At 45.3% G+C, this 122,249-nt stretch overlaps 2 protein-coding genes and 1 long non-coding RNA gene across 3 annotated transcripts; 1 reads left to right on the top strand and 2 right to left on the bottom strand.

Annotated features, from left to right (window-relative positions):
* Nucleotides 1-11,967: 11,967 nt before the first annotated feature.
* LOC135374260 (uncharacterized) lies at nt 11,968-46,350 on the top strand. The gene is made up of 10 exons (XM_064607255.1): nt 11,968-12,069; nt 17,410-17,537; nt 24,469-24,537; nt 27,580-27,716; nt 27,785-27,837; nt 31,915-32,026; nt 35,320-35,427; nt 36,629-36,806; nt 45,525-45,704; nt 46,146-46,350. The coding sequence occupies exons 1-10, from the start codon at nt 12,006-12,008 to the stop codon at nt 46,197-46,199; spliced, it is 1,083 nt and encodes a 360-aa protein (XP_064463325.1). The 5' UTR covers nt 11,968-12,005; the 3' UTR covers nt 46,200-46,350.
* Nucleotides 46,351-63,005: 16,655 nt separating this feature from the next.
* LOC135378881 (uncharacterized) lies at nt 63,006-120,829 on the bottom strand. The gene is made up of 9 exons (XM_064612032.1): nt 120,733-120,829; nt 106,266-106,367; nt 96,948-97,049; nt 86,508-86,609; nt 71,027-71,151; nt 68,157-68,207; nt 67,849-67,899; nt 64,699-64,764; nt 63,006-63,430 (listed from the first exon to the last, which is right to left on the bottom strand). Exons 5-9 carry the CDS (start codon nt 71,115-71,117, stop codon nt 63,192-63,194), a joined length of 498 nt encoding a protein of 165 aa, XP_064468102.1. The 5' UTR covers nt 71,118-71,151; nt 86,508-86,609; nt 96,948-97,049; nt 106,266-106,367; nt 120,733-120,829; the 3' UTR covers nt 63,006-63,191.
* On the bottom strand, nt 112,821-119,078 carry LOC135374251 (uncharacterized). The gene is made up of 3 exons (XR_010416812.1): nt 118,927-119,078; nt 118,708-118,872; nt 112,821-113,346 (listed from the first exon to the last, which is right to left on the bottom strand). It is a non-coding gene; the product is annotated as an uncharacterized LOC135374251 (long non-coding RNA).
* Nucleotides 120,830-122,249: the final 1,420 nt, after the last annotated feature.

Genomic DNA, 122,249 nt, shown 5'->3' with positions numbered 1-122,249 from the left:
CAACCATCCCAAATTTTGCAACCGTTTCACTGGCATGGTGCTGAGCACCCCATCCTGGAAGCCTCTCAACCCAACGACGCCCTGCGTTCACGCAACGACCGGTCCATTCAACTTCGACTCGACTCCTTCGAACCGTCTCATCCACACGCCGCGAACTGGTCACATTTCCAAAGGCTTCTTCTGCTCGGCAAGACCACAGCTGTACTGCAGACGCCGTATTGCGAAGCACATCCCTCCGGCACACACACGGGCTTCACAGCTTCAGCAACCATCATTTCTGGCCGATGTTCACAGCACCCCGGCGCTCCTTCACTGCCGGCCGCGACACCCCAGATTCGTGCTCACCTGCCGGTCGCGGGAGCCGACGCCACGGCACGCTTCTGCCGGCGTCTCGGCGTCTCTCAACGGCTCCCACAGCCTCGCCCTCCCCTCCACTGGGACTCTCAGAGCTTCGGCTCCCGTGCCGGTAGCGGCACCCCAGGACCTCCATTCCCCAGCGCCTCACTCTTTTCCTCGCTCTTCTCGGGCTACCGGATGTGATTACTCATCAGCTGTGATGCTTCACCACCGTCTGCCGTGCCGTCATCCTGTTCAACCGTGCATGCTAACCACGGTCGCCCTCGCTGCCCTCCTCCAGTGAAGTCACGGACATCATCTGCTTTATCGCCGCCCCGCGTCTGAGGGGGGGGGGGAGTGATGTAGCGGACGGTGAACAACGACGAAGATGGCCACGCGGCTGGAGCACCTGCCTCAGTTCCACCGGCGTGGCCATGGAGATAGGTCACCGTCATCGCCTCTCCGCGGCATACCATCATCGCCGGTCCGGACTCATGTAGGGGAATACCATCGTCCTCTACATATGAATTGTGGTATGTGTGTGTTCACACACAGTACGCTGATAATTTATTTAGGAAAGATACACGATATTAGACTTTCGATCAAGTGTGTAAACCGTAGCCTCTGGGACACAAACGTGTACCTACGGAGGTCATACATGGGCATCATCCAGGTATAGAAAAACAAGTACGATACGAGTACGAGTATAGATAAATACTGCAAGGTATACGGTAGTCTTTTTTACACTTTTTTTAGCGCAAATGGCTTGTCCCATGGAGCACACCTTTTTGTTGTTGTCTTTACACCCGAATCAATTGTGTCGTTTAAAGCACAGTTTAATCAGGTGTATTCCTCATAAAACACTCTTATAATGGGTGTTTAACAACAAAACACCTTTAAAAAGGGAGTACTCTATTGAAAACATCTTTCGGGATGGAGTAGTTTTGTGGAAAATACTACCTCATAAATGGCTAGTGTAACACAAGCTCCCACGGCAGCATACCAAGACATCCAGTTCGACGTACTTGCGTATGGCAAGCACCACCCTGGGCACGGCAGGCTTCCGCCGTGGTTCCATCGTACAACCTAACCCTGAGGGTTATGCGTCACAGGAACGCCTCGTTCGATACGAAGATTGAGGAGACTGGTGCACCGCTAGGGCCTCTATCGGCGTGTCGGACGGATCATATACTCAAATACAGATTCTTGGGGCATGTTCGTTAAGCGTAGCAGCGCGGAAAACGTCTGTAACAGTGACGGCAATTCGTCTTTGCTATTAAAACGTACGCCTGCTACGAGTCAAGGATACCTTTTAAATTCCTGACATCCTTCTCTGTCAAATACTGTGTGAAATATTCAAATACTTTTAAAACAAGCTAACGTTCTTAATGTCGTTAGCTCCTGAGTGGAACTGTGAAACCAGTATAATTTTCCTTTGACGAATTAAAACACAGTTTTCAACACCATATTCCCAGTTCAAATGGGGTGTAAAAAAGTGTATAGTACGTAAACAACTCTTTCAACGCCTCACTTTACACCCTTCATGATCGCCATGGGATAAAACGTGATGTATGTCCTCTTTTTACACGATTTGCTACAGTTTGCGGGATAGGGATAGAAAAGGGTGTTGTTATGAGAATACTCCTGTTTTGAGCGAATAAAGGTAAAAAATGATGTAATGTGTATGAAAGGACGCCTCAGCAAAGGTAGCAAATCGTAAGCATGTGAAGGTACATGTCTATGCCGCCATAAAGGTGCGCATGTGCATCTGTAAAGAAGTAAAAAAAAAAAAATGCCTTCATGAAGTTGCATATGGGTGTCCTTGAAGTGCACGATGCGTACGTGCAGCTGTTTACGTGAAATATCTTCGAGGAAAGTTGTTTCATATTTAAGCATGCATAGGTACCTCTGTGCTCTCAAGGGGGAGCTGTACGACCATACGGGATGTTTCAGTAGCCGCTTTAAAAAATTTAAAAGTCCGTTACAGAAAAGTATGTAGTCAACGAGATTTATCTCTGTGGCGTTTTGAGCCACGATCCACAACCGAAATCGTCAAACTTAATTCAAATAAATTTACTCTTCTGAGCTGAACTTCGAAGCCCGCCTTGTCAACGTCTTGTTTTTCAGCCGCAAACAGAAAGGGCGTGTTGGACGTTCCCCAATCTACCACGGGATTACTCTGCTTTACACTTCGCAAAATAAACTTCGACAATAAACTCCTCAAAATAAATCACGAAAAAACCCGTGGTGTAAAGATAAAGCCGTACAAATCAACTTTGCGATCCAAACGCTTGAGATTCAAACTTTCAAAATAAATCTTCTCTGATTGGTCGACAGGCACGAGGGCCTAAGAGCAGCGAAGGCTTTTGGCTCCCGCGTCTCAAAATAGTTCCCAGCAGGGTGTGGCTCTTTGCTGTGGGCTGGGAAAGAGAGTACCGAGTGTGGACGAATGGTTTACTGTATTTTTTGCCGCCTATCAGGATTCTGTTGACACTGCAGTTAATGCTTTGTTCTGCGGCTCGCCTGTCAAATTGCGTGAGTATATCGAACTTGTCGAGTATATATAGTGTCGAATTATATGAGTATGAGTATTCGTGTCGTACGTCACCAAATGAATTCCCGGTGTTGGTTGCAGCTATGGTGGACACCTGTTATATTATGAACATTGTCGCAGACATCGCCATTCTCCTGCAGGACTGCCTTGGTTATGAAATCGGAGAGTTGAAAAGTGACGATCGACGAAAAAGCTCGATACCGATACCGTGTGGATGTGTCGTGTTTGTCCGTCTGTGTTTGTTTGTTCGAGCCTCAGAACCGTAGAATCGTGACATAGGAACCTGCCTGTGTACTTTCGTGCCTGTGGTTTTCCTTGTGAGCCTACGTTCTGATAAATGCAGGGAATAGGTACTGGACCGACTCTCGAAGTGCCTTTCTGCAAATAAGCTGCATATGAATGTGGAGAAACTGTTCGTTTGTTTGCAAGTAAAAACTATTTTCTATCGGATGAATAACTTAAGTGTGCAGAGGTGCCTTAATTTTTTGTAACCAGCATACGGTAATCTCAAAGTGTAACGAAATAAGATTTTAATTTCAGGAACATCCACATTGATTTGCGCACCTTCCTAGACAACGACTTGCCATGCAAAAGCTGCAAGAGATGTATCTAGACATAATACTTCAATCACTTTGTTTTCACTGGTCTTTGAATGCCCTGGAGCCTAAGAATGCCATTTTCAAGGTCTTAAAAACCATGAACTCTTCTCACAGAAATGTTTGCATCTTTCTTATTCGCGTGGATATACAGTGCAAATTCTAGTTTTCAGATGTCGGAGCTGAAGAAAACCAAGAGCAATAAGTAACTGAAATCAGAAGTGTGAGAAATGAATGGCACCCTCTGTTGTATTTGTGTGTCTTCCTTTCTCTCCTATGATCTTCACATTGAGAAATCCCCAAGTACGTTTATTAACAGAGCACTCTTTATGCTGAGCACCCACGCCAAGAAGAGGTCTAAAATTTACGGTACCAGCTACTTCATTCTATGCAATGGTACCCTTGCACCTATTTCTACAACTTATAAATTTTGTGCTGAAATATGAAATCGCTATAAAACTTGCATCCTGCACGACATTATATTAAATGAGCTGCTTGCAGTTCTGCAGCATTGTTTCTCCCTCACGTTCAAGTGAAAAGGCAAAAAGAACGCTCCGAGACTTACTCTCACACAAACATTATTTCGGGGCCATGTCCTCACACTAAATGGTCACCAGCGTGCTTTTGAAAACTATAGTGGCACATAGGGAAACCGACGTTGCATTTGCACCGACCTTCTGTTTCCAATAATTAAACGAGACCTAATTACTACATCCATTTCAGATGTAGAACATGTTGTCATCCCTTATAACTGCAAAAATATGATTTCTCCAAGAATAAAAAAATCAGTCAATGGACACGCTATATGCACCGCACCTGCCGAAAATATGCTGGTATTTGTTTTTTATGTGATGTATAGCCCACATTTTCTTTTTGACCAGCTATGCCAGTTTGAGAACTCCTGCCCCCGACTAGCTAATTCCTCCTCTTTGTCCTCCATGCGGTCACATACATGTTACATTACAAGGAAGCTAGCTCGTACTAACAAGTCCAAACAGGTGACTTAATATGAACGCAATCACATAGCAGAGTGAATAACAACTACCTTTATTGACTTAGTTTGCTTGGTCGATGGCGACTGAGTGTGGCATATTTCTTTCCTCACATTTTTTTTTGTTGGTTTGTTCCAGCTAAAAGCAGAAGCCCATACACTGAGCAGCAGGGCATAATAAAACCCTCTACAAGCATCACTTTGCCTCTTTGGCTTTGGCAAGCATGGCTTTGCCGCCACAAGCATGACTTTGACATATATGCTTTGTGCCGTGATAAAGGGTACTATGACTGTGTTCGCAGTACCATTTAAAAAGTTGGCACCTATAGGGCTAGATTGCTGCCCCCTATTGCGTGCAGATGTTCTGATGCCTGCAGAGCTACGCTGTTCTTCCTGGTGAAAGAAAGCTTGAAGACTGCATACGTTTTGGCTCACTGCCAAAGACATACGGTTGTAGAAAGAATTACTGGACATAAACACAGTGAGGCATGCTCCACCCAGGCCACAAGGAGGTACTATTAAGGCTCGTTCCGACATACAGCGCTTTGCTCCAGAGCACTGGAAAACAGCGCTGTTTTTCCCTCCTCTCCCGGCTGTGACTTGACGGAAAACAGCCCTTGGCGAAGTTCAGCTTCGGTGAACTTTCCCATCGCTGTCTCCCAGCGATAGGCTCCCTGAACCAATGAGAACGCTGCGCCGCGTTCACGTGACAGGGCAGCTTTTTTTTTTTTTTCCCCGATCACGTGAGATCACCAAGTACAGCGCTGGGACAAGCGCTGCAAGTGCGAACCCCACAGTGGAAATACAGGGCTGATTTGCAGTGCTGTGGTGCAGCGCTGTGGAGCAAAGCGCTGTGTGTCGGAACGGGCCTTTACTTTGAGCCACCTTCTGTTAATGCAGCAAAAACACCTATTTCCAGTGAAATAAAGACTGTGGGCTTTTTTTCTGTTGTGGTTGAAGGGCACACAAGATCAAAATAAATTGTTTCCAAAAGCTGTTACGTCGTATTCTGACATGATCTGAGCCAATATGGTCAGCCGATGCAATAAGATTTACAGAAAACACATGCCAGCACATTCTGAACACGCTATAGGAGTGTGTCCTTGAAATCATGAGATTTGTTCACTTTCCAGTTGACTTCAGGTACGTGAAAAAAAAAATCCTAAAAATGTTGACAAGGGTGTTATGAAGCAGCGACTGCAACTAATCTGTATAACTGGGCAGAACAGTATAATGCAAAATTTGTTCAAAGTGTGCTATAGCGTCATACAGATGGGATATGGATGAGCTGACAAAACATTTTTTCTTGCGTTAGAACAAATACAGAATAATACAAAAGCAGAGTGTCGATTTTCGTAGGAGACAGCCACAAAGGTATCTTTATCTTATCTTTTTATTCTTCCTAGATGACCCCAACTGACGAACAAGCTGCAGCACATTATGGTGACAATTTTTTTTGTTTTTTAAAGAGAAATAAACCTGTAGGAGTTTCAATGTGTTATAGGAGAGGACTGGTTATACAAATAAGGGAAGATTTCTTTTGGACGACCTATATGTGAATATACTATCTGAGAAAAAAAGTAATTTTTTGCAAGTGCTTGATATTCTCAAACGCTTGGTTAAACACTGAATATAGATGAGCTTGATATTTTTTTGTGAAGCCAATCCCCATGCAGCAGTTTACAAGCATAAATAATCTGGGGCTCCTTCAAGAATGCTAATTTGTCAGAAATGTATCGTAAACTTGACCCAAAATGTGTTCCGTTCTTGAGTTCCCACCACGTCACCACATTTATTATCGTTCTACATGCCCTTTGGGATAGCAGGCCCGTGCTTCCCCTCTATGATGTATATGTATATGTCAGAAGGGAGCTCGTAAGGGACAACTTCATATTTCGGCACAGTTTAATGCGCCCCCATTGTTCAAGAAAAAGAAATGATGATTTACGTTCTATATATGCATCGTCCAAAAAATCCACACAATTTTTTTCAGTGATATTTAAGAGAGTCAAGCGACACCTCTGGCAGGTTTTGGCTCGAATAGCCCAAATGAACAGTTACACAAGCAGATGTATGTCAACATTGAAAATATGAAGCAAAAAAAAGGTATTTTAAAATGCCTCACTATGCCTCACTCAATTTACTACTTTTCATAGCTTACACCTTGACTGGTGTTCTTTATCCTAAAATGGTTTTACTGCCAAAGTCCACGAGAATGACCGTCATCACATTAATAAGTTTCCACTGTATACCAAGTGGGTCATTCCACGCCAAATGATCCAAAGGTCCTGCCCGACCCGCTGCACTTCTGGACAATATATATATATATATATATATATATATATATATATATATATATTGCATACTTTATGGTATTTATAGACATTTCCCAAAGTTTCATTGAGAAATATTGAGCCCCTGTCATTTTACGCGTGTCAAAGTTTTCGGTGAGCACGAAAACCATAGTATGTTTGAAATAATTCGGCGGATGCATCACTCACGTTACACGCATAATTATGGTGTTCAAACAGACGACTAAGGTCGGAAAATGTGCTGAAGAAGCAATTTTTGGGAATTTTCAACTTGTAGTGCCCTAAAACGCTCCGGCTATCGGCGCTTTTTCTTGCGACTTTGCGATTTTTAAAATACATTTTAAGTAATAGCTGGAATTCTTAAAAACTTTGTGGTCGTTTACGGGCCCCCATTTCATAAGCCAGCTGGTTTTCGAAGCCGTCAATGCAGTAGGTTTTGCCATAGTGCACCAAAAACCTGGCGATTTTCGCAAAGTGTGACGTTTTTACGGCCAATTTTGGAAAGGAAGCGGTCGTCATAGAACAGCCATTTGATATGCATTGGGTAAAGGAAACCCTCAGCCAAAACATATAAAAAACCAATGAGGCACTTTTGGTAAGCACGAGAAAATATTTTTTCGCTGAACGTACAACGCGGAGACGCACGCACTCTCCGGTGGAGGGACAGCGTTGGTCAGCATCACTGGCCAGACGCGCTGCAACGCAGCAGCTCAGGGGTCGGATTCACAAAGAGCTCGTGCGACGGAATCTGTCGTATCTCTGTCGTACGGGAAAGTTACAACGAAGTGTAGATTCACGAAGGGCGCGCGTCGCAAAATCTTCGCAGCTTACGGCGGAATCCTGCGAGAGCTCCCGAGCAGTCTTACGAAGAAAGATGGCGGCGTTATTTGGAAGCGGTGGATTTGGAGACGGCAAACAAACACTCCGTAATACGCGCCAACGGATTGCACTTTGTCACAGAACGTTCGAGATCATCCCCGAAGTGATATTGAGGCACTTTTTTGCTTGGTAACCTTCAACAAATGCTTCAACTTTGTGCTCCGTAAAATTGGGTTGCAGGGATTTTTCAAGCATACCCTACACACCGCTAAGACACCCCCAACACTCCTCTAAATTGTCTGCAAGAAAGGCAAAAGAAGCCACAAAAGCAGCAAAACTGGGTGCCACACACCGCTTACAAAACACCCTCACCCACACCCTCTCCGAGACGAACATACTGGGAATATATTTACTGTGTCATCGAACGCGTTTCGCCTGTGATTGCATGGTATCCATTATGGCTACCGAAAGACCGAGAGCACGTGCAGTAACAAAAGATTTGAGGCGAAAAACTTCGTCTTCTTCTCATGGGACGACTCTTATTTGTGCGATTACAAATTTTCGTCATCGGTACCATAGCGAAAACATAGTATCGCACACTGATCTCTATAGTATAGGCTGGATCGCGCATAGGGTGCTCTACAGCGTGGTAACCGGCCGCCATATTGGTGGGCCCAACGCATTCTGTCGTCTGCATTTAGTTCAAGCGGGACTGCCCGTATTTCTTAAAATTTACTTTAAACTAAAGGGCATCTCATGCCAGTTTGTTGCAGCTTTGAGTACACTTCACACGGACAGAGAAAGAGGGATAATTTTTCACAGGTAAGCTATTTATTTTGAGGAAAAATCTGTTTATTCGTATCGCATGCATCTAACAACTCGAACTTGTTTGCATTGCTGCTTCGCTGGTGCCATTACGTACTAAGAAAGTATTTGTAGCTGCTCTTAGAAATATCAAGACCATGTATTTTTTATTAAAAAATGCGCTTGTGCTTGCAGGTTCCCGTCACAGTCGCTCAGCTGTGCCGAAGAAGCGGATACAGAACCTGCGCCAATATGTCAATTTGTTCCACTGTTCTTTTAATTTGTGAGGTACGGTGGAAGTAAATAAACTGCTGTGTTAACCTCGTATGTGCAATCGCTCCTACAGCGTGTGTGATAAGTCATGCATGTGCATGCATGCTCTTCGTGCACAGCGCTTCGAATTTCTTAATGAAATACGCTGACAGCTGAACAACTGCAACGCACTCGTGACAATAACGTTATTTTAAGATGAGAAATGGGGAGTTTCATCGCCAGGGTCTATACTCCACCCCATTGCTGGTGGTGAGCCCCTTCAGAATAAAGATCGAGGTCTTATTGTAGAACACACACAGAGACACTCGAAGAACATAATAGGATAACGGAAAAAGTCAAACGGGAACCATACAATACCAAACCACATAATAACGAACGAGAACCACGGATCACCACACGAAAACCGAACTACAAACGAAAACAAACAAAAAATATAAAAATGGAAGTACCTTACAATAACAAACAGTGTGAAACATTTTTGAGCAAAAAGAATTAATTTTATAAGTTGACATTCACCAAATTCACCTTCATGCGTGTGCGCCCTGTGCACGACAGTTACGGCCCCCTATTTGGAATACAGGCAGCGGAGAAGAAAAAGAAGGCAATTACCATTAAAAACCACAGGAACACGGCTGAAGCAAGTTTGGAATACATCAGCACACTGATTCCTAAGAAAAATGCGTGCTAATCAGCAATGAGGAGTGTTTAAAGCGCAATAAATACTCGAAATCAAATCGCTTCCCATTGTTTCCTATGGGAGCAGCCGGCGCCAGTGGGCCCTCCAAGATGGCGGCCGGTTGCCGCACCTCTCTCCTACGCGCCCCTCTCCTATGCGCGATCCAGCCTTTATACATAGAGATCAATGGTCTCGCACCCTTTGGCTCTTTCTCTCCGAGGTGCACGTGACAGGAAGCGGGCAACTTCCTCTTCCTCGTCAAATGGGGTACCCTCTCCACTACGATAGCTTTGTGAATCGCGCTTACGACGCCGTCGTACGCGCGTCGCAGGCTACGACGTCTTAGCGCATCTTAGCGTAACTTACGATCGCGTTTGTGAATCCGACCCCAGATGCGCTGCTGCTTTGCGCACGATGCCAAAAACGATAATTTGGACATGCAGGCACCGGTTCAGAGCCTACAAACTTACTAACACTGTCGCAACAGGAAAGGAAATTGCCTCCACCAGTATACCAACGCGTGATGGATACTTTGCGTTACAAACGGGACCGAAACGTAAAGCCGCGTGAAAACATTTTTAATGACACGTTTCTAAGCATTTTCAAATGGGCTCTACAAAAACAAAACGTGAACACAAATGAATGGTCGTGCTCAGCACACTAGCACGGTGAACGCCTTCAAGATTATGTCCAGTAGTTGATGCAGTAGAAGTCGGCTCCGCATTTCTTGCTGTTCTTTGAACACCAGGAATACCCGATGTTGTTGGGATTGGATGTTGTCTTCACGGCGATTTCAGATCAGCTAACGGTTCAAAGCAGTGATACCTCCTTGTTTCAGGCACGGCCCTTGAGCTGTCGTAGCAGTTTTTCAGCGCCCCCTGCTGCCGCATCGACCACAATCAACTGACGCTGGCCGCACTTCTTGGCCCTGTGCCTCAGCACCAACAATGGGCAGTCACAAGTGCTTTATTGCACTTTCTGAAGTGCACTGGCCTGGCTTCTAAGCTCTGAGCTGCGTGCTCCAGGTGTCTCCCCTTTTCTTTTCTTTTTCCTTCTTTTAATTTTCTTTTTCTTTCTTTTTCTTCCTCTGTTTCCTTTCTTTTTTAATTTTTGTTTTGTAATGGAGTTTCACCTTTTCCCTGTTCCCCGTTTTTTCTTTTTATTTATTTTTCGTTTTTTTAATGCAATAGCGTGCCGACCTTGGTCTGGCAGACCTTTCCTTGGAATAAATGTATATTCCACCCCCCACTGGTGTCACATCAAGAATTCTGATGTTTCATCAAACTGTATTGCTGTGATTTTTTGAAAGGCAGGTGTCTCCCAGAACTTCCATATCACCGCAATGACGGCATCATGGAGAATCAACTTCTCGCAGGCGATATCGCAACTGAGCTGTAAACGATGAAAGATGGCAAATGTATGGCAAAATGTATGGCAAATTGAGGCTTCGTTTGTATCTGTCCCTTCTATGTTGTTCCAGCCTCAGAACATCAGTTTCTCTCTTTAGCTGTAAACACCACATTCAATCGCACACGACAAATCAATACACGGTCTTGACGCGATGTGCTTCGTGGCATCCCGAAAGTGAGCGTCGGATCAACTTTTCCAAGCATAGCTGGGGGAATAATGGGGATAATGGCAATTATCCATTAGCAGGAAGCCGGGGGTGCCACAGTCGAACAGGTAGACTATTAAGCGGCAATTAGAAAATAGCAGCCTTGTACGCAACGCATTACAAGTAATTTCATTACTTGTAATCAATTACGTTTTGAGCAATTTTTCGAGTAATCAGTTACATTTTTGAACAAGTAATTTCTCAAGAAGTTCGATTACAATTTTGAGTAATCAATTACTTTCGACGTAGAGTCTGACTCAAATTAACAATGCTCTGTGACAAATTTCCTGTGTCTTTGTTGGGCCATTCAACTGTAGTAAGCGGAAAAATATTATTGCTACTTCTCACGCGCGATTGTTTCGCGCTATTTTAGCTTTCACAATCACTTGGGAGTTCGGTTTTTCTTTTCTTTTCTTTTTTTTTGGGGGGGGAAGCACACAGGGGCGGAATTTTTTGCATGGATTCAAAGTAACGGCTCGAGTAACCCGTTACTTTTATACTCGTTACTCAATTACATTTTGAGTCGAATAATTTGTAACGGTAAATCAATTACTTTAACTAGAAGAGCAACGGTAACAGTAATCAATTATTTTTTTGGAGTAACGGGCACAAGTCTTCAAAATAGCATATACTGACATGTAATACCCTAAAGTTGACCCTTACCACCCAAGTCGTGTCTTAACGGTTACACAGTGAGCCTCAGAACGAACATTGTTGAAACAGTTGTTAGACTGCAACAAAGCTACACACGCAAACTCATTAGTCTAATAATTCGAAATCCGATAGCATAAGCGCTAAATGTGTTAAAAAGTTTTTGTTGAAGCATCAAAACAGACAGAGTCCTGTCAATCGCAAGCATTGTCCATTGTCTGAAACAGATTCAAACATGTTCGTGCGTGGCATATCCGATATCTGCTGAAAGCTAATGTGCTGTATGATTACTGAAAGGCTATATGACGTCTGGCTAATGCCATATCTGGGTAATTAATGTGAAGCTTTTGAGCGCAGACGAAGACGTCCATCCAGAATATGAAGTGGTCCGTTTTTATAGCTTCCGTGCTCTTGGGTGCTGCTGCTGGACAATGGAGCTCGGGTATGTCTGAAGTTTTCGTTTTGGAAACTCCAGCAAGTGGAAGCGCTGAAGTTCATTTCGTTTAGTTGCATAGAATCAGATAATCACTTTCCGTGGTGGTGGCTGTTTTTGCCATTCCATTGCCAAGCGGTATGCCTCTGCATTGGGCAGCATGTACCTTCTGGGGATAGTGCGGTTTGGGCGGAGTTGATTGTCAGCTGTGCCCTTGTTTTCGTTATAGAGTACGAGAAAAGGGTAAGCTCACACAGCAGATCTGAGCAAGGATTAGCTTCCAGTCTGAGTATGAAGGAGGCAACCGGAGCACAAGGCCACGGGAGCTGAAGGTAGATAGATGTCTAGTGTTATAAAATCGCATACTGCAAAAGAAATACAGTTGAAGTAGCCCTAAGGCGTGGCAAAAGTTCTCCGAAGATGAATAACGTTGATCCCATGTTCTTGGAGGTAAAGTACATCTTTTAGAGGAATTTATAACATATTACGTGCAACACGCTCCGTAATAAGTGATAGCTAAATTATTGCGAACGCAAAATAAACAAAAAGAAAGCCACAGCATGATGGAATTGGTTTTCCCCGTGCACTTTTCCAAAATGCGAAAGAAAAAGTTGAAACTTCGTTGTTCTAACTCCGAAAGCTGCGCGAGTCTCGAGGAACCACACCCTCAGAAAAAAACGGTGTGAAAATGTGGTAACTTCTATAGTGACCATCTAGGTCGACATAGCGACCGATAAAGGGTGTAAAAGTGTGGTAACAGCAATTATGATATATCCAAATTGCTACAAAAAGGCGTACGCCCCCTCGCTCATCGAATCAGGTTCCTCAAGGTTCTTTCAATCAGCACTGTTTTTTAACTTAGAGTTTTGACTTATGACAGCGCTGTCTGTGAGGGAAGTTTTAACGAATCCTTCCGCATTTCAGACACCAGAGAGCTACAGGTAGACAACACGAATGTGATCATGATTAATTCTTATGCTAGGTTTCTGTGGCAATAACTTTAAATCTTTCATTTAATTCCATTTATTTACTTGTTCTTACTTCTACGGTAAGCCCGGGGTAGTGGGAAAAAAGCCTCGCAACGTGGCTTGACGAGTTCCAGCCCTGTTTCTTCTTCAGCAGTACAAGCGTGTAACGCACACGTGACACAAGCAAGTAACACAGCAATACAAGTACACAAGTGATACAAAACACACACACAAACAAAAAAAAAAGAAAAGGAAAACAACACATGCAGGCTACGTTAATTTGAACACTTCGCAAGAACCGTACACAACTGAAGAGATGTCATTCGTCAGCGGCAAAGATAAAGTGCCTAATCGCAGGTTTGCTTATGTTTAGGAAGTCAACCTGCGTATGGACATTGAGTAATGTTGGCAACTGATATGATATGATATGATATTAGTTGTATTCCGTAATCTGTCCGTGGCCTATGAACAAACCAGGTCGGGAGGGAACGTAAGCAGTGTAAGTGTTCATTTTTTTACTAGTTCAACAAGGTTATGAAAGCTATAGTTATTTTGGTGGTGCATGCGTTTATAAGTTAAAATTAAGTTATATTCGTACAATCCTCTCACCCTTATGATGGATAAATTTGTAAATAAATGTTTTGTGCTCGTATTGTAACCTACATGTGCTAATGCTCCTACTGCTTTTTTCTGTCAGACTGAAAGGGATTCGATATTTTTTTTGGTCGAGGTTCCCCACACAAGGTGACAGTACTGTACGTGATTAAGGAATAAGGCCTTGTATACTACCAGTTTAGCTTTAGTAGGAAAATAGAAGTGTCTGTAAAATGTCCCTACTACTGAATATATTTTCGATTGCGCGTGCTGATAGTGCTCATCCCAAGATATTGTAAGAGAAAAATATACTCACAATAATTTAAATCTATCCACTATGTCAACAGAATTGGAAGCCATTTTAAGTTCGACATCTGTATTAACTTTCTTATTTTTATGTCAATATGTCATAGCCTTAGTTTGCTTCGTATTTATGATAACTTCATTTTTCTGCGTCCAAAAGTATGGTATGAAGTACTGTACCAGTTCGTTCACCAGTCATTCGCACAAGACCCTCACAAAAATACACTGACCATCATCGGCGTATATTACATACGAGACTGTGCGTGCTATGTCTGTGATGTCATTATTACATAAATTAAATAAAGGTGGACCAAGAACGCTTCCTTCAGGTACCCCAACCGTTATATTTAAATGCCGTCGAAAACGGCGGTGGTTTGTTCACAAGTTTGTTATGTTATCTATACATGATGCACGAGTTCGCTGATGTTTTCTCGTGTCTGTTTGACTTCCTTGCTGTACAAAAATGTCCATCGACACGCAAAACAGATAACATAACTTTACTTCTAATTGACAGATGCAGCCTAAATATGAAATATACACAATATAGACACGAACACTGGACGAGCACTGTGTAGCCAAGCGTGGGCGCTGTTCCATGCGGTGGAACAGCACCCCCCCCCCCCCCCCAAGTGAGTGATTGCGCTGATTCTGTTCATACGCGCTCAAAACTAATAGTACATTTATTTAGTGCTGCGCAAAAAGTAATTTTGAAAAAGAAGCGAACAGATATATAGCCAAAGGAAATACGAAGCGAATAGTTTCATAACCGATCGGAATACGAAGTGAATCGTTTTGTTCGGCGATCCGAATGCACGTACAGCCCTCATGCGTACATATCAGGTGTTTAATCTTAACGTGATAAAAAATATATTTTAAAATCCACTTGGCGATGTGACAGGTGTTTACCCTCGACAAACTTTTGCAGTCACTTGCGAGCACGCTGATAGATTTTCAGTCACGAGACATAGCGTTTTCTGAATTGTACTGCAGAATAACAATAATAAATAATAATGTGCCAAAACAACGCAATGACTTTTTTTTCGCTTTTTTGCCCGAAGCATGAATCGCATTTCATCTTTAGTGGAGGTCACATTGATGTCGCGATGTCACTGCACTGTTCCAGTATTAGCTCCAGCGTGTGTGTCACAAGTTTTGGAGAAACATCGCGCGTATGAAAGATTGAAATGTGGCAGACGTAGAAATCTCATAGATATGTGGAATCCGCGCACCTTCCGGTTCTCTGTCGAGCGCTCGCCAACCACTAAGTCACGCTGGGAATGTCCTGCCGACGACTTACCAAGGGACGTCATTCAGCGGACGAAACACGCACTCACACTCCGGTCACCCTCTGCTATATATATATATATATAGGTACTAACAAAATATGAGGCAGACAACGAAGATGTAGGAAGTAGAAAAAGGGGGCAGTTATTTATTTACTAGTGGAAAGTTAAGGGGGAAGTCAACGTTGCGGCGGAGGCTCCGCCTTCGTCAGGACTGAATGACACTTGGAGTTTTATACAGTGCTACAATGACGTCACAATCGGGGGGTCCCGCCACCTGGCGGCCGTCAGCAGGTCAAGTACAAGGAAGTGGTTGAGTCATGTCCGATGAAGAGGTCATCGTCCGGGAGGTGGGATGGAATCCAAGGGCTGTGGACTGTTGTTCTGCAAAGAAAAGGGGAACAAGCAGCAGTACACTATCTAAGCAGATAAGTTTCTTATTGTTGACAGTACACCAGGGTCCTCGTTTATGATAGATTGGAATTTGTAGATAAGGTAAGATTCGCCCTGTTCTCGGCACCGGTCGGAACTGAAGTTTGTTTGAAGAAGGAAAATTGAAACATCGTTAATTGGGAATGCCCTGGCTGGCTAAAATGACGTGAAACTGGAAGATTCGGTTTTTTCGTCACGTCCGATCGGTGATTGTTAAATCTGATTCTGAATGCGGTTTTTGTCTGGCCCACGTACTGTGCTTGGCATGCGTTACATTGAAGGAGATAGATAACGTTGGACGAATTAGTCTAGGTTTGCTCTAATTGTCACTCTGAAGTGAGAACTAGTACTTTCGGCTATGGTGGTGTTTTGCATTGATTTGCATATTTGACATCTGCGGCCTTCACATGGGTGACAACCCATTGGTGAATCATTTGGTTCGTTGATTTTAGAATGAACTAAGCTATCTAGCAGATTGCGTGCGCGCCTGTAGGTGACACGAGGTGCCTGCGGAAAAATTTCCTTTGTGCGCTCGGATTGCTGAAGTATGCTATAGTGTCGATTCAGTATACCCTTAATGTTTGGGATATTTCCAGCAAATGTTACGATCAGGTTGATAGCGTCCTCTTTTGTGCTATTTTTTCGCGTACCGAATAGTGACTGGCGCTCTATTTTTCGGGCCCTGTTGAGAGCGTCTTTCACAAGGTTCGGTGGAAAATGGCGGTCAACAAATGTTTGTTGCAACTGATTTAGATTCCTGTCAAGATCGTCATCGTTCGAGCAGATTTTCCTGTACCGAAGGGCTTGGCTGTAAGGGATGGCAAGCTTTGTATGCCGTGGGTGACAGCTATGAAAGGACAACTACTGTTGGGAGTCAGTGGGCTTCCGGAATAGGTCGGTGCTTAGAACTCCGTCTTGTAGTCTTACCTGAACATCTAGGAAGGTAACAGTTGCAGTTGAATACGTGTCAGTGAACTTAATAGTGGGATGAAATTGGTTGAGATCATTTATGAATTCTATGAGGTCCCTTTCTGAATGTGGCCAGATCATAAATATATCATCCAGGTAGCGTTTGTAAAGTGCCGGCTTTCGCTCACGTCCTTCCAGAAATTTTTCTTCCAGAGTTCCCATGAATATATTTGCATAAGTAGGCGCCATTTTAGTGCCCATAGCCGTGCCGCTGATTTGGAGGTAGTGCTGACTGTCAAATTCGAAGTTATTGTTTTTAAGGATTAGGTTTACTAGCTTGGACAGGGTAAGTGGGTCGATAGGACTGTGTCCGGCGTATCTAGAAAAAGCTGTAGAAACAGCTTTTTCTAGATACGCCGGACACAGTCCTATCGACCCACTTCACTTCAGCCAGCGCTACCTCCAAATCAGCGTTGTCTGCCTCATATTTTGTTAGTACCTATTTAATTTCGCGGTCGCCCGAACCCCTTTCGTCAAGCATATATATATATATATATATATATATATATTTAGACAAGGATGTAGGAGAGGACGTGAACGAAGCGCCTTCGTAAGTCGTCGGCAATCCGTTGGGGAGGGATGTGCATCGTTCAATTGCACCCGCCGTCTGGCTTTTCGACAACTGCCACATTTCAGTGTTCATGTTTTTGAGGAACCTTGCAGGCTGTGTTTTGTTCGTTTGTTTAGGTTTCCAGCTTCAGAACAGTTACTTTCCAACATCGTTCGCAATACGGAAAAGTCTCAATGTAGATCGGTCATGCGTTATCTGAGTTGTTTCCTTTGTCTTCGCTCTTTTGTAGTTGGAACCAGTCAAGGACTCCCAGAAGAGATTAGATTTCAAGTTTACGTCGCCTATGACAACGTCTTCCACTACAACTTCAGTGACGAACATTTAGCGAAGAAGTATGCCGTCGTATTCTTCAATGCGGTAAGCTAGTGGATCACTTCCACAGATTCGCATGTTCGCGTTGACTTCTCTGCACGACGAGTATCCAGTAAGTGCCAATTGATCACTAAGGGATTTTTAAATAGAAAATTTCTCCCGTATTTCATGTCCCTTCAAATTTTGTCGCGGTACTTTTCACCATCGTAATTACACTTGTCATAGCGGGGAGCCACTGTTTGTAGAAATATGATGGCATGCTTGCAATATGCTTGCCTTCCGAACTGGGCGGATAAGTTCTGCGAGGAATATAGTTTTTAATACGAGAAATGGTTCCGACAGATGGATTGGACGCTTTCAATAAGTACGTGGAAATGCGCTTGACCAGGAACGAAGCGTGCAACCACCTCCGGTCAACGGTACGCCTCATAAATTTGGCTGCAATCACTGCAAGAAGTCAACCATCTCAGTGCAAGTTTGGGGAAGCAGACGATTCATATTTAATTCACCTCTTTTTTGGCAGCGTCAGTTTTAATATTAAAATATTCGCCGCGTTATTGCTAACAAATTACACGAATGTTACAAATCATGGAATCGCTTCACCGAGCACAGATGTCAACTCGCACATTCGTAACATCACTACCGAAACAGACAGAACTCAGACACTGAACGGTGGATATTGAATCGCCTACTCGTAGTGAATCCCCTACGTCGAACTAATCACTTATGAACGGCCACACACTAAATTGTGCATAGTTGCTTTCCGTTTTCGTTTTGTAGCAACATGTATGGCGCACACTTCATCTCCTTTTGACTGTCGTTAGGCGCGCAATGAAGCAGGACGTCGCCCTCACTGCTCGGGAATCTCTCTTCTACGTTCCCTTTCCTGCGCCTTGACATGTTTTATCCTACACTCGACTTTCTCTTCCTCAGGAAGAACCCGTTTTCAAGACCATCTTTTCTAGTAAAACGTAGCAGTTAACCGGTTGTTGTAGAATACCAGCCGCACATGAACCCATAGCCAAGTGGATTGCTACTGCGCCGCAAACCGTGCTCTGAGTAATTCCGCCAGTCTGTTCGCAGGCTGCGCCACGCGCCGCCCTCTGGTGTGCCGTACATAGGCTGATCCAGTGCCCATTTATCGCTGCTGAGCGCTACTAGTGAGATTTCGCGTAGATGGTACAGAAAAAAACTATGATGTACTACAATTGTGTTATCGCATTGAAGGGACTATCACATCCGGAAACGTGTGCATGAGACCGATGCGGTAATGATATGGTACGACCAATGTTCAGCGCCGCTTCATAGTATACTTGGCCAAATGGTTCTTTTGAAAACTGCCTACATATTAAATAAAGGAGTTTTAAAGACTCGTACTCCCTCTGCAGCTGAGATAGCCCAGCGACAGCATCATGAAGACGTAAGGCATGCACACCAATGGGAGCACAGCATAGGAGATTGTCTTCGAGCTCGCCTGCTTTGCTTTCGCACTCCAATATACAACGTCAAAAGTCCTCAGAATATACGCAGACCTTCACTTACCAGTGCGAGTTCTGAAACGACCATGTCGCGTGTTGCGCAGTGTTACGCTCCTGGCTGTACGAACACATCAGGCACAGCCAGAAACAACATTCCAGAAGCCGGTCAATACTATCCCGGACCTGCAGGCGCCCTTCCGCTCGCCGACCACCAAAGGTGCATGATGGCGAATAGCAGCAAGAAGACAAGGACAGGGTAGAAGCTGACAGGACAACTACAGACTCTCAACTGAATTTTAATCAAAGAACACAACATCTTAAACGCTAACATCTAGGTCACTTACTATTACCTAGTGACCTAGTCAGTGACCTAGATGTTAGCGTTTAAGATGCTGTGAGAGCCGGGAAATCTGTCTGTGGTGCTGGAAGTAGCAAAACGCGTAGTCAAGATAATCACTGCAAAAGCATTACCTTCCTGATCTACCCTGGCAAGTAGCCGTGGTCGTTCTGTTGGGTCACAACTGTAAACATATTCTGCACTACTTCTAGGTGCGTATTCGTTTTTCTCAGAACACACGTCGCTTACCGCATTGTGCGAATCATTATGCGAATCATGTAATACTGGAAAGCATGGCGACTAGCATAGCCCGCCGTTCACCAGCAAACAGTCATTCATCAATGTTATCGGTGCCTAGTAGAATAACCTCAAGCCCACTAACGTGGAAAGTTAGCAGGGTAGTCGTTATTCTGACATGGGTGGTATAACAGCACAAAGACAGAAGAAGGACACGAAGAATAGCAGGAGGATCGCTGCTGATCCTCGAACGAACTATTTATTAACGACACAGAATGCCTAATTGCAAACAGACCAGAAAAAGAGGGCAGTAACCCGTTAACACTGCACCTACTGAAGATACCTTATCTCTGCCTAAAGAAAACAGAGGTACGGGGTGCTAACACAAAGGCCCGAACTCTGCTTTGTGGTAATAGTAGCTTCCGCAAACGCACGTAAATCCTGGTCTTTATGGGACGCCCAGGCGGGAGTATGTTTTTTTCTTTTTGTTATAAGTAGCGGGGTACACCCACGATTTCTAAAGTGCATGGGTAAGTGACCAGACGGAGTACTGTGCACTTCCGTCTGTGCGTTTCTATGGATGTTGCAGAAGCTAGTACAGTGGACCCCCGTTTATCCGGACGGTGCCGTTCCCGGCGAAATCGTCCGGATACCGGAGCATCCGGATAAATGAAACGACCGAACCCCAAGAACACAATGACCTCCTAGGTACGTCCGGGGAAAGTCATCAGCGGACAGGACGAACATCCCCAGGACTTCCCTACCAGGTCCTCAATTTGTTAGAAATGTGACAAAGTGAGACTCCCCGTCATATCCTCAGGACCTCCTATGGGAGATACCAAATGACGCAGCTAGTACAGTTCTGGGAGCAAGCAGATACCCTAGTAAATTATTTATTTTGGGAAGTGAGGGCACATTTGCAGCACCCAGTCAGCGTGTGTGTGTTTTTTATATATTTTCAACCTCGGTCACCAGCTACCATTCGTGCTTTCTCATCTGTATTTCGTTCAGCGTATTTCTCATCACAAACAATGACTGTCACAGTTTAAAAGGCAAAAAAAAGAGAGAGATATATAAGAGGCCCCTAGGTCACTAAAACCTGCGAAACCACTTAGAAAGGCATATGATGCAGCAGCATTTGCTTTCCAAGACAGAACAAATACAAGTTATTGCTTGTCTTCCGAACTTCAGCAGATTCGGGAGTCGTCTTCGCATCTCAGTCAAAACAAAGGGTGAGGTATCTAAGTTTAACTTGATTTCGCACATACCCAACAATGAAGTGAGAAATTCCTTGGAGTATTAAATCGCTAGCAAGGTAGTGTCCGTGTTTCTTACTGCTTTGGTTTGATGCATGCCTAGTAAGTGAAGCTTGAGCAGTGAAACGCTATTATTTTTTGTCTCTTCGGAAATAAAAGGCTCCGCGCAACCTCCTGCCAGGGACCCTTTGCGGACACTCATGGAACAAGACCGCAGTGAAGGGTCTAGCAAACTGTATTTTAGTGCACGTCAAACGCTGCACATGGACGAATTCGTTTAAAATCCGACGATCAGTATTTGCGCCCCTATATCTCTTTTTATTTTATATTTTTGTTCGTTTTTTTTAAATTTATGCATGAGCACTCCTTCTTTGATTGTATTGGATAATGAGAAATAAATCGGGTAGTTGATTACTGGCTAGCAGATATTAAAATGCACAACGCAGTATTAAAATAATTTACTTCTCCTGTGCTTGTCCTCCGGTTGACGACCGCAGGATGTACGCAAATGACAATCACTGGAAGCTCCTATGATGACAGCCTGTGGACCTCCTCCGTTCATCCCATCACGGACGAGGACGTGATGACACTTTGAGGACATCCTGAGGATCGCGTGTGTTCTTGGGGAATAGAAACGTCCTACAGAGCAAGGTTTAATTAAAACACAGAAATCTTGTCAATGACAGCTGTTACATAGTAGTGTAGGCACTCGATTCCTGCAAACATTTGCTAATTGCATAGAGTTGAGCCACGCTGTTGCGCTGCTCGAAGAATGTCAGTGCGGACGCAAAGTGTCAATGTCGGAGCCTTGTTTCTCACTGGCGTCATCATTATCCCAAAACTTGGTACGTGCTTTCTGTGAGCACGTCGTCCCTCCGTTGTGCCGTGTATCTTCAGTAGGAGGACTAAACATGTTGGGTTATCAATCTTGTTAGTGCCGCGAAGCAACCGTGGCCATGAGCGGCGTACAGATATGGACAGATAGAGAGAGGACAGCAAGAAGGAGTGATGGACAGAAGGGTTTGTACGCTTCCTGTGCCCAGTTCAGGGGGACTGAGCCCCATTCGTCCGGAATGTCTGCCGGAAAAACCCCGAGGAATACCTCAGACAGGACAGTCGATGAGGAGTATTCGAACCCGCTCCACCTCGCAGTCTCGACGTTAGAAGAAACCATCCAAGCCACTATGCTACGGGAGCTGGTCTAGTATTTATCGTTGTATATAGGCTTCTGTAATCATATAGGCTTCTGTGTCGTGAATAAATGTTTTAGGGGAGAGTCAGCAGTCATCCTGTGTGATACTCTTCGTGTCCTTAGGAAGGGAGTTGCCTCAGGACAGAAGCCGCCGATATTTCGAACAGAGACTGTTCTTCTTCTGGGCACCGTCCTCATAATTGACATGGTATTTAAAGGGTTAGGTGTGACGTGTTTAAAGGTTCATGCGAATTGTGGGTCAACAGCCCGGAGGGAAGAATGGGTCCGTACGGGCTTCGACGGCCGGAGTGAATGGCTGCTTTGTTAGAGTGTGGAGGGGATTATGTGAACGTAGTGATCTAGGCTACAGACCGGTTACAGAAAAATGGAAGGTTCACGAACACGTGGACGAAACGGGACAACAGGCAAGAATTGGCAAGCATAGCGAAAGATAAGGAGGTTAGTGATTACGTGGGGAAATTCCAGAACGAGCAAAGGTTTTTTTTTTTTTTTTGTAATACAGGTGACCCATACCGACGCGCAAAAAACCTAGCAGACTCCTTGGTCAATGCCAAAATCAGCAAAACGAGCACCCCGAACACGACCCTGCAACCTCCCGCGCTGCAAAACATGCAAGCACGTTCAACACGCTAACTCCATCAAAAGCACTGCGAGCAATTACACCCACCCCGTTAACCACGCATTCACGTGCACAAGCTCCAATGTCATAAACTGCATTGAATGCGGCGACTGCTCTATGCAATACATTGGTGAAACCGGCCAACAAATCAAGAACCGCCTTACCGGACACAGAACCGACACGTCCAACAAACTCCCCAAAGCAGTCGCCGAACACTTTAACGTTCCTGGTCACAATTTTGACAACATTAAACTATATATTCTAGAAACCGGGTTTAGATCCACACGTGACAGACGTGATAGGGAGTCTTATCTCATACAAGTTCAACGCTCTCCACCCGCCTGGTATCAACAAATCACAAGGCACCCTAGAAACACTTCACAAATAAAATATGCTTTTTCCTTCTACATCCATTATCATCTGTTATGTTCTCCATGGCCACTGCTTTCTGCTTTCTTTATTGCATGCCACAACTTTGTATTACAACAACAACAAAAACCCTTTGCTCGTTCTGGAATTTTCCCCACGTAACCACTAACCTCCTTATCTTTCGCTATGCCTACCAATTCTTGCCTGTTGTCCCGTTTCGTCCACGTGTTCGTGAACCTTCCATTTTTCTGTAACCGGTCTGTAGCCTAGATCACTACGTTCACATAATCCCCTCCACACTCTAACAAAGCAGCCATTCACTCCGGCCGTAGATGCCCGTACGGACCCTTTCTTCCCTCCGGGCTGTTGACCCACAATTCGCATGAACCTTTAAACACGTCACACCTAACCCTTTAAATACCATGCCAATGATGAGGACGGTGCCCAGAAGAAGAACAGTCTCTGTTCGAAATATCGGCGGCTTCTGTCCTGAGGCAACTCCCTTCCTACATGTCTACCGGTTCGCTGGATTTCTACCCATCTATCTCCGTGTCCTTGTTTGCCGTGCTCTTCTTATACCGTTCATGTCTTAAGCCTACATCTGTGCGAGAAGATTGTGCAAGAAGCGGATGAATTTAACGAGACATCCTGTAACACCATTAAGACTAAATCTGTGTCGCTGAAATTACGGAATGTGCATCATGTTTTGAGGTTTTCAGCTGTACCACTCCGGGACCTGACACGAACACGCTCTTGCAGCCGCTAACTGCGTGCAGTGATCATACAGGGTCTGTTGCAAAAGAAGTGCAGGATCGCGAGCGTGGAAACTGGCTACAAGCACAACCGAGAAGATACCAGGACCTAGAGAATTGATTTGTTCGTGTGCAGGTTTAGAATAGAAGAACACAAACGCCTGTAGCATGGTGTAATTCTATCGAGACATATTCAGTGAGCTGATTTGGACGACCTGGATATTCCCTTTCGCTTAACCTTCAAGATTGTCCAGGTGCGACTTTCAAATACTCAGATATGGAGTTCACACCGGCGTAAACAACAATAAAAACACGTGTAAAATTGACGTTTCGGGGTCCATACGAGTCCCATCATCCGAGTAAAGGTGGCAACAATCACCCTCAAATAGTACTTTCACATAGTATTCTTGACCAGTATCTTTAGTATTAAAGAAAACCGAATGAAAGGTACGATAAATTGTGGTCAAATACGTTTAGTCATGTATTTTCTATACTTTTGCAAAAAGAGATGTAATAGATGAACACCTACGATAGCTGCATTTGAATGATTGTCTCATCGTTTGTTTGTATATGCTGGTGGGGTCGCTACTGTGACCCAACGCCGTAAAAAAAGGCAATTAAGTACCTATAAGGAACTGCTTTATGGAGATTTATAATTGTAACATTATATCTGACTGGTTCTAATATACGTTCTTGGCGTGACTTGAACTTTCAGATAAATCTTATTTTTCAAAACATGACGAATCCGAGAATCAAGTTTGAGGTCGTGATGTTCCATACTCAGGTAAGAATGGATGAAGGAAGATTGGTAGACATAAAGGTGCGTCCTCACTATGTCAATCGGCAAAGCCGATCGGCTCTCCCTGCTGTGATTTGTCTATGGCTCACTCTCCCAATCGGCATAGTGAGGACGTACTTCTGTTACGGAAAGTACGTGTTTTCTTTGTATTCTTCGTTCTTTGCGAAACTTGAGTTAAGCAGCGGCCGCAGCGTCTCATGAACGAAAATGCAATTACTGTGGTTACGGCGTGTGCTCATAATAAGGGTTGGGATCAAGACCTTTTTTTTTCGTTCTGGCCGGGAGGTGTGGGGACTATTAACCACGGTCTCTTGTTTGGGACATTGTTCAACAATAACAAGATGTCTGCACCGCTTCAGATCACTTCAAGTATTCGGTGGCGACAGAAATTGAAAGGGTGTAGAGGGCAACCCCGACTGTCCCTACATATATATGCTCCCGGTGATACTGCAACGAACGCAGTGCCATCTAGTGCAGCTTTTATGGAACAACACATATAAACTTCCTTTCTGTTTTCATAAAGTTAATTCTTTTCTCGTTACATCGAGGGCCCTTTCGGGTATTTTCGAGGGGTATGACGGGGTTGAGACCCAAACCCTCAGTAGTCGGCGGTAATGTATGAGACGGTCGCTGGTAACTAGTTGTCGAGCAGCTCCGCGTAAAAGCTTTCATCCGAAAACCAGGCGCCGCGCGTTGGTGCAGAGAATTGCTTGCGGCCTCCGCTTGCGTATGGCATTACTTTGCGCGGTTTTTTAGTACCTGCTAAAGCTATAGATGACGCGTTCCTGTGTGCATTTTCTTCCTGAAGGGTAACTACCTCCTGCATAGCTTTGTCTTTCGCTATAACGTTTCATAAGTTACACTTAGGAAGAAGTATATGGGTATATCTTCCAGAAAAAAAAATCTTTTGTTTTTCTTAGACGAAGATATCGAATTCTGCTTCAAGACATTTTCATTAGAAGAGTTTTTTCATTGGCTTTTTAACCTCCTTTTGAAGAAAGGATTCGAAAGATTCGTAAGATCCGTGGATTCGCAGAACCTTCCTTGGATTCGGAATCGGATTCGATAAATTCTGGATTCGTCCCATCTCTAGACTCTACTATTCCTCAGTTGTCTTTAGAAAAAAATATACATGTACTCTAAACAATCTTTATAACGTATTTTGTTGGTAAGACGGTTAGGCCTATCATGGTGGTGCAAGAGTGGTTCATCAGGTCAGTTTTATTTGGTTATTTTTTTCTTACCACGCGTACTTCAGTTGGTCAGAGATGCATCCAGATGTTTTGTATGAAACGGCACAGTAGGCCACGAACTCAAAAAAAAAAAAAGAAAAACAGCTGAATAGAAGCATGAATAGAAATAATGGTTGTGTAGCACAGGTATTGTTGTAGAAGCTCCCATCCAGTTTGAGACAAAATGGATGGCCATGTACGAAGCATAGCAATGAACGGTATACCCTGCTCCTGAAGGTTGTTGGGAAGTAATCTTATTTGAATACTTGTTGTCATTTAAGTGCAATTTAAAGCAGATAATTTGAAGACTACAACGCATATTCATGTTCAACGCGTATACACAACAACTTCAATGAATGTAATACAAGTATACGTAATGTCGAAAAGATCAAATATTTGTTCTACCTGGATGTCTACCAAACGTCATGTTCAACGTGTCTGTACACTGGTACATGATACTGACACAAGAGAACTTCGATGGAGGTACAACAGGTAGAGGAAGAAATATACGTAAAACAAATTATGTACTACATGATTAGCTGCTCAACTTCATGTTAAACGTGTGCACACATGGCTAGACTATCTATAGTGACATACGACTACACCCATGAAAGTGTAACACAAAGTCAGACGTCGAACGTATATATACGTACCGCTATCACGTAATCTTAGAAAAGAAAAGCTATGGGCCTGTGTCACTGAGAACGCTATAAACATAAATCTGTTTTTTTTTACAGTCTTCTTCTCGTTGTACTGACTTCGCCTTTTGATATGAAGGGTGAGGTGTCTTTGTTTAATTCGATTACGCAGACAAGCAAAAGCGAAGTGAGGAATTGCTTGGGACATGACAGGTGTATTGAACCCGTCCTGTGGGTCAGCCGATAAAGGAGACCGTAGGGAATACCATAAACCCTGTGGTCCACATTCCGGTGTCGGCATGATGTATAACAAAGGAGGTCAGTTCTAGTGTTCCACTAAGATCGCATTGTGCCCTTGTTGCGTTTTTTTTTTTTTTCTGATTGACGACGTACTGGTGTTCCAGGAGACATTAATCACTGTCACGCCTTTTGTTAAAGCTGCTTGGGGGAATGTATTCGCAAGGTCAGTCCACTCGAATGTGGACCCTCCCCTGTTCAGTATTGTTCGTGCACTGGCAGAGCGGTCCTGTTCCGAAAAACATGAGGCACTGTCGGCCCTTTCGTTTAATCCGGGGTATGGCGAAAATACCAGGGAAAAATAGCTATCAGATAAGACGCACCCGTGGATAAGCCGCAGAGCGTCCGCGAAAAAAAAATCGCGCATAAGCCGCGGCTAATACGCGTGAAAATACGGTAATTCATCATCAAGAAAACGATGTACGTCTTTCTTACAGCTATTGGTTTGAGCCACTGAGTAAGTCCATCGACAATCAAACTTGCGCAGTGCTGCGCCACCGTCCGTTTCTGTGTGTTCCTCAACAACATGTTCCTTGTAACATTCCGTCAGGGGTCTGATGAGACAATACCCGAAGAGACAATACTCGCCACAAGACATGGATACACTTCGGATACACGCCCAAGGACGCCCATCTATGATGCTCCCAGAAATGTCCGACTGACATCCATTTCAGGATATGGGTATTGGGGTATATTTGGGACGTCCACATGATAAAGTGTTCATTGGGCGTTCAAGTTCAGAGTGCTCCACTGTGCCTGACAACTTGATGACATCATGATATTTGTCGCCAGTTTTAAGTCTCGTATAGTTTTCTATCTTTTTATACATAGTGGATAATCTGTACTATCTGTATTTATAGACCGCGCAGTTTACGTTTCCTGCTCTCACTTTGGATAACAATGAAGTGGACGCCCACGAGAGCCTCATTTCAATCGAAAAATTCATCAGCACACGACCGCAGTTCAGTGCGTCAGACATCCTGTTCGTCTTTTGCGGGTGAGCGTACCCTCCAGTACCCATTGTAGTCCCACACTATAACAAATACTATTTACCTCATATCGCAGACGGAAGGTATTCACGAAAAGCCAGGAAGGCAAGAAAGTCTACAGTCCCCAAGGTGCGACATCAGCGGCATTATTTGTCTCTTGTAGTGTCGATACACTATTCGATACACTATTCGAAAGCGTTATTATATATTGAACGCTAATATTGGCAGAAACGCAATATTACGCAACATAAAAAATAAAATCAATTCAAGTCGAATAAAACATTTACTTGAGAGGAACCGACCACCACGACCAAACGATGTGGGGATACAGCATACTCGCATTCGCGGTAGCTCCCGGACGATGACAAAGATTGGGATATGATGCCCTGAACTCGTACCAAATGAAGAGCAGCGACGCCAGGATTCCTTTTCAGGGGGGAGGGGAGAGGGCAGTATGTTTGGGGGGGCGTACGTCAACTGCGCACTAAACTACATTGTCTTGGCTCAGAAACCCTACGTTTCTCGAAGCCAGAGAAGCCATGCACATGAAGCGTTGTCTGAGTTCTCATTCAGCCCCCCCCCCCCCCCCCAAGTGTCTTTCCAAATTGATCTCAGCATAGTTTTCGCTTAAGTTCGCTCAGCGCGCATGTTAACCCCTATATCTCCCTGTCGTTGCGGTTGATGCCTCTCCCCTTATCTGTCCATATCTGCGCACAGCTCTTTCCCACATTTCGTTCACGGTTATCACAAGCCTGCTGAAATTTGCTGTGGTGCCACTCTGCGCGCATTCATTGTCATCGATGCCGGTAACGTCATGCATGAAGCATTCTAGACATGAAGGAAGGAATGTGAGGATCTGCGCTCTGTCCCCATCGCGAAAAGTGAGGAGAGAAATTGCTGTGACGCCACCACTAGCTTTTCAGGTTTAGTTTGAGAGTCGTCTGCATAGCCGCGCAGACGGTATAGTTTAGGAATTGCTGGAGAGAAGGTTCGATATCGTGTGCACTAAACTTTTTTTTACAACCTTTTGAGTGTAAGGTGGGTTACCATAAGTCACACTCCTTTGAGTGCAAAAATTTGTAGGTGTAATGAAATACACCTACCTCTCAGGCTGTATTTCCCAACACACACATATACACCTCTGAGTGGGTGTAACATCTAGTTAACGGATGCGCGGCTTGTTGGTCTACACTGGTAATTGGACGATACCCTTAACTGAAACTGACTCAATTTTTGGTGTGGCGTAACGTGTGTAGCTTTGGTTCCATGGTGAGTGTATCATGCATATCAAACCAAAGTAAATGGATAAGCTGAACATGAACTGCATTATGTCCTCCCAATATAGCAGTTACCACTGGTGCCATATTGTACCAATATATGGTCTGATATACGGATAAGCATAGACGCTCTTAAATTTAGAGATGGATTTGAAACATCACATAAATGGGATAACGAACCAAAAGCTCACTCAGAAGGGCATTTCCTTTCTAAGAGCTAAACAGATACTATATACATTGCCTGTCTTGCGAGCGTCTGCAAATTCGATAGCCTTGCTCCGATTTCAGTTAAAACCAAGTGTGAGATGTCTAAGTTTAACTGGATTATACACACAAAAAACACTAAATTAAGGAATTGCTCGGTGTATCAACACGCCATCAAGACAACTTTCGTGTTTCTTACTTGTTTTGGTATGACGGAAAATTAGTATACACGCCACTCATATTCCATGATAGTGTTAGACATTTTACCGTAAGGCAAAGCACCCTTAGACCACTGCACCCTTACTGCACCCTTAGTACCTTAACCCTTAACACACCAATGTAGATGTGCACGCAATTCACACCCATCTATGAGAGAATCAGCCTCGAAGGGGTGTAATATGAGTGTGATCATGGTGTATATTCCGAAATACACCCCTGTTACACTAACATAGGTGTAACAAAGTTTAGTGTGATGTCAACTGGATTTCTAAAGTGGCGCATGCAAAGGTCTCTCATTTCTCTTCTCTGCTAACAAGTTACAAGACAAAAAAGAGCCTTAAACATGCCCCCTATGTATCACTTGCCCTGCGCTTTTCCCTTATCTCCAGCATACTTAGTGTACCAAGTTTTCTTGTTTCCTCTATGATTCTTAATCTAGCGAAGCGATAGTGCTACCAAGACACATCTCTGTTTGAGAATGCGTCATGTGCCTAACTGCACGCAAAATGTATATTCCTCGATCAAGTCATCATCACTTCTTCATTTATTGTTGTTGTTGTTGTTGTTGTTAGCAGATGCTGCCCTTCAGAGCGAATGTGAGATGATTAGCAGCCTGCTACTAGCCTGAGAGGTCACATTTGACGAAATCGCTTCCAAAACGGCACTCAGGAAGGCAACGTGACAAATTTGATCAAATTTGGGGCTCAATATAATCACATATAAAAAGTATATCAACGATGTCTTAAGCTCATTTTGTAATATGCATATGTGAAATTAAGATCACGGAGTCTGAGTCCAGTATCTCTTTCCCCTGTTGCACCCTGAGAGGTTGCGTTTGACAAAATCGTTTCCAGAACTACACTCGTCACGGCAAAGTTGGAAATTCATCAACTTCAGCGTTAATATCATATGAAATAAAGATAAAATCAGAGCGACCGAAACGACTTTTAATATGCTGCCAAAGAGATATTATCAATGGCTTATGTCATGCCGTTCAACTAGGATTGTAACAGAGGCCACCACAAAGTTAGGAGAGGCAGCACCACCAACAACAACAACAACTTTAATTTCGACCTTGGAGAGTGGGGAGTTTCATCGCCACAGGCGATACTCTACCCCATTGCTGGATGGAATGGGGGGAATAAAATAACGAGCCTCTTTACAATAACGATCGAAGTCCGATGGTGTCCAGAAATGTCAGAAGAGCTTTGAGCGCAGAGCGTTGCTGGGCTGGATTGGGCCAGGGACCAAGCAATTTCGAACCGCAGCACCAGAACCCTTTGAAACCTGCGCAAACCCCTTTATTAATCATGGTGCCAAGGTGTACCTATTTCCCCTGTTACACACTGAGAGGCCGCGTTTGACAAAATCGTCTGTAAGACAATCATTCTGGTCAGTGGCACCCCCTCCTACAACTGCCCCCAAACGCTAGGTTACAAATTAGTTTTCCCCCTCCCCAACTACGCTCTTCGAAAAAGAAACTACGCCCCCTCCAAGCAAGGGTCTGTACCCGCTCCTGACTGGTCACATGGACAATTTGATGAAGTTGAATAGTTCAATATCAGAACGATATAAAATGTACAACTATAATTTTTAGAAAAAAAGCACTCCATGTTGCAAAGTTGTCCTTCTGTGAGCCCTTGGGAGATCCGCAAAGAATGCCCCTTCGCCTTTCGAACTCGTTCAGACTCGGACCGGCCCTAGTGTCTTAGCGCATGCGTATTACGATAATACTGTAATACTGGGGCTTAGTCCGTGGAGCGCCTCGAAGGGGAGTGGTGTCTCGGTCGCACCTTTGAAGGCCTCGGGTGCATCAGGGTTGACACTTACAAGCCGTGCTACGGTTGTCATGTGGCCTGGGGGCCGTACCCATTCAAAATAGGAGATGAAATTTCAAGGAGATGAAATACATATGAAATAGGAGAAGAAATCATAGTCTAAACATGGACCCTGTGCAAGAACCGACGAAATCCTCACAGGCCCAATGCATTAAAATCCATTTGGCAAGGGTACACTAGATTTATATCCTGTTAGCTCCTTTCATGTTTCTAGGATCGTTACACGGTGTTTTTTCATGTTAGGCGATGACTATGATTTCAAGTTAATGATCTATAAATCCATTATTAAAATTTGTATTCCCTTTCACTGTTAACTGGCATAAGCGCAATTTCCCACTGTAAAGCCGCCTTGCCGCATACCAGCTGAGCGTAGCAGCGGAGCGCGTCGACCGTGCGGTTGACCGGAATGCTGGGAGCACAACCTCGATAATGACCGTCTCATGATTGATATCTCGAGGTACGAGGAATCATAAGTCCTATTTTCGTACGGCAACAGTTTCTTACCGAATCATGCAATACCGTCGTAAAAGAACGAACTGCGACCGACGCAGGAGAGGGAGACCATGCGTATAGTCTGCTTTGCTTTCTCCACTGTTTTGGAGCTACTCAGTCATTATACTGATACCGCTTTTAGAGTACGAGAATAACACACTTCGCTCTCTTTCCAGGTCTCACGTGGGAGCGCGGAATATGCAACAGAAGCAGAAAGATCGTTATAGTTAACGACATGGCCAAGAATTTCTATGCCTTGCCGAACGCTGCGTTTCAGCTGGCACGCCTGTGAGTAAACGTACCGCCTCTGCGAAGGTCTGTGAATCTCTTATGAGCCGTTATTCTGGCGCACGTAAGCCGAGGTTAAGATGTCTGATGTAGCTCAGCTTACTATTCCCTTCAAATACATCGTAGCCTCACTCCGCCATTTAAAATGTTACGGAATGCCCATGCGGCATTTACTGCCAGTGAAAACATGCTGAGCCACAGACGGGTGATACCGCTGTTTCACACCCTGGAAAGGGTTTTGAGAGCCTTCTTGTGTCGCTCACACGGGTAGTGAAACACTGCCGACACTGTCTTAGTACACAGGTCGCCGTGGCCGCTTGTTCATGGTGCTATGACGTTTTATGATGTACTACCCGAAGCAGAGTTGTCTTTAACACCGCTTCAACAGGCGGAGGGTGAGGAGAGACAGAGTAGCTGCGCTTAGCAGAAATAAAGAGACACTTGACTGACATTCTGCAAATCGGAACGTGAGTGAAATAAAAGTGAATTTTTCTATAAAAAATCGCGATGGCTACTCTACACACATAGTCAGTGTTCCCTAATGAACACGTCATGTAAACAAAAACCGGCGTGGCCGAGTTTCAAAGCCCTTGGGGGAGTACCTTTTGCAAGAGAATCCGGATCGCTAGTCTGTGAATACAACTGCCACACTTCATCTAATGTCGACACAAATTAAAATAGTTATGTGATCATGCTAATGTATCCCTGCGTTTTTAGCATTGTAGTTGTTATTGCTCTCGGACTCAGAACACATGACAGGAGAGCCCGTGACCACTGGATCAAAACCAGAAACAAATAATACGAAGAACCAACGAAACGAACGAAAACCAACAAAAGAAAAAAATACAAACATGAAACAATGCAGATAATTATTGGAACGTAGCAAGTGACACAGTAGCTACAAATGGCAATGATGAAAATTCAGTAATTATATAGAGTGATGACAAAGGACACAATGCACATGTATAGCAAGCAAGATAATAATGATATACACAATATGACATAACGACTTACAATGTTGCCAGGTGGTCCTGAACCCTTGAAACGAATACATCAAACCTTTTAGTCGACACGACATTGTCCGGTAGGCTATTCCAATCCCTGATTGTACGTGGAAAAAAAGGAAAAACTAAACGAGTCTACCCTGCACCTGTAAGGCATAATATAGAACTTATTAATATTACGTGTGGGCCGTCTGTCACACATAGATATGTAACGGCGTTCGTCTATGTTGAATTAACCAGTTAACATCTTGTAGAGCGTTTTTAATCTTGTTACTCGGTGATTTTTCTCCAATGTTTCAACACCTGCTTTTTTTTTATATCAAGATCAGAGACAGAACTAGGACCCGTATATCTACGGGTATGAGTTGCAGCGACACAGCCTTTGACGGTAGTGCCTGGTCTCTGTCGATGCGCTTTCAACTTGTGGGGCTGGCTCCTTCTGAGGCGAGGAAGTTCATCAGGAGGGTTTGAAGCCGATTTGTTAGCTAACGTAAACTATCAATTGCATAACTCTACTACCCTTTACTGAATAGTTGTGTAAGTAATCTGAGAACACTAAGCAATCCAGTCCCGGTGGTGGATTGATTGCTTACAGCAAGGCCGACATGACAGTGTACCTACTGGGATTCATATCTCGCTTGGGCAGGATTTCCTCACTTACGCTGAGTACGCCTTGGATCATTTCAAAAACGAGCGCAATTCTCCGTCATCAGCGCAAGCGTGGTCCCATTAGGCTTTTCGTTGAAGGTGATACCTCAGCAATCAACGGGAACCATAATTCTACTTATTCTTATTGTTACTTCCTTATTCCTACATGCCGTAGTTAAGTGTTACTTCATGGTTGTGGGGTTTATCCCAGAAATTTGGGTGTACACCTAATGGAGAGGTTGTGAACTGCTTCCTGACATTTTGTTTGCATGCAGGGGGAAAAGGTTCGGGATATTCGTAAGGAGGTACATAAGTGGCATTATACTTCAGATGTTTCTGTCAAGCTGCGATCTCTGGAAATAGTACACCCTATTACTGGTAAGGTACAGAGGACAATTTCACTATCGGGTGAGGTAGAAATTCCTTCGACATTGTAGTTCACCATTTCTAACCTTGGAATATGGATATCCCGAATCGCGCAGCTAAGAATCCACAGGTTAAAAAGTGCACACGTTCAAATTCTGAAATTGGTAGTCCAATGTCAGCACCACCCAGAGCATGCCCTGGAACCTGTAGTCAAAGTACTTGGCCTCACCCTGGTCCCACCTCACCGTAAACTAACGTAGCTTTCGGTATTGTGCATTTTGATATCTGGTATTTTGAACGACTGCACTCTTAAAAATGAACATCACAGCACACAACGCTCCTGGGCAACCATAATCTCGAATGATATCGTTATCTGCCCTGATTTGTTAAAAACGTGAGGCGTACGCCTTTTCTGTGTTAACTATGAACAGCATAAGTGTCACAAAAAAGGCTTACGCCCTCCATTTTCAACAAATCAAGGCTGATAACGACATCATTCGAGAAGGTGGTTGGCTAGAAGCATGCTATGCGGTCAAGTAGAGCCCTGCACCATCCGCGGATGGAAGCGGATTGGGATGAAAATTTATCACTTTCTGCGGTGTGCGGGTCGGATGCGCAGACAGCGGATAGGTAGCGGAACGGATGCGGATATACCGCCTGCTGTAATTTTTCGACTAGCAATTTATTTGTATTGCGCGCCGAAACGTATGCCAAAAAGTTTATCCGCGCAGGGCTCTACGGTGAAGCTCATTTCTAAGAGTGTGCGTATCGTGGCATACTCGTCGAAATCGTCTCGTAACCTCCCCTTGGCGTTCCCCCTATTTCCTCGCTTTCCTCCTATCATTTCTTGACTCTTGGTGCGTGTATCCGGTGGTTCCTTACGCTGATATTGCGCACTGAATACAGCTCGCAAAAGGGAGCGCGGGGCCATCCTTGGCATTTTGTTCAGTCTGTTGTGACGTAAGGGTGCACAGCGTTTCTCTCCTCGTCACTCTTGCCACGGCCGCCGTTGCGTGCACCCACGTGTATTGGCTTCGTATAGCTTCCGTATTTCATTTCACTGATCTCGTGAGGAGACCACTCGCTTGCCGAGCTTCGGCAACACCTCGTCTGCTGAACAAAGGCGGAAAGAAAGTGTTCGGCAGACCCTGTAAAGTGGTATCTGTATAACTCGAAACTGGTAGCATGTTTCGTAATACCCAGCAACATATACGCGTAACGTTTCGTAATACCCATATGTTAGGATGTAACGGTATTTTTTTTTCTGCATTTCAGGCTGGGTGCACCGACAGCGTGCACACCAGGCTATTCTGAACTGGAAGGCCACTTCAAACTCTTCCATCTCTCAAATTGCGCTGCGGGTAATATCTCAAAGTTTCTCAAGTGAGTGCCTTTGTGCTTAGAAATATAATTTTTGCAGCAATATTTACTTAATGGATTATAGATTGTAATATGCTGACTGCATTCTGAGTCCGACACCATTTAATGTGGTAATGGCGGGCCTAAAATTCATAAAGCTTCGCAAAGTGGCGTTCTCTGTGTACGCAGGTGACGTTGCCCTTTGGACAATAAGAAAATAAGGACGAGCCATCCAGCCCCGCTCGGAGCTGGCTTTAAATAATGTACATACGTACCTCACCCAACTTGGGATGGACCTTTCGTCCGAAAAGTGCGTCGAGCTCCCGTTCACACGCGAGGCTATGACAAATTTCCCTCTTTGTATTGGTGCCAAGAAGCTTCAGCCTGTACGTTTCTATCGATTCCTCGGTGTAATCATGGGCTCGGACCTACGCTGGGCTCGCCACATTATCCACCTTGAAAGCAAAGTGCAGCGATGGCTCCCTGCAATTCAAAATCTTTCTAGCTCAGAATGTGGCTGTGATGAGCACTCCTTGCTAGCAGTTCACAACGCTTTGATGAGGGCGACTGTGCTTTACAGCCTTATACTCTTGCACAGGATCACAACAACATTAAATACCTTTCGGACCCTGTTTGCTCGAAGCCTTCGTCGCTGCCTTTGAATTCCAACAATGGCTTAAGCTCATGAACTCCTGTTTGAGGTTCTACCTGAACGTGAATCAGCTCGGCACTTCCTCCATTTGCGTGTGCACATTCCCGGTCACGCCACTTACCGCTCTGAAAGCTACTTACGGCAGAGTGTCATTGGCTTCGTAGCTAAGGTCGTCACGCCACCTGAAGCCCTATGGTCTCTGCCGATACCACCCACCCTCAACCCAAGTTGCTATATTTTTCTTGCCGTTTGTTGGCATCACCGTCCAGGTTCTGACAATCTTGAAAATACATGCACGTAAAAGTACGCTGGATTGATAAATTGCTGCTCTCTGTGTGTAATCGAACAACAATGTCGGGCACAGCGGTTTGCAAAAAGAAAAGAAAACAGGGCTTATTCTTCACTTTTCGGTCCCTTTATGTTGCCACGCAATGCTTTCAACGTAAGGTTGTTTTCTGCTCTCGTTGTCAAATTTTAGTGATAACATTAAAATTGTCAGTGCACACTTACTGTTTTCATTATGTGTCAATTTTGTGTTCTAAGGATGCAAATATTTCTGTTGGCTTTCCAAAGGGAGCTCCAACAAAAGTATCCCCATCAGGCGAGAGATTGTTTCCGCCAAAAGTACAACAGCGCAAAATCACTGAGCTCCTTCTACAAGGACCTCCCAAACAAGATCGCAAATGAGGACGTCTTTTGCAAGAAACTCGGAGAATTGAGGAAGGAATATCCAAACAGGGGCATCTGCTATGTGAGTCAACCATTAGATAAATTCGCGCGCACATACAAGAACGCGCTTTCCGTCGCATCCGTTGCACCCTTTGCCGTAAAGCTTCAAGTACAGGATGACACCACTGGAAATAGTCGTCTGTTATATTTATGCAGCTGTTGTTGAGACGAAGTGGAACAACCTCCTGAAATTCCGGTTCTTCTTGCTCGGGTGCATTAATATGGAACAACACTATTGAATATGTTTACAAGCCGAGCGTGCCACAATCCTAGCTGTGGACAGCCGTTTCGAGCTTGTTGCCTCTCATCAGCACAGCATAGGGATGTTCGGAGTATTGCCTCCCCATTCGCGTGCATACGTTGTCCCACCTCTGCGGTCTGAGGTGGTGAGGAAACCTGCTGTTCAAAACTAACGTGACTTGTTCTCACACTTTCGTTTCGTTTGGGTTGTCACGTCTTTCGAATTTTTTTGTTGGTGGTATGTATGCGCAGCTCGACCTCCTGCACAAGTTGAAGTGCTTCAGTCTAATCAACATCCCACATCCCTAGTCCATCATCCAGTCTACCAGTCTACCATCATGCAGTCCACATCCCTAAGCTGTGCCGATGAGAGCCAACAAGCTCGAAAGGGCCGTCCACAGCTGAGATTGTGGCACGCTCGACTTGTAAACATACGCCTCACGGTCAGCAATGGAGCATTCGCTCATGTTAATATTTGTATCATTATTGAATGCACTGCAATGAACTTATCTGAGTCACCTGCTGACTGCGCACCAAGGAGCCATAGACGCCACATGAATCAGCTACGCCAGCCAGTCAGGAAACGTGAGAACGGTCGTCAGCAGCGACTGGAACACGACTGCCAATCTCATTCAACCGCATATTTGAGAACACGCAGTCTTCACACGAAAGTTTGCTTTATCACTCATTTCCATTTCTATTCAGGATGTATTGCGCAGCAATACATATTGTCACGGGTAATAGGCGAACGTAAAAGGACGAAGACGCTCACTTGCGCGGGGAGCGCTCTCTCTCGTGCTGTCCTGAAAATAAACAGACTGAGTCACCTCTGCTTCTCTTAACATTTGGTGGAGGTGCGGGGCATCCTTCTTCGAAAGCGCTGTTGTCGTGCCCATCGACGCCCCAGCCCCGACCCTATGACCACACGAGACGACGACGACGTTCCGGACACGAGAATGACGAAGGTTTTCTTCCCCTGGTGGAAATGTTCTGCAATCCCCAAGTGGTATATGAAATATTTTCCACTTGAAACCACTGATGTACGAAGTGAGTCAAAGTGGTTTAAAGTTGAAAAGGTTTCATAAACCACTTGGGATTGCAGACCTTTTCCGCCTAAGTCGGAACCATGTGTAGCGGTGTGGCCCATTCGCTTTTTGATGGACGAGCGATTCCGATATCGAGCATGTGCTGAAACTCTGCTCGTGCGATCTTGAAGTTCTCGGGTGCCAATCGGCGTGGGGGGAAGTGCACCGGGGGACCTGCTGTATGGATGTGATGAACCACATCGTAGCAGGGTGGTTGGGTCCAGTCCGGCGGCTTCATCAGTGAGGGGAACTAGCGGACGATGTCGGCGAAAAGTGTTCGGAGTGAGGAAATGATAGGATGATTTACAGATGGGACCTGTTCGGGCGGATGGGGCAGCGCGGAGATGCGCAGCTTACTCCTAGAGTCGACCAGCGGTGCGATGCAGGTCAACGAGGAGGCCGAAGTGATGTAGGAAGTCGGCCCTTATTATGCTGTGGGTGATAGCTGCGGTTCTGAAAATCCACCTGAAGGTTCAGCGAAGGCCAGGCCAAGCTTGAGGGAGCGCTCGCCAAAAACTGGAATTCCAGTACCATTCGCGGCGGCGAGACGGTAAAGCAGCTGACCCAGTCGTTCTGCTCGTGTTGCGGGTAGCAAACTGACCTCAGCTCCGGTATCGGTAAGGAAACGACGCTTCTGTTCTGGGTCGGGAAAGTAAAGCAGGCGACTGGTAGAAGACGGGAGAGAACCGCATGCCGCCGTTAGCGACCACCGGAGTGGTTTGCCGGCCAGGAGCAGGGAGGTTGGCAGTTGCGGGCGCTAGCGCCGAAAGGCCAGTGGTACCAACATAAGTCTGTCGGATTCTCCTGGGGGCGGGACCGTGACCGGCGTCGACTGCGTGATGTGCTGTATGAGGGATTGAGGGAAGGGTCTTGTCGCGGAATGACGGAAGCCAGGAGGGAGCACACTGACCGACCTTTGTCCTTAAATCCTCGAGACTCTTGCAGTTGGTCTGGGTGGAAGAGGGCCTTGGTCTGGTCGGCAAACTGCCGGGATTGTGATCGAAAATTGGGGAATCTTGACCGCCACATGCGCGATGCTTGGGAGGGAAGGTGCCTCATGGCTGGTGGTTGCGCCGGGGGCCGTCATGACAGATAGACTGCGTATCTTCTAGTTCGGGTCACCAGTTTACGCAGCCATATTACGCAGGACGAGCTTGAGGCACTTTTTCCTTTTGCTATAAACAAGCTCAAGAAATAGAAATTTTTAAAATCTACTAAATTCAAGCGCGATAATATGAGCTTGTGGTATCTCGGAAGAAAAGACGAGGACATGACCGCACGACTTGTGGATGAACGAAAGGAAAATTTAATACGCGTGATGGTGAGTCACAAGCAGTTGTGACAGATGGCACTCATCGTCTTCTGCGTGCACCACAAGTCTATCCCCGATATTAGACATCAATTGTGACTTTGCGAAGTCAAATGTTAAGGGTTGATTATTTTTCGCCTGAGTCCACTAATACAGAGTTGAAATCGTAGGCTTGGCTCATTCTACCTTCTGATTAAGGTTCAGCATAAAAGAAAAAAAACAATCACTGGCGGCACACCATATCTGGCATAAATACTCCTACGTAATAGTGATCTCTTGTTGTCAACCACATAGCGTCACGCTCCCCCAATTCACGTTACATTAAGTAGACGAACGATTTGTTCTCCAAAATAAACAAAGCTACTACGTATTTAGTTTCTCCAAACCAGTTATGTTCCTTTGGTCACTATCAGTGCGGTGTCATTCAAAATTCCCCACGAAGAAGGCCTTGTAGCGGTTGGCAGGAAAGGAGACGGAGAGCTGGTTGCTGTTCTGTCGGAAGCCAGAACCGGACTGGCCCTAGATTTATTTCTTGCGCCCCGCGCGCCAGAGGCGCTGGCGGTGTCGCTGGCAGTGTGGCTGCTACAGCCCCCCCCCCCCCCCCCCTCTAGCGCTCTGCTGGATGCAGAGAGCGATGGCAGTGATAGTGAGTAAGCGCAGGGGACCATGAGACGTGGCGAGGGGCCGGAGATGGGCCTGTCGGCCTAGCAAGCAGCGGAGATGAGCTGCAGGCGTCCAGCTTCTGAACATAGCGCGGGTGGAGGGCCTGAATGCTCGAGGTAGGCCGGCTTCAGTCGGTGGAGTGAGATGGTGTCTTGCCGGCCGTCTATCGAGATGGTGAAGTGATGTGGGTCCTTCCGGACGACGGGAAATGGTCCCATGTATGAGGGCTGCAACGGCTTCTTCACGGCATCGACACGGACAAAAACGTGTGTGCATGTGCTCAAATCTGGATGCCGGTAACCGGAAGAGATATGTACTGAGCACGTGGGGGCGGGACGGAGGTTGGCCATGATACGACGAAGGCGAGAAACGTAGTCGAGCGTCGAGTAAGGCACAGGGTCTTCGGACGGGGCGAGGAGTTCGCCCGGAAGTCGAAGGGTTGCTCCATAAACATACTCGGCGACAGTGCAGCCGAGTTCGGGCTTAAATGCTGCTCGGATACCGAGGAGCGCGATGGGAAGCGTCTCGGGGCATGGGGTGCTTCTGTTGGCGCGTAGGGCAACCTTGAGTTGGCGGTGGAAGCGCTCCACGAGTCCGTTGGTGGCAGGATGGTATGCCGTTGTTCGAATGCGTCTGGTGCCCAACAAGTTCGTCAGGGAGGCGAAGACGGCGGACTCGAACAGGCGCCCACGGTCGGTCGTGATCACTGATGGCGCACCGAAGCGGGTGATCCGCACACTAAGGAGGGCGGTGGCGACGGTGGGTGCTGTCGAGTCGGGCACAGGAACGGCCTCGGGTCACCGGGTGTACCGGTCGATGATCGTGAAGATGTACTTGTGGCCTTGGCAGGGTGGGAGGGGTCCGACGAGATCGATGTGGATGTCATCAAACCGATGATCCGGAGACAGATGATGAGAAGGCGTAAATAAGTGGCTTGTGGTCACTGTAAACGGTAAGGGCGGCCTTGCAGGAAATGTCTAAAATGCTTCACGGTGAGGAAGACTGCGAGAAGTTCCCGGCCGAATGTGCTGTGACGTGTCTCGAGGGTCTTCCGCTTCCGCGAAAAAAAGGCGATTGGCTTCCAGACGGAAAATACACGCTGCTGGAGGACCGCGCCGACGGCAACACTGGACGCATCCACCATGATGCAGGTAGGTGCATCGTACAGAGGATGGATGAAAAGGGTGGCGTCGGCGATGTCTTGTTTGATCTTGTCGAAAGCGGCAAGGGCGTCTGGAGTCCATTGGAAGGCTGAAGGGGTCCCCGTGCCTGAAGTGAGCAGGGCTTCGAGGGGAGTCAATGTGGCAGTACACGAGGGCAGAAACCGCCTGTAAATATTTACGAAGCCAAGGAACCGTCGGAGCTGCGTAACTGAAGTCGGGCGAGGTAAATCCCGAATCGCAGCGACCATGGACGGTAAAGGAAGGATGTCATGTTTGTTTATGCGATGGTCCAAGAAATCGAGTTCCGGTACGCCGAATTCACTTTTGGCGTAATCGATGACGATGCCGTTATACTGAAGGCGGGCGAAGAGTGTTCGCAGGTGTTCGGCATGTTCTTCGGCGGTGGTGCTGGTAACTAGAAGATCGTCTATAGACGCGTAGACGAATGGAAGACCTCGGATGATGAAATCTATGAAGCGCTGGAAAGTCTGTGCGGCATTTCTTAATCCGAAAGGCATGCGTAGGAATTCGTAGAGCCCAAAAGGTGTGACAATGGCTGTTTTCGCGATGTCCTCTTCAGCGATAGATATTGGATGATAGGCGCGAACGAGGTCGATTTTTGAAAAGATGGTGGCGTTCACAATGTTTGCGGCGAAGTTGAGGATATTCGGTACAGGGTAGCGGTCGGATACCGTGGCACGATTCAGAGCGCGCTAGTCGCCGCAAGGACGCCAGTCACCAGTTTTCTTGGGCACCATGTGCAGTGGTGAGGCGGCTACAGCCGTTTTGCTGTCTAGTCCTTTCTTAGTACTAATCCCGCGCACATCCCACATGGCCCAGCCATTAACACCCTCCTAAAATTAGTTCTTAAAGTGCCACTACGTTCTAAGTCTCGTGTCTTCAGAATGGTACCAAAGTCATGTTACTGAAATCTTCTTGTCTCACTTTACATTCCTGCAAAATATTTTGGCTCTACGTGACGCGAAAGCTAGAGAAATGTAATTTTTATTTTTGAGGACTGTGGACATCATGGTAGGCTCCGACGAAGCGCCTGGCTCTAATCTGGCAACGTTGTTGTCCTTCGAGTCTTCCGGTGGGCTCGCTTTTTGCACTCCGTTAGCGGAGCCCCACGTGACATACCATCCGACCGCTCCGACCTTGCAGAAAACACAAAGGAGGGAGAAGACATCTTTCCCATTTTCCCCTCTTTCGATCACCCTCACGTCTTTGCTAGAAGACGAGTGCCCTTTCCAGAACGTGACATCATTTCAATTTGTCGGCTTATGATTAAGTCACTCGCTCGTTGCGTCATCGAAAGTTGTGGAGGCTCAGCAGATCTTCAAAAATTTACATGCACAGCTTTCGTAAACAGGGTTGAAATTTCGCGTACAGATTCCATGAGGGGCCTTCTTTTTATGGACTAATTAAAATGAACGCTGTTTTCTGAATCCGCAGTGACACCTTACGGCGTCAACTTTTTTTTTTTTCTCGAGTATGTGTTCACTTTGGTATCCTGAGTATCCCCCAACTACACTCTACGTCCAGTAACGCTTACGTACTGCATGAACAAGAGGTACACTTAAAAAAAAAAGTACCTCATGATGGAGGAGGTACGGCGAACCTGATAAATATGATACGATGCGTCTTTCCCACTTGATGGGGAAAGCTATATGCACGAACGATAAACATCAGACAAACTTATCACATTGTCAAGTCTCATTCGCCCGTGCCCTTTACAGCTTCGAACCTCACGTGGAAAATGGGATCGTGCCGCCAGCAACGTCCAATTTGAAAGATAGTTTCACTCATTCGCGACGCGCATAAAGTACGCACACGAAATGAGGCATTGTGCAACACCATTTTATTACGAAAATACACACCTGGAAAGTGGTATCGAGTGTTAACAAAATATGATAGAAAGCATACCGCGCACGCCCTCGGTAAGTGTTTCACACATAGTCACGCGTCAATGTCACAAGGCATCGCAGAATGGACAGGCGATACGAGTCGCTGCAGTCCACGTTCTTCTGCTTAGCTGGTGATCTAGCTACAATGAATCTCGGGATATTTCAAGAACCAATTGAATTTCGACATGGGGAAAGCAAAGTCTCTGAGGCACTGGTGACAAAGGCGTCTGAATAGAGTGTTCAATCACAAGTTACTAATGTTCGAACCGTAAATGGGTTCACCAGCTTACCCTTTCACAAAGTGAAGTCTGCAAAATCGAGACTGAATTTAGCAGAAGCAACAGCGACGACAAAGTTATTCTTGCGAACGCTTCCCTGACGGGACCTAAGCGCAAGGGCGCAGGCGCTGCTCGATAGCAAATGCAGCACGACAATATACCTGAGAGCTGATACCCGATACCTGAAGCGTGATCACACACTTAGTGAAATGTGAGACCACCAACACAGATACACTATCCGCTTACTCCTTACGACGCAAAATCCCTTTGTTCTTTCATAGGCGGGCGAGCCATTTGAGCGAGCACCGTGGGAACGCCTGTTGCATCTTGCAATGCATGGCACAACCACAACTTTATATCAGTGGCGGCTGTTTCGTGGCAAGGCGAGGCACCGAGTTTTCCGTTGTATGCGCATGAAGCGGTCGGAACATGGAAGGATGGTATAGGATACTGAAGTAATAATAAAACAAACCACCTTTTCCAAGAAACGGAGAGGCGAAAAGACAATATTGGGAGCTTGATACAGGGTGTCCCACCTAACGTGATAAAAAATTCTAACTAGCGTCGTACTCGCCGTAGGATTCAGCCGTGGGACTCGCCGTGGGACTTTCAGCAATCACCTTGTGGAAACTTTTGCTGGCATTTAGGAAGGGTTTGGGAAATTTTTAATTGAGGGAAATCAATTTTTTTGCAATTGAACTTTGAAAATTGCCAAGCGAAGCTCACTCAAGAAGTCCTCCAGGGATAACCACATACCCAACAAAAACTATGCACGATGTGGCAACGGAAATAGTCGAAAAAGATTAGTAATAATTCCGCCTTAGCCTCGCCTGCTTGATTGTCGCAAAGAAAAGCGCACGGGATATGCGAGGAGAAGAGGAAGTGCTCACGCCTGTTGCTTTACCCTTTTTCCTCTGCTTTGGTCTTGACGGTGGTGACAACCGTCTTATCACAAAGAAGGCAAAACAAATGAAGGACACTTCCTCCTCTAGACGCACATTTTGCGCATCACAGAAATCACAAAGTCTGACAATCAATAGCTCGTTGTTTATTAAACGGGGGAAGTAGCAATCCGGAAGCTGAGCACAATGTTTGTACGTATGTAATTTTGTCTACTTGATGAACAACGTTTCCAGATCCTTCCGTGCCTCCGTCGTCCCTGGGTTGCCAGGATGTTCTGTCATTCCAAACAATCTGTCCGTTTTTGGGCACGTGTTTACATATCGTTCTGTTTGCTCCTCTCATGGTGTGCCATTTACGATCTTTCATTCTGGTAGAAACCTTTGGATGGCTTTCCCAGTATCTGTTTTCGGGCAATCCTGGCAAGAGACCTGACAGCCTGGCTGACCGTTTATCATTTAAAACTATTCTTTCCTTAGGGTTGCTGTGTATAGTGTTCAGTTTCGCTAGAATTGGTCCGATGGGTTCAGTAATCCTGAAAACATGGGTTACATACATTAATGTAGCATATATTTGTCCACTTGTGGTGTCTTCATCTTGCTATGAACTTTCGCCTATCTGTTTTGTATATGTACCGCATTGTGCAAGTATGCACTGTGTAGTAAACTTACTGTTTCCCAAAACGTTCAGTCTTGGACAGGCATCGCTGGACTATAAGGAAGCGGGTTTGAAGTCTATGACATCAGCACCTTCAACTTCTTAGAATTTACCTGATTTAAATAGGGCCGTTGCAGTTGTTTGTCTAAATTCAACTGTACCGTTCGTAGGCTTCAGTAGCGGGCTTTAGTGAATCGTTTCCACTCAAACGGTTCACAAACGGTTTTGGCCCTGTCCAATCAGATGATTCCGCGCTGAGCCAGTCGCCCTTCTCACTGGCCCTCAGTGAAACCGTACGCGAACCGTCTGATTGAAAACGATTCACTAAATCTCCTAGTAGTACCAGACAGACAGGCCACGAGAATGGATTTTGAGATTGGATTGGAGTGATTGGATTTGAGATTCGGTTGGATTGCGAGATTAGATATCATAGAAAAACAACAGCATAGGAGGTGTGGGTGCCCTGTTGTGTATTTCTGAATCGTTGAATTTTATAAATGGACGTGTATCTAATTCACTAATACGCGTTTCGTTATAGCGACATGGCATAATATCTGATCTACACGAAATATATACGAATCCCGCAATAAAAAGTAGCATGACATCTGAAAACACACAGTGCGTCTTCGACTGCTGCAGCATTGATTATTCTGGGCAACCAGCTTTTCAGTTCCATAGCCATTATGCTTTCGATGGCACGCCTTGTAGGCCTACTCATGTAAGTATTGTTCCTATTCTGCAGAAATGCCTATTTTGTCTTCCATCGAAAACATATTGAGTTGCTAGCTTTTTATAGTTATGTTTTAACATAACAAAGTAACTGTGGCCATGAGGGTCATATACGCGCCGGCCCGATTGCAAGAGGATAGGAGAAGAGGGTTCCAGACAGCGAGAGGAGGTCAGCATACTTCCAGGTTACACGTCAGGGGCACGTGCGCCGACATCGGCCTACAAAATCTATATAAAATACAGTTAAATATGTAACAAAGAAAACATCAGTTAAAATAATGTAGCATCAGTTAGAAAAGCTTTCCTTTGTTGAGAGCAAAACAAACGGCCGCTCTGCCGTTACGAGGAACAATATCAGCCCCATCTTTTAGCCATTGCGGGATACATAGTATCAACGCAAATGACCTGTGGCACTGACATGATCTTTCAGGAAGGAAAAATCTGTATTCTCGGCAGATGCGTAGGGAAGAACTTCACCTCGTGACAAGCGAAGATATCCATCATAATGTGCTGGACTGAAGATCCTGCAGTTCAATTTCCCAGCTCAACGGTGAAAATCTGAAACCAGTGCTATGCTATAACAAGAAACGTTCCCAAATGAATATAATAAAACGAAAGGAAGTTCAACAATAATGCAATAACCTGCTCGTGTAGCCTGAAATTGAGGATTCTGAGCTAGATTTCGGCCGCCATCATTTCAACGTGTCATATTATAACTAAATAAATAAATATTTCATTTCATCACTCCCCGGCTGCAGTCGTGACACTGCCCACATGAGTAAGGCCAACAACCGCAGGCTCGTCTCGTCACCATCAGCAGTATCGTACAGTCAATGACCACCTAACACAGTAATTAGCATTAATTTTATTGAAGTACATTGTTAATATACGAAACGTATAGTGCGCTGTGGTGCAAAAATGATGTAGTTTTCTTTTGGTTTCCCGATGGTGGACGCGTGTTGCCATCTGGCACGGTTCTGCACACAGGAACCCCCGGCATTGTCGATGAATGCCAGCAAAATGTACAGTTCCACTTAGCTTGGCTGTGGGGTACCAATTCAAAAAGCTGCGCTTTCCAAAAACTAATCTGCCGTTGCATTGGGTCCAATCACATTCAACGCCGGCTTACCGACGCTAGTGGAGCCTCTCGACGAACCATCAGACAGGCGTTGTCGCTCGGTCGAAACCGTGCACCTGTCTCGTCTGAAATGGTACCTTCCCCTTGTCGTCAATTGTGACTTCGACTAACAATGGGTCAAAGTCTGAAGAAGGGGACCTCGAGAAGTTCCGTCATTCCGGCTACGCTCTGAGGAGACCGATCCTGTGCTGCTCTCTCACTAATAAAGTCCCCCCCCCCAAAAAAAAATCAACACTATTATTGGACAGACAAATGACGTTGTTGTCTGAGCAGAAGTCAAGTCAGTACATTGGTACTCATTCGTTCTTACAAATATCACAATATCGCTAACCTCCTCTCTGTGGTTTCAGTCAATGTTACTAAATGACGGCATCAGATGGCTCTCGTAAAGCGGATTGGGGTACGCTTCGCTAAAGCTAGCCTCGACTTGACGCCCCCGATCGCCTAAGAGGGCTCCAGTGTGACACCTCGTGTTCAGCTGGTGGAACTAGAGTGCTCTGATTGCATTAAGTTTGTTGTTTTCGGGCTCTTCCTTAAGTTCAGGAGCGCTCTGGGGCGGTGTGAACCGTGCCCTCGGAGTGGTTGAACGATCTCGTAAGGCTGCAGTCAGTGCCGCCTTTTTGCTCTTGCAAAGGCGAAAGCTGTGTTCGGTGTGTGAAGCATTGCTAAACTGCGTTAAAAACCCTGCTACTTGCTCGAAGACTACTCCGGGTCACATTTCGAGGGAGACTCGGACTGCCCTACTTTGACTCGACAGGACGGTGTGCAGAAGGACGTTTGTTTCTTGTTCACCGATCCGCCTGAGGTCAGCGCTAGCAGAGCGGGACAGAAACAAAATAAAACACGTGTCTTTCGATTCACGTCTGCTATAAACGCGCAACATTCCTACAGTTCCACCTCGATCTACACAAGGCGAACGCAGAACACCATCACAAACAAACCATAAACATGTAGCAAACCAGCACCTCCTGGGACATAAACACATTCAGCAAAAACTGTACAATGTTCAGATGTAGTCCAATCTGCGGAGTTCGTGGGAAGTTTGAGAAGCTTATTATTTAGAGTCATTAAGGAATTGAAACTTTAGGATTTAAAAAATATAAATTGTGACTTCATTTTTTAGTAGTCCCATCTCTTTTTCAATTCCGTGTGAGTGCCGCGAAGCAACTGTTTCTATGACCTGCGTACAGACGTGGACAGGTTCAGAGAGGACACCAGGAAGGAGTGGGGGAATAGGTGGTTAGTATGCGTCCTGGGCCGACTTCAGGGGTAACTGGGCCGACATTTGTTTGGGAAGTCTTCGGAAAACCCAGGGAAAATCTCAGACGGCACAGCCGGTGACAGGATTCGAACACGTGTGACCTCCCAGTCTCGGCTTGAGAAGCGATCATCCTAACTACTATGAAAAGGCAGCTGGTATAGTCCAATCAGCTCACTTTAAAGCGTTTCTGGGCTAATGATATTTGTTCGTTATTCCAACCAGTAATTGCTCAGACATCATTAACAGCAGTCAGCCTTCTCAACAGAGCACGCAAGGCAGGTCCCCACGAGGATTACAGTGCTCAAACATCAACCAGGAAACATTCGTCAGCAAAATCAAGGGTCAGCACTGCTTTTTGTTAGGCGTGTTAACAAAAGAAAACACTCATGAGCAAACTAAAAAGCCCGAAAAAATGTAGAAAACACAAATTGGCTGTACTAGATGCGAAACATGGCAATCATTATGAAACATCACCTTATCTCACCCCAGTTTATATACATCGAAGTACCGCTGCACACACGCAAAACAGCTTTTAACTATACCGACCACAACACTCAGTCAATCGAGTCTTTTGATTACGATGTCCTTGCCTGCAAAAAGAAGAAAAAAAAACGCGGCAGCAACAGCACATCTATCGCCCGCAGTTACACCTGAAACAAGGAAATGCTCCGCACTTGCTGCTCCAAAAATCTTAACGAGACCTCCACTGCCATCGGTTGTGATATCATCTGTTATGTTACATTGTCGCATCGTCTGATCGTGCATCAATGTCGCCGTTGTCGTCGCAGTGGCGAAAGCTGGCACGAAAGGTTAATGAGGATTGCAGAACTAAAGAAAATGCAGCACACCTGCGTTCTTCACAAAGCCCCTCCTGGACGTATGCCTTCTCCCTTGTTGAGCTTGAATGTGTCCTGAGGAATTCCCCCAACACGTTTCGCTTGGAATTGACCAAGTGACGTACAAAGCCCTCCGGAATCTTCAGTTATGTAGGCGTCAGCTCCTCTTGAAGCTGTTTAACCGCACGGTTTTCTGCCGCTTCAACTGGTACCCGGAAAGCGCGCGCTTAATTTCTGAAGTCATGATAGGCTTTCGTCACGGACGTTCGGCAATGAACAAAGTACTGGCACAGTTCCCTTATAGGTCGGCCCAGGACGCACATTCCCACAGGGCGTCAGTCGTGACGTTGCCCACCTGCGTGAGGGCGACAACGGCAAGCCCTTTCAGCATCACCACCACCACCACAAAGTGCTCGATCTCGTCGCTGAAGTGCAACAAGCGAAGTTTGAAGGGAAACTGACGGGTGCAGTTTTTCTCAACGTAGAGAAATCGTATGGCAACGTGTTGCACACTGTCATCGTCGCGAAGCTAAAAGGAGCTGAAGTAGAAGGTTGCGCAGTCTCATAGACTTTCTCTCTGACCGGAGCATCTTCGTCCGCACCACCGAGGGTGACACCACTTTCTATCCCGTCTGCCGTGGTGTTCCACAGGAAAGTGTATTGAGCCCTCTCCTTTTTAACATTTAATGGCTTCGCTGCCCACCCAGCTTTGTGATCGGGGGGTTATACTATTACATCTCTAAGCATAAATCCTTTAACAAAAACTCTTTCAAAATGCACTGTTTTGCAACGAACCGCGTAAAATTTCCATAACGAATCAACCGCGTTAAAATCCGCGCTCAAAGAACAATCGCCTCAAGAATCCATCATAAAACTATATTGTTGAAAACTATCTCGTTAAAAATAAACAGTTTCAAAATATGTCCTGCCGTCCTACACGACAGCGGAGTAATACATATGTATTTCTAGGCCGAGGATAGCGGTATGATAGCTTATATTGGTGCTTTTGCCCTTCTGGCTGACTGTCATGTTTGCGATGGTTTTTCTGTGTGTGTGTGTGTTGCCGATACAGTATCCCATTAATGGTGATGATGTGGGGAATGAAATAATGAGCTCCTTCACAGTATGGGTCCAAGTCCTGTGGTGTCAAAAAAGGTCAAAAGAGCTGTGAGATCAGAGCGTTGGTAGGCTGGATTTGGCCAGGGATCAAGCAATTTTGAAAGAGACAGGATGCGAGAGCCCAGCTGATTAAGAGATCCGGAGAGTGCGGTTCGGGAAGGTGGGTAGTGCGGGCAATGAAGAAGAATGAGCTAGATCTTCTACAGCACCACAGTGGCAGCAGGTGGGAGAGTCAACTTGTCTCAAGAGGTAACGCCACTGACCTTTAAAAGCTACATCGAGTCGCATCCGATGAACTAATGCAGCATCTTGACGAGAGGTGTTTCCTGGTATGCGGAAAGCGAGCGGTGGATCAACTCTGCTCAACATAGATGGGGGAAGAATATCAGTTGTCCATTGGAGGAAAGCGAGGGGAATCACGAGGCATCGAAGTAGTGAACGACGGTCTCCTCTCAGCAGCGTAATACTGGTCCGTCTCCGAGACGAGAGAGCTGCTTCTTCGGCGCTGTCGGCCTGTTGACTACAATGGGCTGGAACCCACTGAAGAACCAGCCTGTGCCCCGCTTCTTACACAAAGTGGTAAACCATTAACACATCGGTCACTAGGGGTGCGGATGAGCCTCGTATGCCAGAATTTTCAATAGCTTGCAGTGCAGATTTTGAGTCAGTCAACACTGCCTATTCCAGGGGGAGTAAAGTCAACGATGTGCTGCAGAAAGAAAAGGGTGGCATAGAGTTCCGCAGCTGTGGATGAGGTTTGATGCGAAAGGCGATGTCCTTCCACTACGCTTTCGGATGGTATGACGAATACCGATGTGGACTGGCCATTTATGGATGCGCCATCGGTATATGCTGCTGTAGACGTAGAAGACTTCTCGTCTACCAGAGCATAAAAATGGGCTCGAAGGACTTGAGGGGGAACCTCACGTCTTCGTTCCAGAGGGTTGGGAAGATTTACGAAGGTGAGTGGCACCGGCAGAAACTAGGGTGCTGCCGGTGGTGTTATGTCTTGAGCTACGAAGTCAGTGAGACTCTGGCGTGTACTTCTGCGCTACGCCAATGGAAGCCGCTTTCACGACGGTATCGAATTTTTGTGAGGAGCAGGTGACGGGGAATGTGCGAACGCAAAAGTAGGAAGTGCCGAGCAGTTTCACATTCACGTAGAACCTCAACCGGGAGTTCACCAGCTTAAGCCAGGACTTGCCGTGTTTCAGCTATTCTTGGAACTGCAAGGCAGTGAGAAAGGCTTCGAGCAAACAGAGCCAAAGGGTATTTAATGATGCTGTGAAAATCATGTGCAAGATGGGAAAGCTGCAAAGCACAGTCCTCATCAAAGCAGTGTGAACTACTAGAATGCAGCGCCCCACCCTGAGCCAGAAAGATGTTGAATTGCAGGGAGCCATCGCTACAGTTTGGTTTCAAGGTGATTAATGTGATGAGCCCAGCGCAGGTCCGAGTCAATGACCACGCCAAAGAAGCGATGGAAACGTACAGGCTCAAGCTTCTTAGCACCAATCCAAAAAGGGAAATTTGTCATAGCCTACACTCTAAACCAAATAACATATATGTAACGGTTAAGTACCGCTTGGTCAAGACGTACATTAAAAAAAGTACCCCTTAAATTCAAGAGGTACACACGCCCTCACATGTGGTACATGCAATGCATAGCGCGCAGCGATTTGGGCCTACTCGTCGGCGTGGTTCCCCTCCTCTACGATATATCAACAGCCCCAAGAAGTCACACTGAACGATAAATATCACAAACGAATACCTTGAATTGAAAATTGCATGCCTTACAAGAGCACTTGTCCATCGCAGGAGTGCATTGTCATGATGCATGAACGTCGAACACATCGGGTACAACGTATGGATGAACACTGACCACTGTATTTCTCCTTCACCAGTGCGGCTGCTCGGTGGTCACGCTTCTTTTCCACACCTTTGGATTCCTGTTCTTCCACAACTTCCGTTTCTTCCGCGGAACGTAATACCAACCACAGAAGAAGATTGACTCACACATGTACGATATTGCCTGGGCGTAACATAGGAGAAAATACAATGTAAAAAAATCCAACAACTCACACTGCCAGAGCAACTCACACTGCTTGTAGCAACTTGAAAGCACCTAACCGTACAGAAGAGCCATCCCTTCCTATCAAACATTGTGTTTTTTACTTGACCTGCCGCCATTCCGTCATCATTACAGGAACCAGCGACATTTTAGCCCGTATGAAACGTCCGATCCGACTGTCGCGCATGCGCATTAGATGCAGGACGCGTGATTTCGCTCAAACGACCCGCTCGCTCTCAGTCGGCTCGACCGATTGGAATTGGCAGAGCGAAGCAAGATGGCGGCTGCTTCCAGAACTTGGAAATTTGAGTTGTCGAGCTCTAGTGAACGTTACAATGGGATTGCCACGTATGTTGACTGTTCCGAACAATGTGTATCATCTGTGGGAAGTTGTTGGATGTAACGACGTACTGAATTGGGCACTTCACACGCTTCAACGTCCAAGTTTGCCGTGCTGCTTGGGCATTTGTGCAACACGGGTACGTACCATTTTCTGTTTCTTCAGTCAATATGGGGTGTACACGGGCAATATGGGGTCCATATTGCCAAGATTTTCCCAATCGCCCAGTTTCAGCCAATATGGGTGAAATAATGGCGAAATGGGCCCCATATTGGACCCGTATCGCCAATGACCAGCCAATATGGTCCCAATATTGTGTGCTGCTTTGGATGTGCTATGACGGTGTGCGCTACAAAGGAAATGTGGCCCTCTTGCAACGTGCCATATGTCAAAACGACGACTGCCAGATAGATGAGTCTTTTCATGACTTCACCTATCTGTGCCAATCGGTGATGAGCATGCTGACCATCATCCCTTGCTGGTCAAGGTACTCGAGCACCTTCTGAAGGCCTGTGGTTGCTGGGGTCAACATCAGTAGTATAGAAGAACACAATGGAATTTGTGGCACCCATAATGGCCTTACATTACAACTTGAATACGCAGCACTCACAGACAGAGCCCGGCTTTTAAAGAGGAACAACTATGTGCTGCCATGTATGTGGGATATGAGGTAGCTCCATGGTTGGGAAAGGGCTGAGTGTGATCACACAGAAGTCCGGACAGACACAGAGTGTCTCAAAACAGGAACCCCCAAGTTGTTGCCGATTACAGCTGCTGTTACTGTTTTGTCTTCTCTGTGCAGAAGATCAGGCTTCTCCAAAGTCATCTAATTTCGCAACCTACTTCGCTGAGAAACTGCGTAGTATTACACGGAATTGTGGCCTATAGGGCTCGGCAGCTCCACATTTGTCGTTCACAGCTTCATATTGTGTGCAAGTTCGAGCGGACACTTACGTGCAACTTTGGTGCTATCCTGTTTGTCGTCGTCGAACAGGCAAGTGCCGTATCCCTTTTCAGCGACTTTTCGAGTCCGCATCGGCCGTCAAGTGAATGACCTCATTCTGACGCAAAAGGCGTCGAGCACACACGACTCTTGCATTGAAAAGTTCACAACACAGAACCACTGGCTTCGTAGCGTCGCAAAACGCACGATATCAACTGGGAACTTGGTACGAAATATATTTGTTATTGGCGTACCTGCTCTTACGGCGAGATGCATGGCATTCTCACAATTCTCTCACACTGCATCTCTCACAAAGTGACAGCTTGTGTGAGTGAAGCTGTGTGTACTGCCCAGCCGGAGGAAAAGGATGATGATTAAATTAAGATGAAGAGAATGGTACCCGTACGCACAGGCGGCTGTCGATTTCGCTTTCAGCTTGACGAGTGGCGATTGCGAAACTGCGAGCCAGTAAACAAGCCAAGAGGAGCCAAAGCGAAAGCTGAGCGTGACGTCTGCTGTTCAAACTTGCGATCGGACGGCAAAGCAAAAAACAAATTTTTCCGCAAATACAGGGTATTCGGCCAAACTTTTTTGGAGGTAAACTCAGTAGCCATCAACCTTTGTGCCTGGTCCTTTTTGTTGTGATATGTGACAATGAATTTTCTCCGGAGCTGACCTTTAATGTGCTGGGGTCATGCTTTAGATCCGGAACAGTTGGGTGTAGCACTTGTGGATTCGTGCTTGACCGCCGAGACATACAATAGCACAAGGTACATGTCTACAGAATCAAGGCTTCTACTGTGCGCCCATGAAGCCTTCTGATTAATTTTGATGAGCAGTTTTGGTTTGTGCGTCCTCCCATAAGCTGCAATTGACTGTTTCCTTTCAGTGTCGGGATGGTGTAAAGGGACTATTGCATTCGTCGCAATCGATTCTGAAACTACAGTGCCATTTTACTCGATATCATTTCCGCTCGTCACCGATAATGACGCCATCAGTCAAAATAGTATCGTATCGTGCGAAGCGAATTAGTAGAGTTCTTTCTGTGCAGTTTGATGTAATGCATGGAAAGTGTAGACGACGGATGTTGAGGGCATTCCGGAATTCCCTCTCTGTAAACGTCACTTGGACAAGGCGAATCAGCGAGCGCCCATTGAAACGGGCAAGGCTAACCAGGGAGCGGCAGAGTATCCCTGGTGTTTCGCGTCCGGCCGCCGGGCGGGAGTGATGGAGTCTGCGATCGTGGAAAGGCCTGAGTTCGGCTGGCGGAATGCTTTTTTTTTGTTAGCGCCGTACAGCTGATCTGTACCGCCGTGATCTGTACAGCTTGAGAGGTAACACCGCGTGCCCGCAGAGGGGCTCGGAGACAATCACCTGCGCTGCGCTCCATTCGTGTGCCCGGTTTATAATTCAGGCTGAGCTGGAGAGAAAGTTCGAATCTCTAAAACTCGCTTACTTAAGAAGTACGCTGTTTACGGAAAATAAACTTGGCACATCAGTCTTTGAGGCCATGCCGAATATTACTGCGTCGGTCTGATACATGCCTTCCGGATACGATAGTCGCTTCAGCTCGAAAGAAACTTTCCCAGCTCTTCCTTTATATATATATATATATATAGGGTGAGGTGTATATATAGGGTGAGGTAAAAGGATTATCAAACGGCCACGAAGTTTTACAGAAGTTCAAAAAAAGACGTGGAAACAGATTTTAGGGAAGTTACAAACACTAGTTTATTACATAGGGAGACGTTAAAAAGGGCAAGGGGTCGACGTTTCGACAGTGGCACTGTCTTCGTCAGGACAAAAGATGCGTAGCTGGTTACACATTACTTAAATAGGTTTGGTACATGACGTCATAATCGGTACGGGCACGCCACAGGCGTTTGTCAATGAGTCAGATTCGGGAATATTCCAGAAGGTCAAGTCCGGGTGGTGATGTCATTCGCCGTAGGTCACTGTCCGCTTTGGGGAAAATTCCGGGCAGGATGAGCGCTGCTTCAAACTTTGCTGAAAAAAAAAAACAGAAAGGAAACGAAAAGGAAGAAAGTGTAGCTCATCTAGGCGGCCAGATTTCTTACCGTTGAAAGTGCTCCCAGATCTTCGTTAATGGTTGATTGGAATTTGTAAATGAGATAAGATTCGCGTTGGTCCCTGCACCGATCTGAGCTAAAATTTGACTGGAGAATAAAAAGTTACACCTTTGAAAAAGTTTCTTCCTTTTCGTTTCCTTTCTGTTTTTTTTTTTTTTTCCGCAAAGTTTGAAGCAGCGCTCATCCTGCCCGGAATTTTCCCCAAAGCGGACAGTGACCTACGGCGAATGACATCACCAACCGGACTTGACCTTCTGGAATATTCCCGAATCTGACTCATTGACAAACGCCAGTGGCGTGCCCGTACCGATTATGACGTAATGTACCAAACCTATTTAATTAATGTGTAACCAGCTACGCATCTTTTGTCCTGACGAAGACAGTGCCACTGTCGAAACGTCGACCCCTTGCCCTTTTTAACGTCTCCCTATGTAATAAACTAGTGCTTGTTACTTCCCTAAAATCTGTTTCCGCGTCTTTTTTTGAACTTCTATATATATATATATATATATAATCAGGGAAAAAAAGCTTGTTTTCCCTCATTATAATTCACTGGCTTGCACTGTGGCCATTGAGGAGTGCTCAGTCACCCTCCCACATGTATATCGCTCGCTGAGCGACCCCAGGTTTGCCAATTCCGAACGATGCGCATTGCGCAGCCACCCAGAGCTGACGAGCCGCAAACACGGCGAAACACGTGTCCTCTGGTGCTGTCGCATCGTTCCATGAGCATCTATATATACAGGGTGTCCCAGAAAACGTGTCATTGAATTATAATAAAAAAACTACACCACCTAGAGTCATGTGGACAATAGTATTTGTTCTTACTGAGTTTTTGCCACTTCCTCATGCGAATGTCCTGTAACGTAAGTTTAATTATGTAAATTTTTGCGAGCTTAAGTCGGAAATTTGCCTAGTAAAGGTCACTTTTTTACCCCACCAATGTGAAGAGCGTGTCTAATTTAGTCAAATTAATGATAATTGACAGGGATATTCAGGAGCTATCCCATCGGAAAAAATAGCCGAACATCATGCTCTACGGAGGTCGCACAGAGTAGCGCACGATGAATTTTTCAGCGCAGTCTTTGTCAGTCCGACGAAAGGAAGTTGGAAACCCAGCCCTCCCCGACGTCGCAGAAAGAGATAAAACAGGCACGGCTTATCACGTTCGACTTTCGCTGGGATAATGCTTTCCCTCTCCCAATTTTCGGAACTGTTACTTTCCCTACTATCACTCTGTGGGCTGGCTTCGGAGCCTCCTTTCGTCGCGCTGATAACGATTGCGCTCAAAAAGTCATCGCGCGTTATGGTCCGGTGACCCGAAAAGCATGATATTCGGCTATTTTTTCCGATGGGATAGCTCGTGAATATCACTGTGAATGATCATGGATTTGAGTGAATTCGGCACGCTCTTCATATTGGTGCGGTAAAAAAGTGACCTTTACTCGGCAAATTTCCGAGTTCAGTTCGCAAATATTTACATAATTAAACTTGGAGTACATGACATTCACATTAGGAGGTGGCAAAAGCCTAATAAGAACAAATCCTGTTGACCGCATGATTCTAGGTGACGTAGTTTTTTTTATTATAATTCAATGACACGTTTTCTGGGACACCCTGTATATATACAGGGTGTCCACGTTAAGTGTGCACAGATTTTTTAAAAATATATCAATCACTTTTTCCGAGATTAAATCAATTGCAATATAGCATATGCTGAAGGGCACTCCCTAGGGGGGCATTAACAGACTCCTAAGGCACGGCCACTTGCGCGCGCGTTGTTGCTGCTCCTCCGGCCTGCCGCCGTCCTTGGGAAACAAAAGGAGTGCTGTGACAGAAGAGTTTCCGCATTCGGACGCGGGGGCGCTGCCCATCGGTGACGGCGCAGTGAGCTGACGTGTTGTTGCAGGCCGCAGCAGGACATTTCGGAAGGGAATTTTGAAGTTGTCGGGTTAGCTGAGAGCTTAAAAGCTGGTGTAGGTGCGTAGTTGCGTGAACGAAGGGACGAGGCAGCATGCCGAAAAACTGTTCGGCGCCGCTGTGTCCGTCAACACAGAGGACAAGTGTCGGTGTGACCTACCACGAGCTCCCGTCAAACAAAACTGTTCGTGATGCCTGGCTTGCTGCATTATCACGGGAAGGTGAGCGGAAAGGAACAGAGTGGGTGCCAGCGTCTCGGTCTACAATTTGTTCCCTTCACTTTAAAGAAAGTGACTTCAAGACTGGCGTGAAGAAGCGCATCTTACTACCGACGGCGGTTCCATCGGTGTTTCCGGCGTATCCCGCTCACAAGCAGCCCGTAGAGCCTGCAACGAAGCGAAGGACGCTCGTGCGCCAGGAACCACATGAGCGCAACGAAACCTCCACGGCGGTGTCGACAACCGACGTTAATGACGACTGGGCCTCCTGCGTTACTGTCGAATGGGACCCTATTCCTCCAGCTGCAAATACAGACGCTGGGACGCAGACAACGTTTGACATGCAGGGCTTCCTGAAAGACACAGACCGGACGCTACATCGCATGAGAGTGCAATTCAGCAGGCAGAACGAGAGGCTGCGCGCGATGCAAGCTGAAAGAGATGATGCACTTTGAAAAGCAGCACTATATGAAAGCGACAAGCGCATCCATGCGTTCATCGAACTGTTGGAAGCTGAAGACGACAAAACTGCAATTTTCATTGTGCAACAAGTGGAAAACTTCGGCAAAAGGCAACCCGCTTGAAACGAAAAAATCATTCGAGAGTGTGTCCTTTGGAAGACATGTTCACCGAAGGGTTACCAACTTGTGAAAGATCGAGAACTTCTGAAGCTACCATCGAGGTCCACATTGCAGAAATTCGTTGGACCTGCATGCGGCGAAGCAGGGGTAACACCATTGATCATTCAGCGTCTGAAAGTAGAAATGGAAGACCTGAAGGGTGATCATGGTGTCTACTGCTCCTTGGTGCTTGATGAAATGTCTGTCCAAGAGAGGGTCATCTATGACAAGCAACTAAACAAGATCTTCGGTTTTGTTGAAGATGGGAAGGATGGACAGGAACCTCGGCAACCTCAAGTGGCGAACCGATTGCTTTGTTTTGTCCTCAGAGGACTCGCAAGATCCTATGTCATTCCGGTAGGCTATTTTTTCACAAAATGCCTGAAGCACGACCAGCTACTCCACACTGTATTAGATGTGATGAAGGCCGTTGAAGACACCGGATTTCGCATTGTTCGTGTTGTGGCCGATAACCACAAGACGAACGTTGCACTTTTCAAGCATCTGGCTGGCGGGGAACTCCATCACGTAACTGCACATCCACTGCGACAAGTTGATCCCCTGTTCCTGTCATTCGACCCAAATCATCTCATCAAGAAACTGCGAACCTGTCTCCTGGAAAGAGAAATGACAGATGGCAGAGAATTACTCCAGGGAGGCTTGTACCTAAGTGAACTTCTTAAGCTGCAGAAGGATCTACTAATTAAGACAGTTAGATGCCTCAGCAGAGCACATGTTGCTCCCACTAATCTGGAGAAGATGAAAGTGAAGAGAGCAGTAGCCGTGTTCTCACAACCTGTGATAACAGCCCTGGAGTTCCTGAAAAACAACCCACGTTCTCATGCCAAAGCACACCTGTTTAAGGATTGCGATGCAACAGTTAGGTTCATGACAATCATCAACCGTTGGTATAAACTGCATGATATAGGACATCGCCATGCACAAGAGTTTGTCAGAAAGCATTTCACAAGCACTAAAGATGGAAGGTTGGTCTGGCTGGATGTCGGTTTCCAGCAGTACTTCAGCGACACGAAAGCGGCCTGTGCACATTCGCAGCGTCAGTTTCTCACCCGGGGAACGTTCTCTGCAACCCTGATGACAACTCGATCGACCACAGCTGTCATCGAATACCTGCTGGAAGACTTAAAGTAAGTTCTAAAACACGTACACTGGGGATGCAGTGATGCATAACGCACCACCATTGTTGCTCATGTTACAGGTTCGACTACGTCTTGACCAGGGCATTCAACAGTGACCCGATAGAATCACTGTTCAGCTGCTTTCGACAGTTCAACGGGGGCAACGATAAAGTGGATGCCCGGTCTGCAGTTCTGACTGCAGAGAAACTTCTGAAGGTGGGGATACTGCACGCCGCCATGGAAGGAAATTCACCCGCCCACTATGAATGCCGCCTGCCCCTAACACCTGCTCGTCACGCTGGGACTGCTGCGGACAACATTGTTCTAAGTCAGGAAGCTGTCTCTGACCTTCAGGGACTTCAGTCTATTCCACTGTCATGTGAGCTCCCCGGAACTGTGGAATATGCATCATACGCTTACATGTGCGGGTATATTCTTCGTGTGTGTCAAAATAAGGTAAGGCTAAGAGAGCTGTGACGTTACCGTTTGCATATGGCTCCAATTGGTGGTTGCCATGCAGGTTTCCTGTGACAATTGCAAAATCATGCTTTCGGGCACAACACCATCTCGGTGTGGCGTGTACGGGCTCATACACGGCCTCGACAATGGTGGCCTGATTTATCCGAGGCCCGAAAATGTGATGGTGTGCAAGATTATTTGTGACTTTGTGGTTGCCGTGCTGAAGGACTCACGCAAAAGGAAGTACGCAAACATGGAAGCCTGGGTCTCCTGCTTCTGAGCATGTTGTAAGAACCCCTTCAGAAATGTCCTGTGATGTGCTGCTCAGAACAAGCAAAATATGATGCCTCTCATAATAAGCAGCTCTGCAAAATGTTTCTCCACAAGCTCATCAGACCAGTCCTGTCGAATTGGTGCGGAAACCTGAATGAGAGTGTTCAGCGTGATGTCAGGCTCCTGCACAAGCCTCTGTCAAGAAAGGTCTTAAGAATATAGATGAAATGCCCAGCATGATGTAATGTTAGCGTGTAGTGATGCGTTTGTCCCTGATTTGTAAATTCCCCAGGTTCTGTAAATAAAAAGAAAATAATAAAGTGAGTCAAACAAACAGAAAAACCGCATCATGTTTATGCGCGCGCAATAGCTCCTGGTTATGGCGGGCTGGAAGGACCGCCTAGCCCGCCATACTCTTGGTGCTCCTCGTCGTCTGCTCGTCAGCGATGTGTGGCGCCCCTCGCGGCGCCAAAACGAAACTCCGCCGTCACAGGGAAACCTGCTCCGGCGGAAGGCCGGAGGAGAAGCGACGACTTGCGCAAGTGGCCGTGCCTAAGGCAATGTTTCAATTAACTTTCAATAATTAACTTTTTAATTATAAAAGCTACGAAGTTGCTCCAATGAGAACATCTGATCTCTTCGGTCACCAGATACCAAAACCGTTTTCAGAACAAAAATCCGTTCGGTAGATCGTCCGCAAAAAATTCGTGAAGGAACGCCTTTTTTCTCGTTATTTTATTCATTGCGCATCTCTCTCTCACTGGCGCATCTCTGCAGCTCTCTCACACTGGGGGTAAACGAAAGCCGCTTCTTTGAAGATGCGCAATAAACCAAATAAAGAAAAAAATGGCGTTCCTTCACGATTTTTTTGCGGACGATCTATCGAACGGATTTTTGTTCTGAAATCAGCTTTGGTATCTGGTGACCGTAATGAAAGTGTGACAAGTGACAAGTAATGAAAAGACTTGGGGGGCCGTATAAGGGTTAAAAACACTTGCTACTTTTATTACATTAATAATTAAGGGGGTACTAGAAATAGATTTACAGTTAGGGGTCGACGTTTCGGCTGCCGCGCACAAGATTGATCCTGGCAGTGATAGCCTTATCAAGGCACTTGAGTCTGTCGAGAACCGCTCGAAACGTTTTATTTTATGAAAGTGCAGTCGATGGGCAAGGGTTCTATTCTCGTCAAAAGTAATCGACATCGATTACCCTACGTTACGCTCGATGTCACTTTCAGGACACCGCCTTGCGCTCCGCCCACGTTGCAAGGGTTACTAGTGTGTAGACTTCGACGTTTCATGCTTCTTGCGCTGCTACTGGTGAGCGTGGCTCAATGCCACAGTGCAAGCCTGCACTGTGGCATTGAGGAGTGCTCAGTCACCCTCCCAGGTGTATATCGCTCTCTGAGTGACCCCTGGTTTGCCAATTCGGAACGATGCGCAGCTACCCAGAGCTGATGAGCCGCAAACACGGCGAAACACGTGTCATCTGGTGCTGTCGCATCGTTCCATGAGTATCTGTTTCTCTGCGTGCAGCCATAGAAGCCATCTTAATCTGTAATTTTGAATTTCGAACATGTCTAGCGTCATTTACTTGTTTCTTTAATGGCTTTTTTCCCCTCCTTTTTCCTTCCACAACTGTAAAACTTCGTGGCCGTTTGATTTTTCGTACTTTCGTCGACCTATATATATACCTTTATATATCTTTATATTATATATGCCGTTATATACCATATATACCTTTGCAGTGCTGCCTCACAGATGAGGCAGCGCTGTGCTCCTTCACCCTCGCACATTGGGGGTGAAGGAAAGACGCGTCTCCGAAGATGCGCAATGAACAAAATAAAGAAAAAACGGTGTTACTTGACGATTTTTTTTGCGGACCATCTATCGAACGATTTTTTGTTCAGAGAACGGATCCGTTGTCAGGTGACCGAAGGGATCACATGTTCTCATTTTGACAACTTCGTAGCTTTTATAACTAAAAAGTTAATTTAGACATTGCCCTAGGAGTTTGCTAATGTCCTCCTAAGGAGTGCACTGCAGCATATGCTATATTGCAATTGATTTCATCATTATATATTTGTAAAAAATATGTTCGCATTTAGATGGGATATCCTGCGTATTTCTCGTATGCGATGAAAGGTTTTCAGCTGTGGTTGAGACTTGGTGTTCTGTCTGTCCCTCCGTATTCCCTAATCTCTGGGTTTTACATTATGACTCAGTGTGTGTTTGCAATTGCTTTCTGTCAACACCACTATTAATTATCATCACCGCCATCATTCATCATCATCCTCTCCCTTGGCACCATCATTCCAGGAGCTTTCTACCAAGGTAACTTGTGAATGTGATGTGGAGTTGCGGACGTCACGCTAGTGAAGCCAAACTCTCTAGTTGCTTTTACAAAATCAAAGCAGACAATCAATCACGTGATATAAAAATGGCATATGTTAAAAATTATGAAAAAAAAAGGAACATGGCAACATGGTGACCTTGCCAGAAGCGACCGCTTGAGGGCTGCGGCGGTGCCATACAGAAGGGGTCGGTTTGGTGATAACCCCGTCCCCCGAAACATCAACTTACTTTTGGATTTCCCTCTCTCCTTTCCCCCACTGCTCGCTTCTACAAAGAGAACCACCCCCAAAACGGAGGGCTCGTATCAGCCCCTGCTTGAAGGTAGTTACCCATCCACCTCGCAACGCTGCAGAAAGAGGCTAGGAAGGAGGCTATCAGGGAACGACGAATATCGGACTCCGTGGCATTCAGTTCTTTCTTATTCAGCTTGAAAGGCTTGATGCCAAATCTTATGGATATACCAACTTGGTCGCACTTCCAATCTCAAGATGACATTGATCAACATGTTTACATTTGCCAACGGGGTTTATTTCAAGAAGTCTCGTATTCAAATTAAATTAAATTGAGTAGATCACACCAACGAGAAGGAAGTCTTGTAAGGACACTTTGTATCGCAGATGAGACTTGAGGTTTAGGGAGACCGTTACAACGCTTGCATATTAGGGACAGTGAGAACTCGTTCAATATGTCAGCTAACGAAATGAATCCGGAGTTGTTGAAAAGCTTTCGGGGAGCTCCGAACAGTCACCTTCGGGGATGCAGGACCCATCAGGTACGCCCGAGAGAATGAAACCTTTAGCGCAGATACATCCAAAGATACAGGCATTCCAAATGCACTCTGGTGGATTTGGTCTCCCGCAGGTTCGAGGGCACTTGCTCAGACAGCCCTTTATCATGCCAGGTCCGCACTCTTCCTCGTTTGGGTTGGATGCTGAAATAAGGGCAAGAATGAAAAAAATAGAGGAGGGTCATTTTCTCACTTCAGGGGATCTTGCTAGGATGAAACAGCTGATGCCTTGAAATTTTTATTTTATTAACAGTACAACCTACTTATAAGGTATATGCTCCTATATGTAACTGTATTCACATTGATTTTTAAACTTTGCTGGTCATGGTGTTTTTAGCTTTTCAATATCGTCTATTATTTTGCTTCTGCTTCGTTCGTTATGGCTATGGTAGCTCATGGGTCACTAAATATCCAGCTTATCACCACCACCTCATAGTCGTCATTACAAAGCTGATTTTTGGGCATTTACAGATAGCGCTCTTCGTCGCATAAAGCGTTCTAGGACAACCAACTTTCAGAATCGTATTGTTTTATCTTCCCATTAGAAGTAAACTTGGTACACAAAAAGGGGTGCGCCCCATTTCTCACCTTATCGAGGGATTGAGCGATATCGATCGATTATATTATGATGATTAACGTACCGCGTCCTATGCGGTCAAGAGCGGCCCGCGTTAGTGTCTAAAAATTCGCCCTCTAGTTGTCACGTAGTTCTTTAACGTAACTTTTAACGTAGTAAACTATTTAAAAACTGTTTGGTAAAAACTTCATCCGTGAATACTTGTTCAAAGGCTGTCTAAATTTGGTGGTGGTGGTGGCGATGGTGAAAGGGCTCGCCGTTGTCGGCCTCACAGATGTGAGCAACGTCACGACTGACACCTTGGGGGAATGTGCGTCCTGGGCCGACTACATTTGGCATCTGTTCGATATAGTGAATTTAGTTTAGATGTTACCCAACTAACAGAACAAAACGCTGTAAAACTTAAACGCTTCAGGTCGATACAGTTTGGTGCACTACGCGGTGTTCCACAAAGATTCAATCTTGGCCCGCTTTTCTTTCATGTTTATGTGAACGATCTTATTATGTGTCTTCAGAACTCTCATGTTCTTATGTTCGCGGATGATTTAAGGATTGCTAGTCCTATAGACAGGATGCAAGACTGTAAAATGCTACAGGATAATATATAATCCGTCGGCCAGCGGTGCATAGCCATAGGTCGGCACAATCATGATCGCCATACCTTATCAAAGACTGATGATCGCGACCATGAGTGCGATCACGAAGCATTGGCAAGTTTGCCGCGATCATGATCGCGCCGACCTATGTGCATAGCTATTGAGCCGCAGATCAGCTTAACCAAGACTTGTGCCATTTTCTTCACAACGAAAAGGGGTAAAGGTTGAAGTATACTCACTTGAGGTCAAGCCCGTGCCCAGAGTAACTGTTGCAAGAGATGTTGGAGTGCTCTGGGAGTCTGGTTCTACATTGAACCAACACGTCGAGTTGTTAGTCAATTCGTGCTTGAGGACACTTGGTATGATATCTCGTCTGACAGGTAAATTTAGGTCGTCCCATTCTATAGTGCGTGTATACCAGTGCTTAGATATAACTTGGGATTTCCTTCTCTTCCCTGGAACTTCCTCTCAAAAAGAAATGTTCAGCGAAAGATTGCACTGATTACACTTGATTAAGAGCGAATTATCGGTGTGCTAGATATTTCAACCTTGAAGAATAGAATGTCTAGGTCAGACATGTTATTTCTTCGCAGAGTAGTAAGTAGCTACATTGATTGTCCCAATCTATTGTCCGCTGTAGACTTCCACGCATTAGTAAGAAAAACTTGAAACAATAGGTTATCTTATCCTTTTGTTGTCAGTTATGTGGTACTCATGTCGCAGCTTCAGAACTTTTACAATCGAAATTTGTCTCACGTTGATATACTGCAACCGTTTACAAATTTTAAAAAGCTTCTTGGCAATATCGCTAATATCCTGATTCTTCTGCTAACACGCCATCTGTTTCATGCGCTGTGACCAGAGTGCATCACAACAAGTAAGGCCTATGCGTCTTCCGCGAGGGACGTTAAATACGGTGTGCCGTGTGATGAGCTTTCATCGCACGTTAAAGACCCCTCAGCTGGGCAAATGCAATCCACAGATCGACCGCTGTGGCGTCGCTCATGATCCCAGTTGTCTGGCGACGTAAACACCCAATTATTATTAGTAAGGCCTATGCTGTTGGTGAGCAAAAAGAAATAAAGGTCTTATCTTATCTTATAATGGCATTGACATCCTTCAGTCTAACCTAAACTCGTTACAATCATGGCGCTCGACGTGGTTAATGGAATTAAATATTGATAAATGTAAACATTTAAGATCCTCTCGCTCACGCAATTCTTCTTCTCATTCTATATACATCATTAATAATATCATTCTTGGGTCTATCATATTCATCAAGTACAGTCGACCCCCGTTTATCCGGGCGGTGCCGTTCCCGGCGAATTCGTCCGGATACCGCGGCATCCGGCTTAATGAAACGACCGAATAGAAACGCCCTACAGAGCAAGGTTTAATTAAAACACAGAAATCTCGTCAATGACAGCTGTTACATACTAGTGTAGGCACTCGATTCCTGCAAACGTTTGCTAATTGCATAGAGTTCAGCCACGCTGTTGCGCTGCTCGAAGAATGTCAGTGCGGACGCAAAGTGTCAATGTCGGAGCCTTGTTTCTCACTGGCGTCATCAGCACTGTCCTGCTGCACATCATCGGAGGCAACAGCAGCAATCACACCGTCATCAGTCATAGCTGCACACGCGTTATCATCCTTATCAACGTCAACGTAGTCAGAAACCGCAGCATCATCTACGGCAGTCGCAGTGAGCCTCTGCATCAGGGATCGCAGCTCAGCTAGGGAATGTCTTCATCGGCCAACGGGCCGTAAGCAGCAGGCCCTCGGGTTAGAGTTTGCCCCTCTAGAACCGGACAGTTGCTTCAGATATTTCCAAATTACTCGACTGGTCAACGTGACCCAACGCACACAAATAGAAAAGGGGGTCATCGTGCACGGTTGTCTCCCCTACGGAGGAATGTAGGTCCCTGACGTGTGACGGGAATAACCCCAACACAGGGAAAAGGGTGACGAAGCAGGGTCAGCGTCTCCTCTTACTCACGGTAGTCCGGATAACTGAAGCTGGATTACAAGAATTTTCCACTTTCGTTCCCTGGAATTCTTGTCCGAGTTCGGAAGCTGAAGTCCGGATAAACGAGAACAAACCATATGGAGGAAAATCCGTTCCCGTGCCCTTTGTCGGGATACCGCGGGATCCGGATAAATGAAGTCCGGATAAACGGGGGTCGACTGTATCTTGTTATTCACATGCCATCTAGCGTTTCATGAAAGTCACATATTACTCAGATATGCAATGCTGCTAATTCATCATTTGGCTGGGATTCGAAGCTCCTTCTATCAGGTGTTATGCTACATCTGTACAGGTCACTTAATTGCAAAAATGGAATATGCGGTCTCGTCTGAGATTCTGGCAGTGATAGCCTTATCAAGGCACTTGAATCTGTTGAGAACCGCTCGAAACGTTTTATTTCATGAAAGTGCAGTCGATGGGCAAGGGTTCTATTCTCGTCAAAAGTAATCGACATCGATTACCCTACGTTACGCTCGATGTCACTTTCACGTTTCATGCTTCTTGCTCTGCTACTGGTCAGTATTTGAACATGCTATTTGGCGGGAAAGTGCTGCTGCCACGGTGACCAAAGCTATGCTGCCGCTGCACCAATTTTGTGGTTCTACCCTTCATCTCCTGCACTGTAAACATTTTCACACCTTTAAAGGTGTGCGCTATGCACATTCAATCTGGTTGCGTAACATTGCATCTCCAGGATGATATTTTACAAAATTCGGAAAGCATTACTAAAGATCAAGTGTCAGTGCAAATCTTGCTTTCATTATGCCTTGGATATCGTAGGAACGAGCTAATGCATATATGCATCGCTATCGATAATCGAGCATGCGCAAGTGTCTACAATACTGTTGAACAATGTTGAGATGTTGCAATACTGAATTTCTGGAGGACAGACAATAATCGAGTAAAGAAAATTTGTGCGAAACTGTGCTCCATTATGATGTTACCAAAATTACGCCTAAAAAGGCGTGCATCATGCACGTTATTACACCTTTAAAGGTGTGAAAAGATTTAGAGTGTGGCGTTTGCTAGTGTGCTAAATTATAAATATATGTACTTTTTTGTTAGGAAGTGTCGCTACAGATCAATGAGAGCACTACAATTTGTCGTTGAATTAGTTACCGGAAGCAGTTTGTGGCTCGACCAACAGGGATGGTTTTGGAATGTGCATTTCCGTTTACTGTCATGATCCAAGGCGCGAGCCTTAACATTGGGAAGCAGTAGACACCGAAGCACTGAAGCAAGAGACAAAATGACGGCCTCCATCCGCAACTTAACAATTCGTGCTTCGTTAAAGTATTTGCTGTCGAATCTGCATCTTATTATCATGCGCACATACCACTGCCGTATTTTGGTTAATGCTCACCTCCTTCTTCACTCTCAGTAGTACTGCCCACTTCGCTGTCCAACTTTTTGTCTGGAATAACAACAAATTAAGTTTACTAAAAAGTCTGCTGTTCAAAACACAGCCGAACGTCGTTTCTTTCCTCTCAAGGTCCAAGGCGCGAGATCATTAACATTTGGAAGCAGTACCCATCGTAGCATCGAAGCAATAGACAAAATGGCGACAGCGTCCGCTGCTTAAAGATTTGTGTTTTTTTAAGTGTTTGCTGGCGTATCTGCATCTCATGATCATGGGCACATACCATTACCGTACTTTTGGTTAATGCTCACCTTCTTCTTCGCACTCAGCAGTATTTTCCACTTGGCTGTCCAACTCTTTGTCTGTAATAACAACAAATCAAGTTTACTGAAAAATGTTCTGTTGAATACACAGCCGAACGTTGTTTGTAACGCGCACGTAAATCTGACATCCTCGCTTTATGACAGTTGTTCCATCTCCTCCCCCCCCCCCCTTGTATGCAAGTACTCCTCGATATGACAATTTGTGAAACCGACAATGACCAGAATTTTTTGCAGAAATAGGGACGAATACGTGTATCTTATAGCTAATTCAACTGGTCGTTTGAGGGCAGGCCAGTGTGTTGCGCCGGTGTAGGGCTTCTGCAAGGAAACCGCGCCAGTGCTGCTTACACCGATCCGCCCAGCCAATCATGCTAAATGGTGCCAGTGTCGGCCAAAAACGCGAAACCGCGTTCAGTCATTGCTGCAACACACTGGCAACACCGGCAGCATAAGAACCCATACAACTGTTGTACAAGATGGAGCAGCAGTCCAACCACTTTCATGACCATTCCAAACAGAAAATACATGACGATACCAGAATCCATATTCACAGCCTCCAACCTTATCGCCCGAGTAGCGCGAAACTGTGTCCGCACGAAACTGTGTCCGAGGACAAAAAAATATGTCGAGCGTCTGAGCATAAAGCGAGGTGTAACTGCTGCTGCTACTTGAGCTGTCGGAACTCGACGAACTTGACTCCATCCAAAGCATCTAGTATCTGCAGTAAGTCTGTCGGTTGGCGGGTTCCAATGCGGCCATCTTGAGCAAGTGGAAATAATGGAAATGAGGTTGTTCTGTTGTTGGGGCGGAACCTGAGACCTTGTGTTGCGATCTACACTGCGGATATTATCGGTGTGACCTGACCTGCACAGATTCAGTGCCTAAGAGCCCTCGCTGGATGCGAACGACCAGCAGAACATGTTGCGTTTTACCCTGAGACCACAAGCAGAACATGCTCGCTCGAGCCAGTGCAACTTTTTCTGTTGCGAAAAACGACCAGCTGAATTCGCTATTATTCTCGATATTTGACCATGGCGGTTGAACAATCATCCTGCTGACCTACAAATGCTCTGTGGTTTCGGATGACGCATGTCGAAGCCCCAGGCCCGATTTCAGAATGACTCATGATGCTCTTTGTGGCAGTGGCACATAAGTTAACAGAGCAGTGTCCTTGGTCACCTGGTCATACTGGCTGGTGTAGTCGTACGTGAACAACAGCACGACATGCAGGATGTGTCTGCCAGTGGCCATGCTATGCAGATTCAAAATGTGACTACGTAAACACTTTTATCGGATGTCTTCTGCAAAGAAACTGTAAGATATTCTTCAACTCCATTATGTAAAAGCCTGAGTCTGGGCACACAGAGGAACGACAAGAACACACGACTCAAACCAACGAAGTTTACTAATCAACAGAGCACGAAGTACATATAGTGAACACAGCGTGGGAAAAAGAGGAAAAAGAAAAATTAAAGGAAAATTTTATTGCATCCCATTGGCCTGTGGGTTTGTGGGTTGAGTCAACATAGAAAAAATCTTTATTCAAATCTTTCTAGCCACTTAGCGTCATGCAATAATTGCCAACCTCTCTGGGCTGAGACCTCAGTCATAGCGTGCGAAGCAGACACACGAAGGCGACTTCTGAGAGAGGCTTTGGCGATCCGCAACGCGGGAAAAGGTGTTAGTCTCGCTTCTGTGGCTATTCATCAGCCCTACCGACGCGTTTTGTAACCTGTGCGTTCGCTTGAGCTTCTGCGTAGTATATGACCTTCCATGTTATTTTCCTTTCCCTCCTTTTCCCATGCTGTGTTTACTATATGTACTAGGTGCTCTGTTGATTAGTAAACTTTGTTGGTTTAAGTCGTGTGTTCGTGTCGTCCCTCTGTGTGCCCATACTCAGGCCTTTACATGGTGGAGTCCTTCCACCAGCTTGCCTGCATATAAGCCATCTTGCCATGTTCTTCAACAATGTTTCCTGTTTTGTAGTACAAAATAAAACAGGATGTAGTGCGCACACGGTTTTCTTTCTGTGTTTCGTGCGTATAACATGTTGTTCGTTAATATTACACTTCGCTTTATCTCCAATATTTGCGGGAAATGTCGTGGTCATATGAACGACGTTCGAGTGAGCTTGGCTGCAGATGGACCTGGGCAACATCTTTGGAATCCACAGTGCGATGTCGGGAAGCACGCACTGTGGCTTCCACATGTGCGGCGAACATGGCATAGCTTAGGCCCTTAGGTACCCTTTAAATAAACAAATTCAGAATAAACCACACTGTGGAAGTATGATAACATCACGAAACACACATTATACGCCCACCCTAAGGCGTTTAACTTCTCCGCGAAGTGCTGAATAGCCCTAATTGGGGCGAAACGGCTGTCCTCAGTTGACGTACGTGGTGACATGCTTGCTGTGGAAGCGTACATACGAATATTGTAATTCAAGGCTTATATACATATAGACCTGATGCAACGATCATTACCGATTGCACCCACGTCGGGCTGTGAACTAATCTTCCACGGGGGTTCTTTAACGTACGGGGCAAACTCTGCACGTGGTACAAAATGTCGAAAGTTGCTGGAAGGAAACAACGTATCCCAAAATGTTGTGCCGACACGTATGAAACACTCGCCGAATCCGTGTGCCGTGCACGTTATCTTGTACAGTTCTCGACAAAAGTTCACAGAACACGCTCCCACGCATGCCTTCCTCAGAATGACACGCTCGCAGCGAAGGGGACTGTATGGACTTACGGACATGTGCCCAGGTAACCCAGTCATAACGAAGGAATGCGGAAGGAAATTCTTAATCCTAGCCAGCGTGTTCTCGTTTTATTGGTCCTGCTGACACTCACCTTCAGGCAATGCTTTCGGTGTCCCTAGAGACAACACGGTAAAATACACTAGCGTGAGCCAAACGCCTTTCCGAATGCACAGTACGCCCATCCTCGGAAGTAAATTCGTGTCCTTTGGAAGGAACCTGAAATGAGAAGCGAGATTAATCAGTATCACAAATGGTTACGGCAGAAAGAAAAGCATCTAATAGGATTTGGTAGTATGGAACATAAATATTAGAAATAAAATTACCGTGAACTGATTATTACAGTACATTATAAATCGATTGAGGCGGGATATATTTATTAGACGAAAGGAAAAAAAAACGGGGGAAAGGTCAACCAAACAGGACGTCGGCTTGCTATTCCCCAACAAAAAGAAAATTATGAAGATGAAGAAAGAAGAATAAAATAAATAAAAAAGAAAATAACTGGGAAGTGAAGGATAGACCAACAAAGGGTGAAAGAAGGATGAGACAGAATAAAGACAAAGATGACAAAAGAAAAGATGACTAACAAAAAGTGGAATAATGACGAGATGGATTGGGGCTGCTGTACTCTGCTATGCAGGGTTGCGGAGTTGCCACTCCAGAGGTGGAATGATTCCGGAATCATTCCAGATTTAGCAGAGCCCTGAATGGAATTGGAATGGGAGACCCCATTCCGCAACCCTATGCAATTCCCGTCTGCGTTTTAACTATGACACATTTGCTGAAACGGGAGGTAGAGTGCTAGAAAAACGGAACACTGCGCATTTCTTCCTGGGGGGGGGGGGGGATATGTTTATTAAGAAAAAGAAAGGAAAGGTCAGCCAGACGAAGGTTGGCTTGTTATTCCAAACAAAAAAAGGCAAAGAAGGGAAGAAGGAAAGAAAAGGGGAAGAAAGAAGGAGAAAAGGGGAAGAAAAGAAAAATAAGAAAAGGAAGGAGAAGGAAAGGAGAAGAAGAAATGAAAAGAAAAGGAAAAGAAGGGAAGAAAAAGAAGAAAAAGGAAAAGAATAAAGTTAAGAACAAAAAAGATAATGGAAGGAAAGGAAGAACACAAAACTAAAACTGAAAAGTCACACACACAGTCACACAATCACAAGGCGTTCACACGGTTCGAAGCGTGGAGAAAGCGGAGGAGCGCTGTGGTGACTGCCCACTGGATCGAGAGAGAAACACAGGGCTCACATGGAGCCCAGGAGACCCGTGTTTAGCAGAAAGCGGAGCACCCCTTTTGTGACTCTCCACTGGTTAGCTCGCCGCACAGGGCCAAGGAGTGTTGCGAGAGAAACGTCTGTCCGCCCGTCCGTGCACCCAATCCCTGAGAGATGTTGCCAGAGCACGGCCCGATGATGGTGGTGACGCTGACAGTGGAGGAGCTGATGAGAGATATCGCCTTCTACACCGCAGCAGGGGCAAGTGGGAGATGAGACGCGGCCCATTTTGAACAGGAGTGAACCGGTGAGGGCAACGTTCAGCCGGAGACGATGTAGAAGGGTCTCCTCCTCGCGGGTACAGCGGCAGCCGATGACAAACTCCAGTGAGGGGTCGATGGACTGCAGGAACGCATTGGGTCGGATAGCGTCTACAACAAACTGGCGGGTGCCGTCGCCGCAGAGACGCCGTATAAGCAGGCGGAACGCAGACACCCGGAGCGGTAGTAGGGGCACCGGCGTGGCCGCATCAAGCGCGGCGCGTCTCGCAGCCGCGTCAGCACATGTGTTTCCGTGTAGCCCTGTATGTCCGGGTACCCACTGAACGCAGATACGGTGGCCGACCGAGGAGAGTTGGGCGTATTCCTGAAGTACCATGGTACGCAGATCGCTCACGACACTCGGGTGGCATGTGGACAGGAGCGCCAAAGACGCCTTGCTGTCTGTGAGGACGACCCACGCATCAGGCACAGATTGAGCGATATACCGCAGAGCGGCAAGCAGTCCGAGCAGCTCCGCGTCCGTGGAGGACACTGTGTAGGGAAGTCGGAGGGCGAGGTCACGGTTTTCCTGCGAGACGTAGTAGGCCGCTGCAGATGACTCAATCGCTACCGATCCATCAGTATAGATGGCGCGGCTCAGAGGATAGGCCGAATTGAGATGCTCGAGCGCGAGCTGGCGGGCTACTGTCACATGCACATCGTTCTTCCTCTGGAGGCCGGGGATAGTGGCACAGGTCTCGGGTCTTGCAAGCGTCCACATCGCAGGGGCGTGCAAGGGCAGAGAGAACTGTGCAGGGACGGACCTTTTGAGGCGACTGAGAGCACGACCGAAGTCAGAGGCTGGGCAGTCTTCGTCGACGTGGCGAAGGTAGTGGAGAGGGTGCCGAGTAAGGCACCGTGCGAGAACACTGAGGGTTGCCCCGTCCCGCAGGACATCGATCGACGGTTCACGTGCCTCGGCTAGGACAGAGTATGTCTCGGTGGTCGAAGGGACTCCCAAGCAGACGCGGAGGCTCCTGGCTTGGCTAAAGAGGAGATCTCGATTTCTGCTTCGGCTGATACCATGCAGGATGGGAAGGCTGTACCGAAGAGAACCCAGCACGAGGGATTGGTGGACACCGCGGAGGTCAGAGAAGGATGGGCCCCATCGCAAACCAGCGAGTCAACGAAAAACCGCCACGTAGCTGTTGATCTTGGTTGTGAGAGCGTGGCGAGACCAGGAAAGGTCACGGTCGAGTACCACGCCCAGGTACTTGCAGTACGGGACAAATGGCAGTGGTGAACCTTCAATGACGAGTGGGAACCTCGTGAATGATCGACGAGTGAACACCATGGCCACAGTCTTGCTGGGTGAAACGGAGAGACCGCGGTCGGCGAGAAACGCGACGAGAATATCTAAGCCTCCCTGCAGTCGATGCTGAATGGTGTCGCGGCGAGCGGCCGATGTCCATAAGCAGATGTCGTCGGCATATAGCGTGAGGCGCGTGTGGTGGGGCAGCAGGGCAGGAAGAGAGGCCATGATGACATTGAAGAGCAGGATGAATGTCGTGTAGCGTAAGGTTAATTATGTAAATTTTTGCGTACTGAAGACGGAAATTTGTCAAGTAAAGGTCAGTTTTTTACCCCATCAATGTGAAGAGCGTGTCTGATTAACTCAAATTAATGATGATTGACAGGGATATTCAGGAGCTATCCCATCGGAAAAAATAGCCGAACATCATGCTCTCCCCCCCCCCCCTCCGCCTCCGAACATGGAGCTCGCAGAGGATAGCGTGCGATGTATTTTTCAGCGCAATCGTTGTCAGTCCGACGAAATAAGGTTGAATACCCAGTGTTGAGAACACAGGCATGGCTTATCGCGTCCGGCTTTCGCTGAGATCATGCTTTCCTCTCCCAATTTCAGGAAGTGTAACTTTTTCTACTATCCCTCAGTCGGCTAGGTTTGGAACGTCCTTTCGTCGGACTGCCAGCGATTGCGCTCAAAAAGTCGTAGCGCGTTATGGTCCGATGCTTCGAAAAGCATCATGTCCGGCTATTATTATTGCTACTTTTTTATTATAATTCAATTGCACGTTTTCTGGAACACCGTATATATACTTTCGGTGAATTACTGGATTTTCCACTTTTCTAGATTCTCCGTGGTTCAGATCAATCTGTGTCCCCTTCCGAAATTCAACACTGCTCACGGTCTGCTTCGTTTTGCACCCAATCTGCCAGGAATATATTTCAGCGTGTGAGACAACAGCAGAGCGAACACTTTCAGTATGGATGCGTTGATCCCACATGGGAACCCAGAAGCGGTGTCTACTTGTTGCCTCCGGTGGGACAAATGGGAAATTTGCGCCACTTCCTCAAATTCTTGCTTCCTGAAAGATGTCTTTGTGGCGCTGCTTTAGCCCCCCCCCCCCCTCCCTGCCTTCCCGTAGACGACGGTCATGAAACCATTTCGGTTTTCAAAGTTTTATGACATGCCTTTACGGAAACCTACACTACCGATGCATATAGCTCGCTCTGACTTGAGGATGGGTAAGTGGAAGGTCTTTTCATCAGTTTCCGTCACGAAATAAATCACTGCTCTATCACTGTCAGCCAAAATGGTGCTAAAAAGGGATAAACGGGGTGCAAAGGAGGGTCTTGTCACGTCGTTTAGACCATAAGGGCTATATGTATACCTTTCAAATGGTATAAATAAGTGTCATGTTGCAACGATATACCTTGCGCGCTGTCAGTAGGTATAAAAGCAGTATTATGTTCCACGTTTATACCTTCAGGGTTATTTTTTTATACCTTTGCATTCCGCGAGACCTCGTTGGCAACCTGCTCCGCCAGGGAAGGTATACTGCATTATAATGGTATAACTTGTTTGTGGTTGCCTAAGATGGCCGCTTGCGCTGTTTTGCTGTAGCTTTGCGTCGATAAAACACAAGAATACTGTGATTTAGTGATGTGCTTCAGTGATGCCATGTGGCGGATGCAAGTTATAAGTGGAATATATCATGCGTCTTCGTGCATTAGCGGCTATATTCACAAATTTGAGTTGGTTTGCCATCTGCGCCGTTTTAATACAAAATGCGGCAGTGTTGTCGTAGAAGTGTTGCCGTGAACTACGATGTTCAAACACTATGAGTTGTTGTTGGAATTTTCCTACATAAAACGAGATATTTATTTCTAGTGCACTATAAAATGTATGTCCTTTTAGCGAATGAAATTCACATTTTAGCGGCCGTTATGCTTAGCAGGGTGGACGTGTCGGAACAGCATGTTGGTGTTCGAATTCATTGTTATTCCTGTATTCATACGAGCGTCGTCTTCTGCAATGTGAAGCTGGATAGTTCAACTTTTTCAGCTCCTCTTAGATGACACAGCATTAATAACGCTAGAAATGTCATTAAGAAACGTTCGAATTGTGCGTTGCATGGCAAACATATGTATCGCTTTGAATTAGCATTCGGGACATTCCCTCTTTAAGCCTAACTACGATTTATTTTCGCAGTGTTTATTTGCGGCGCGGATTTTTCACGGGTGTTTTTTTAAGAGTGCATTTTTTAATGTTTCGGCGTAAACCCCTTCGCAGTTTCACAGACACAGAATAAATGTTCTAAGTGCATTTGTTGACTTTGCATAGTATGCATGGGATGTGTAGAATGATAGAGAAAATAATACTATAAGTAATTTACAGCCTTCAAAAAAACTTCAGGCTTCCACACATGTTCGGACTGCAAATTTGTACTGCTGGAACATGATTTTACGACACATATAAAATTGTCATCAGACAGTCAAACTTTACGGATAGCACCAAAAGACGAAAATCAGGAATCATTCCAAATCGCAAAATTCCACTAACAACCACTGGTCAGCATTGTTTCCCAAAAACTCAAGGTCTTCCCATGCAAGACAGACGGTTTGGCCTCATATCCTCCAAATGCCCATTTCCACCGACGTCCCAAATCAACCAAAAGCTCGTTTTATCCGAAAAAATGTTCGGAGCTTCTGGGCTTTCGGTTGATCTTGGCCTCGCGGGTGGCAGTGACCCATATCCCCCAAATGCTCTTTTCATCCGAGCACCCAGAACCACCGAAAGCGGGATACTTGAAAGGACACATTTCCCTCGTTTAACAGGGAAAGGAGGAAGGGTGAGAGAGAGAGAAATACATGATGACGATGATATGGGGATGACTTCCTCTCATTGAGCAGAATGCTACCCCATTGCAATTGGGGGAAAATGAGAGGATGGTGATGAGGATGATGCTGACGACGCTGACTGGGTTTTAGACAGAGTCGATCAGGCCGGTAGTTTGCAGTAATTTGATGAAGGGTCGCAAGACGGACATCTGCTTTCGTGTGTCCCACGGTCCCAAAATGAGTCTGAGGTCAAGGGGTCGGCTGTCAATCCGCGCAAAGTCGTTTGCCAACAAGTGACGCTCCCTCCTATAAGCGGCACATGCGATGATCACATGGTCCGCGGTCGCTGGCACACCACACTACGGGCACAAGGGACTTCTGGCACACCCTATCTGGTAACGGTAGTACGGCGAAAAGGCAACATTCAGCCGTAAGCGATGTAGGAGGGACTTAATCACGCGCGGTAAAGATGCCGGTAAGCGACACGAGAAGGTTGGGTCTACAATTCCCAGTATGGTACTGGCCGGGACATCCCGAAGCCATTGTTCGACGGATGAGGAGGCAGCCCAGTCACGAAGAAGGGACCGTCTGTCCCCCCTTGGGAGAACAATTGGGACACACTTGCCCTGGTGGTGAGCGGCCGCTGCGGCAGCGTCGGCAACGTGGTTGCCAGAGGAAGGGTGAGCGGTTCTTGGGCGTGCGGGAATCCAATGTACTTCCTGCAACTGATTCAGAAGTGAAGTTCGCAAAGGAAAGGTATTATTGATGTCGATCGCGTTCAAGAAGTGATCCGATCCGAATCGAGAGATATTTTCTATATGAGTGACTGGAGTCCAGGCACATGATAACAGAAAACGAATAATAATAAAGCGCCCACGGCATAGGTCCCTAAAAAGGTTACAAAAAGGACCTCCTTTACTTTTCTTTAATGCATTCTGTTAATACAGTTCAGACGTTCAGAAGACACTCTATTAACCGTCTGAAACAAACTGTAGAATAAGCTTGCAAGCAGTAGGAATGCATGAAACCAACATATCGTCTGAACTGTCAAACTCTTCAGAAGTCGCTTGTGGTTTGTGTGTTTTCCGCCGTCCCGCTATACATGTTCCAGCCACAGGACATACCATTCCCCCCATGTTCTTTTTCCGTGCCTCATGAGTCATGACGCGGACCTCCATGAGCTTCCGAAGATAGTGCTTCTCCCGTGAGCGACAAGCATACGAATAAAATTCATTTTAGAAATATATGTCTGTTCAGATCACTTCTTGAACGCGATCTCATTTGTGAGTGTCCTGTCCCAAGCTCAGGCTTCTTTAATTTAGATTCCGTGCATCAGCTCTAATTTTTATATCAGTCACATCTGCTACATCTAGCGGAGTTCCAGATGCTAGATGTCTTAGGAGAATTATTAAGCACGGGAACAAAAGAAGGAGTAAATTTTTATATCAGTCATATCTGTTACATCTAGCGGAGATCCAGATGCTAGAAGTCGGCGGACTATACATACATCACGTTACAGAACATTTCGAGCACTGGATGAGCAGCTACCAAGGACCCACGTGACGGTTAGGATCACGTGACCCTCTCTGGTGAGTTGCAGGAAATACAGCTCGAGGCAAACTTAACTGGAACGCGACTTCGATCGCCGAATCGGGAAGAGAGCCACCCTGGCGGCGCTTAGAAGAAATACAGGGAAATAATGTTTCGACTGTCCTACTTATGGAGAATTCGGGTGGTCATTTTATGGCAATACGGCCTAGCGCTCGAAAATTGCTAGGTCGGCTCCCGAGCTGGATCACATGACAGTTGCCACCCGAACATGAGTGCCAGGGATCTAGCGGTTTTAAGATCAGAATCAGGCCCGCCTCATCCCTTTTGAATCAGGGCAGAGTTCGTACACTTGGATCAAGCTTGCGGCATCGCGATCGCCCGTCTTCGGGTTCCGTCATCTGTGAAATTGCGTGAACTTCGACGTGCGTGCCAATGAGGGCACTTGCCACCGTTGCAGTGCTGATTTGACGACACCGGATAGAGTTGGGCAACCCGCTGCTCGATAGTTTCAAGAGAGCGCGAAAAAATTGCCGCTAGGGTTGCTCTCTCCCCGACTTTAGCACAGCCGTTTGGACAGAGCTCTGGGCTTTAGCTCCGCCAGTCGAAGTTGCGTTCCAGTTAACTCTGATTCGAGCTGTACATTGGATTCCCGCACACTTGGAAACCGGTCGCTCTTCCTCCTCTCCCTGTTAAACAGGGGAAACGTGTCCTTTCAAGTATCCGGCTTTCGGTGGTTCTGGGCGCTCGGTTGGAAAGAGCATTTGGGGGATATGGGTCACTGCCACCCGCGTGCCCAGATCAACCGAAAGCTCAGAACCTCCGAATATTTTTTCGGATGAAGTGAGCTTTTGGTTGATTTGGGACGTCGGTGGAAATGGGCGTTTGGAGGATATGAGTTGCTACCAAGACAGACAGGCATATACACTTAAGGCTATGGTCCCACTCATCACCCGAAAAGTGTCATTTTCACCCAAAGGTTACACGGCTTCTCGGCAACTTACGTGAAATATGTTGGTACCGTTGGAAAGCTTGTTCTTTGGGCAAGCTAAGCCAAGAACTCGTTTTTTTATGTGATGATCAGCCGTAGCCTTAACCGGTTTTCGAACTCAACCTCCATAGCTACCTGACCCAAATACGGTGAGCGCTTGGAACATTCTTCGACCATTTACCTTTTTGTTCCCCCTTTTCCCCGTCCCATGTTCTCAAGAAGGGCTCTCTGCGAAAGCTTGTATCATAGGAAATAATAAATAGATGTTTCATCTCTTCCTGTTTTCAACATTTCGAAGCTATACTCTGTTCGCATTGAGTGTCAGTCATATGCGAGATGCTGCACCATACGATACACGGTACCCGACACATAAAAATAGCGAGTTTAAGTACATTGGATGAACTCTACGAAAATGAAACGACAAAAGAAGTTATCAAATTCAAGCCTAGCAATGTGATTCCCCTTCGCTTCGAAGAAACTAGCCAAAAGGCTTATCATTATTGGCAAGCGCCTTCGGAACCGCTATCGTGACATCATTTGCGAATGACATTCTGTTTCTTCGTGTAGCTCCATGTAAGACAAACGAATGACATTCGGTGCGATTGTCATTCGATGGGAATGTCATTCTGTTTGTCGTGTGACAGGGGTATTAGTTTCACGCACACAACTGTGCATTTTATAGTCAGATAACATTTATTTACAGTAGTTTACTTTCGCGTCATACTTGTTGTGGTGCTGTCCCTTCCGGCCACTCGTACAATTGTTCACCACAGAAACGCCAAAGGCGGATAATTACTCGCAACCTACACTGGCCTACCGTAACCTAACCTAGCAAAAACTTACCTGGCCTAACCTAACTTGACGTTGAGGTAACAAAGGGTACACGATTCTGAGCAAAGTCACTGGTCACGAGTACGTTAACGTTACAAACATATCGTTAAACGCGTTTGTCCATCTGAAGGATAAACAGCGTGGGTGACAAACTTTATGGCACGTAAAATTAATACGAAATTAGCACGAAAAATAAAAGTAAGAAAGAGAAAAAGTGCGCATTTACGTACCCAGGAATTTGCAGTTCGCGTGTAGGAAAGCACTCGTGAATTTCATGTTACATTTCTCCTTTCGCTTTTATGTGCAACACTATTTCATATGATTCTGCTTTCGTTTATTACTATCCATATTACCTTTCCGTTAACGTCAAATATTATTGTTGCAATAGCACAGCCTTCTATGTACTTATCCACATCGGGGCGCGGACAATTGCTCACCGGACAATTGCTCACCGGACAGTTGCTCACCGGACAACTGCTCACCGGACAATTGCTCACCAAGAACTGCTGAGGCCGGACAATTGCTCACCGCCTCTTTCACCACACTTATATTGTGATTTTATTTCGCGTTTATGGCACTTGACTTTTTTATGTTAGCTGAACTTCTTTTCTAGCTGTGTAAGCTGCTTCAAATAGATTAGGAATCCACCAGTGAAGAGGGTGAGGCGAGAGGTCGTCCACTGGAAGGCACACCTGAAGCGTCTTTGTCAGGATCTCCGTCCATGGGGCGTTCCTAGAGGATTATTTCCCAGGGGGGGGGGGGGGCAAAGCGTGCAACCACGTCACCTCCTTCCCTGGAGACGGACGCTGCGGACTGTGCGGGTGTTCACAGATTCATATTATGATGACTCTGGGAAAAAAATCATGACCTATCAATAAAGAGTGCGCAATTTTATAAAGTGACCTTGTCCCCCTCTCGGTACGCTCATGCCTGCGTCACCAGGATCTCCCAAGACACGAGACGGGGAAGATTTAAAATCACATCATTATTTAACCACTAAAATTAACGAATTTTCTATATCTGTCCAAGTCGGTTTAGCGAACGAAAGCCACATTTTAGCGCTCGTTAGGCTTAGTAGGGCGGAGACGACTGAACAGTACGGTGGTTAGTTTATTATTAAGTTGGTCCAAGTTCAGTGTTTGCACCGCTATGTCCAGGTTAGTCTAAGTTCGCTGTTGGCAGTTTCCCGCGCGCAACTGTGCATTGTATAGCCAGATAACATTTATTTACAGTAGTTTGTTTTGAAATGGGGATTTCGATCACTTTATTTCGAGGTACACCCAAGTTCTGCTAACAAATAAAAAGTCCAGTATATGAGCACCATAAACGATAAACGATAAATAAAATCACATCACATAAAACCGCGAAATCAAATTACATATAAGTGCGGTGAAAGAGGCGGTGAGCAATTGTCCGGCTTCAGCGGTTCTGTGGTGAGCAATTGTCCGGTGAGCAATCGTCCGGTGAGCAATTGTCCTGGATCCGTACACATCATCTTAATTTAAAATCTAACTTATAAAATCAACCTGAATTATCCTCGGCTTTGATATATTTCTCTTATGGGCAATCTCCCTACTCGTTACCGTGTGGCATTTGTTGTTATGAACTATGAGGGTGGTGATGATGGAATTGTTTGCTGTGGTCGGCTGCAAGAAATACTGACCTATCTATGACTATTTTTTTTTTTTTTTCATTTTTGGATACCCGAAATGACAGCAACCCCAGAGGTGTCTATGGAATAAATAATGGGGAGTAATTTTTTTAATTACCGCACTTGTTGCCGTGAATCACCTCATCCCATCGTCATTCATGTAGTTGTTGTCAATTAAGGGGACAATGGTAACAAATGAAAAAATGAAATAAAGGAAGGTAATTTGAAAATGAACCTTACTGGGTCTGATTTTGAATTTCCAGTAGCACTCCATTCGTGTGTGTGCCTTTTTTTTTTTCGGTGTCCTCGACATTATACTTCCAGCTTCAGAGCTATACGCGTGTTGGTATCAATCGTATCGAAAGAGATTGCGGGTACTATTACTGTTGTGGTCATGTGGTTTTATTACCCTTTCCTCTGTTATATGCATGTTGGAGAAAGAAGGGCGGATGTATGAAAAGCATGCTACACGGGGTTTTGAGTCTTGGCGTATTATTTAATTTATATAAATGTCAGAAGGGCAAAGAAGCGTCGCGTTTTAAAGGTGAACAACGTGATGGCCTCTATTAACGTCAACCTTGCAACATTGAAAAATTTTCTGGGAGGATCATAATGGCAAAACCCCGAGACAGGGGGCGATGAAGGGCACACACGGGGCACACAACGTCACAAACACGACTCGAAGTCGGATACGAGATCTCCCTCTGCCCACACACAATAACGTTTTAGAGTTCTTGAATACCGACCCAGAAAAGTAAGAGAGGAGAATGGGCCTCGCTTCTCATGGGACTTCTTGTTATCAATGGGGTATTCGTGCCAGAGTCTGCCAGAACTGGCCTTCCACGAGCGAGCGCCAGTGCAGACTGTGCAGGTCAAGCATACAACCAAGTTATGCGGATGTTTTGCATGGTGATTCTTCGCCTCCAAGGGCCAACGCATGGAAACCTCACCGAAAGTTTGTTGATTTTTTAGACTGCAATGCTTGCAACATCTTGGTAAGAGAACTTGCCTTATTTATTTTTGGTTAAGGAGAGCTGAACGCCTCTAGATTAATAGTATTGATGGTTTGTGTAACAGTTGTGACCTGGCAAAATGGCGTAGGTGCAGGCTTGCTGGTGGATAAACTTCATAATGTAGAGGCCGGAGTCTGTGCACACAAATGTATGATGTGCCCACGTGTTTGTGCAGTACTAGACGAACCTGACATAAGTTCTTTTGCCATTCTCGTCGACCTTCTATGTCTTTCGCCCCAATTATCGTTCAATCGACCCGCATGTAAGAGTGTTTTAGAGTGTGTTAGAGTAATTTCAAACATAAACGCAGCAAGTGACTCATGCGCACAAAGGAACAGACGACAAGACAAGCGAACGCAGTCCTGTCGCCTGTACCTTCTTCCTTCGTGCGTATGTAATTTTTTGCGTTTACGTTTGTTATTATATGACATACGAGCCCGTTTTGCGTTTACTGTTTGCATTTAGCGTATATGTTGATGGATTAGAAGATGATATATCGATATATATCGGATTTCGTTGGCGGAATATTGGCAGCGACGTTCTGTGCGGAAAAATGCAGAATACAATTTGAAACCGCCAAATTCCAAGTAAAAGATAGATAGTTGTGTTCGTTTTGATAAATATCACTGTGTATGCACGTATTTTGATGTAGTGTATCATAAGCTGCCCTTTAACTACATCATTACTTATTGCTTGTCGTTCTTTTTGCCGTTTAACGAAACTGACAGCTTCTCATCTTTTTGTGTATAGCTGCTGCTTGAGTTCAGAATATTGTTCCGTCCAACGAGAACTCGTCGCACAAGCGCAGCAGGGATTTGAAGATCTTTTGATGATCGTACAGGAAAACGGCACGGAGGCTGAACTACTCCTCATTGCAGATAGCGATGGTAAGTTTTTCTCTTTTGCTTTTTCCCATTTTAGGGACACTAAATATTCAATATGTGCTATTTCAGGTGACCTGTGCGTCCTTGCCCTGAAATTAATTTCGCGGAGATAAAATAAGTAGTCTTCGTCACTTATCATAGAGGTGAGAACAAAATACGCTTGCTTTGCATGTAGGCATTATTTAAAAAAAAAAGTCTTTTCATGAACAAGAGCTGCCTCTCTGCCCCATAATCAAGCTCATCGATATAAACATCATCCAAAGTGCAATTTTGAAGCTCGAAGAGACAAAGGCTCGGGAGAAGTGCATTGATTTTGTAAATTTATTTATGTAGTACTATAAATAAACATTTTTGCGTTTGGTTCACAAAACTTCGCATTGTCTTTGAAGTTATTTTAGGTACAGACATGACGCACTTTATTCCTTGCGTGCTTTTGGTGCAAAGAAAGATACTGTTCTGCACCCAGTGATCTAGATTTCTGTACCTTTGTAGTACCTTGCTGCTTAGATTAAATTTATACCTTCAAATTACCTGATAGAAACCTTCTAAACGGTATTTATTCTGCACCCAAAGGCGTGGATTTCTATACCGTTACTATACCATGTTCTATTGACTAAATAGATACCTCGGGGTATATAATTTGAACCTCTCAATGGTACATATTTTACTCCCCAAGGTTTACTTTGTTATACCTTTGCTATACCCTGTTCAGTTTCAGTTTATACCTTGAGGTATTTAAGTTATGCCTTGTGAATGGTATTCTTTTTGCACCCACGGGTCTACATTTTGATACCTTTGCTATACCCTGTTACTGGGATTAAATTTATACCCTGCAGTATTGAAGTTATACCCTATGTATGGTGTATACTTTGCACCCCAAGGTCTAAATTTTCATACCTTGCTGGAGGGATAAATTATTATACCTCACCTGGTGGTATAATTTTTATCCCTTTTGGGGGATGCGCCACAGGACAAGCCATTTATACCTTTAAAGGTATAAATTTGGCTGACAGTGATACTACCCCTGTCACACGACAAATTGAATGGCATTGCCAGTGAATGACCGTCGCACCAAACGTAATTCGTAGGCCTTGCATGGAGCTACTGGAAGAAACAGATCGTCATTTCGACGACGCTTAGTTGGCTGAGTACTATCACAAGCAAACACAAGTGAGAAGACAATCTACCACTCTGTCCGACTAGACTATCTGACTATCTGCCAACATTTTCTTGTATGTGTGTATTTTCTTTTTTTATATATATTGTTAGCAGATGGATGTTGGACATTATGCTTTTTGCATGAACGATGTGTGCCGCGCTGCCAAATGTACACAGGGGGTCGGGCCGCGTCAAGCTGCACACTAGCAGCTTTTTGCCTGACCTCCCCACCAACTTGTTTGGAAAATAAAGAATTGAATTGAATTTAAAAAAAAACATGGCGACTGTGAGCGAGGGTAGTTCTACGAAAAACAGCATTTAGTTCTTCTTTCCTTCCTGTCAAAAATTATCAAAGTCGTGATGAGATATGGAATTTGTCATTCGTGTTTGATTTCTTGAAACGGTTTATTGTTGTTGTTCTTGCTACCTCTCTACTGCAAAGACGCGCATTCGGTGCGAGAAGGAAAAGCGAATACGTTCCCCGAGCTCATTCATTGGCCAAATGCCATTCGCATGTATGTTCGCCATACGATACGGAAGAAATGTATTTAGTGCGAATGTCATTCGCAGGGAATGACACTCAATTTTCCGTGTGAAAACGGTATAACGGGCTGTTTTCCTCTCTTGCGCATTTCACTTGCCACATTCATTTCACCACTTACTCATCACGCTTGAAGTAGACTCCATTGGAATAGAGTATATTGTCGTTTCTTGTCCACAGCGCGTTATGGGCAAGACAAGTCGTTTATCTGCAACGGCACGCTTACGCAAGCGGTGCCGCCCTCTGGCAAATATTTTAATGGCCTCTGCTCTCATACCGAAAGGAGGAAACGCTGATGAAGTAATAATAATAATAATTGGGAGTATACGTCGTGAGAAAACTGAGATCATGAGCGACGCCACAGCGGTCGGTCTGTGGATTGCTTTTGCCCACCTGAGGGAGGGCGATGAAAGCTCACCACGTGGTACACCGTGTTTAACGTCCCTCGCGGAAGACGTCCTGTCTAAGCAACTTGTGCTGATGAACTTAGATATGCAAGGTGTTTCGCGAGGAGCGAGCCCAAAATCTTCTTAAGTTCAGAGTTATTTTCTCCTTCGTATTCCACTCTTCATATACCTATTTGCGGTGTTGCTTACTTCGGCGTCATTTTGTGTTAACAGCCTTGACGAGCTTTTATGATAAATTTTGTGAAGTGCTAAAATTGGGCCGTTGTCCCGTAGATAGAGCCGTGAGATCTGTAACGTGCAAAAAAAAAAGAGAGAAAGAAAAAAAAAGGAAATCGCAGTGAGCTCATATGGGACTATGGGAGGTGGGAAATGCAATACCTCCGTCCGTCGTTTCGTTCTAGGCGCGGCCGTTTTATGTCCCAACATCTCTACTATGAATCCCTGTCGATCCTCTTGCTGCCGTTCCCTGACACGTGATGTGCCCTCACTTAAAGTAAACCTGGACCTGCTTAAACGAATGTTTAGGCAACTCCTCAGTGCTGTCTTCGGTAGGTTTGCCAGTGCTCTAAGAAAGATAAGCGTCGAAGGCAGTACCGTGTCCACAAAGCATTACCAAAGCTACCGAGGGCACCACTAACAGTACACTAACAAGGCACAAACAGTAGAGATGAGGAATTGCCTGAACCTTCATGCAAGCGGGCTCTTATCTTCGTTGTCGTCCTCAGAATTTCGTGCCTACAAACTAGGGCGAGACAACGAGAGAACGTGTTGGCTAGGTGTTGATGTTGGTGTTGATTTGCTAAGTTCAAGATCTCGGATTCGATCACGGCGGCACGTGCAACATGTCGCCACACATATAGGCTGATTCATCTTACGTGTAAATGTACTCCCAATTTGAATTTCCTAAGGAACGGACAATATGAAAGAATATGCTCACCTCACGCTTGATGAACAGCCTCGTTCAGTGTTGGCGTTCTCGACAGGTGACTCTTTTGCAAACCGCTGTAGATTACTTGCAAAACTTTCCCTGGGGGGACCGCTTTAAAGAATTAATAATACGCAAAAGAGAAAGGAAAGTTCAAAGTGTTCTCCTGTACTGTACGAGTAGGGCAGCTCCTTGATAAATTGTTTTCACACATGACGCATACGAAAAACTAATTAAACTAATTTTAAACTGTGCAAAGGTCGCAATTGTGTAAAACCTCTTCTAATGAAACACCTTGACATTTGGAATCATACACGAAGCAGCTGGTAGACATAACACGAAAAAGTGAAGCGAAATTCTCTTCAGAGAAATTTATTCAAATGTTGCGACTGTGCGAAAGTAAGGAAAACCTCGTTCGAAGAAATACAAGCCCAAGCCAGCTTTTATTACATGAAGTGTAATAAACAACTTTTAAAAGTCGCGGTTTGCGTGAAATGCAAAATACTAGCAACAGGTAAAAGTACAACTAGCAAGACATTCCTTATGTGAACTTCTGTGAACCGCAAAGGCGGTTGATCTGGAAAGTGACTGTTGCTCACACTTTGCTTTCTCACTTTACTGTGGCACACCCTATTCAAACAGTCGATTCATGAGCATAAGGTAACCAGCCAAACAACAGTCACGAATTCTTATTGAGAGGATGTCCACCTCTTTGTGTAAGACATCTCCAAAAACAGTATAGATGGTGCCCTCGTAGCTTTTTATAACAATCAACAAATAAAAGAAAACCTCGAAGCCCGGGGGACGGAAGTCATAAAAGTACTCATAGCACCCAGGGCATTTGCTGTGCCCTTTGGATGTTTTTAGTTGTTCGATGCTCCCATTCTGCTATGCGGATGAGGTGAAACCAAAACAGCGCCTATCAGAACCAAAGGAAGGATATGACATCCACCGTCGACAACTTATCTGAACCGCAAAGCGGTTGATCTGGAAAGTGACTGTTACTCCCACTTTGCTTTCTCACTTTACCGTGACACACCCTATTCAAATAGTCGATTAATGAGCATAAGGTAATTAGCCCAACAACAGTTACGAATTGTTATTGAGAGGACGTCCACCTCGTTGCGTAAGACACCTTAAAAAACAGTATAGATGGTGCCCTCGTTGCTTTTTTATAACAATCAACAAATAAAAGAAAGCCTTGAAACCCGGGTACGGAAGTCACAAAACTACTCATACTTATTGTCTTCTTCAGTATGTCTCAGTATTCGCGTATCCATATGGCATTATTGTATACTGTGCTCATTCCATCCATAAAATTCCAAATGTACAAAATGTACAAATTCCATTCTTGGTTGGACCTCGACAGCAAACGTCCGGCTAAGAATGTATTACAGTCGACCCCCGTTTATCCGGACTTCATTTATCCGGATCCCGCGGTATCCGGACAAAAGGCACGGGAACGGATTTTCCTGCATGTATTTTGTTCTCGTTTATCCGGACTTCAGCTTCCGGACTCGGACAAGACTTCCAGGGAACGAAAATTGAAAATTCTTGTAATCCAGCTTCAGTTATCCGGACTACCGTGAGTAAGAGGAGACGCTGACCCTGCTTCGTCACCCTTCTCCCTGTGTTGGGGTTATTCCCGTCACACGTCAGGGACCTACATTCCTCCGTAAGGGAGACAACCATGCACGATGACCCCCTTTTCTATTTGTGTGCGTTGGGTCACGTTGGCCAGTCGAGTCATTTGGAAATATCTCGAGCAACTGTCCGGTTCTAGAAGGGAAAACTCCAACCCAAGGGCCTGCTGCTTACGGCCCGTTGACCGATGAAGACATTCCCCTAGCTCAGCTGCGATCCCTGGTGCAGAGACTCACTGAGACTGCCGTAGATGATGCTGCGGTTTCTGACTACGTTGACGTTGCAAAGGATGATGACGCGTGTGCAGCTATGACTGATGACGGTGTGATTGCTGCTCTTGCCTCCGATGATGTGCAGCAAGACGGTGCCGATGACGCAGTGAGAAACAAGACTCGGACATCGACACTTTGCGACCGCACTGACATTCTTCGAGCAGAGCAACAGCGTGGCTCACCTCTATGGAATTAGCAAAAGTTTGCAGGAATCGAGTGGCTACGCCACTATCCCACAGAACCATTAACCGCCCGTCAACATCCAGCGAACGTCGGGTTGTGGATGTTGGGTACGTCTCACGAACGTACACATTTGCTCCCGATTACGTTTTAACTACGCCCGTACTACCGTGCTAATCAAGAGAAAATTATGCGAAATGGACGTCGTAGGACCGCCGATGCGGATCTTCGAGGGACCAGTGGAGGATCTTTATCGCGGCCCTATATGTAACAGCTGTCATTGACGAGATTTCTATGTTTCAATTAAACCTTGCTCTGTAGGACGTTCCCATTCGGTCGTTTCATTTATCCGGATGCCCCGGTATCCGGACGATTTCGCCGGGAACGGCACCGGCCGGATAAACGGGGGTCGACTGTATATATCGTAACTTTAATTAACATGCATAACATAATTCCATCATTATTATTAAGGATCCCCTAAATAAAAGAAAAATGAAAAGATGAAAAGATAGAAATAGAAAAAACCCACCCCTCCCGGTCATCGAACTGTACGTGAACATGCGTAGCATAGCTACATCCGTTAGAAGTGAACTGAATTGCGAGAAACTAACAGGAACGGGGAACCCGACGACACATGCCTCGAATGGGGTCATAAAATACCGATTCCATATCACTGCTCAATATGAAGTTCTTATTAGTATACTATATCATATTATTAACTTATATTATCTTTATCATTTGATATTATATATCGTTATCTTACACTACGCATATTGCTGCATGTATATCAATTCGTACGAACATAGCAACACATCTTTACACACGTACGCGCATGCTGTTGTACCTTTCACACACATTATTGCAACAACAGAGATTATTGCAGCACCGTTACGGATCAGCAGAATAGCCGTTTTCAGCAGTACGTTTCCATTTTTACAAGCATATTCCCCGTTTTTAGCAGTGACAGAAAAGTGTGCATGTGTGCGTTAGCGCGCGCGCTAATGCAGCGAGCAGTGCACCTGATTCAGCGCTTCAACGATGAGCAATTGTCGAGTGAGCATGTACGCGTCTGTAGCCGACCAATTGTGTTGCGCCTCTTTTCTGAAACACGTATGCACCACATAAACACAGTGTTTTAGGAACCATGTATATGTTTGCCATGAATACTTATAAATTTTCAACCACACGGAATCGGCTTTTGCAGCTTTGGGACTTTCCTGTTGTGGAAACCTCAGTTCCCACAACCTCACGGCGTCAGCGCGTCCGTTCCGCACGCGAAGGAACAAGCAGCACAACAGATTCTCTGAGGGAGGGCGATGAAAGCTCACCACATGGTACACCGTGTTTAACGTCCCTCGCGGAAGACGTCCTGTCTAAGCAACTTGTGCTGATGAACTTAGATATGCAAGGTGTTTCGCGAGGAGCGAGCCCAAAATCTTCTTAAAGGGACTCTGACCAGAAACTGTGGGAGCTCTTTCGTACCTGTAGTCGATAAAGCACCCAACAAGGACTCTCCATGCGAAAATTCACGCATTAAAACTCCACGGTTTCTCTAAGCTCGAATTTTAAACATTCGACTTCATCCGAGTGCAGCACGCCTAGCGTCAAACCGAGAAAACATACGTTTATATAGAATATCCACCCCGGTCCACCATCAAGATGACGTCAACACGGGGGCCACTCGCAACACCCACAATTGGCTCAAACGCGTCACGTGGTCACGCAATATCTGTGAATTTCCTTCATGAAATGGCATTTCTAGTTAATATGTTTTTGTTACAGAGCCTCAAAAAGAAAAATATACCCTGCATTTATCACCTGCAACAGTTTCTACGATTTTCTTTTCAATCTGTACACGGCGTTCGATATATGCTTCCGTATCCGGTCAGCTGTAATGGATGCCGTATGCCGAGCTTGCGAACTGCGAACTTGTGTGACTCCCGGTTCATCCTCTTTGTTCGGGTCATTGGGTTGGTGTTAGAGTTGGTCACCATATTCTGAACGTTTCACCTATCGTTGCGGTGTACTGTTCTTGATCTGCTGCGAAGCGACGAACCGCAACGGCAGTCACTCGCCTCAGCGAACTTCTGTCTGCTGCATCTCAAAGGAGCATGGGGACCTGATGATACCTTCAACTAAAGAAACCAAATGTGCTCTCGTGTGGTCCTGACGGAAAAGTAGTATCAACAAGGTTAGCACATTTATTTTTCAGTTCCAAGTCTACGTACTGAAAACCATGCAGGTGCAGTCGATCATTCTCGTAGCTGTTGTGTAACGCGTATGCTTTCTTACATATCCCACAGAACCCTCCACTTTTTCGACCAAGTTATCGTTATGAGATCCTTCTGATGGCTTCTTACTAGGCTATGCCGCTCCGAAGCATTGAGATAACGAAGCGTCGTGGTAGCTGCGCCTCTGCCTTCGAAAGATGAATCAGTCATTCCACACTGTGCTTACTGGCTTTGTGTAGAGTCTGGCAAATCCGACAGACTTGGATTGCCTTTTTCAAGAAAGTTTGAAATGTAAGTATGTGTATATTGGTTTCACATATCCACCACATATTGAGCGTGTGTATGATTGTACTTTATATGCTACAGCGTATCAGCGTACATTATTATTCAACACGTAGTGTGGCAAACTCGACATCAGTCACACAAAGCCAACAATTGCCTTTTCTTCAATTGCTTATTTTTATCACATCATGTTTTTGTCTACATCTCAATTTACCAACCAACAAAGTATATTATTTTAGTATAATCGTCTGATATTTAACAAGTCACAGTTTTACCATGGTTTTGGCACACTATAGCCCGAGTTGCGTATGCGTCATTAAATTGAATCATCGTCATCTTCAACTGCCATTATTCAATTGAAATGCCAGGTGGATATAATGATATGGCAAGATATATTTTTTTTGCTGTCATCCTGGAATTGCTCATTTCAGAAGAATAGTCACCGTGAAGTTTGTTTTCGTTTTCAAAAACATTAAGAGGACTAAAACCAAACACTTTTCTTTCAGAGCATCCCTTATGCACCTGCATTTCAATTCCAATCTGTATTACAAGAATGACAGACCACTCAACAGAGATGAACATCTGAAAGTGAAAGAGCTGGAATGAAGATACGTTAATCTGTGTCAAAGGTTCTTAGTATGTGTGCGAGTCGAGGACATAGGTCTCAAGCTTATTCCTGTCTTCAGAAGAGGTGACAACTATGCTCCTTCTATCTATTAACCAGCTCCACTTTTTAGGGTTTCCTGTAAACTAATGGAGCACATCATGTACTACCACGTTGTCAACTAAGTTGACTCTGTCAATTTCTTTTTTTTAATTCCAGCATGGCTTTAGAAAAGGGTATTCAGGCAAAACTAACGTAGTGGAATTCGTTCACAGCATTTCAAACTGTCTTGATTTCTGGGTCCATGTAGATGTAGTATTCTTTTTATTTTGTAAGGGCTTTTGACACTGTGCTCTACGCTCGCGTGTTGGCCAAAGTAGCCTAATTAAAATTTGATCCTGCTACCTGGATATGCAGTTTCTCAACTAACCGTAACTGTGGCGACAACTCGTGAGGAGAACCTATCATATCGCCACCATGCAGCATTTGTTATATTACAATCGCTTCACATTTTAATCTAGTCAAAAGCAAGGCCTTTTGGTGATCGGTCTTGTATAATTACGTGCCCCTCCGTTATGTAACACCACACTGGGTTCTTCAACCTATGAGAGAGAAATAAATATATTGCCAAGTAAATTGTCTACAAGGTTCGTTATTCCATTTCGCCACACTACCACAAGCAATTGTTAGAGTAGTGGCCCAGGGTATGAAGCTCGTCACTAATCATCATTCAAACAAAGTTCATAATGTAAAATGCTTTACTCAGAACACTGGCTTAACACAACAATTAAGAATAAAGAGAGTAAACGTTTCATTGCCTATCCAGGTGGCATCATCCCTCCAACAGAGAACAATCAAAAACAACATCAAAGGAGTCAAATCGGTGGTCCGCATTCCTTTCATCCAATGTATTTCATACGCTATTTGGAGGACACTGTGCCCATCAGGCATTTTGACTGTGCATATCAAGTTGAGTGCATAGAATCTGATGCAACCTACATTGGCGAGATAGACAAAAGACGTGGGACAAGACTAAAAGAGCCAGTTGCCAGGGCTACTAATGCTTAGCTTAACTAAACAGGACCGAATCAGTCTACCACTGCTGTCCTAAGGGACATATATTTTGATGGTGCAGTAACCTTTGCTCATGACTAGCGATGGGACCCTAGAAAGTTCTTAGAATCCTGCTTTATCAGGCGTGATGCTTCAGCCTGTAATACATACCGTGGCCCCCTATCGGATGTGTAAGATTCCCTCTTAGATAGGCTGATGTGCTCATCTTTTGCCTCTGTTGTACTGATGATGCCACCTGGATAGGCGACAAAACGTTTACGCTCTGTTTTTATTCATTGTGTTGAGCGGTGTTTGCAGTAAAGGACGCTACATTATGAGGTTGTCACCCGGCTTTTGGAATATATTTTCAAATAAAGTTGTTGTTTTACAAAGCTCAATACATTGCAGAAATCATTCATTTCATTTCATTTATTTCTGTTTGTGTCAAACACAAAACAAGGTGGTACGCCAAAAAGCAGCAGAAGCCGCTATCTTGTTGCCTATTGTTTTGGGGGTGCTATTCTAGCAGTCACATGAAGCACTGAAGGGCCAATTTAAAAAGTAAAGGCAGTCTGATTTATGTTCTTGCCGACATGGCACAGCGTATGTACGAGGTAGTTCCATTTCAGAAGCCTGAGAACACTCAAAGCAATTAGTGTGCTAGCATCAGATATGGTGTACAGCATTACATATTTGCTTTTGCTAGGGCAACTAAGAAGGGTGGATAGAAAGGCAGTTACAACCTATTTCCACAAAAGACACTCAGATTCATTAGCAATTTCCTCTAAGAGAGCCAAGGCTTTTTCTAGATTACTAGAACATGGGTACCTGGTTATAAATAACAAGAATTCATCTACCAGAAGTCAGTGTTTCACATACCCTGCTTTCCATCAACACTATTAAAAGGTGTGACCCCCAAACCTACACAAAATTCCTGGAGAGTCTTTACTGGACACTGTTGCTGTCCCTCTCACCAGGTGCTCTCTATGAACCCGATTCACAGTTCTGGATGCACTGCCTGAGCTAACTTCAGCATGCTTTCCCAACACGAATGGTAACTGCTATGAGGAGTGTTGTACTTACTGAAAGCAACATGAAATGCTGTACCTTGACAGGTAACGTTGATATCCTTCTTAAGACCGTAGAGAGATGTTCCTTGCTCCCTTTCTTCCAAATCTTACTATCAGACGCAAGCCCACTTGCCACCAAGCCAATGAGATGTGCCTCACAGTCAGTGCAATCAAGGGAATCAATCACTGAGGCTCAGAAAAGCTGTTTTCCATCGGGATCTGATCCAGCACTGAGCCGTGAGTAGCCCCGTGAAAGTACCAGGGTTTCTTCGAATTTTAGATGTGCCAGCATTTGTTTTCCTCCCCTCCTTCTTTTTATGTAGTAGCTGATTACTTTAGCCTTGTACTGCTTTGGAGATTGCGGAGATGATGTAAGAGGTGGAACTAGGCTTTATGCAAAATGAGGCAAAGTGTGACTATGTACAAATCTTCTGAGAATGTCTATGTATCATTCACACAAAGAGAGGATACGTGTTACATCTTTTTCCGGTTTTGATATTTATTTATTTATGAATATGTCTCAAAGGCCATTGCAGGCATTACATGAGGGGGGACATCAACATGGATCACTTAACAAATACGGAAGTTACAAGGAACATACATATTTGGAAGACAAGACTCTATTTTTTGTTCGTTCATCAGTCTTGCTCAAGAAATTGTTCACTGTAGCAATGGTACACAATGTCACGAAAGGAGTGCTCATCTATCGTTCCGCAAGACTCATTAAAAAGGACTAGTGTTGTGTTTCAACACAACATGTTGAACTCATGAACCATGCATCATCCTGAGAGCTATAGATCATCCTAAATACAGATGCTGAATTATTTTAAATGTGATAGACGAGCTGTGCGAAGAGGTACCCCCAGTTAGGATCTTGGGTACTTGAAGCCTGTGGCATTTTCTGTGGGAAAGGCTTGCCAGACCCTCTTCACTGCACAGGCTGGGATGACCATGATCTTGTTTTTTCCAAGCTTGTGCCATACTCACCTTGCAAACTGGCGATACGCAGTGTTTCTGCATCGTCTACACAGATGTACATAAAATATAGTTTAGGCAAATAGGTAAGCGGTTACAGTACAGTGTGTGTGCATTGTCATTTCTACATGTACCTGAGAGTAACTGCAGTTTACCTGCCCACACCTTGTACATTACTACACATGCTGTGTTCTTTTAGAACCCAAAATTGTTTTGCTTTTCACGGAATCGACAATCAAGAACACTCAATATCGCTAAAAACCTACGCTAAAACCTTATGCACAGGGCAATACATAAAAACGTGACTCAGGACACAGCACACTGACAATTACAAAACTGCCTATATTGATTTTCTCCAGTTCAGAGTCGTGTACTGTATAGCCTTTTTATGTGCTGCGCCCTGTACTGGAGTTTTTAACGACTCTATTGCAGGACCAAACCAGTTTTGGGCGCCCAAATTTTAACATCGTTCGACAAGGACACATGTGACTTACTTGTGAACACAGTCGCTCATAGGTTCGCGCTGCCCACGGAGTTCAATATGCGACCTTCAGGACAGTCATATTGAAGAATAGAAGTTGGAAATCTTTGTGGGTTGTAATGCACTCATACTGCAGTCATTCGGCAGTGTTTTCGAGCTCCTTGCAGCACAAGCATTCGATCTCCTTCGGCATTATGACACACCAGCCACACCGGCACCATGAACAGCAAGTGCGCATTAGATATCAGAACACGAAATTTCAGAGAACGTTTACATGTTCGATCACAGTGTGCGTTAAAAAGCTCATCGCTTACCTGAAGACAGTCGACTCATGCTGTTTGCTTCATCTGTAACTGATGTTCGTAGAGCTCTAACTTCGTCTCGCATTCGCGGCATCGGCGACGTTTCGAAAGCCTACCGAGCTGTTCAGCACGCATAATTTTCTTCTCGATGTCTCGATCGCAGAAAGGTCAGAAAGAAGTTCCGGGCTCGAAGTCTCCGCATTTCTGCCTTCGACGTCCATATTGAAGATCGCTTTCCGGACGGATGCCGGCGCTCTCACAAACTCACTAACAACAGAACTTCCGGTCCGGGCGCCCAATGAAACGTGGCCCTCGTGACTTCGTCACACACACGGAAATTGGCGGATGTCCACTGCAAAGAGGCTAGATTTCGGCCCCGATTGCGCGAGTTGAGGGGGAAAAGCGAAGCCGGTTTTCAGCTCCCTGTTTGGCAAACTTTGCCTCCGCGCACAGCCAAAATATTTCGCGTGTGGCTTTGAGGCATATTATACCTTCGTAATAGATGCAAACGAAATATTTGTCCAACTTCTGGTCAGAGTTCCTTTAAGTTCAGAGTTATTTTCTCCTTCGTATTCCACTCTTCATATACCTATTTGCGGTGTTGCTTACTTCGGCGTCATTTTGTGTTAACAGCCTTGACGAGCTTTTATGATAAATTTTGTGAAGTGCTAAAACTGGGCCGTTGTCCCGTAGATAGAGCCGTGAGATCTGTAACGTGCAAAAAAAAAAAGAGAGAAAGAAAAAAAAAGGAAATCGCAGTGAGCTCATATGGGACTATGGGAGGTGGGAAATGCAATACCTCCGTCCGTCGTTTCGTTCTAGGCGCGGCCGTTTTATGTCCCAACATCTCTACTATGAATCCCTGTCGATCCTCTTGCTGCCGTTCCCTGACACGTGATGTGCCCTCACTTAAAGTAAACCTGGACCTGCTTAAACGAATGTTTAGGCAACTCCTCAGTGCGGTCTTCGGTAGGTTTGCCAGTGCTCTAAGAAAGATAAGGGTCGAAGGCAGTACCGTGTCCACAAAGCATTACCAAAGCTACCGAGGGCACCACTAACAGTACACTAACAAGGCACAAACAGTAGAGATGAGGAATTGCCTGAACCTTCATGCAAGCGGGCCCTTATCTTCGTTGTCGTCGTCAGAATTTCGTGCCTACAAACTAGGGCGAGACAACGAGAGAACGTGTTGGCTAGGTGTTGATGTTGGTGTTGACTTGCTGAGTTCAAGATCTTGGATTCGATCACGGCGGCACGTGCAACATGTCGCCACACATATAGGCTGACTCATCTTACGTGTAAATGTACTCCCAATTTGAATTTCCTAAGGAACGGACAATATGAAAGAATATGCTCACCTCACGCTTGATGAACAGCCTCGTTCAGTGTTGGCGTTCTCGACAGGTGACTCTTTTGCAAACCGCTGTAGATTACTTGCAAAACTTTCCCTGGGGGGACCGCTTTAAAGAATTAATAATACGCAAAAGAGAAAGGAAAGTTCAAAGTGTTCTCCTGTACTGTACGAGTAGGGCAGCTCCTTGATAAATTGTTTTCACACATGACGCATACGAAAAACTAATTAAACTAATTTTAAACTGTGCAAAGGTCGCAATTGTGTAAAACCTCTTCTAATGAAACACCTTGACATTTGGAATCATACACGAAGCAGCTGGTAGACATAACACGAGAAAGTGAAGCGAAATTCTCTTCAGAGAAATTTATTCAAATGTTGTGACTGTGCGAAAGTAAGGAAAACCTCGTTCGAAGAAATACAAGCGCAAGCCAGTTTTTATTACATGAAGTGTAATAAACAACTTTTAAAAGTCGCGGTTTGCGTGAAATGCAAAATACTAGCAACAGGTAAAAGTACAACTAGCAAGACATTCCTTATGTGAACTTCTGTGAACCGCAAAGGCGGTTGATCTGGAAAGTGACTGTTGCTCACACTTTGCTCTCTCACTTTACTGTGGCACACCCTATTCAAACAGTCGATTCATGAGCATAAGGTAACCAGCCAAACAACAGTTACGAATTCTTATTGAGAGGATGTCCACCTCTTTGTGTAAGACATCTCCAAAAACAGTATAGATGGTGCCCTCGTAGCTTTTTATAACAATCAACAAATAAAAGAAAACCTCGAAGCCCGGGTACGGAAGTCATAAAAGTACTCATAGCACCCAGGGCATTTGCTGTGCCCTTTGGGTGTTTTTAGTTGTTCGATGCTCCCATTCTGCTATGCGGATGAGGTGAAACCAAAACAGCGCCTATCAGAACCAAAGGAAGGATATGACATCCACCGTCGACAACTTATCTGAACCGCAAAGCGGTTGATCTGGAAAGTGACTGTTACTCCCACTTTGCTTTCTCACTTTACCGTGACACACCCTATTCAAACAGTCGATTAATGAGCATAAGGTAATTAGCCCAACAACAGTTACGAATTGTTATTGAGAGGACGTCCACCTCGTTGCGTAAGACACCTTAAAAAACAGTATAGATGGTGCCCTCGTTGCTTTTTTATAACAATCAACAAATAAAAGAAAGCCTTGAAACCCGGGTACGGAAGTCACAAAACTACTCATACTTATTGTCTTCTTCAGTATGTCTCAGTATTCGCGTATCCATATGGCATTATTGTATACTGTGCTCATTCCATCCATAAAATTCCAAATGTACAAAATGTACAAATTCCATTCTTGGTTGGACCTCGACAGCAAGCGTCCGGCTAAGAATGTATTATATATCGTAACTTTAATTAACATGCATAACATAATTCCATCATTATTATTAAGGATCCCCTAAGTAAAAGAAAAATGAAAAGATGAAAAGATAGAAATAGAAAAAACCCACCCCTCCCGGTCATCGAACTGTACGTGAACATGCGTAGCATAGCTACATCCGTTAGAAGTGAACTGAATTGCGAGAAACTAACAGGAACGGGGAACCCGACGACACATGCCTCGAATGGGGTCATAAAATACCGATTCCATATCACTGCTCAATATGAAGTTCTTATTAGTATACTATATCATATTATTAACTTATATTATCTTTATCATTTCATATTATATATCGTTATCTTACACTACGCATATTGCTGCATGTATATCAATTCGTACGAACATAGCAACACATCTTTACACACGTACGCGCATGCTGTTGTACCTTTCACACACATTATTGCAACAACAGAGATTATTGCAGCACCGTTACGGATCAGCAGAATAGCCGTTTTCAGCAGTACGTTTCCATTTTTACAAGCATATTCCCCGTTTTTAGCAGTGACAGAAAAGTGTGCGTGTGTGCGTTAGCGCGCGCGCACGCGCGCTAATGCAGCGAGCAGTGCACCTGATTCAGCGCTTCAACGATGAGCAATTTTCGAGTGAGCATGCACGCGTCTGTAGCCGATCAATTGTGTTGCGCCTTTTTTCTGAAACACGTATGCACCACATAAACACAGTGTTTTAGGAACCATGTATATGTTTGCCATGAATACTTCTAAATTTCCAACCACACGGAATCGGCTTTTGCAGCTTTGGGACTTTCCTGTTGTGGAAACCTCAGTTCCCACAACCTCACGGCGTCAGCCCGTCCGTTCCGCACGCGAAGGAACAAGCAGCACAACAGATTCTCTGAGGGAGGGCGATGAAAGCTCACCACATGGTACACCGTGTTTAACGTCCCTCGCGGAAGACGTCCTGTCTAAGCAACTTGTGCTGATGAACTTAGATATGCAAGGTGTTTCGCGAGGAGCGAGCCCAAAATCTTCTTAAAGGGACTCTGACCAGAAACTGTGGGAGCTCTTTCGTACCTGTAGTCGATAAAGCACCCAACAAGGACTCTCCATGCGAAAATTCACGCATTAAAACTCCACGGTTTCTCTAAGCTCGAATTTTAAACATTCGACTTCATTCGAGTGCAGCACGTCTAGCGTCAAACCGAGAAAAAATACGTTTATATAGAATATCCACCCCGGTCCACCATCAAGATGACGTCAACACGGGGGCCACTCGCAACACCCACAATTGGCTCAAACGCGTCACGTGGTCACGCAATATCTGTGAATTTCCTTCATGAAATGGCATTTCTAGTTAATATGTTTTTGTTACAGAGCCTCAAAAAGAAAAATATACCCTGCATTTATCACCTGCAACAGTTTCTACGATTTTCTTTTCAATCTGTACACGGCGTTCGATATATGCTTCCGTATCCGGTCAGCTGTAATGGATGGCCGAGCTTGCGAACTGCGAACTTGTGTGACTCCCGGTTCATCCTCTTTGTTCGGGTCATTGGGTTGGTGTTAGAGTTGGTCACCATATTCTGAACGTTTCACCTATCGTTGCGGTGTACTGTTCTTGATCTGCTGCGAAGCGACGAACCGCAACGGCAGTCACTCGCCTCAGCGAACTTCTGTCTGGTGCATCTCAAAGGAGCATGGGGACCTGATGATACCTTCAACTAAAGAAACCAAATGTGCTCTCGTGTGGTCCTGACGGAAAAGTAGTATCAACAAGGTTAGCACATTTATTTTTCAGTTCCAAGTCTACGTACTGAAAACCATGCAGGTGCAGTCGATCATTCTCGTAGCTGTTGTGTAACGCGTATGCTTTCTTACATATCCCACAGAACCCTCCACTTTTTCGACCAAGTTATCGTTATGAGATCCTTCTGATGGCTTCTTACTAGGCTATGCCGCTCCGAAGCATTGAGATAACGAAGCGTCGTGGTAGCTGCACCTCTGCCTTCGAAAGATGAATCGGTCATTCCACACTGTGCTTACTGGCTTTGTGTAGAGTCTGGCAAATCCGACAGACTTGGATTGCCTTTTTCAAGAAAGTTTGAAATGTAAGTATGTGTATATTGGTTTCACATATCCACCACATATTGAGCGTGTGTATGATTGTACTTTATATGCTACAGCGTATCAGCGTACATTATTATTCAACACGTAGTGTGGCAAACTCGACATCAGTCACACAAAGCCAACAATTGCCTTTTCTTCAATTGCTTATTTTTATCACATCATGTTTTTGTCTACATCTCAATTTACCAACCAACAAAGTATATTATTTTAGTATAATCGTCTGATATTTAACAAGTCACAGTTTTACCATGGTTTTGGCACACTATAGCCCGAGTTGCGTATGCGTCATTAAATTGAATCATCGTCATCTTCAACTGCCATTATTCAATTGAAGTGCCAGGTGGATATAATGATATGGCAAGATATATTTTTTTGCTGTCATCCTGGAATTGCTCATTTCAGAAGAATAGTCACCGTGAAGTTTGTTTTCGTTTTCAGAAACATTAAGAGGACTAAAACCAAACACTTTTCTTTCAGAGCATCCCTTATGCACCTGCATTTCAATTCCAATCTGTATTACAAGAATGACAGACCACTCAACAGAGATGAACATCTGAAAGTGAAAGAGCTGGAATGAAGATACGTTAATCTGTGTCAAAGGTTCTTAGTATGTGTGCGAGTCGAGGACATAGGTCTCAAGCTTATTCCTGTCTTCAGAAGAGGTGACAACTATGCTCCTTCTATCTATTAACCAGCTCCACTTTTTAGGGTTCCCTGTAAACTAATGGAGCACATCATGTACTACCACGTTGTCAACTAAGTTGACTCTGTCAATTTCTTTTTTTAAATTCCAGCATGGCTTTAGAAAAGGGTATTCAGGCAAAACTAACGTAGTGGAATTCGTTCACAGCATTTCAAACTGTCTTGATTTCTGGGTCCATGTAGATGTAGTATTCTTTTTATTTTGTAAGGGCTTTTGACACTGTGCTCTACGCTCGCGTGTTGGCCAAAGTAGCCTAATTAAAATTTGATCCTGCTACCTGGATATGCAGTTTCTCAACTAACCGTAACTGTGGCGACAACTCGTGAGGAGAACCTATCATATCGCCACCATGCAGCATTTGTTATATTACAATCACTTCACATTTTAATCTAGTCAAAAGCAAGGCCTTTTGGTGATCGGTCTTGTATAATTACGTGCCCCTCCGTTATGTAACACCACACTGGGTTCTTCAACCTATGAGAGAGAAATAAATATATTGCCAAGTAAATTGTTTACAAGGTTCGTTATTCCATTTCGCCACACTACCACAAGCAATTCTTAGAGTAGTGGCCCAGGGTATGAAGCTCGTCACTAATCATCATTCAAACAAAGTTCATAATGTAAAATGCTTTACTCAGAACACTGCCTTAACACAACAATTAAGAATAAAGAGAGTAAACGTTTCATTGCCTATCCAGGTGGCATCATCCCTCCAACAGAGAACAGTCAAAAACAACATCAAAGGAGTCAAATCGGTGGTCCGCATTCCTTTCATCCAATGTATTTCATACGCTATTTGGAGGACACTGTGCCCATCAGGCATTTTGACTGTGCATATCAAGTTGAGTGCATAGAATCTGATGCAACCTACATTGGCGAGATAGACAAAAGACGTGGGACAAGACTAAAAGAGCCAGTTGCCAGAGCTACTAATGCTTAGCTTAACTAAACAGGACCGAATCAGTCTACCACTGCTGTCCTAAGGGACATATATTTTGATGGTGCAGTAACCTTTGCTCATGACTAGCGATGGGACCCTAGAAAGTTCTTAGAATCCTGCTTTATCAGGCGTGATGCTTCAGCCTGTAATACATACCGTGGCCCCCTATCGGATGTGTAAGATTCCCTCTTAGATAGGCTGATGTGCTCATCTTTGGCCTCTGTTGTACTGATGATGCCACCTGGATAGGCGACAAAACGTTTACGCTCTGTTTTTATTCGTTGTGTTGAGCGGTGTTTGCAGTAAAGGACGCTACATTATGAGGTTGTCACCCGGCTTTTGGAATATATTTTCAAATAAAGTTGTTGTTTTACAAAGCTCAATACATTGCAGAAATCATTCATTTCATTTCATTTATTTCTGTCTGTGTCAAACACAAAACAAGGTGGTACGCCAAAAAGCAGCAGAAGCCGCTGTCTTGTTGCCTATTGTTTTGGGGGTGCCATTCTAGCAGTCACATGAAGCACTGAAGGGCCAATTTAAAAAGTAAAGGCAGTCTGATTTATGTTCTTGCCGACATGGCACAGCGTATGTACGAGGTAGTTCCATTTCAGAAGCCTGAGAACACTCAAAGCAATTAGTGTGCTAGCATCAGATATGGTGTACAGCATTACATATTTGCTTTTGCTAGGGCAACTAAGAAGGGTGGATAGAAAGGCAGTTACAACCTATTTCCACAAAAGACACTCAGATTCATTAGCAATTTCCTCTAAGAGAGCCAAGGCTTTTTCTAGATTACTAGAACATGGGTACCTGGTTATAAATAACAAGAATTCATCTACCAGAAGTCAGTGTTTCACACACCCTGCTTTCCATCAACACTATTAAAAGGTGTGACCCCCAAACCTACACAAAATTCCTGGAGAGTCTTTACTGGACACTGTTGCTGTCCCTCTCACCAGGTGCTCTCTATGAACCCGATTCACAGTTCTGGATGCACTGCCTGAGCTAACTTCAGCATGCTTTCCCAACACGAATGGTAACTGCTATGAGGAGTGTTGTACTTACTGAAAGCAACATGAAATGCTGTACCTTGACAGGTAACGTTGATATCCTTCTTAAGACCGTAGAGAGATGTTCCTTGCTCCCTTTCTTCCAAATCTTACTATCAGACGCAAGCCCACTTGCCACCAAGCCAATGAGATGTGCCTCACAGTCAGTGCAATCAAGGGAATCAATCACTGAGGCTCAGAAAAGCTGTTTTCCATCGGGATCTGATCCAGCACTGAGCCGTTAGTAGCCCCGTGAAAGTACCAGGGTTTCTTCGAATTTTAGATGTGCCAGCATTTGTTTTCCTCCCCTCCTTCTTTTTATGTAGTAGCTGATTACTTTAGCCTTGTACTGCTTTGGAGATTGTGGAGATGATGTAAGAGGTGGAACTAGGCTTTATGCAAAATGAGGCAAAGTATGACTATGTACAAATCTTCTGAGAATGTCTATGTATCATTCACACAAAGAGAGGATACGTGTTACATCTTTTTCCGGTTTTGATATTTATTTATTTATGAATATGTCTCAAAGGCCATTGCAGGCATTACATGAGGGGGGACATCAACATGGGTCACTTAACAAATACGGAAGTTACAAGGAACATACATATTTGGAAGACAAGACTCTATTTTTTGTTCGTTCATCAGTCCTGCTCAAGAAATTGTTCACTGTAGCAATGGTACACAATGTCACGAAAGGAGTGCTCATCTATCGTTCCGCAAGATTCATTAAAAAGGACTAGTGTTGTGTTTCAACACAACATGTTGAACTCATGAACCATGCATCATCCTGAGAGCTATAGATCATCCTAAATACAGATGCTGAATTATTTTAAATGTGATAGACGAGCTGTGCGAAGAGGTACCCCCAGTTAGGATCTTGGGTACTTGAAGCCTGTGGCATTTTCTGTGGGAAAGGCTTGCCAGACCCTCTTCACTGCACAGGCTGGGATGACCATGATCTTGTTTTTTCCAAGCTTGTGCCATACTCACCTTGCAAACTGGCGATACGCAGTGTTTCTGCATCGTCTACACAGATGTACATAAAATATAGTTTAGGCAAATAGGTAACCGGTTACAGTACAGTGTGTGTGCATTGTCATTTCTACATGTACCTGAGAGTAACTGCAGTTTACCTGCCCACACCTTGTACATTACTACACATGCTGCGTTCTTTTAGAACCCAAAATTGTTTTGCTTTTCACTGAATCGACAATCAAGAACACTCAATATCGCTAAAAACCTACGCTAAAACCTTATGCACAGGGCAATACATAAAAACGTGACTCAGGACACAGCACACTGACAATTACAAAACTGCCTATATTGATTTTCTCCAGTTCAGAGTCGTGTACTGTATAGCCTTTTTATGTGCTGCGCCCTGTACTGGAGTTTTTAACGACTCTATTGCAGGACCAAACCAGTTTTGGGCGCCCAAATTTTAACATCGTTCGACAAGGACACATGTGACTTACTTGTGAACACAGTCGCTCATAGGTTCGCGCTGCCCACGGAGTTCAATATGCGACCTTCAGGACAGTCATATTGAACAATAGAAGTTGGAAATCTTTGTGGGTTGTAATGCACTCATACTGCAGTCATTCGGCAGTGTTTTCGAGCTCCTTGCAGCACAAGCATTCGATCTCCTTCGGCATTATGACACACCAGCCACACCGGCACCATGAACAGCAAGTGCGCATTAGATATCAGAACACGAAATTTCTGAGAACGTTTACATGTTCCATCACAGTGTGCGTTAAAAAGCTCATCGCTTACCTGAAGACAGTCGACTCATGCTGTTTGCTTCATCTGTAACTGATGTTCGTAGAGCTCTAACTTCGTCACGCATTCGCGGCATCGGCGACGTTTCGAAAGCCTACCGAGCTGTTCAGCACGCATAATTTTCTTCTCGATGTCTCGATCGCAGAAAGGTCAGAAAGAAGTTCCGGGCTCGAAGTCTCCGCATTTCTGCCTTCGACGTCCATATTGAAGATCGCTTTCCGGACGGATGCCGGCGCTCTCACAAACTCACTAACAACAGAACTTCCGGTCCGGGCGCCCAATGAAACGTGGCCCTCGTGACTTCGTCACACACACGGAAATTGGCGGATGTCCACTGCAAAGAGGCTAGATTTCGGCCCCGATTGCGCGAGTTGAGGGGGAAAAGCGAAGCCGGTTTTCAGCTCCCTGTTTGGCAAACTTTGCCTCCGCGCACAGCCAAAATATTTCGCGTGTGGCTTGGAAGCATATTATACCTTCGTAATAGATGCAAACGAAATATTTGTCGAACTTCTGGTCAGAGTCCCTTTAAGTTCAGAGTTATTTTCTCCTTCGTATTCCACTCTTCATATACCTATTTGCGGTGTTGCTTACTTCGGCGTCATTTTGTGTTAACAGCCTTGACGAGCTTTTATGATAAATTTTGTGAAGTGCTAAAACTGGGCCGTTGTCCCGTAGATAGAGCCGTGAGATCTGTGACGTGCAAAAAAAAAGAGAGAAAGAAAAAAAAAGGAAATCGCAGTGAGCTCATATGGGACTATGGGAGGTGGGAAATGCAATACCTCCGTCCGTCGTTTCGTTCTAGGCGCGGCCGTTTTATGTCCCAACATCTCTACTATGAATCCCTGTCGATCCTCTTGCTGCCGTTCCCTGACACGTGATGTGCCCTCACTTAAAGTAAACCTGGACCTGCTTAAACGAATGTTTAGGCAACTCCTCAGTGCTGTCTTCGGTAGGTTTGTCAGTGCTCTAAGAAAGATAAGCGTCGAAGGCAGTACCGTGTCCACAAAGCATTACCAAAGCTACCGAGGGCACCACTAACAGTACACTAACAAGGCACAAACAGTAGAGATGAGGAATTGCCTGAACCTTCATGCAAGCGGGCCCTTATCTTCGTTGTCGTCCTCAGAATTTCGTGCCTACAAACTAGGGCGAGACAACGAGAGAACGTGTTGGCTAGGTGTTGATGTTGGTGTTGACTTGCTGAGTTCAAGATCTCGGATTCGATCACGGCGGCACGTGCAACATGTCGCCACACATATAGGCTGACTCATCTTACGTGTAAATGTACTCCCAATTTGAAGTTCCTAAGGAACGGACAATATGAAAGAATATGCTCACCTCACGCTTGATGAACAGCCTCGTTCAGTGTTGGCGTTCTCGACAGGTGACTCTTTTGCAAACCGCTGTAGATTACTTGCAAAACTTTCCCTGGGGGGACCGCTTTAAAGAATTAATAATACGCAAAAGAGAAAGGAAAGTTCAAAGTGTTCTCCTGTACTGTACGAGTAGGGCAGCTCCTTGATAAATTGTTTTCACACATGACGCATACGAAAAACTAATTAAACTAATTTTAAACTGTGCAAAGGTCGCAATTGTGTAAAACCTCTTCTAATGAAACACCTTGACATTTGGAATCATACACGAAGCAGCTGGTAGACATAACACGAGAAAGTGAAGCGAAATTCTCTTCAGAGAAATTTATTCAAATGTTGCGACTGTGCGAAAGTAAGGAAAACCTCGTTCGAAGAAATACAAGCGCAAGCCAGTTTTTATTACATGAAGTGTAATAAACAACTTTTAAAAGTCGCGGTTTGCGTGAAATGCAAAATACTAGCAACAGGTAAAAGTACAACTAGCAAGACATTCCTTATGTGAACTTCTGTGAACCGCAAAGGCGGTTGATCTGGAAAGTGACTGTTGCTCACACTTTGCTTTCTCACTTTACTGTGGCACACCCTATTCAAACAGTCGATTCATGAGCATAAGGTAACCAGCCAAACAACAGTTACGAATTCTTATTGAGAGGATGTCCACCTCTTTGTGTAAGACATCTCCAAAAACAGTATAGATGGTGCCCTCGTAGCTTTTTATAACAATCAACAAATAAAAGAAAACCTCGAAGCCCGGGTACGGAAGTCATAAAAGTACTCATAGCACCCAGGGCATTTGCTGTGCCCTTTGGATGTTTTTAGTTGTTCGATGCTCCCATTCTGCTATGCGGATGAGGTGAAACCAAAACAGCGCCTATCAGAACCAAAGGAAGGATATGACATCCACCGTCGACAACTTATCTGAACCGCAAAGCGGTTGATCTGGAAAGTGACTGTTACTCCCACTTTGCTTTCTCACTTTACCGTGACACACCCTATTCAAATAGTCGATTAATGAGCATAAGGTAATTAGCCCAACAACAGTTACGAATTGTTATTGAGAGGACGTCCACCTCGTTGCGTAAGACACCTTAAAAAACAGTATAGATGGTGCCCTCGTTGCTTTTTTATAACAATCAACAAATAAAAGAAAGCCTTGAAACCCGGGTACGGAAGTCACAAAACTACTCATACTTATTGTCTTCTTCAGTATGTCTCAGTATTCGCGTATCCATATGGCATTATTGTATACTGTGCTCATTCCATCCATAAAATTCCAAATGTACAAAATGTACAAATTCCATTCTTGGTTGGACCTCGACAGCAAACGTCCGGCTAAGAATGTATTATATATCGTAACTTTAATTAACATGCATAACATAATTCCATCATTATTATTAAGGATCCCCTAAATAAAAGAAAATTGAAAAGATGAAAAGATAGAAATAGAAAAAACCCACCCCTCCCGGTCATCGAACTGTACGTGAACATGCGTAGCATAGCTACATCCGTTAGAAGTGAACTGAATTGCGAGAAACTAACAGGAACGGGGAACCCGACGACACATGCCTCGAATGGGGTCATAAAATACCGATTCCATATCACTGCTCAATATGAAGTTCTTATTAGTATACTATATCATATTATTAACTTATATTATCTTTATCATTTGATATTATATATCGTTATCTTACACTACGCATATTGCTGCATGTATATCAATTCGTACGAACATAGCAACACATCTTTACACACGTACGCGCATGCTGTTGTACCTTTCACACACATTATTGCAACAACAGAGATTATTGCACCAACGTTACGGATCAGCAGAATAGCCGTTTTCAGCAGTACGTTTCCATTTTTACAAGCATATTCCCCGTTTTTAGCAGTGACAGAAAAGTGTGCGTGTGTGCGTTAGCGCGCGCGCTAATGCAGCGAGCAGTGCACCTGATTCAGCGCTTCAACGATGAGCAATTGTCGAGTGAGCATGTACGCGTCTGTAGCCGACCAATTGTGTTGCGCCTTTTTTCTGAAACACGTATGCACCACATAAACACAGTGTTTTAGGAACCATGTATATGTTTGCCATGAATACTTATAAATTTCCAACCGCACGGAATCGGCTTTTGCAGCTTTGGGACTTTCCTGTTGTGGAAACCTCAGTTCCCACAACCTCACGGCGTCAGCCCGTCCGTTCCGCACGCGAAGGAACAAGCAGCACAACAGATTCCCTGAGGGAGGGCGATGAAAGCTCACCACATGGTACACCGTGTTTAACGTCCCTCGCAGAAGACGTCCTGTCTAAGCAACTTGTGCTGATGAACTTAGATATGCAAGGTGTTTCGCGAGGAGCGAGCCCAAAATCTTCTTAAGTTCAGAGTTATTTTCTCCTTCGTATTCCACTCTTCATATACCTATTTGCGGTGTTGCTTACTTCGGCGTCATTTTGTGTTAGCAGCCTTGACGAGCTTTTATGATAAATTTTGTGAAGTGCTAAAATTGGGCCGTTGTCCCGTAGATAGAGCCGTGAGATCTGTAACGTGCAAAAAAAAAAAAGAGAGAAAGAAAAAAAAAAGGAAATCGCAGTGAGCTCAAGGGACTATGGGAGGTGGGAAATGCAATACCTCCGTCCGTCGTTTCGTTCTAGGCGCGGCCGTTTTATGTCCCAACATCTCTACTATGAATCCCTGTCGATCCTCTTGCTGCCGTTCCCTGACACGTGTTGTGCCCTCACTTAAAGTAAACCTGGGGCGTGTTGCTGGCGAGCTCAGGGTGTCGGCATTCGGCAGTGTTTCTATGACAACGTGCCTATGACGTGACCTATTTCGACACTTGCACTCGAAATGCCGTTGCTGGCCATGTCGTTGCCGTCATGCCGACGCGAGGAGGTCGGCACGGAATGACGATAGCTTAGTGACGGTAAATCTCTCGTCATTCACACAAGCATCGGCATCAACATGGCGGACATCTATTTGTTCCTCGCTGATGCTGGCGTATGCGAAGATGAAAGGACACGCGTCTTTCGCAGACACCGTGACGCCTTTACAGCGCTAGACGAGGAGCAGTTTATTACCAAGTTCCGCCTGTGCAAGGACGCAGCCAGAGAGGTTTGCGACGCTGTCGCAGGGGATCTGCAAAGACGTATGTACAGTGCTGGACAAAAGTTTACGGAACGCGCGAGCGGCGTATTTTCTCTGGGCAGAGACACCCTAGCGGCGAGCGGAAGCGGGCGAGTCCACGCGTTCAGAGGGATGAAAGAGTGCGCTTGTGGCGACCCACCGTGGTAGTAGTGGTAACTTTGCTTTTGAGTGTAACGAACGCCAAAATGGCTTCGTTTTCGGTCTACTGCACCGAGCGCGAGTGGCTATCGCGGGAAGGAAGTCTCTCCGCTATCGGAGAGATAACAGGGCGCTAAGATGAATTGAGGTGACAACGGGCTGCAGTGCCTAGCTTTTTTTCTTTTTTTACGCCCCAGCGTAATGCAGCTGACATGGCCGCGCAGAACCCGGACTTAAACATCATCGAAAACGTCTGGGGCAGCCTGAAGAATAGGATGAGCAAGAGACGGACGCCTACAAGGAGCAAGGACGCACTCTGGGAATTTATAGAGGCAGAGTGGTCCTTGCTACGTGAAGACGTGGACCTTGTCCGTCGGCTATACGCTTCCCTTCCTGTGCGTATGGCCCTAGTTATTGCTGCGAAAGGGGGCCGACTAAGTATTGAGACAGTATCGTCTCCCCCTGCCTCTTTTTTTTTTTGTGTGTGTGTGTTCAAGGGTATACGCTCTTATCTTCTGTTTTTGTCTAATAAAAAAAGAAAAAAAAAGCTAGGCACTGCGAGCCCGTTGTCACCTCAATTCATCTTAGCGCCCTGTTATCTCTCCGATAGCGGGGAGACTTCCTTCCCGCGATAGCCACTCGCGCTCGGTGCATTAGACCGAAAACGAAGCCATTTTGGCGTTCGTTGCACTCAAAAGCAAAGTTACCACTACTACCACGGTGGGCCGCTACAAGCGCACTCTTTCATCCCTCTGAACGCGTGGACTCGCCCGCTTCCGCTCGCCGCTAGGGTGTCTCTGCCCAGAGAAAATACGCCGCTCGCGCGTTCCGTAAACTTTTGTCCAGCACTGTACTCTCATGTTCACTTTAGAACTGAAGCAACGTATGATCTCTAATCGTACGTCCCGTTTACAAGATAGCATTATTTGAAACTGGGTTTTCTGCAGGGCTTCTTAATACCGTTCGTATCGCGTCTGCATCGTACAGCGTAAGAGCCGGAGACTGTGCATGCTTAGAACCCTTGCTCTGAACATCCCCTTAGTTCAATGTTTCTAAACAGCATAACTGGATATTATAATCTCACAACGAAAGACCCCAACCTTGGTAGCGTAGACGAAGGAACACAACCGGATCGAATAACCATTTATTTATGTGTACGAGTTGAAACCATTGATATGTAATACAAGCGTATGTGATTTATACTTTAATAGTAAAATGTAATGACCAGTCTTCAATTGTATTGTACTATTTCACTAACTGTATTGGCTGAGCTCGGTTATGGGGAGAAGGAATGGGAAAATAAAATAAAGAGCCCGTCGGTCAGCTGCTGTTTCACGGTTTCAGGGAAGCTCTCCGTAGCCCCCATACTTACCTCTCGGTTTCATTTATAAACAGAGTTCCTTTGAGTGAACGTTTCACTCTGCTTCACGCCTCTTAGATTTTCTATTTTGTTTTGCAGAGGTCGGTTTGCCCGATTGCATCAGACTTTTGCAATGGGCGAGCTTGTTTTCTCAGTTATGGTCTCAGTACGGTTAATAACCCTGTGTTGCACACAGCTATAGTACACAGGCCTAAAGTACATACACCTATAGGCTATACCCCTATGTGTGTGTACTTATGAATATGAAATATTACGTCCGTTTACAGCACAGCAATGGCGCAGCACCACTCTGCCAGTTGCACAAAGGGTGCTTATGGCACTTCGATTTTACGCAACTGGTGCGTTTCTTGGGAACACCGCAGAGGAGGAAGACTTCCTTACGAGCAAGCGACCAGTGTCTGAGGCCATTCATGATGTCAGCACTGCAATCATCCGTAACCTTGCCCGCGATACCTGAAGTTTCCCATGTCACCCGAGGAAAAGTTGAGGGTCAAACGAGGCTTTTACGAGATTGCAGGTCTGCCTGGCTGCCTTGGTATGTCAACGTGACTTTACAGCATAATGTTGTATTCTAAAACACGCAAAACTTATGCTTACCGACCGCACTCTAACATTTGAGGCGCAATTGATGGGACAGCGATTTCAATAATGGCTCCATGCAGGACAGACCAACGTTTTGTGGATGGTAATTATTACGGTCACAAGGGATATCATGCGATCAACGTGCTTGGGGTAAGGTAGATTTCATATACGATAGCTTAGCATACATATTCCTCTTTTATATTCATAAAATTTTAACAGGTGTCGGACGCTACTCGCCGCATCCTTTACCTAAATGCATGCTACCCAGGGAGCTGCCACGATTCAGCTATATGGAGTTTGTGTGACATCCGTCGCCAGGCTCCTCAACTGTTTGCAGATGGCGAATAGCTTTTAGGCAAGTATACATTCCACTCCTCCGAGAGAAGAAACAGTGAAAACAAAATATTTCCACATTGGTTTGCGTAGAAAGCAGTTATCTGCGCAAGACTGTGTACTGAAAAAAGAAAACAAAACCACCTCCAACAGAAAGCTGCTCACTATGCTGCTAGTAAACTAGTGCTTGCTTCAGAAGTGCAAGTACTAGTGGTTACATTTAAAGTACTAGTGGTTAGATTGTACTAGCCACGTAATCAGGTTTCATTCATCGGGAGTAGCAAGCCCATAGGTCTGGGCTTTCCCATCATGCCATCACCTTTCCCTCTCATCGCAACAAAGAAATCTGTGTCCCACCCTGATGTAACGTGATCTTCAAGTGGAGCACGACAAGTGATTGTGTCGGGAGTGTACAAATATCTTCAGCCTCATTTTTCATATGTTTCATGTAGAGCTTGGAAGGTGTGTAAAAGTCATAGATGCAAAAGAGAATGAAGAAACCCTGATAATGGCAACAGTATTAGTGCTTCCACTACACATATTCATATTCTTGTCCACTTTTTGATTTGTAGTTCGAACAGTACTGGTTAAATAGGGGTAACACACAAATAAACAATCCGAGCGAGGATGTGTATCACCAATATGCATTGTTTAATGCATGAAGAATAGCATGACTATAATCACTGTTCTACATACCCTTCCGACATGTAACGTTTTAGAAAATGTTTATCTGTTGTTAATAATTGATACAAGCAACCTATGTATTTACAATAACATAGTTATATGTCATTCAACATTGTCAATCAATGGTGTTGCACCATAGCTGTGCGACACCATTGCGCAACTATGGTGTTTTCTGGGCAGCATGTGTACAGAAGTCAGTGCTAGAAATTTTCACTCGCTCATGCTCACTACGTTCTCACTTCATTTGCACATCTGCTCACAAAAAAGAGGGCCGATAAAATAAAGGGGAGCATGAGTAACGGATTATTCTTTAGAAGGCCTTTCAGAAAATTAGGGGCGATGTATGCAAAATGCTGTGCACATGGCTCGAAATTTCACTGTCACTGACAAAAAAATGACCTAATTCAAACGAAATTGGGGTTTCAATTTATGAGAGTCTGCTATGCCGAAAGACAAAATGGAATTGCATTTTAAGAGACATTACGAGAAGTGATGTTAATGTTTATTGAAATTTAAATATATACAAAATGCTGTACACAGGTGAAATGTATGCCTTGTATGCCCTCGCACATATGACAAATGTAGGACGATAACTAAAATATGGTGTGCACACAATGTGTTTGTCACGAAGCAAGAAATATTGAAAGTACACTATATACATATATACACATGTTGCCATGCAGCTGTATGATCACATAGGACGTGTCTTCAGTTTTCTGCTCTTTATTTTCCCTCAGGTGACCTCGGCTATCCTTTTGAGCCCTGGCTCATGACCCCAGTTCGAAGCCCTGCAACGAGTAGCGAGGAAGCATACAATGAAGCCCATCATAAAACAAGGGTCCGAGTTGAGCAAACATTTGGTGTTCTGAAAATGAGGTTCAGATGCCTGCAGCGATACAGGACACTACACTTCTCACCAGATCGGGCCTCCAACATAATAACAGCATGTGGAATTCTGCACAACATGTGCCACAAATACAACACTCCTGAGCCAGCATATGAGGAAGAACCAGAGAACTATAAGGATAACAGTGCAGAAGCGTTGGATATAGACATCGACGAAGCCGATGATTTATCTGTTGTAACCAGGGGACTGTCTAGAAGGAGCCAGATAATAAGGCAATATTTCTGATACTTTACAATTTCTTCCATTTGCAGTGCTGCTAAAATATTCAGTATTGTAAATATGCTGGTGATTTCACCTTTGTAAGTAGCTTCTGGATAACTTATAACTAGGTCTGCAAGTAGTATATGTAATATTTTATGTTTCATATAATGCAACAAAATCGAGAGAGAGATACATGATGACAATGATATCGAGTTATCCACGTTGTGTGAGGTTTCTGAATAACAGCATGGTGGCATTGTGACGGTCCGAGTTTCTTGACAAAATCGGTTTCACAGACTTTTTCCAATTATCTAGCACCAAAGGGACAGCGCGCCCTGTTACTTCCAAACGGTTGCGAGAGCTCGTGTTCCCCCACAGTTGAAAACCATAAACCTTTAGTTAGCATGTGCGCAGTGTCTCTCCGTGGGAGGGGTGACATCTGCTCCCCCTTAGACAGTGTTGTTTTCCCCTAGAGGCGGTTTTGTGTAGAAGGCAGCATAACTGTATGTTAACGGAAGCAGTGGCAATTACAGCGTTCTTCGAATGCAGTCTCGGACGCACGTGTGTTTTTGGTTTGGCGTACGTGACTGACCCGGGCTGTGTCATGGCGCGGGAAGGTTATATAAACCATGGGTGACTTCGAGAGAGGGGGAGAGTGGGACAGTGGCATAAACAGTAAGTGGTAGTTCGCGTCGAGGGTCGGAACGAGAAAAGGGTCGTCGAGATGTGATCCAGAGCGGGAGCCCGGACGGATGCCCGGAGGGAGATGGACGACGGCGGCGCCTTGATGCCTGGAACCCACCTTCGACCTGAGGGTTCGTCCCCGAAGTCTCCTTCCACCTGCGCTGACGTCCGGGCAACCGAAGTTACGAACAGGAGGCCCAGCTGGCGGTGACTGACCGGAAAGAGGTGCACCCAACGACGATGTGGCGAGCGAAGAGACGGATCGACGAGGGCGGCAGCCGAGCTCCTGGGACCGAGCCTCCAAGTGGGACGGTAGGCCTGCCGCCAAGTCGCCGTCTTCGCTATTGTTTGACCCGGCCGTGGACCAAGAATGGAGACCAGAGCGGATGAAGAACGACGGAAGCAGCAACCGAAAGCCACAGCATGGAAAGGCGGCCGTGTAGGTCACCGCTGAAGTCATCTTCAGAGCTCGTCTGCCACGCCATCGTCCATGGCCTGGTGAAGATGTGGTGTCGTCGGGGTGCGCCAAGTCAGGGTCAGTGACTTTTGCCGCCTTGTTGTGTCTCCTACGTTTGCACACGATTCACTTGTTCATTAACCGCGCGTTTTGTTTAACTGTTCTTTTAAAGTATACCATCTTCGCTTGATATCATGTGTGTTGTTGCCGCGATTTGTATTATCCATCATACGAACTGAATAATGGCGTAGTGCTTACTTTTATGCATTAAATCATGTCTTGTTGTAGTTGACGAAGTGTGTGGTTGTTATTCCTTCTCGCCTCTGCGGGTGCCCACGCGTTGAGTGTATCCCCTTTTCTTCGGTAATTTTGTGCTCCGTCCCCCTTACGGCCACGGCGAGGGACGTCACAATTGGTGGCAGCGGTGGGATCGCTCCTGTGAGTCTGCAGAGGAAACCGTTCGAGACCCCTTTTTGCCCTCGAGCGGGGAGGAGGAATGCCATCCTTTAGATCTGTACTGTAGCGTGTCATAGAGTGCCCGCTGTAATGTTATTTGTGCGGAAGAAATTATACAGGTTGCAGGCTGCACCGTTGAGCGTCGTAGAGTACCCGTGGCGACATGGTTCGCACGGATGGAATGTTAGAAGTTGTTTAGCTGCATTTTTAGCGTCGTAGAGTACCCGTTGCGACGTGGTTCGCGCGGATGAAATGTTAGAATTTGTTTAGCCGCATTGCAGGGTACCCGTCGCGACGTTATTCACACGGAGGGAAGGTACAGTTTACGGAACTGTAGTGTTGCAATAGAGCGCCGGTCACGGCGTTATTCGGGCAGAAGAAATGTAGAGAACACGTCTCATGTATTCGCGAAGATATGTTGCAGTAGCGTAGATAATAGCCTGGCTGCAAGTATGCAGGTCGGATGACCATGTGAAGTTCGGTAGCCGCACATCCGACTTATTGTGGATGCAGCGAGGTGATTTGACTGAACTATGACGCATTTGTTCGAATGTATCTCATTGTGGGAAGTTGTCCACAAGTAATTTGATGATGTTGTGAATATTTCTTGCTCATTGTGTGATAGTTAAGTGTGTATATTGCGCGTCATATAAGTCGGAGACAGTACGTATCTGAAGTGTGGTTTGCGTGTAATCTGTGAATCGTGAATCTATTGTTTCGTTCTACGGTTATCGAGGCGTTTGCGGCTGCTCTTAATTGTTTCATCTGTTGCGCGACCGTGCAGGTTCATTGTATTATTCAGTTTTCAGTTCAGTTTTGTTGTTGGACCTAGCACAGGACAATGGACATTTTCGTGAGTGTGTGAATTTTATTTCGTGATTCGGCTGTGCATTGTGCGTGTTTTGTGAAGAATGTAGCCGAACTTTTGTGGTGGCCGACGCAACGATTTGTACTGTTTGGTGTGTATTTTGCGGATTTTCACTTTATGAAAATCCTTTCTTTCAGGGGTGAGCGAGTGTGACGGTCCGAGTTTCTTGACAAAATCGGTTTCACAGACTTTTTCCAATTACCAAGCACCAAGGGGGCAGCGCGCCCTGTTACTTCCAAGCGGTTGCGAGAGCTCGTGTTCCCCCACAGTTGGAAACCATAAACCTTTAGTTAGCATGTGCGCAGTGTCTCTCCGTGGGAGGGGTGACATCTGCTCCCCCTTAGACAGTGTTGTTTTCCCCTAGAGGCGGTTTTGTGTAGAAGGCAGCATAACTGTATGTTAACGGAAGCAGTGGCAATTACAGCGTTCTTCGAATGCAGTCTCGGACGCACGTGTGTTTTTGGTTTGGCGTACGTGACTGACCCGGGCTGTGTCATGGCGCGGGAAGGTTATATAAACCATGGGTGACTTCGAGAGAGGGGGAGAGTGGGACAGTGGCATAAACAGTAAGTGGTAGTTCGCGTCGAGGGTCGGACCGAGAAAAGGGTCGTCGAGATGTGATCCAGAGCGGGAGCCCGGACGGATGCCCGGAGGGAGATGGACGACGGCGGCGCCTTGATGCCTGGAACCCACCTTCGACCTGAGGGTTCGTCCCCGAAGTCTCCTTCCACCTGCGCTGACGTCCGGGCAACCGAAGTTACGAACAGGAGGCCCAGCTGGCGGTGACTGACCGGAAAGAGGTGCACCCGACGACGATGTGGCGAGCGAAGAGACGGATCGACGAGGGCGGCAGCCGAGCTCCTGGGACCGAGCCTCCAAGTGGGACGGTAGGCCTGCCACCAAGTCGCCGTCTTCGCTATTGTTTGACCCGGCCGTGGACCAAGAATGGAGACCAGAGCGGATGAAGAACGACGGAAGCAGCAACCGAAAGCCACAGCATGGAAAGGCGGCCGTGTAGGTCACTGCTGAAGTCATCTTCAGAGCTCGTCTGCCACGCCATCGTCCATGGCCTGGTGAAGATGTGGTGTCGTCGGGATGCGCAAAGTCAGGGTCAGTGACTTTTGCCGCCTTGTTGTGTCTCCTACGTTTGGACACGATTCACTTGTTCATTAACCGCGCGTTTTGTTTAACTGTTCTTTTAAAGTATACCATCTTCGCTTGATATCATGTGTGTTGTTGCCGCGATTTGTATTATCCATCATACGAACTGAATAATGGCGTAGTGCTTACTTTTATGCATTAAATCATGTCTTGTTGTAGTTGACGAAGTGTGTGGTTGTTATTCCTTCTCGCCTCTGCGGGTGCCCACGCGTTGAGTGTATCTCCTTTTCTTCGGTAATTTTGTGCTCCGTCCCCCTTACGGCCACGGCGAGGGACGTCACAGCATTGCAGTCATATCCAGCGAGAGAATGTTCTCACTTAAAGCGTGTCAGTTTGTTCCGCAAGTTCACATTTAATGCTCCTGAATGGTTTTCCGCCCTGTTTAAACATATATCAAGTATTCACAACATGCGTGTTCCTTTCTGCGTTGCTTTATTTCTGCTTGCACGTTTTACTTTGTAGTAAGGTTATAAAGAACTTCTTCCAGTTTTTAAAAATGTTAGCTTCAGTCCTCTCTTCTCTGGTTATGAGTGTTTCCCTCGTATTCATTTCAGTGTCGAAAATCAGCACTTGCACAGGCCGTGCTGGTAGCTATTTTGTAGCAACGATGTTTCACTCACCCAAGGTGAGCACACAACATACTAGAATACCTGCCGGACTACGGCACATTTTGTTGCCTCATTCTCTCCAGCTTCAGCCTCACCCATCACCGAGCCCCCATCACCACACCCATCAGCGAGAACTATATATAGTACTCGCTGATGGGTGTCATTGCCTATATGAGAAAGCAAAAAAAAACAAATTTGCAATTAAGATGTAACGGAGGAATAATTCAACGGTGATCTCATTTTTGGGACGTGTAGCAACATAAGAAGGCCCCTTTTCGCCATGGGGGCCCCCCACTGTCCACATGGCATTTAATTGCCGTCACTAAAGCACCATGCAATTATCATGTTTACGAGGAGAAAACTAACAGCTCGCACTGGGTGAAACTGAACTTTGAAGCTTACATTAACTACTAACCTTACAGTAAAAATGTATGTATAAGACTATTGGGAAGCAGGTACAAGAGAAAAAAAATATGAAGAACGCTGAGTGGCAATATAAACCAGGTCATTCATTATGGTCAATATTCGACAGCGCATAACATGTACACTTTCGCATCACTTAGTTTGACACTGTGTGCGAGAGTGCGTATGTGTATTTCTTCACGTTGTGCATGATCAAGTGTAAGTTCTAATTCTGGGTAACAGTTATTTTATATTTGTATGTAGTACCTCAGTGCCGTGCACGTGGAATCTATTAAATTTCCACTTTTCATTGGTGCTTATGTCATTGCTTGTGCTTCTGCTGTTGTGTTACATGGATGCCTCATCTGGCCACATGTCATGACACGAGTGTCTTTGTTACATTACCTCGGTGAGTCGGTCAATGCGGTCAACAAGAGTTCTCTGAGCCGCTAAAATCTGCTGTGCAATGTTGATCGGCACCCTCCGCCTTCTGCGACGTTGAACTCGTGTTCCTGGCTGGCTGTTCGGGCGAGGTTGCACCAGACCACTGCTCCCTGTTGGTTCAGGAGCCTGTACAAAACAGCGTTACTATCTCTGCCTTCGTCTGTTGCAACACATGCCCACCATTGTACGGGCTTCTGCTGATGCAGACTCTTCTTGCCGTACAGGGTCTTCTATTTCTGCAGGCTCTTCCGCTGGTGGTTGGGCACTCTGCAAGTAGGAAATGATATACTGGGTGTTTGCTGAAACGTATCCAGAAATTATATTTAAAGCGAGCGATAAAAAAAAAGCAAGTGGTACTTTTCTGCTACTTGAATAAGAAACAGGTATTGCTTCACTAGTAGCAGCTGTTTCTTAGTCAAGTAGCTGAAAACGCAGCGCTCGTTTCTCTTTTATCGCTCGCTTTAAATACAATTTCTGGACACGTTAGAGCAAACACCCTGTATACTAGCTCTATATATGTCTGGGTTGCACAGTAATATATAGCTTATGTATTTTGAGTTCTTACAACGACGACGACATCCGTCAGTGAAAGAGTCCCTTGTGAGGCAACATTGTGGCTGCCCGCGATACCGCCTAGGGTACCCCACCCCACCAGGGCCATGACCCTAGCATCTAACCCCTGCAGGTTCACAGCCACGTCCACCACGCGCGTTCCTCCTTCTTCTCCAGGCTCCGTCGTTGCGTTTACTGCCGTACCTGCCCCTCCACCAGTGCCCCCGATGTTGCAAATGTTACCGCGCACGTTTTTACGTACGCGGTACCTCCAGCTCTTCCAAATGAGCTGCCATCCGGTGGCGTCCTTTTGGATGCCGCCTATCGCGTTAAGAGAGGCAGCAATTGCGTCCCATTTCGCTTTGCGCTGCTGCTTTGTCTCCCCAGCCATGAAACTTCTGTTGTTGCAGAGCTCTGGGGACTGCTCCATGTAAGACAAAAGCAGCAGCTTCTGAGCCTCTGACATCGACATGGTGACTGCAACGAAAATATTGTGAACATGCGTGCTGGAAATACTTTGTGACAATGTGTAAAACAGAGTTCAGTGATTTGTCTCACCTGAAATGTTTCCGAAAGACAGAAAGATCCTTCTCACAAAAAGCGTCGAAGTAATATTCAAGTGTTGCCGCGCGCACGAAACTTAAGCTTAGCAGACGACACTGCTGCCTCGTGATTGGTTCGTCTTCATTGGTGGTGCGGGGCCGTTGTATTTAGATCGTACAGTCATGTATTTTTATTTTCAGAGCGATTTTAAAGCAATATAAATTACAAGCATTGTACATTTTATGCTTTATAAGCGCAAATATTATTCGCTCTGGACCATCCGGTGTCGAGACTATCGCCATGATACAAAGCAGAGAGGAGGTATGAAATGCCGATGTGTCAATATCGCGTTGCTGGCCATCTTTCGTGTTTCGTCACTCGAGCAAGGAGAAAATCACGACCACGAATGCCGATGACGAGTCACGATGTCACTATTTCGCCAGCAACGCGCCCCTGGACCTGCTTAAACGAATGTTTAGGCAACTCCTCAGTGCTGTCTTCGGTAGGTTTGCCAGTGCTCTAAGAAAGATAAGCGTCGAAGGCAGTACCGTGTCCACAAAGCATTACCAAAGCTACCGAGGGCACCACTAACAGTACACTAACAAGGCACAAACAGTAGAGATGAGGAATTGCCTGAACCTTCATGCAAGCGGGCCCTTATCTTCGTTGTCGTCCTCAGAATTTCGTGCCTACAAACTAGGGCGAGACAACGAGAGAACGTGTTGGCTAGGTGTTGATGTTGGTGTTGACTTGCTGAGTTCAAGATCTCGGATTCGATCACGGCGGCACGTGCAACATGTCGCCACACATATAGGCTGACTCATCTTACGTGTAAATGTACTCCCAATTTGAAGTTCCTAAGGAACGGACAATATGAAAGAATATGCTCACCTCACGCTTGATGAACAGCCTCGTTCAGTGTTGGCGTTCTCGACAGGTGACTCTTTTGCAAACCGCTGTAGATTACTTGCAAAACTTTCCCTGGGGGGACCGCTTTAAAGAATTAATAATACGCAAAAGAGAAAGGAAAGTTCAAAGTGTTCTCCTGTACTGTACGAGTAGGGCAGCTCCTTGATAAATTGTTTTCACACATGACGCATACGAAAAACTAATTAAACTAATTTTAAACTGTGCAAAGGTCGCAATTGTGTAAAACCTCTTCTAATGAAACACCTTGACATTTGGAATCATACACGAAGCAGCTGGTAGACATAACACGAGAAAGTGAAGCGAAATTCTCTTCAGAGAAATTTATTCAAATGTTGCGACTGTGCGAAAGTAAGGAAAACCTCGTTCGAAGAAATACAAGCGCAAGCCAGTTTTTATTACATGAAGTGTAATAAACAACTTTTAAAAGTCGCGGTTTGCGTGAAATGCAAAATACTAGCAACAGGTAAAAGTACAACTAGCAAGACATTCCTTATGTGAACTTCTGTGAACCGCAAAGGCGGTTGATCTGGAAAGTGACTGTTGCTCACACTTTGCTTTCTCACTTTACTGTGGCACACCCTATTCAAACAGTCGATTCATGAGCATAAGGTAACCAGCCAAACAACAGTTACGAATTCTTATTGAGAGGATGTCCACCTCTTTGTGTAAGACATCTCCAAAAACAGTATAGATGGTGCCCTCGTAGCTTTTTATAACAATCAACAAATAAAAGAAAACCTCGAAGCCCGGGTACGGAAGTCATAAAAGTACTCATAGCACCCAGGGCATTTGCTGTGCCCTTTGGATGTTTTTAGTTGTTCGATGCTCCCATTCTGCTATGCGGATGAGGTGAAACCAAAACAGCGCCTACCAGAACCAAAGGAAGGATATGACATCCACCGTCGACAACTTATCTGAACCGCAAAGCGGTTGATCTGGAAAGTGACTGTTACTCCCACTTTGCTTTCTCACTTTACCGTGACACACCCTATTCAAACAGTCGATTAATGAGCATAAGGTAATTAGCCCAACAACAGTTACGAATTGTTATTGAGAGGACGTCCACCTCGTTGCGTAAGACACCTTAAAAAACAGTATAGATGGTGCCCTCGTTGATTTTTTATAACAATCAACAAATAAAAGAAAGCCTTGAAACCCGGGTACGGAAGTCACAAAACTACTCATACTTATTGTCTTCTTCAGTATGTCTCAGTATTCGCGTATCCATATGGCATTATTGTATACTGTGCTCATTCCATCCATAAAATTCCAAATGTACAAAATGTACAAATTCCATTCTTGGTTGGACCTCGACAGCAAACGTCCGGCTAAGAATGTATTATATATCGTAACTTTAATTAACATGCATAACATAATTCCATCATTATTATTAAGGATCCCCTAAATAAAAGAAAATTGAAAAGATGAAAAGATAGAAATAGAAAAAACCCACCCCTCCCGGTCATCGAACTGTACGT

Source organism: Ornithodoros turicata, chromosome 1, assembly GCF_037126465.1.
Source record: "Ornithodoros turicata isolate Travis chromosome 1, ASM3712646v1, whole genome shotgun sequence".
Taxonomy (NCBI): domain Eukaryota; kingdom Metazoa; phylum Arthropoda; class Arachnida; order Ixodida; family Argasidae; genus Ornithodoros; species Ornithodoros turicata.
This window is presented reverse-complemented; position numbering and strand designations above follow the sequence as displayed.

Coding starts and splice junctions, on each gene's coding strand:
- LOC135374260 (XM_064607255.1), top strand. CDS start 12,006: ATGAAGTGGTCCGTTTTTATAGCTTCCGTGCTCTTGGGTGCTGCTGCT. Junction 27,717..27,784: donor ATCCTGTTCGTCTTTTGCGG/GTGAGCGTACCC, acceptor CTCATATCGCAG/ACGGAAGGTATTCACGAAAA. Junction 27,838..31,914: donor GAAAGTCTACAGTCCCCAAG/GTGCGACATCAG, acceptor CTCTCTTTCCAG/GTCTCACGTGGGAGCGCGGA.
- LOC135378881 (XM_064612032.1), bottom strand. CDS start 71,117: ATGGGCGTACTGTGCATTCGGAAAGGCGTTTGGCTCACGCTAGTGTAT. Junction 67,900..68,156: donor TGCTGAGTGCGAAGAAGAAG/GTGAGCATTAAC, acceptor TTGTTATTCCAG/ACAAAAAGTTGGACAGCGAA. Junction 64,765..67,848: donor TACTGAGAGTGAAGAAGGAG/GTGAGCATTAAC, acceptor GGTTCAATGTAG/AACCAGACTCCCAGAGCACT.